The 144179-nt window shown below is 41.0% G+C and overlaps 6 protein-coding genes across 10 annotated transcripts in view; 4 read left to right on the top strand and 2 right to left on the bottom strand.

Annotated features, from left to right (window-relative positions):
- Positions 1–18001: 18001 nt before the first annotated feature.
- LOC106921150 (septin-7-like) lies at positions 18002–53441 on the top strand. 3 transcript variants are annotated; one of them, XM_014992636.2, is made up of 15 exons: positions 18002–18174; positions 18263–18264; positions 25743–25845; positions 30967–31073; positions 38719–38819; positions 39765–39899; positions 40743–40860; positions 43496–43588; positions 43707–43803; positions 45081–45132; positions 45570–45695; positions 46051–46071; positions 47943–48078; positions 48154–48299; positions 52622–53441. In XM_014992636.2, exons 1-15 carry the CDS (start codon positions 18120–18122, stop codon positions 52656–52658), a joined length of 1329 nt encoding a protein of 442 aa, XP_014848122.1. In that variant the 5' UTR covers positions 18002–18119; the 3' UTR covers positions 52659–53441. The 3 variants fall into 3 exon arrangements, with proteins under 3 accessions (XP_014848122.1, XP_087866181.1, XP_087866182.1); XM_088010055.1 differs by lacking the exons at positions 18002–18174; positions 18263–18264 and having other exon boundaries at positions 25701–25845; XM_088010056.1 differs by lacking the exons at positions 18002–18174; positions 18263–18264; positions 46051–46071 and having other exon boundaries at positions 25701–25845.
- Positions 53442–61973: 8532 nt separating this feature from the next.
- eepd1 (endonuclease/exonuclease/phosphatase family domain containing 1) lies at positions 61974–86780 on the top strand. The gene is made up of 7 exons (XM_088010054.1): positions 61974–63092; positions 75714–75765; positions 82258–82368; positions 84168–84302; positions 84719–84857; positions 84950–85144; positions 86351–86780. Exons 1-7 carry the CDS (start codon positions 62245–62247, stop codon positions 86536–86538), a joined length of 1668 nt encoding a protein of 555 aa, XP_087866180.1. The 5' UTR covers positions 61974–62244; the 3' UTR covers positions 86539–86780.
- Positions 86781–90263: 3483 nt separating this feature from the next.
- matcap2 (microtubule associated tyrosine carboxypeptidase 2) lies at positions 90264–101033 on the bottom strand. Its single transcript, XM_014992640.2, has 7 exons — positions 100243–101033; positions 98536–99182; positions 97512–97655; positions 96747–96879; positions 94628–94933; positions 94446–94543; positions 90264–92373 (listed from the first exon to the last, which is right to left on the bottom strand). Exons 1-7 carry the CDS (start codon positions 100265–100267, stop codon positions 92215–92217), a joined length of 1512 nt encoding a protein of 503 aa, XP_014848126.1. The 5' UTR covers positions 100268–101033; the 3' UTR covers positions 90264–92214.
- Positions 101034–102231: 1198 nt separating this feature from the next.
- Positions 102232–117980, top strand: anln (anillin, actin binding protein). Of its 2 annotated transcripts, none has more exons than XM_088010053.1 (23): positions 102232–102439; positions 103412–103562; positions 103646–104077; positions 104161–104468; positions 105091–105409; positions 106076–106278; positions 106352–106456; positions 106697–106808; positions 107401–107705; positions 107781–107911; positions 108056–108197; positions 108533–108668; positions 108824–109003; positions 109103–109229; positions 109318–109366; positions 109437–109490; positions 111628–111660; positions 111758–111776; positions 111859–111971; positions 115686–115775; positions 115859–115966; positions 116511–116683; positions 116769–117980. In XM_088010053.1, exons 1-23 carry the CDS (start codon positions 102422–102424, stop codon positions 116881–116883), a joined length of 3423 nt encoding a protein of 1140 aa, XP_087866179.1. In that variant the 5' UTR covers positions 102232–102421; the 3' UTR covers positions 116884–117980. The 2 variants fall into 2 exon arrangements, with proteins under 2 accessions (XP_087866179.1, XP_087866178.1); XM_088010052.1 differs by having other exon boundaries at positions 107386–107705.
- Positions 117981–120497: 2517 nt separating this feature from the next.
- asns (asparagine synthetase) lies at positions 120498–131259 on the top strand. Of its 2 annotated transcripts, XM_014992641.2 has the most exons (12): positions 120498–120616; positions 122465–122720; positions 123924–124161; positions 124248–124433; positions 124504–124605; positions 126137–126264; positions 126399–126525; positions 127338–127444; positions 129046–129146; positions 129577–129658; positions 129744–129899; positions 130692–131259. In XM_014992641.2, exons 2-12 carry the CDS (start codon positions 122472–122474, stop codon positions 130899–130901), a joined length of 1686 nt encoding a protein of 561 aa, XP_014848127.2. In that variant the 5' UTR covers positions 120498–120616; positions 122465–122471; the 3' UTR covers positions 130902–131259. The 2 variants fall into 2 exon arrangements, with proteins under 2 accessions (XP_014848127.2, XP_014848130.2); XM_014992644.2 differs by lacking the exon at positions 120498–120616 and having other exon boundaries at positions 122503–122643.
- An 11078-nt stretch (positions 131260–142337) lies between these two features.
- The window catches only part of tac1 (tachykinin precursor 1), a 3378-nt gene continuing 1536 nt past the window's right edge, over positions 142338–144179 (bottom strand). Inside the window, exons 3-5 of the mRNA XM_014992645.2 lie at positions 144085–144108; positions 142602–142658; positions 142338–142512 (exon numbers count right to left, since the gene is read on the bottom strand). Of these exons, the coding sequence (XP_014848131.1) occupies positions 142466–142512; positions 142602–142658; positions 144085–144108 (128 nt within the window). The 3' untranslated portion in view covers positions 142338–142465. The remainder of the gene's footprint in view (positions 142513–142601; positions 142659–144084; positions 144109–144179) is intronic.

Here is a 144179-nt window from a genome sequence, read left to right as displayed (position 1 = left end):
ACTTTGTATTAAAAGTGTCATAATTTACCGAATGACGCTTTATGACAACAGTCATAAATATTCATGAAGGCTTATTCATGTTCATGACAGGTGTTATGTCATGTTTATGACAGTGTCATAACAGTCTTATACACCCCCCTTCAAATAAAGTGTTACCGAATTTTCTCATTGGAATGCAACAACGTTTTGGTTTGCTAACTTTATCACAGACATGATCTGTCCAACTTGTCACCTGTCAGTCTAGTCCATATCTAAGACTGCAACAGTCTTCTTTTAGAAATATATGTAGTGATACAATATGAAATAAGAGAAAAAATTGTCTTTGTGATAGTTTTAGTGGCGTGCTGCCAAATACAAGTCTTTGGTGGGATAGTGAAATGTTACTGCACTATTAATGTTTCTTTTGTATTAACTAAGTTGTCCATCTGGAGAGAAATCACATTAACTAAAATCAGCCAATGAATTAGGATTAAAACATACCAATGTTCTGCAATCATTTATTTAGTTAATATTTTTATATGCAGTCCATATAAAAACATTAAATGACAAAACAGTTTAAGCACAATGCCTGAAGGACTGAACTGAGTGGACATGCAGACCAGTGATTGGTACATAAAGGATTTCTTAGCAAAGCACCAGAGGTCTAAGTAAAGGACATGTACATCTAGGTAGAGGATCACATCAATTTATGATGTGTTATCACATCAATCAGGTCAAACGCATAATAATACTTTAAGACTAAATGTAAGGAAGTAAGTATAATTTTATTTATATAGTATATTTCATGTGTTGCCCTGCGACAGACTGGCGACCTGTCCAGGGTGACCCCGCCTCTCGCCCGGAACGTTAGCTGGAGATAGGCACCAGCAACCCTCCCGACCCCACTGAGGGACAAGGGTGTATAGAAAATGGATGGATGGATGGATGGATGGATGGATGGATGGATGGATGGATGGATGGATGGATGGATGGATGGATGGATGGATGGATGGATGGATGGATGGATGGATGGATGGATGGATGGATGGATGGATGGATGGATGGATGGATGGATGGATAGTATATTTCACAGATAAAATCACAAAGTGATGTCATCTTAGTCAAAAGTCCTTGTCTGGTTTTAACAACATGTTGATGACCCTAAACTCTAGAAACAATGCTGACTCTAAGGCAAAACCAAAAAATCCAGAGAAGTGTGCAAGCTCCATGTAACACCAGTTTGTTTGGTCACCTTCAAACTGATGCTGTAAAAATGCTCCAGGATCTGACTGGTGACACAAACTTTATAGAACAAACCAGAGCTATGTCCAAACTAATATATGTGAATCAATCTGGAGGAATTTCAAACAGAATGATGAAGAATCCCAATTTATTTTAAAGCACAGCCACTTTTATAGACATTCAGACAGCACACATACTGCATTATATTTGGCATTCCGCTATATATGACTCTAAGTTTAAACATAGTATTTTTCATATATACATTCTTTCCATAGTTGGTATCCCATTGCCTGTGGCTTCACCTGTCTTTAAGAAGGTTCAGGCACTCATGCCTGACCTTTTTGGGTAACTCTTAGCCAATAACTCTAGAAATTTGTCCAAGCCCATTCTGAGGCTGAAGATCTGATGTATTATCAGACACAATGTTGTTTTCAGAGAACAGTAGTTATTCATCCAGTGATTCACAGGAAAAGCTAAATCTTCACGATTTTTCAGCTTACACAGCAAATGATTGAGTTTGGAATGTCTGGCAGTGCTGTTTCTGGTGCAGCCTAATGTTCCTTCTTCCTCGTGTTCCCTAAAGGAAGAACAAATATGATAAATATTTCTCCATGTTTTCCTGTGGAGTAGAATGTGCAGTGTTCACATCTTCTCTCAATTTGCTGTAAAAAGTTCACCTTATCTGCTGTGACATAGCACAACGTGATGCAAAGCTAAAATGCGGCTGCAGACTGGCTTCTTCTAACCCCCTTCAAGCTCTGTCAGGCCGCCCTGGTCAAACCTCTGGTGCTGGTGCCAGTTTAGATCTGTGAACTGGTGTGCATGTTTACCAAATAATGTCAGAATCAGGCCATTAGTTCCGGTTGTGTAGCTTCCTGCTTAGAGGTTTCTTCAGTCAGTGAGAGTACCAAAAGCTAATAATTCATCATACATAGAACATGGAAACCACAATGGTTTACACTACTGTAACAGTTGTAACATCTGAGATGTATTTGCTTTGTGTAGGATTACATATGTAGCAATTTATGATGAGTTTGTTGTCAATAGATCTTGTTGAGAATTATTTAGTATATTTTTATTGTCACACCAAAAACTATGTAGTCTTCAGTAAATCTTAGACCCTTCCAAATCCCAGCTGAACTGTGTGATTTGCCCACACATACACAAACACATGTACGCACGCACACACAAAAGAGGTGTCTCTGTGTACCCATGGACTCACTTCCCAAAGGATAGAGTAAGGTTTGTGCCAGCTCCATTTTACCTTCTGGGTATCTAACCTGTTGATAAAGACACATAGACATTAATATATTATTAAAATCCATTTTTATTTGTTTTTATGTGTCTTAACGCTTAAAGTAGTTATTTTCTGAAGCTGTGAAGACATGGTCTGATAAGATGTTTTTGATCAAAACTGAATAATAGATCAAATGTCATCAAATTCTAAATGAAATTGGCTTTCTGTCGAATGGCACCTTCAAATCAACAGGAAATGCTCTTTCACACATAGCAAGTAGCCAAGTGAAAACCATCTTGGAGCTTTAAATTGTTCCTGGGGGGTTTATAAAAAAAAAAAAAAAAAATAAAAAAAAATAACTAATACTGACCTTCACACCTATTTCCTGCTGTTATTGGTGTGAATGCCACTATGGATGTCTTCCTGCACACTGTCCAGAAATGTGAACTTTCATCCACCAATGAAAGCAGTAGTCCTTTTAGTCCCGTCTTACACTGACTGGTTGTTTTACCCTCTCAGCCTTTAGTTTGTTTGATTATAAGACGACAACTTTCATGAACAACTTCCTCCTGTAAACTGCCCGTGTGTAGGACCACTTATTTTAGCTTTCTACACATGTTGCCAGATGTGTTGGTCAGTTCTGACTGTTCAGCATGAAACTAACATACAAGAATCATTTTGTTTGATCAGTGACAAAGCATGGACACATGGAGTTAACCCATGTTGGTCCCATTAAACAGGTTCCAGTACTGAACCCAATTTTACTAAGCTATTCCAGCACACACATTGCAGTTAATATGGGGTTAGGGTTAATGACAAAGACAAATGTGAAGACCTGAAAACCTTTCTCCTAGATGCTGTGACTGCATTAAATGGTCTAAATGTGTTCATGCCATTCGGTTATCTAGAGTCATTGAAAACAGTTTTTTAGATGGCATCTAAAAATGATTTAGAGAGATCAGTAATTTTCCAAAAAACAGTAAGACTTTAAAAAATGGGGGAACAGAAACTTCCATTTATAATTACTGCACACGTTAAAGCTGTCCATAAAGAGGACACTGAGACAGAGACACCAGCAGCTACAAACTGACAGCTTAGCTTTAAGACCAAATGTATAGCTTTCTGATTGTGGTCTCAATGGAATGACTAAACAACACAAATAAATTCTTCAAGCTATTTTGGTTTTTCACGAGTCACCAGTGTATCTCACTATGATGTGTGCTTATGTAAATGAAGCTGGAACTGTTGCTAGCAAAGGAGCCGTGGTTGGGATCAAACCCAAACCTTTTCAGGAATTCAATGTCAACAGTTTGAAGAACCTCAGTAGGCTCACTGATGACGAAATGAACATTGCACAAACTTTGTGGTCAAACAGTTGTAGAGTGGAAGGAGGCACAAGTTCACTTCACTAAATGTCAGCCAACGGGCCCTACATGGAGCCAACTGAGACTGCAAGACATCTCAATGGCTTGAATATGTTCTGTTTTGACCTGGAAGTCAGTGGGTTGGTGCCACTGCTGAATTGCATCGTCATGCCAATACTGGATATCTTTAGGAATCTTTCTGTGGATCCTTGTGTCAAATCAAAACAGTCCTTTATTTTAAAGAATTGTACAACAGAATTAACAACAAAAACATGAACCACATTTAAACAGGAAATAGCGTCTCCATGTGAACAGTTATACACCATATTTGCATTTTATTTACATGGAGAGCAAAAGCAAAATTTACTGATTTTGCTCAGGAAGTTGGTGGAAGAAGGGCAAGTGCAATTTTACCACCGCGGCATGTTGCTGTCAACTGCCAAACAAAGATTTTATTAGAAATAAGAAATCAAATGACTGCAACAAGTGTTTTCAACGACAGCTGAACAGTTTACCTTATGACTGAGCACTTTAAAAAATGTAAAAATCATTAGATGGTTTCTGTTTTCTTTAAGTTGTAAAGTTTATGTTTGTTCAGAAACATAAACTTATGAACAAAGCTGTTGTCTCTCAGAGTGAATTTTTAAACATTGGTCCTGAGCCGAAGTAAGCACAAGACTAAATGTTGGTTTCAGTGGACTCTTCCTGTTGGTGTTTTGTGGTTCTTCGGGTCCTTGGGCGTCTCTGCTGTTTTGCTAACTGTAAATGTTTGCCATTTTCTTTTTGCTTCTTCTCACTTGCTCCGAATGTAAATGATGAACTTTGCAGACCTGAACATGGACACCCCAATCATGACTAATCATTGCAAGTAAGCCTATTCGAAGTCATGGTGCCGCTGTATGCATCATTTCACTTTAAAAACACAGAGTGCAGCAATGTTCCAAACTGTGTCTGAGGAGAAAATCGATTGTGTCTAATGGCTTCCTGCTCTTCACAGACACATAGACGACCAAATGAAAGAGGAAAGAAACAGGGATCCGTAAATGCCCAGGAAATTAGACTTTCATGTGATAAAGATCATTTTCCAATGATCCAACCCAAAGAAATGTATCTGATAACTGGTCACTTTTCAGGTTCTGGATTCAAAACAGAAAATACAAGAACTGAACAGAGTGGATGGTGTGAACCCAGTGGTAGATAGTCTGTTCAGCTATGGTGGTGAATTGAGTTCAGTGAAACACAATGAGATGTCCAAATATAGATATTAAAAATGATCAAATGTAAATATGTTGGTGTTTTGTGGAATACTTGAATCCCTTTAATTAGTTGTTCTTGAATGTGCCGTACCCATAGCCTTGTCATGTCGGGACAACCTTTTCACGACTGGATCAGAACGATGTGTAAAATGTAAAATGCATGTGCAGTGTAATAAAACACGGTAGCCAAGGAGCAAAGAGTATTTTCTAAGTGCCTGAATACCTCCCACATCTGCTTTTTGTTTTCAAACTCATGTCTCTTTCTTCCACCTCTGGTTTTTGTCCTAAAACCTCCTTATTTAGGATTCTCCCAGTACAGTGGATTGTTTTGGAGGTTCTACAACAACAGAATGAACTATGTTGATGTAAAGATCTGTTTAGAATCATATTGTAAATTACCAGAGCTCTTTGTGCCCAGACAGAGCAGATGTTAGCACCAGCTATCATGGCTGTGTTGTAAAGGCATGTCATACCTAGAGTGAAATAAAGGAGAAATGCATTGATCTTTGGTCTTCTGTCTTTCTCAGCTGATTAAAAATTCATCCATGTTTGAGGAGTAAATGGGGCACAAAATTTCAACGTCCCAACTAAGTATTAGTCAGTTACAGGTTTCAAAGATGCTGCAATATAAAAAAGTCACGGTTTCAATCTCACAAAAATTTTCTGTCATACCCTTCTTGTGGTATAAGTGTTTTTTTAATTCTTAGAAAGAGTGTGGATATGAAATCACCCCAGTTGTTTACAATGGCAGCATCACAAGTCATGACCTTTCCCCCATGTTCCAACAAGAATATCTAAAGAGGTTCTTGGAAACATGTTGCAGGGATGTATAACTTTATTATTTATAAGTTGACAAAGCTGTACATCTGCCAGCATCGCCTACAAGGTTTCTCTTGAAGCTGGAAACCAAAAAGAGAACTTAAAATTTCCAATCCTGAAAATTCATGAAAACTCATTGATTCATGAAGTGACAAGTTGGGAGACCATTTTCAAAACTTTCGAGAGATTTCTCGAACAGCAATAAGCTGTGCAGTTCTTGCAGCAAACAGGAGCTTTTATGCATCTAACACTGGAGAAGGTCTCCTAACTCCTAGGCCCCCTCAGTGACTAGAAACAGAGAACACACCATTTTTGAATCCTGGTATGGAACACATTGTTAACCTACTGAAAGCTAAGGTTAACAAGAAGATGATGCCTTAAGAAAACGAATGAAAAAGCTGCTGATGAATGATCTGCCACACCATTACTCCTTACAGAAAGTCAAGAAGGTGATGAACTGCTTGCTTCACTGATTGCTGTTTCAAGGACAACTTTGATCAAAACAGGGATTATGTCATCACATTTGCTGAGGAAGAAGCTGTGAACCTGGCAGACACAATTTCTCAGCCATCTCATCTCATCAATCACCTGCAGCCATTGATGACCAAGAACAGGGAGAAAACAAATCTCTGTCTAGTTTACTGAAAGAAATGACATCAGTAAAATATCAGAGAGTTGAAACTGTGGAAGTAGCCCCCAAAGGAGAGTGAAAACTGAAATAAAGCAATATTGGTCTAGTATTATCCTCTGAAGCTGACCCACTGGCCTGGTGGAAGACACATGGGAGAGTTACGTCCTCTTAGCAGTGTAGAAAGTACATTTCTCTGCATTCCAGTCATAGTGTGCCTTCATAGGTTCAGTTCTAGTGGACACATCCTCTCACCTCACCACTCCAAAATAAACACAGGCAAAGTGAACAGGCATACGCTCCTGTATCACAACTTGCACAAAGAGAAAAGTGTAGAACTGAGTGAGTCTCCATAAGTTTTGATATTGAGATTTAAGTTCTTGTTTAAAATACATTAGTAACACATAGCAGTTCATGCATCTTCAACCTGCAGCTAATGGAAGGTTGGATCAGTAATTAGCTGCTGAGCTGCAGCTTTAAGTTAATTTAGTCCAGCTGGAAAATGATGAGGACTCGACAAAGTCTACCTCACACTTCTTATTGCACACAGTTATAGGTGTGTGTATATATTTTTCATACCTGTTCAATGGCGTCCTGCAGGCTGCTGTCAGTTACTGTGAGATACACTTCTCTTGCTGCTGTCAAAAACCGATGAGAGCGCACCCTACTGACAATGAATCATTTATTCTTCCTTCTATTTATATAACAGCCAATTGGAGCAAACCGATTGGTGAACGTTTTCAGTACACACCATGGAGATGCTAATGCCTGACCAGTTAAAGCATATGTCTGCCTGTCTTCAAGTACTTCCTGTTCCTAATCTTATCAACAGAAAAACCACACACACACACACGCACGCGCACACACACACACACACACGCACGCACGCACGCACGCACACACGCACACACACACACACACACACGAATGTCTGCAATAGATGATTTTGCTGCCATATCCACACAGAGAGATAAGATGTATCCACAAAGGTATTTTGCTGTAAAAGTCCATTTTTTGTCTTCTTGCCATGAATGCATTCTTAAAATTTAATAATACAATTTTTTAAAATAGCCAATTGGAACAAACCAACTGGCTAAATAGAGATAATAATTATATTCTTGTCATCATTCATTCTCATACATTGAAATAATGTGTCCACTGACAGTAATACGAAAGAATTATTATGATTACACATTTTTGGTCTAATGATTGATTGGGCTCATCTTGACCATGTTTTATAACCAATGTTTAATAAAAATGGCATAGACTATTCATCTTGAGATCATTCTGCATTGACCTTGCTGCCTCTTGTTATCTACACTTGGGTGCAGCTGATTAACATTTGACCCCATAAAGTTGACATTAGGTTTTAATTAAGGTGTTGTGGTCATATACCTAATGAAGTCCTGCTTTGACCCAGCACCATTAATAATGTTGTTGCCTTATAAAAAATATAGCAGAATAAAGTACCTGGCAAAAGTAATCGCACCACTTGATTGTTATTTATTTATTTATTTTTTTGTATTTTGTCACATTACAACTTTAAACCTTAATGTCTTTATTTGGATTTTGTGTAATAAACCAGCACCAAGGTAGTGAGAAGAAAAACATGGAGAACATTTGGCATGCATGTTGTACAGTGACCGCACCCCTCCCTTTTGACAGAAGAAACTCTGCACTGCTTACTTTAAGCCATCTGTTTATCAAAGACCTCCAACCACGCCATCCCTGTTGCTCTGTTCCAACAGGTTGCTCCGTTGTGTGGAACTGGGCTGATGTTGCCCTTTGGAAACGTCTGAGAGAAGTGCAGGCTACACCGACTCCCACAGCTATTCTGTTTTTATCTCCTCTGTTGCTGCAGTTGTGTGTAATGCTGCACCCCTGCTTTCTCCTCGATATGAGGTCACAGCTTTTGTTCTTGCATTCTGAACAGTACAGTACGTGGGCCCGGAAAGACAAATCTGTTTTTAGTTGCTTTCACACCTGATGGCTGTCAGAGCTCGCTTGTTCCTCTCACTCCTGCAAGATTCATTTCCACAACTCCGCTGAGGCTGCACATAAAGCGAGAGGTGCAAAACCTCATTAAGTGGAAAAAAGCAAACAGAGAAACACTGGGCTGCTGTTCAGTTATAACATGACACTTTGACAAAAAAAAGTCATGCAACTTTTCAGAAAAAAATAGGACACAATGGTTAGAAACTGTAGCGTTCTGTTTCTGTGTATTAATGAGCAGACATTCAATGGATGTCCAGTCACAGAAGGGAAGGATTCCCCCTATGACCTTTGGATTTGAACTGTGTGTTGAGTCAAAAGATGATTTAGAGACTAATATAATCCCTTTCCATTCAAGGAGGCCTGCTATGGGGACTCTTCCAAGCTAACACTTAAATGACAAAGAAATAAATTGATAATCTGCTAAATATCTTCAAATGATTCAATTCAAATGAACTTCATCCAAAAATACTTTATCATAGCAAGAATTTAAATGGTTTTGTAACTCATGTTATCCAAGTATCTTCAAATCGTCGTTGTCGACGGAGATGCAGGAAGGATCTCAGGTAGCAGTCAACCTTCTCACCAATCTGAAGATGCCTCTGACTGAAGACTGTTGCTGTCCAACAGTTTCATGCTGTCATGACAGGAAGCAGAGACAGTATTCCACAATAACATGTCCTGGATGAAACCGTCAGCTGCCAGAAGCTCTGCTAATCCTCCTCATTTGCTTTTGCTATTCCTCTTTAAATATCTGTCTGGCCGTGCGCTCAGACAAATGTTGGAGGTGGGAATATGATCCTCGCCTGCTACGATAGCTGGAATCTCTCTGCTCTTTCTTCCTGCGGTGGATCCATGAAGCATCTTTTTCAATATCTTGGCTCTTTAGGGTCATAGTTCACATTTTATTTGACATTTTGAGATGATAATTATCTGCTGTCCAAAAGTAAAAAAAAGAATCTGAACAAAAATCCTTCTAGCTGCTCAGAGTTCAAAACCAGAGAGAATTAATTGTCCAAATGTGCAGCCAGTAAACATTATGAATAAAAATCTAGAAAATGAAATTAATCAGATGGCAGCAGCTACTCCAGTATGCTGCCACATCCAGATTCTCTAATAAGATGCATGAAGAGTATTATGGTCAGAATAACTAAAGCTGAATTTTGCTTCTTTTCCTAAATCATTTTTGGAAAAAAATCATATTGTGTTTTTGTTGTTGTTTGGAAAGCGATGCAGCCTCTGAGCTTGTAGGGCTGTAAGTGGCTTTAAAGAAGTCAGTGTTTCCTAGCAAGGCTCACTGACCTCACCTGGTCCGATTGAAGCTTTGACAGGGAAAGAAGTGCCATAGAAAACATGTCAGGTCTGACAATTCTTCTTATTTGTAAATTTCTCAGAACTCTTGTCTTTCTTTTGCTGTCAGGCAAGAGGTATTGTTGGACTGAAAAGTACAGTGAGCTCTGATCAGCTTCCCTTCAGTTCAGAGTTAAATAACCAACATAATTATAGCTGGTGCTTCTTAATGTGATGTTTATGAATAAATTCCTCTAATAAACACTTTGTCTCAGATGAAATGTAATTTTGGATCATATCACCCAGTTCTGGTATAATACTGCATAACTACTGGTCAATAAAAATGTACCATTATACCTGGTTTCTTCAGCCAACAGATGTTTGAACCATGAATCCAGTTTGTTTCTCTTCAACAATGATCACATTAACTCTGTAGGGATGTGTGTTATTCTGCATCTCCTGCGGCTGAGCAGCGGTGAGCTTACAGACAGAAAAAAACGACAGATACAATCACCAGATGCCAGGCTGGCCTGCTCCTTTCTCCGCTCAGGAGGGATTTTAAAGCTTTGTAGTGGCTGTGGAAAAGCTGCTTCCTGGCTCTTGAAGCTAGTGGAAGACAGAAACAGTCGTTCCACCTTCAAGGCCTGAAATGTTCAACTTTCAATAATTGGACTTTCCACACAGAAGCACATCAGCCTGAAGATAAAAGGAAAAAGAGAGGAAACTTTACATCTTCTGCAGTTTGAATGTGTTCAATTATTTTCTTAAAGTTATCTGGAAAAGCCACCTTTTAGTGTTTGACATTTCCTCTCCCTCTTTCTCTCACTCTCTATCTTTCTCACTTTGCGTGTTTTAACATTTCTCACCTTGTAAGACCCATTTTTTCAACAAATATTATGAGGACCAGGTGCTGAGGTGGCGAAGGCTCAAAGCACGACCCACCTACTGAGGCCTTCGTCTCAGTCTCTGGTAGTTGCAGGTTCTATTCCCAGCCTGGCGACATTTGCCGCATATCTTCCCCAGGTCTCATTACTCTCTTTCCTGTCAAAATACTTTCCAATATAGACCACTAGAGCCAACAAAACCTTAAAAATATATTATGAGGACCCACTGCTCCTTATTGGATCCAAAACCCTGGTCACATCAGAAGGACTGCTGTATTTAGGTGAGGAGTTAGGTTTAGAACTGAGGTGAATTAAGTTTAGGTTAGATTTGGGGTTAGGCATGCACTGGTAATGGTTAAGTGTGGGTTAAAGGTCAGAGCTAGGCTGCATGAAAAATGAATGTAAGTCAATGCAAAGTCCTTGTCAAGATAGAAAGATCTTTGTATGAGTGTGTGTGTGTGTGTGTGTGTGTGTGTGTGTGTGTGTGCGTGCGTGTGTGTGTGTGTGTGTGTGTGTGTGTGTATGTGGGGGGGTGTGTGTGTGTGTCCGTGTGTGTATGCGTGTGTGTGCATAGTCACTTAATCCCTCAGTGGAAAGTGGATGATTTGATTTGTTAGCTCCACCCCACAGAGAACAGGCGGTGTATGTAACAGAACAGCTTTGCTGTTTAAGATCACAGATATGTTATCTTAAACTGTGTAAGCATGTGATCTTAAAAAGATGTGTTTAAGATCACATGTTGTTTAAGATCACAGATGTGAAGAATGCTTTATGAAGACGGAAATTTATCACAGCTCAGATTTTCTGAGGTGGGGTTATGTTGACAAGTTATGAGCAATAATTATCTTGGCAGCAGATAAAAACTTTGTAGACCTCAGAGAAACTATAATTAAGCAGTCAGAAAAGAGCCAAGACAGAAGTATAAATCTGATATAATAATGAAACTACATAAACCTCCAAAACATCAAAACGGTACATGGAACTAGGAATGGGCTGCGTAAAGGTAATTGAGTAACATTTCGTCATATTGCAGAATATTTGTGAGCTCATTCTCAAATCTTATGACAAAGATATTATAACTATTAAATCTTCACATAGGGATGAGAAATTAGTTCAACAGAAGCAACAGAAATATACATTTTCTACACTGGACACATTAAAAATAAATCATAAGATCTCTGAAATCTAAACATTTGTGTTCCAAAACCTTTGATCTTAACTGTTAATGGCTCAGGTATCCAACATGTGACTTAAAAATAAGAATTTGGACAAATATTTTGTCCTTTCAACTATTATAGCAAATTACTTGCAATGGGCAAAACAGACAATTTTATATTGCATGTATTTCTTTGAAGTTATATGAGAGAGCATTTGTTTTTATGCTTGTCTCCTAACCTGTAATGCACAGCTTATTTTGCTTCTCAGCTAATGATGTCTCAAACATTATTGATAAACTTCATCTCCTCCACAACTTTGCCTCATTAAACAGAGATTGTGCAAAAACCTTTGAAGATCATTTCTTCTGCATTCTGTTCCACACTGATCTCATTTTTTTCCTAATGTTGTCTTTAATTATTCTGACAAGCTGTGGGGTGGAGTCCTAATGTCAACAGTTTGTGATGCCTCTGTTGTGTCTCTACTTTAAAACTGTCTTTCAGCAGGCAGGTTTAGGTAGAAATGCATAATGCAACCAGCCACTCATAGCGTTCCTACAGGGGACTGTCTACAGACTGCTTCTCAAAGGGCACTTACTGGGTGCCTACAGCATAATTATAAGATACTGATATACCTTCAAGGTACTAGTACAGCACTTTCAGGCTTCTGGAAGGTTACAACGGGGCCACGGAGTAACTACAAGGTGAGTTCAGGGTACTTGATGTTACTTATTCTATTCAGTTCAAAAATACCCGAAGGGAAATTGAATAATTTTGTAACTCATCAGATTTCATCAAGGGGTTGTTGCAAGCCAAGCATTGGCAGTCATCCATACAACAGACAGTCCAAAGTGCTCTACAGGATGTGTGGTGCACATGCATACCGAACTGACACGACTACCTGAAATATTCTGTATGAATACATGTACCATTGCACTTCTAAGTAATACTCTATAGTCTGAGCTAGTGAAATTGTATGCTACTTAAAGGTGACACAGGAATGAACCTTTGTGGAATCCCACAATGTATTTTTGTGGGTCCAGGTTTGTAATTACCAAATGACATAATGTAATCCCTCTGTCAAGTAAGATCTGAACCGGTTTAGTAGACCATCAGACAGTCCCACCTGTTACACCAACCTGTCAATCAACATGTTATCATCAACTGTGTTCTAAACCCATCGCTGCTAAGATCTTTTTCATTCAAAGCTTTAATCAAGGTAGTTTCTGGACAGAAGAGAGGTGTTTTCTCAATGACCTTTGCAAGTTATAGTTATATTGCTGAGGTGTTCTCATTAATGTAGCTTTTAGTGATAACTTCCACTCTAAATAACAAACAGAAATGGTCAGAATCGATGGAGATGATAGTTTTGAGCTTCTCCTATTCGCCTTTTCTCTGCATCCATAACATCACCATCTGAGCTTGTTTGTAAATTAGGACTGTAGCTGAGGTATTATTTGAATGTTTGAGATGTTAATCAGCTGCTTCTGGTAATGAAATAGTCCTCTTGTCATAACAGCTGTCCAAAGGTGCTGCACAGCATCCAGAACCAGAGGGAATAATTATTTTTTTAAGAAGCTAGATATCAGCTGGTAAAGGGAAAATAAATGTTTTTATTACAGAATAAATCCTGCTATCTTAGTGGCATGACTCAAATGGTTTTTTCAAGGTAGCCACAGGGTGCTTTCAGGACGCCCAAAAGAAAATTTCTGGGAACCAACAGGGAACTTACAGGTTACTTACAGAACCTTCACATACTTAGCTAGAACTGACCCCTCCCACCTGATTGCTTTTCTTTAAAATTTTCACATTGAGAATTAATTAGAAGGTGCCTACATGGTCCAAGAAACTTTCTAGATACTTACAGGAATCCCTTTGGATGAGGTACCTTGGAGGTATTGTTATGATAGAGTAATATTCACAGGATATCTATTTTGTTTGTGCAAGGATAACACAGGGTTAAAGGGGATTCATGTGGTTATTCAATGGAAAAATGCAAAGAGTACTTCCATGAATATTTGCACGTTTGCTTAAAAGTTACAACAAATGTTTGATCACCTCCATGCTTCTTCACACATTGAGTGCAGGGCTGCCAATAGGGACAAGGCTGGATTATGAGGCGACTCTATTTATAATCTATGTGTGCATTCATTGGGCACCTACAGATTACCTTTAGGGTAACTTAGAAAATCCTAAAGTGACTGACCTGCATTGTCAGATGAAGTGCTACTCTCTGTTTATAGTGTCCACTTTATGTACCCTGTACATACTGATCTGTCTTATAAATTGCTAACATTTTCTCTTACTAAGGCAAAAAATCTTGAGTTAATCGTGAGCCACATTTCTGTGTTCCTTCCTGAGAGGGAGAAACTGCTTCTTTTCCTTCCTAATGAGCTCCTACTGGAGATGACAGCCATCTCATTCACCACCTCCAAACATAATTCTCTTGTTCATACCAATCACACAGACTATCCATGTAGCTTGTGCATGAGCGAGTGCTGACATTCGCTTCCCAAACACCCTGCTACAAAGAGACAGTAAACAGATACAGCACACAAAATGAGCAGTCAGGAATTTGCACAAAAATTGGCAAATGGACAATTGTCTGTTGTTGAACTGTGACAAACACTGTTGATGAAAAACAGAGGGAAGCTTCCATTTGTTTCAACACTCTACCCCTGCTTAATAAAAAACCTGAAATAAAACAGACTATTTGCACATATTGAGTAATTTGCTCAATATGTGCACAGACAGGCATATGAGTTCCAGTTTCAGTCAATAAGATGCTAAATGCTTTAGAAAGGACATTTCCATACTGATGAAATTAGAATTGTGTGAAGATGTGGAATAATAATTCAGTTTTCTCAATCTGAAATTAGATTTCAGGATAGATGATTTGGATGACAGATGGTTTGTTTTCTACAGCTGTTTCATCTGAGTGCTGGTTTTAAATCTGATGGTGCTTCACGGTGGTGGTAATCTACAATACACTAAACACTTTCATTCATAATTATCATTCGTCACTCAGATTTTTGATTTTCCAGTCAATGGAAAAGTCAATGGTGTGTTTTTCTATACAGCCATGCCATTACTAAATACACCACATCAGCCTGCTGGTTTCTTTATTACAAGGGCCACACTGACATCTTGTGTACACAAAATGCCACTGTGAATGATGGATAGTGAAGTACCAGAGAGTCAGTTGTCGTCATTAATGTGATGGGACTGATAGAATAAATGATTGCATCACACTAATTAAAAGCACAAATTTGGTACTTGTAGCATATAGCTTCATAAAACCACATGTAGAACAGACACATTCCTAATTTCTAAGCATTATTTCATATCCGGATCCATATGTCCACGGCAAACACTTTGACTCAGATTTGTTCCTATTTACATCATTTCTATTGCTGAATGTCAGAATGATGATAGACAGTATTATTTTATTACTATCTTTAAATCAAAATGCATTGAGCTACATTTCCTGAATATTTCATAGAAATTCCTTTTAAACTGTCTGATTTGGTTAAAATATTTTGCTTTTCCTTCCACAAGCTCCTCATGATATTTTGGAAGAGTTTTGTTGAAACTGGATGAGGTTTGAAGGCCTCCTTAATCACACACAGCTTTTCGTATCCGTCTCATTCATTTTCTCTAGAACTAAGATCAGTGACCATGTTTTGGATGGTCACTGCAAATCATTGACTTTGTTGTCTGAAATACAAACAGGGAACAAAGAGACTTTTGGTTCTTAGATCTCACGCCCTACAGAAGCCGCCTCACCGTCCACAGAGAGACGAAGGCTCCACACATGCTGCCCTGCCGCTGTTGCTTGTCCTACCAACCAGAACTGCCACTGTCTTGCCCCAGGATGAGGACACTTGTCCTAATCCAAGCCAATGCTCATCTAAAGCCAAATGGACGCTTCCTCAGCCACTAGCCAAGTAGCTAACTGCAAATGGTTTTCCCTACTGCACTGCAAAGGCTCCCCTCCAGTCATGGCTACCTTAGTTCAGCCAACTAAGGTTTTGCTAGTCATGACTTTGTTATGACTCCCTCTTTGTTAAGGAAGGAGGACAAAGGCTGCTAAAGTCCTCTTGACTCAAGTTCTTTGTTAAGAAGGACTGAAGTAAGAGCTGTATCTGAGCAGAGTAAATGAATTAGGACAAGACAATTTAAATATTGCTTCTGACAGTGTATTGTATTGATTTATGACGTTTAACAAGATTTATTACTCTAAAGTGCTTGAGTGTAAACAGGCCACTGAGGCTGTGAGATAAACATTTGCTTTCTAAGATTAATGACAGGTAAAGTCACATCCTTCATTTAAAGTGAGCTTACTATCTTGTCCTTCCTTCTCACTAAATATTATATAATCCCTAAGACATACAGAAAAGGAACTTCATCTGAATGGGCGCAAAGGTATGAAACTGCCTCCATGCAGAAGTGAGTGGCTTTTGCTTTTTTGTGAGTGTGTTGGGCAAACTCACTTGTGATTGTGGACAACTCTGACTTTGCCTCAAAGTTTATATTGTTTTACAGAAAAATGTAGTGTTAATTATTATTATGTTATAGCTTATTAAAATAGCTTATTTTGCATTACAAAACATTAGTTAATCTTATTGTCTGCAGTTCAACATGCAGTAGTTAACAAGCAAGAGCACAGCTAGAATAATTTGACCACAGTGACAAACTCTTACAAATAAATGGTGTCTTATTTATTATATTTTCCATATAGACTTTAAGAGTACTTTTCTACACCCACTGAATGTTTGTATTGACAAAAACATGCATGTTAGTTATTTTTTATTGGCGAAACACTCGCTTTTAACTGTAACGTGTTGCAGAGATTTCAGAGAAATATTTTTACCACAACACAAGAGAAAATGAAGTAATGAAAGATGTACTTTGTAAATGTAATTATATTGTATAATCTTGCAGTGTCTAAGCTGTCAGTGTTCAACAGCTACAGTGAGGCTTAGAGCAACAACATCAGCTTCCATCTTTATATAACATGATGCGACAAGCTCATTTTCCTCTTTGTCGCACTCCATTTCATTTGATTTCACAGCCAGAGGCTTTCGTGCTCCATCTAATGCTGAGAGGGTGCTGCTGAGGTTTGGGCGATTGATTTTACTGCTCCCTCACTGCGTGGGACAGCTCATGTCTGCAAAGCTCTTTGACTGTTTTTCTATCATTTAAAACAGAGAATCCATTCTAATAATCTGCAGCTCATTAATGCCACAATCTTTATTTTCTTCAATAAAAAAAAGTTAAACATGATGTCTTCAGCTATACAGAATAAATACTGCATGTAATATATTTATAGTATACTGTGTATTCCATTAAGTGGTATAAATGTTTGGTTACTTTCAAATAAATCTACTGAGAGATTTGTTGTTGTTGTTATTTTTACTATTTCTCCCATATGCTGTTTCTTTTTGTATCCTTTAGAGCTGAGAGCCCTGAAGGAACGATGCCACCGTCAGCAGTAAATGTGCTGTTCCCCTGAGGGTAATCTTCTGGATCTCATGGATACTGATGATGCCGACCAATGATCCTGTTGGTGAATTTTTCAAGTCCTTTTCTCAGAAGTCCTAGAGCTCCTGTGATCACTAGTATTGGTTCAGCCCTTATGTTCTACATTTTAATCACTTAAATTTCCAGATTTTTATACTTAAACAGGTTTTCTATCACTTTCACAAATGTTTTTTTCCCCCTGACAATTAATAATAATAATAATAATAATAATAATAATAATAATAATAATAATAATAATAATAATAATAATAATAATAATAATTCTGTGAGATGAGAAACCTTTGTTGAGAAAAGAAGATATGATTCCCAAGAGCAGGTAAAGTTTGTACCTGTTTCCTTCATGAAACATGAGAAAATTGTGTTCCTTGTATGTAATGGAAAAGGCCACTAGATGGCGCTGATGAATAGATTTTTTTTTTTTTTCTCCAGATTAGCCAGAATCTTATGAAAACATTTGTGCAAACTTTACCAGTTTTCCAGTGCCTTAGTTTAGCTATGTTTATCATCCTATTGAACTAATATTAGTTGTGGGGTTTCTTAAAGTGATATTTGGGTACATAAAAATCTCGCGATATCTTGCCGCTGTTACTTTCTTGAGCGCGTACGCATTTTTGCTTTGACGGTCTCGTGTGAATCACGTCCTTTATGTACAGCAATTGGCGTAGTACGAGCGTGCCACTCATACTGGTTCAGTGAGTTGTTGGGAGTTTTTTTTTTTCTTCCAGAGGGAATGTCAAGCTCAGAAGTCCTGGCTGGTGAAGCAGAGGGGAACGGCGGCATAATGGGTGAGTTTTCTCAGCTTTGGAAAGCTGTTTTTTGCCCTGGAGCTTTGTTTAGGACTGACTTTTTGGAAGTGTCTGGCGCCTTAGCGAGCTGTTTCCTAACTTCGTTGAACAAAATGCTGGAGAATACGTTAGTTGTCGTTACTTCAGCTTAATGCTGCTAAACAGACATGTTAGTGAGACATGTAGAAATGATTGGCATGTATCGCTGTTTGGCAACATGTCAGAAGCAACTACAGTTTCCTGCTGCTCTCTCTTCGTGTTAGAAACAGTTCCGTCACTGCTTTTTAGACCTTAAGTAATCGGAGTTCACACGAACCGTCCATTCAGAAGTATTATTTTCCGTCTTGGTTTATTGTAACAATGGCCATTTGTTGGAAATAAAGTCAAACTCGACCTAATAATTGAGAAGAGCTGTCAGGATCCACAGACTGGAGTAAGTTTAGCAATGTGCGGAAGCAGCGTTGTTCTCAGCGGTATCCGTGTCTAATGCTTTGATCCAGAGGCTGTGCTAGGATCCTTAAACACAGGGGGCTAAGCCCACCCATTAAAGACTTAAATACCATTCTATTATAAAGTATTTTCTCCCTTACAGGTTTTGCTTTTTGTGTTGTTTGAGATCATCAAACATTTTTTATTAGCAGGTGAAGGTAACTTAAGTATTTAGAAATTTCAGATTTCAAGTGGTTTGTCTGTTCTTGCTTGCTGTTGTGAAAGTGTAAAGCTTGTACAAGTCAATCTTTCTATCAAGTGTTTTTGAATTGGAAATTGTTTTTTTTTGTATAACTCTGGGGTAATATTGGTCTATTCTTTTCTGCAGAATAGTTTTAATTCAACAGCTTTGAAGGGTTCTCAAGTATGATATGCCTGCTAAGGTCAACATCTCAATTAAGTTAAAGTTAGAACCTTAACTAGGTCTGTTCATGACCTGAAATTCCTTTCTTATATATTCAGTTTTACCTGGATAAGACTTCTATGGTGAATAAGTTCTGACTTTGCAAACATTTACTTATTTATTACAGCCATGCGTAGTGTCATCTAATGTAGTTACATTTGTGTTGCCAGGTTGATTCACTGCAAGCAAGGAAACGTAACTAATTAGCTTTTTTTTTTTTCCTTTTTTGTAAAATTTTATAACTCTGCTCAAAATTCGCATGACAGTTGGATGGAAATTGTTTCGTGTTCCTAACCAGATGAACACGATTCTGCCAAGTAGGTGTTGAGAAAACTGCATACCTGATGGAACAGGTGTTGTTGACCAGCCTGATAGACAGTGTCTATTGGATGGATTGCATTGGTTTCTGTTCAGTTAAAATTCAGTGACTAGGAACACTTACACTGTGGTGTTCAGGAGTCCCTCAAGAATGTTGGTCTATAATTATAATCAAAAAACATTTGATTATAATTATTTGTCAATTAGTAACTTTTGTCTCTTACGTTCCTACTGCTGTGGTATTAAAATTGTTGCTTGTAAGCGACCGTGTTGACCAAGCATCGTCCATCAGATGGCTTCCTTCCTGTTCTGCATAATATCCCATGTACCTATTACTATCCATGTCTTCTTTGTGAAGCAGCTACACATTGCTAAACATGCTAACTCCGCCACCATGAAGCAAGACGATACAAAGAAACCATGACATCTTTTGTTTGCAGACGTGTATTACTAGAGAAGCACCAGACATTCATTTAACAAGTGCAGCCGCCCTGCTGGTTATAGATAGTGAAGCGTAGAATTTGTCAGGTAGAACCGAGTGTGTGGTGTGAAACCATGTGGGGAAACAGGTCAGTCTGCTGCAATGGGGCAAGTCTCTGTGATGTCAGGTCAGGTGCATTACTCAAATGACAGCAACAAAGGTTTCTGTTTTTGTTTAAAGACAATGGCATTGATTCATCAAATGATTCAGTTAAAATGCTGTTAGGAGAAAAAAGAAGGAGCAATTCTGAGCCACAGTATGGAGGAGAATAAATACCCAGTTATATCATGGAAAACAGAGCTGGATCCAAGCAGCATGCTGTGTGTGTGTTGTGTCTGTGTGTGCGTGTGTGGACTGATAGTACAGATGGATAGGTCAGGCCTCCTGCCAGCTACACACGGAGTATCAGGTGACACGGCGGGCTAATGCCAAAAGGAGGTGGTGGCTGAGCCGGGTCCACTGAGCTGGTTCGGGTCCGCTATGCTCTGGTTGTTGGAGTGTAATAATGTCTCTGTGCATCAGAGATAATTTCTTCTGTCTCTACATGCAGTAACAGGATAGTTCACATCTACATTAGATTTCCTCCACCCAGCAGATATGATGCAGGCTTAGCAGATCAGAGTGTTGTTTACATTTGTTATATTTTTAATCTTGTTAAATTGGAATTCAGTCCAGTGTTTAGCTCCAGTTTTTTCTATTAAAACAAAGAATCCATATAAATGTTTTATACAGATAATCCCTAAGTTTCTTGGCCATAGCAATGTAGAAAAGAGTCTGGATGGTCACATGTTTGATCAGACTCATCCAGCTCGGCATGATGATCTGTGGCTGACAACAGCTACGCGATGCTCACCCTGGTTCATTCTGCAACACCCAGCAGTTGAGACACAACAACACTGGGAGTGTTGGAGCTTTTCAATGAATCATGCCAGAATAATGAGAGAAATGGTTTTGGTATGCAAACACGAGTGACATGTTTTACAGGTCTGCAGATCTCTGCAAGGTACAGCACTTTACCTAATTATAGCTCCAAACACCGGCTGGGGTGTGGATCATGTTCTCTTCATTTCTGGTCATATTTGGATTTCTTTAGGGCTGTGACTTACAATTATTTTAGTAATCAGTGATTCTATTGGTTAGTTTGATGGTTAATTGATTAACTTGGATAAAAATTTGGCTATTCCTTTTAACTGGCTTATTTCATATAACATTATATATAAAAATGCAAATAAACAAATAATTTAATTCCTCATGTAATAAGAAAATAAATATTTTATTGTCTAGGATGCAGAAACAGCATTCTAGACCTAGAATCCAATTACATTGACCATTAGCTCAATGCAATATTGAGCTAATGATCAATGTTGATCATGCATAGCAAAGGATGCATCTGAGCCAAAAACAATCATTTTCGGCTCAGAAAATCAACATGTGAAAAGCTCAGCGCAACTGATTATTTATTTTAAATATCTGAAATGCAGACAAACTGGTGGCCTGACCTTTCCTGTTTATCCACAGTTTTCTCTCCACACCATTTTTTAAAATATATATTGAAGCAATTCTGAGGTAAAACCTGAAACTGCTGCTGTGCAAGTTACTCAACAGGTTGTTGCTAGGTAACCAAAGAGTGCGTGAGTTACTTGATACCACTAACCTTTCTTAGCTGGGAGTGAGAGGTTGATCTTTGCCTACAACCCCCATAAGGCTGTGCAGTCAATATTCAATATATTAAATGTTATTGCGATATATATTTTTATAGATTTATTGTCCAGGCCTATCTGTGGGGATATTTCCTGCCCCAGGTCAGGCTCAGGATATCCGAAGTTTGCTGTATAGGAGATTCATCAAATACATTTCCTGGAGAATCTCCTGTTTTTATTCCCATGTTAGGATGAAAATGCGGTTGAGGAATTCTGGGTGGTTCTTTGGAGCAGAGTGTGTTGGATGGGCTGAGAGGTTTGGATGAACCTCCAGAGCAGGAGGATGTGTGGAATGCTGGAGCTGTGTCAGGGTCGTGGGAAGCTGGTTGGTGTGTGTGAGAGAATCTCTCTTCTCTCTGCTGCAGCCCTCTGCTCTCTGGAGCTGAACCCAGGCAGACTCAGACTCAGGCTTCCGGGACTGCCCTCCCACATAGTTTCCGCTTCTTCAGCAGAGTGCACCTTGCTTTCTGGTACGGCCTCAACGCCTTCCTGCGCTGATTTAATTTTTGTGGTAAAATCTTAGCTCAGGAGCACGTCCCATGTGTTCCTCTGGTTAACATGTCAGTGGGAGCTGCTGATGCTGTGCAGCTTTGCTGAAACAAACAAGTCAGCTCACACACTCACTCTTGGATGACATTCACCAAACTCACCAAACTGTAACAGATGGTTACAGACAGCAGCTTGCTGCGCTGCAGATATGGAGGCTTCTCATCAAACCCTTTGTGAATGTAAACTGAACTTTTCAGTCATATTAGGTACAGGAGAACATGCTGTGTCTTCATTCTGATTTTTTGTAGAAATGTTCTTCTCTCTGTGGTATTTGCATGCAGTTTCAGTTTAAACTATGAGTAACGAACAGGAAGCAGTGTGGAGAGGGCCACAGTAAGCACTCTGAAGCTGTCAGGTAGAAAGGCTGTTCTAAAAGTGGTTGAGTTTCAATTTAGAAATGAGTTAAAAGTCTTGCAGTCATGCAAAAACACCAGAAAGCAGAAACCAAAGTGCTTCATTTAATTCAGTGTGAATGTATGACATCCTTTTTATAGCTATGATACCAGAACAAAACATTTTATGTTTTGTCTTAGAGCTACATTCATAGAATAGTTCTAAATACAGTGCCATATTGGCATATACAGTATGAAGTCTTGTTGCATTTAGAAATTAATCTACAATATTCCACAGCGTCTTGCTCATCAGTCTCTGCTCTAACAAGTCAAAGGAATGCTCAGTAGGAGCACAGGGAGGAAGTGGAGGAGCTTTATGTCTCATACTGTCATAACTTTGTGTCAGTTTAACTAGTGTGTAAAAAAGAAAAAAACAACAACAAAGAAATAAAAACATTGCTGCTACATGCTTCAAATTCTGTAGAAATATTTATAAGTGCTCACAGAGAGTAAGGATAAAAGACGATTTGTTGTCCTAATTCTTTCCATTGTTCTTGTTTTTATGCGTCCTGGATCTGCCACCTTCACTGCTGCCTTGCTCTCCATCCGTCTGCTCTCCAACCAGCTGTAAGTATATTACTCTTGTTTCAGTGAGATCAAAGATCACCTGCCCCAAAACTACTTTGCAAAAGTTTTCAAATGTTATGGTGGATGGAATAGAATACATGGTTTTAGTGTTTTGTTGTCTTTTGGTAAAGAAACATTGAAAAGTGTGGCATGCATTTGTATTTTTGTATTTATCCACCTTTACCTATTGTTAAAAGTCCAGTGCAATCAACTCCCAATATGTAAATAGAGTCTAACTGGATACAATTTAATTATCTAGTTAGCTGTTCTGTTTCTGACCTCAGACTTTGTTAGAGAACAAACAGAACCATAGAGACCAAGAACCCTGCACACATATAGAGAAGCTTAAAGCAGCATTAGGTTTTAAACAACATTCCAGGCTCGGAACATGTCTGATCAGTCAACATCCAAGGAGGGAGGATGGACCACCTGCATATCTGCAAAGATAATGACGTCCACCTAGACTGACAGGCTGGACAAAGAGAGCAGTAATGAGGGAAGTGGACAATGTGACATGATGCTGGTCATCTGTCCATCACATGACCACAAATATGTGGAAGAACATCCTGGTCAAATGAAACTAAAATGGAACTTTTTGGCCAACATGCAGCTCTCTGAGGAGGAAACCCAACACTGTTCATCACCCTGAACACATCACCAAATAACCAAACACGATGCTGATGGCTGATGCAGGATAATCATTGAAGAGAACTGCTTAGAGACTGGTCAGAGGTTCACCTTCCACCTGGACCACCAGCCACAGATACTCTGGCACTTTTCAGGTCCATCCTGCGTTAGAATGGCCCATTCAAAGTGCAGACCTAAACCCAACTGGGAGTCAATAGAAATTACTTTGATTCTTACAGACATCCAACCTAAGATTGAGTTATCTTGCTAAGAAAAATGAGCAAAGGTTTTGGTCTCCTGTGCTAAGCTAGCAGAAAAATAACCCCAAACATTTGCAGATGTCATTTTCACAAAAGTTGTTAATGTAATTTATGTGCAGAGGGCCTAAACACCACACATTTCTGATGGTGACAAATTTATTAAAGAGCATCATTTTTTCCCCAGTTTACCATCATCTTCAGCTTTGTGTTGTAAGAGCAGGGACCTCATGCATAAAACGTGCATGTGCACAAAAAATGTGCGGCGCCATATTCTACACACAAGTCGGCATGTATAAAAATTAACTTTGCGTCAAAGTGTGCGTAAATATACTCACACTTTTTTGCTGCCATGAAAATGTGCGGCAGCCACGCAAACTTTTTCTGTGAACAATATCAAACTACAAAGCGTCAAAACTCACCTAAATACACTGAAACCTGACTACATTCAGTGTTTTTAGACCAAGAAGCATCAAACCCGATGGTTTTTTCATGATTTAACTTTTTTTATTGCTTAAAAGTAAACGATGAAACTGAACCGCATTTATCCCCCAGACAATAAAGTAACACATACACAAAATAAAGAAAATAAAAGGATGTGAAAACCTCACTCGAATGTAAATAGTACTTTTCCTCAGTTTTTGTCTCATAAAGATGTAAATCGTTGGTCTGTGCGCCGAAGCGCATGAAATGCATCTATGCGGTAATTTCATTCTCAATTTAAAAAAAAACAAAAAAAAAAACAGGGTTGGATCAGCAGATTAACTCCAAACAAGTTTGATTATTTTTTAAGGTGATTAAGGTGTGTAGACAATCCCGTATGTATGTAGCTGTGCAAAAATGTGCCGCATTGTGGAGCGTTTTGGCTTTGATGGAGAACATCGCCAATGGAAGGATTCAGAGGGAGCGTGTCTTCAGAGATCATTTTATCTTCTATGCTTGGATTAATCCAGACTGATCATCTTGGAGCTCTGAGCAAAACTTAAAGAAGGAGCCGTGCTGTACCAGTACCGGTCCAACTGCAGTCATTGAGCCGCCAGCTTTGTGAATGCGCCTTTCTGGACAGAAAGCATCTTTGTTCTGCAAATGTACAACTTATGCACCTGATTCTACTATTTAGAATAAACGTCTGCATTCCCCACTGAAAGGACTCTTTGACCCGCGGTCTGTCTTTAAATCCCGGCTGAATGCGCTACTGTTCAAACGGCCATTTTCACAATTTATTTATTTATTTAATTTGGATTTTATTTTTTTCTTTAAAATGTATTTTTATTTTTGTAAGGTGACCTTATGTCCTGAAAACACCTTTTAAATAAAATATATAATTATTATTATAAATATTCATACTGCTACAAACAAGGACGTCGCCATGGTTACTGCTTCACGTAGTGGCAGACTTCTGGGTATTTATACTAATTTACATATGTATTTATGGGTGGCGACATTGCAGACCAGCAGCTGCGCTCTATTTCCTGCAAATTAGGATTTATAAAGGAAAGATGCGCGGCCACATGCGTGCGCACGGCTTTATGCATCCCATTTGTTTTGTGCGCCGCACTCTTCTAAATTTTTCCGTACTCCATGTTTTAGTGTGAAAACTGCACATTCTTTTATGCATGAGGCCCCAGGTCTTTACTCATTATTTAACAATTATACAGATGACAAAATTAAGTGTCATCTGTATGAAACGCTCCTTGAGAATTCTGAATGTCTGATCATTTTGTCAACTGTAGTTTTTGGCTTTGGAAAAAAAATTAAATGTGTGTGTGTAAATTCAATCTACAGCAACAGAAGAACCTAGAGGGCTATGTGGGTTTTGCTAATCTACCCAACCAAGTTTACAGGAAATCAGTGAAGAGAGGCTTTGAGTTCACTCTGATGGTTGTGGGTGAGTACATCTATATTAATCTGTGTTTGGTTGTCTACATGTTTCTGGATATGACCAAAATAATATCACAGAATGATTTGTGTTTATTGTGACATATGATTCTATGTGATTTGCAACACGAACAGCTGCAAACAGAAAGTCAGCCTGTGGCTCAGATAACAACCTTTGCAGCTGTTTGTTCCCCACAGAGTAGGGCTGGGCCATAAGACCTATGACAGTATCATGATATATTGAGCAGTTCGCCTCAGTAATGATAAATGGACAATAACGCATGATGCTTGTCCAGTGAACTTAAGCCACGCCCCTTTGGCCTGTCACAATAATCAATAAATCAATTAATTGTATTCAAACTCAATAATTTCCATTGGCATGATTTGTTGTTTCTCTTTTCTTTTTTCTCTCTTTCTACCAAAAACTGGATGAAAGTCATTCCAAAAAGGTCTATTAACTATTCTTGAGCTAATCTGAAGACTGCATGGAGGTTGGAGGTCAGTAGCAGCTGGCCTGTGTGCTCCATGTGCCTCAGCATCCACTGACCCACTCTGGTTTTACATGGCTGACCAGTTGGTGGCTGAGTGGCTGTTGGTTCCACTCACCCACCTCTACTTTGTTATAGTGTAGCTAACAGCTGACTGTGGCCTATTTGGTAGTGAGGAAGCCTAAATACTGGGCTTATTGTACACATCTCATGCAGTGATGTGCGGTGAGGTTCAGGTGTGTTGAAGTAGAGATACATCTAAATGTTACAGGAGACCGGCCCTCGAGGCTGGAATTGCCCACCCCTGGATTAGAGGTTAGGTTAGAACTGAGTTTGAACTGAGTTTAGGTCAGACTTAGGGTTAGGCATGTACTGGTAATGGTTGGGGTTCAGAGTCAGGCTTAGGCTGTAGAAATGATACAAAGTCAATGCAAAGTCCTTGTGAATATAGAAAGACATGAGTATATGTGTGTGTGTTTTGTGTATGTGATTATCCGTCTCATTTAAATTATGTGGAGGGAGGAGACTTCCTGTCATTCCATTCATGCCCTGAAAGTCAACGCCTGGTCAGCTTATTCAACAGGAGGTCCTCCTGTCTGGCCTTTCCTTTCTCTCCTGTTATGTGCTGCTACCTGAATAGGAAACGGCCCCGAATGGCCACACGATGTCACATCCTGTGCTAAAGACCCAGGACTTCCAGTAGCCTGTTGCCTCAGGGTTAAGAATCTGGTCTTAGTGGAACTCATCCCTCTGTTTGTGTATGTAGCTCTGGAGTTTCCCATGCTGTTCTCTCATGACACATGTTATTATTTTATGAGCAGCATGTAATATGAACAGCAGAGTTATTAGAAAAGTCACATACCTGTCAGAATATATGAAGGATGTGTGTGTTCACCATTGAAGGAACTGTTCCTGAACATCAGCTCTACTGGGACCTGATGGGTGTGGGCTTTATGAGATGTGAAATTCTGAGGAAAATATTCCAGAAATCATAAATTGTGGCAAAAACCCACTTCTTGTTTCAAGTAATTTTTTTATACATTTAAAAATTCTGTTTGGTTCTTTCAGTTTGGGGAAAATACTACTGTGAAAGGGACAAAGTTCAGTTTTCTTTCTGAGAAATGTTCTCCAGGCGGCTGCAAAACTAGGAACCTTAGAGTTTAATAATATTAGCAGCTGTTTAACACAGGACCATGAAGCTGCTAGGACACGATCATGGAGTCCTCATACATATCCATCATACATGGATATGTATGATTTTCATTCAGAGTTTCTGAGTTTTCTTTATTGTTCCATGTTCAGGGTCTATTCCCCTTTGCATAGGCTGGATTTCTGATCACAACCTTGAATTAGGGCTTGGCTAAATGGACTTATTTAGTCCATGATATTTTCTGGTAATATTGTGATAACAATAAAAGTGATGGTAAAAGCTTTGTATTACATATTTTTAGCTAGCTGTAGGGCTGTGAGTGCATGACAGCCCTATCACAGCCTCATAAACAGAGATGTCACTCCTGAAAACATTCCCATTGGAAACATGTTATGGTTGCAGTGAAATCACAACTTTGACTACAAATTTTTCAGAGGTGCAGCAAAATCTGGACTTTTAGGCTGCAGCAATCACAAAAACACCTCGTGACATCCTGGAGGGAATGACAAAGTTCTGCAGGTGTGCTTAAATCCACTGCTGCTAATAGAATCACTGTTCCAAGCTGTAAGGGTTCCAACATATTTACTCTCTCAGTGCTGGAGCTTTGGCTGAGCCAACAAGTGTAAGTGGGACAGAGCCATTTGTTAGTCAAAGTCAATCTTTGGCAGTGATTTCCATGTTGACAGAGTCTGACCTAGATGTTGGCCACTGCAGCTGGAGCCTGGAGTGCATTTGTTTCCTAGTTGACAGTTTTGTTACTGCATCACTTAAATGACACAAATTGATGCCTTTGCTGTTACTGATTTCTACCACTTCAGAGTTTGTCTTGCATATTTTGAATGGAAAGTGGCATTTGTAAATGCAGTGGGGAAAAGGTCACAGCTTACTGTGTTAAAAACTCAAAGTTTCCCTTCCATTCACCAATGGAGCATCTTTACATCACCTGCATGTTACAGAAGAGGAGTGAATCAGTGCAGTCCCTCCCTCATGAGGCAGGATTTTCCTACTTTCCCTCCACCATCCTGCTGAATAGCAAACGGCTTTGGGATAAACCCACATGGTTTACACAGCTGCTGGAAATTTCCTTTAAAGGAGGCAAGCTGGCTGCGAAGTGAGCCTCAGTCTGCAGGCAGCTCTCTGAGATGGCTCCTCCTCCTGCAGGACACAGAGTGATGGGAGAAAATCAAAAATGTTCTTCATATAAAAATTGCAAGCAATGAACTGACGGGGGTCAACTGGTCGCATGGAGGGCTGTAAAAATTGATCTGCTTCTTAAGCAGTTTTTCTGTTTTATTATTTTTTCCTTCTTAAATATTTCAGATCAACAAACAGATGTTAATATCAAACCCTAAATGATCTTTTCATTTAGGGTTTATAATTTTTAACAAAATATATCCATATTAAACTGACCCTACCAGAAGAAGTTAACATTTCATAAATTTACCACCTCAGTGTTTGAAGACATCTGGCATTTTTGATGCAAAAGTCAGACTTTATAATATCAGTGAATGTCTCAGTTGTGGATTCATGCCTCTAATCATGGAAAATGATCCTTTTTTCTCTTTATATTTTATAACTTTTCACCATCAGAGAATATTAAATCTCTTTCTTGTAAAAATATTAAATTAATTTTGATTTCTTTCTTTTTTCTTTTTTTTTCTACATACAGTAGCCCAAATACGCCGTCATCGTATGGATGATCAGAATACCTTTTTTGGCAGTTAGCAAAGTTAGCATAGTTTCTAGACTGTGATTGGTTCAGATCAGACCAATGGCTGTTGTTTCCATTGCAGGTAAAACGGTGAGGTGATGTAAAAGATGTCGCGATAAACAATAAATCAATTAATCGCATAACTGAAAATTATCAACCTCATTTTAATTTATCTCCTTTATCATTTCTTCCTGCCTTTTTCTCTTTCTACTGATGACACTGGATGAAAACAGCCTTTACTCTGGCTTTCCTGACTTCTCCCTTCCTCATTTCCTTAGTGTAAGGGAGGAGTGAACTATTACATCAGGTAGTCATATATGCCCATCTTCTCTATCTAAATCTAATGATTATTGAAGGACAATATGGTATGCAGACTTCATAATCTATACTCTGTTGGTTGAAATGTTGTTTCCACTTTGTTTTTATGTTGTGTTTAGTTTTTATTCAAGTGCATCTTTTGTTAACGGAGACAGAGTCCATTTCATTTTTGTTTTTGGTTGTTTTGTTAAATTTGTTTACCAGTTCTAGTGTTAAGTTTTTTTTTGAAAATGAAGTGTTTTTATTTTTGGCAGGATGTGCTGTCATGACATTATTACATATGTCATTACCATTACATCAGCTTAAAACGGTCTTCAAACAATATTGTTGTTTATCGCAATAATTTTTGAGACAATTAATTGCTCAACAAACTTAGTTATCATGACAAAAAAAAAAAATCCAGGCGACCAGATATCTTTCTGCCTTCACAAATCACCTTTCGCCTTCCATGTCTTTCCGTGTGGCCCCATACTTCACCTCACTGACGCCCAGGTTAGTTTTACTGAGCTCCTAGTAGGAGCTCAGTAAACCTCCTCATATCTGTCTCAGATGTGACATTTAATTCATTTTTCTCCAACACAAAATGTCTCTTTGGTCCTTTATCAGTCCATAGTGTGTAAAGTCATTTTGACTGTTTGATCAGCAGCCAGTTGTCATTTCTGAGCCACTCTGCTGGAAGATAAATGTGACTGCCCTTTCTTGAAAGTATTTCTAACTCTGGGCTGGTTAGAGAAAGATTCCTTTGTTTTTGTTTTTTTCCTCATCTTCCCATTTATTTTCACTGTTCATGGGGTGTTGATGGGCTGAGCTGCTGGCAGCTGTGGCCCCTGTTGGCCGCAGACTGACCACTTGTAAAGGTCAGCAGCAGCCTGTTGGCTCCCAGGCCAGGCTGCTTTCTGGCTGCTCCTCTGCTCACAGTAGAGCTTTTGTTCAGCAGCTCGCCCTGCGCTCCACCCGGGACGCCCTGCTGAGGCGATTGGCTTACCACCGCCATGCTCTCCAGGTTTTATGTGTCACTGTGTTTATCTCCACTGCAGCTGCTCCAAAATATTATGCATCTGATCATACTCTGTCCCCTAACATACTTCAGGACAGCTAACAGATTGTGGGATCGTCTCTATGTGGCTGACTCCTCCCTCTCCCTGAGATTCTCCGACTAGATTGCTGAAATGCGAACAGGAAAATAATTTACTCACAGACAGCCCTTCCATCCTGTCTGTCTTTTCCTTGCCTAATGTTATCAGTTGTTTATTTAAGAAGGAGGAGATGTGGGGGGGCGCAGAGGGGTCATTTCCTGTGTGAATCTGAAACATGTGAAGAATGTCTGGCTGCAGAAGACTGCAGCAGAAATGGAGATGATAAACATCTGCAGATTGTGTCAGTTTGGCCTGAAGAAGGCGATTAGAAACCCAGTGGAGCATTCTTCTGCTCTCTCCCAACCAAACCCTGTTCTTTGTCTTGCAGGAGAATCTGGCCTGGGGAAGTCCACACTGATCAACTCGCTCTTTCTCACTGACCTATACTCCCCAGAGTATCCCGGTCCTTCCCACAGGATCAAAAAGACTGTCCAGGTAGAGACACTCATGGAGGGCTGCTGTCCACTTGTCTCTGTCTAACTTACTGCAGTATTGTCATTCTCTCTGTCTCTCTGGATTTATATTGTCATGATAATGAAACATTTCAGTTTTATTGTATGAAGCTAAAGCTTAATGAGGTTTGCTTTACTCTGACACTAGACTGTATCAGTATCCAACCTGGGTGCTATGGTAACAGCAAGGCACCTATCTATTGCAACAGACAAGATTGAGGCAATATTTTCCTATAACATTTTCATTATGTTTCTCTAATGTCCTGCAGCCCTACTGGGCAACATAGTAATTAATAAGGTGAGGCTGATACAGACTGGAAATATTTACATGTATTCCAGGTTATAATCTGTCTGTATTATATTGAGTCAGGCTTTCTTCTGCAAAAAACGTTACTGATTTTGATTTCCCATCGAAGCTTTCTCATCAAAAGTCTGAATATTATTTCTGAACATGAAGTTCTACAAACTGACTGCATTATTAAAGGATAGCTGCTGCTATATAGAACGAGGAGATGGTTTGTGTAGTCTCTGCATAATTATTGTTAGGTTCCAGGACCGCAACCACTTAATCTCATTTGTGACCATGATTGAAGTCAAAACTTTGGAACTAAACGCACCCAGATGTGTTGTTGTTTGAGCTGCAAAGTATAAGTGTCACATGTATCTTTTCATTGTGATATGAAATAAATCTATAGCCAAACCAACATGTTTATTGGAAAATGAATAAAAAGTTTTTTGCAACAGTTAGAAGCTAACTGTTGGTCTTGATTTTTATTTTTTTACCATCGGATAATAATCTGATAGTAAAAAACGGATTCTCGGATGAGAATCCGTCAAAAATGGATTCAGATGAGAATAATATATTAACTAACATGGCTGACGTGATTTTACATTATCATGGAATCTTACACAAATATAAAAATGCAGTTAATATTCATATAAACTTTTAATAAAGGGTAGTTTCTGTTTGACATTACTTGCGATTGCGATTAAACATTTCCTTTTCAGATCAGTTAGAATTACTAAATGCTTTCCAGTTTTTATTTTTTTTACCACTTATTTTAAATTCTTGGTTTTTGATAGACTTCGCTTCAAACTGTTTGACTTAGGTCACGTTTACTGGTTTCCTTCTACAAACCTCTCCCAATAGTTTGCTGGAATTTTGTCCCATTCCTCCTGTCAGAACAGGTTAGCAGCCCTCACTCCTTCTCACACATTTCCCATAATCCAGAGATCAGGACTTTGTGACATTCATTCTAAAACATGGACTTTACTGTGCATAAGCCCCTCACTAAGTGATCTGGTGCCATGCTGTGGACGGTGTCCATTTGGACGACCCACTTGGGTCCATGCTTTAACTTCCTTGGTGATGCCTTGAGATGATTTTTCCAACCGGACTCCAGCTTTTTTGTACACTGCAGCAGTCCCTCATGCAGCTAAGCATACCTACAACATGATACTGCCACCCCGTACTTCTCAGTTGGAGTGTTCTCAGGCTGCAAAGATACCCTTTTTTCTTCAGATGTAACAATGGTTGTTATAGCCAAAGCATTTCATTCTGGTGTCATTAGACTCCAAGGGAAGTCTCCAAAATAAACCTATTTGTATCTCAGTGTAGTTGAGAATTTTTTTCATGTAAAGAGCTTAAATAGAACCACTTTTATTTGACTGCAGGACACCACATGAAGTTCTAGGGGCAGCATACGCTCCATTGCCTGCCATCAACCTAAATGCAGCCTATGCAGAGCAGAGCCAATCAGTGGCTTCAATAATGGCACTACTGCAATGAATGAGACACAACACAAACACCACAGGGCTGTGCTGCATTTCACTGCAGCTTGACTGAACTTACAGATGAACTTGAGGTGTGTGTGATAGTTTTATTTTCAGTCTGTGAATGTAGTTTAACAGGAAGGTTAAATGAGGCTTTCAACTTAAGGATTCTTAGATTTAGAACCGTAGATAAACTGAACTTGTGGAGGAATTCAGTTCTCCTCCTGATATCTTGGCTGCATAATGATTTTTAAATGATGTCACAGAAGGTCACAGTATGTTTCATTTGTTGCTTTGAAATGCATGCAGAGGTGTGCATCCGGTTAAAGCTACAGTACGTAACTTTTCTTAAAAAAGAAAAAAAAAGTTTTTTTTTTACCTTTGTCAAACTGTCACTATATCATGACAGCAGTAGATAGATAATCTGTGTATAATGAAGGTTTTATGACCTGGTAAGAAAAATCTAGAAGCTGGAAGGTTAAAATCAAGATGTTTAGTCTGATTTAATACTTACTGCCACCCTTCCTGTTGCACCAGATTTTAGTTGGTGATTATTTCAGTTTTAATAGAGAAAGAACAACTTTTTCTGATGTCAAGCAGTTTAAAGATTAACTGCTAAAAATAACGGCTCTGCAGCAATGTGTGTTTATAATGAACTCATACTAGTTCATCACAGAAAAGAACTAGTTTGGCCACTCAGAACATGGTGGATGCAGGATATATTCTGAAACAATAGCTTGTTTTCATTTTTTATGTGTTGTGGACCAGGGATTTTATGAATAACTTTATCTGATAGTGGTATAACGTTGCCAGGTTATCTTCTACAGGATAAATGAATGCTGGATGTAATAGCTGGTTTTGGTTGATGTTTCTCTGCAGATGTTTTGTAATTGAGCCAATTAGACCCACTGCTGCAGTGATAGTAGATCTGCTCCATGTCAGTGTGTGTTGGGCCTCAAACCAAATAAGCTCCTGCTATGACAAGCATATTCTACTGAAGTATATTCTACTTCCCTGAGCCAGGAGCTTTGTGTTAGGCCCCATGTAGGCCTGGATTAAATCTTATTTATTGGCCTCATTTCTCAAAGTGACAAAGATCCTTCATACTTTTATATTTCTCATGACTTCCTTCAAACATCATCTTCAAAACAGTGATGAAAGCAACATCCTCTTCCTGTATTTGCTACACACACAAAGTATGACAGAAATCTTCATTAGTGAGTTTAACTTGACAAGTTAAAGCTTCAGAAGAAAACAGAATGAACACAGAAAACTACTGTACCATCCACCACATGATTTGTTCAATTTTTCACTCACTGTTTCTGTTTGATTGATTGGAGAAAGAGCCCTTCAGAGATTTTAATTCAATTTCTCCCACTTCCTCTGGTATATATTTAAAAGTAAAATGCTGAAGTTGTCCTGATTATGACAAATAAAGGAAGCAACAACGCTTATGAAACCAAGACTTTCAGTTTTCTGTAGATGGTTCTAGATGTCTGAGTTCTGTATTTTCAAGTGAATCTTTCGGCATTGCTTCTGCTTGCGGTGGCAGATGGAGAGGGATCACTAACAGCCCACACCTGTAGCTTGAACTGCAGCTTCCTGTTGAAGGAGAACAAGTGAAGCAGTTGGTGTAAAGAAGGGGGGGACCTCGCCCTGCTCTGTTCATTCGGATCTTCTACTTTACTCTAAATCTCAGCTAATTCCTGGCAGCATACTGAGGGTCTCCGTCTATCCTCAACCCACTGCTGCTTCCAATTTGTTTACACCCCTGAGCTCTTAAAGGAGATTTAGGATGCGTGCATGCGTGCGTTCCCATAGACTTTATGCTTCAGGATTCACCCCTTGCTTCAGTCCTTGGGTAATTGGGGGCTTTAAGCGAAGCTTACTGGTAGATCACTGAGATGATTACAACAGAGAACAGACAGCTCTTGTTCTTCAGCTCTCCAGGAACCACAGACTGAAGATTTAGACACATTTGTGGTTCCTTTATTGGCAAAGGCTGCCAGAATGTGATGACACTGCTAGGAATGCAGTTTGTCATATAATCCAGTTGAGTACGTCTGGGTGTTAGCTGGACGTGAGAAAACCTGGGTGGGTGTCTTTGTAGTTCCTGGCTAATTTGAGTGGATGAGGCAGGGACTTGGTGATTAGCCAACAAGCTGCCTGGGGAATGAGTGCATTCTTGTCCCGCTGACGCACAAACACGTCCTGGGTTCTAGTTCAGGAACTAGTTCACTGAAAAGTTAGTTTCATTTAGCTCAGGACAAGCATGTACAGGTGTGTCATATAGGGGTGGAATCTTTTGCTATCTTGCAATTTGATGTTGACTTTTAGGGCAGCAATTTCATTCACAATTTTCGAGTCAAACCAATTATTCATAATGATTTATACTTTAATCTAAAGGTATGCAGTCTTTGTAGTTATTTAGTGAATAATCATACAAATGTACATAACTCTTCATCACAACAGATAAACGTTCAGTATTCATTTCCTCTGTAGATAGAGAATGTCCTGCATGGATAGAAAATGGAGGCCAACAAACATTGGATTTGTTTTATTTTTTAAAATCAATTTGACATTTTAAATTAAACATTGTTAATCGAAGTAATGAGAATCAGGATTCTTATGTGAATTTATTTATTTATTTTTTTGTTTTTGGCTTTCCTCCAGTGTCATAGGTCAGAGTACATTCTGTTGGGATGTTAGTCATTGGGAATCTGTTCTTAAGTCGGTGTGTACCAGTTGACTCTACTGGATCCTTGGCATTGTGGGAAATTGTTTGATTTGACAGTTTGATTTGTCTGTGAAGAACAGCTGAACATTTTGACATGTCATGAGTCATTTGTACTCATATGTACGTAACAGACTGAACCTGTACACTAAGAGTTATTACCTAAACCACATGCTCATGGCCAGCTGTGTGTATTGATGTCAAGTGTTGGAGGCCCCTCTGAAAGCCACATCATGCTGCCACCTCCTGCAGGACCACAGAGATGCTTTTGGACAACTGAGGACATTTTCATTTCCTTTTCTCACCTTTCAGCTCAGACCTGCTTGTGTGTTTTCACTCTGCCTCAGCTCCAGTTGGGTTGATCTGCTTTTTCTATAGCTCCTAGCTGTTGATCCTAATTTTAGCTGATTTTGATGTGCCTTTATGAACTAGAACATTAGAAAAAACAGATGCATGATTAAAAATCTCTTTTCTGACCTTGTGAAAACAATCACTGCAAACTGGGCTTTACTTATCCTAGCATCTTATATTAGCCATTAGCATGGCTATCACTAGAAAACCATCAGTCTGTGTGTATTTCCCAGAGAATTGATTCCCTTGTCTTTGCTCTGATAAAATAAAAAGGATAAGACAGAGCAACTTTGCTGAAGGTCTGTTCAGCCTTCCTGTTATCTGCTCTCTCTGACTCTCTTTGAACCGTTGAACCGGATGTGGTAGAAAACACTCTTCTTTAAAAAAACAAAAAAATCTAAAGTCTTTGTGCTTACTCTGACTTCATCTTTAAACATCTTACTGATTCTTCAAACTGAAAACTTTGAGTTTTCAACACTAGGAATGTGCATTGAAGAGTGTTGCTTATAGAAGTGACTATAGGAGAATTTCTGGCTTCTTTAGATTTATATGTACTGAGACTAGGAGCCCTGGATACTTTCTGCTCTGAAAAACCTTATAAAGAAGTATAGCTACCTTGAATAGAGAAAGGAACAATGTTTGGAGTCCAACTGGAAAAATGCAGCTGCTTGAGGCTCCAGGTAGCTGCTTGGCCAGGCTGGTTTGGAAAATACAGTGAAGTATGATTGGAAACTGAGTTTCACCATAGCTTTTCTTTTACTTTAAAATCTGCTCTGATGACCTGGTAATCATGTGTTTGGACCACATACTACATACCTGCATTACTCACCCAACATCCTGGGAAACTGACCAAATCATCCAAATAGACGTAAAGCAACATAAAATACATGAATGAATTAGTGGAGTTTTCATTAAACTAAGTTCAACTTCTAAAAGATGCCTTGGTTCAGTTTTGGAAATTTAATGTTTAATCAAATCACATATGGTTGAAAAGTGTTCATCTTTGTTTAATATTATGAATAAACCGTTTAGATTCAGCCACATGATGAGGCTAATATTAGCTTCCAGTCTGGGACTCTTTGAAAACCCCCAGTCATAAAAGTGACAGCAGATAACATCAGTAGAACTGAGGCTAGCTTATCTGGGTGCAGGGGGTGCAGAACATGTTTTCACAGGAAGGAAGTAAAGCATGACTTGGTAGATTGTTTTGCTTCAGAACACATGCAGAATGTGCTCCTGTCTCACCGGGACAGTCCTTCTCCCCCTGATGCACCTAAGCAGGAAGGCGGATCTGGTCTCCAGCTTTTTCCCATGAGCTCACTGTTTTTATGGGGCGTGTCTGGGGATTGAGTCAGCCCTGTTGCGCAGTAGATGGAAGTCTGTTTCAAGCTGTCTCCACAGCTTGAAACAGCAACAATCCTACTCACTTACACGAAGGTCAACCAGTCAACATCTCCATAAGTCTTTTACTTTGAAACATAATAATTTATGGTTTGTTTTAAATTAAGTATTCTTAAATGAATGCAGTTATTTTTTTGTTTTCTGTTTTTCAGCCTTCCTGGTGGGAATTTTAAATATAAATTGTTGTTTTTAATTTAAATTAGCAGTGACACTTTATTTGATGGAGTGTGTATAATACAGACATGTCACTGTCATAAACATGACGTAACACCTGTCATGAACATGAACGAGTTTTTATGAATGTCTATGACTGTTATCATGAAATGTCATTCGGTAAATAATGACACTTTTAATGCAAAGTTGCATTGAAAGTCCATTAAAGAGCCAACTCTGCATTATTTTGTAAATAATTACACTTAGTTGGCACTTTGTCTAATATAATGAATAAACTATATAGAATCAGCCACGTTGGAGTGAAGGAGCATCGTTCTCTTCCTGACAAGCAGTGACTTTAAGGCGTAGCTCTAAAATGCAGCCACTGGTGGGCCGCTTGTGAACTCAAGCATTGTGAATGAACCAATCAGAAGTTTAAAATGCTGTTGCATCATTTGGGCTTACCAAATAGGAATAGTAATAAACTTCTGGCTTTGAAGTAATGAAAAATAATTATTTTAATTCTGTTTGGGAACCCAAACTAATTTTCATCAACCTATCTCACTTAATTTGACTTCTGGATCTGCTCAAAAACAAACAGACTCAAAGAACAGTCTGTCTGAGTCTGAACTTTCACATGTGCTAATTATTTGTTGTGTATATGTGTAGAAATTTAACTGACTTAACACTGTAAATACCACCATATTTATGTGTATATTGCATATATTTCTTACATTGTTTGCACTGTTGTGGAGCTGACTTTAATCTCGTTGTACATGTGTACAGTGACAAACATTAGATTCTAATTCTGACCGACTGGCTGCATCTCGTCTCTCACTCAGAGGTTTCCTGTTGAAAGCAGCATGAGGGAAGCCGAGGTCGGCCTGAGATCTGCTGATTGAATCAAAGTTGATCTGCTGATCACGAGTTGTGTCTCGACCCCACACTGGTCTGCTGATCAAAGCCCACTCTACCCCTCCCCCAACCTTATTGATGCCTTCAGAGGCATCTTTGTTCTCTTGGTTCTTCCTCACCAAACAAACATGATCCGTGCTGCTCTTACTTGAGGGTTCTTCCATTGCTTTATGGGAACTTCCATGTTGTGATTGCTCTGTTTGTTTTTTTTTCCCAAGTTTTCCTCAGCAAAGTGTTGTTTCTAAATGAGACTATAACCAACACAAATCCCGTTTTCTGCATTTGTTCTCATTGATGACAGGTGGAGCAGTCCCAGGTTCTGATAAAGGAAGGAGGGGTCCATCTTCTGCTGACCATCGTCGACACGCCTGGCTTTGGGGACGCCGTAGACAACAGTAACTGGTGAGCTCATCCATATGTTACTGTTGATGGCTGCAAAAGAATTCATTTTGCTTAATATTTTTCCCCTTTTTATCTGGTTCTAGCCACAAACGTTTGTGTATTTTATTTTAATGTTCTGTGATAAAACAACACAACGATGAACATAAATGTGAAGTGGAAGAAAAATTATTTGTGGCTTTCAATATTTTTTACTAAAAAAACATCTGAAAAAGAGTGTTTTGATGTTTCCATCAATAAAATCCACTGGCAGGAAGAACTTCCATCTGCAGTTCAGCAGTAGCCATGTAGAGGGACATGGCAAATAAATGACTGGTGCTGTGTCTGGTGAAAACACTACATATTACTGGTACCATGTCCCCATGGTGAAACGCGGTGGTGGCAGCATCATCATGGGGGAAAACTTTTCTTCAGCAGAGAAGCTGGTCAGACTTTCTGGAAAATTGGATTTAGCAAATTTTGGAAAGAAACTTTGTAATCAGTCAAGGAGCTTCAGCTCTCAGCATGATAGTCACAGTAAATATCCCACCATAACTATAATCAGGTAGTAAAGAACAGAATGGCCCAGAGTTGAGCTCTACAGGCAGACAGGCTTTCCATCTGACCCAAATGAACTTGAGCTGGTGGTTTATAAAAGACAGAGGAAGCAAGTTTATGTTGAAACCTGTGAAACCTGCTTCTAAACAGTATTCATTCAGGGAAGATGAACACAAATACGCACCAAATTTTTCAGATTACAATCAGTACAAAAGTTTGGAAACCATGTATAATTTTCCTTCTACGTCACAATCCTTGACTGCTTTGTGCTGGTCTGTCACATGAGATTCCAATAAAATACATACAAGTTTGGCAAGTTTATAGATGTTAGACTGTAGAGCAGAATGTTAGACATCCATCTTTTTTTTTTTGCTCTGATATTTAACCTTGAATTCTAATCCCCCTCTCCAGCTGGCAGCCGGTGACCGACTACATCGACAATAAGTTTGAAGACTTCCTCAACTCAGAGTCACGGGTCAACAGACGGCTGATGCCGGACAGCAGAGTGCACTGCTGCCTGTACTTCATCGCTCCGTCTGGTCATGGGTGAGTGCTGCTGGGCAGTTTCAGGTTGTGATTGCTAACAGGACGCTCTGTTCGTTTACACTTCCAACGCGGCTGACTGCTGGCCATGCTCAGGGCAGTCCTGCCTGCGGCCTCCTAGCTGGCTAAGCGGCTGGAATAATATTGGTGTAATCTTCCCTGAGCTCACTGACCTGGATACCTCATTCCTCTCATCTGCTGCTGCTGCTGCCAAACTTCCTCACACACACACACACACACACACACACACACACACGCACACACACACACGCACACACACGCACACACACACACACACACACACACACGCACACACACACACACAACAGACCACACAGGACTCCTTAACCAGAAGAGGGTTTTGTTTTTCATGCTTGTTGAGCCCTTTGGCCCACAGTGACCCGGTGTGCTGGACTGTGTCCACCTCTGAGGTCCACCACCATATGGGCTGAGTTTATTTGCAGCATCTGCTGCTGAATGGGGAGTCTGGGTTTCTGCTCCTCAGACCGTCAGAACAACAGCTTTTATAGGCTGGGAATGTGTCCTAAACATGTTGATAACAATGCTGATTCTGATTCAGATATTATTGACCTTCTATTGTAATAAGTTTGTGTGTAATGGTCCCAGTCAGGTGCCTGAGTCAGTGCAATTCATTGTCTGTAGTTCTGGTTTTGAGACCCACCAGACCCTGTCTTAGACACTCTATGGCAGCAAACTGACAGCTGCACATGGGCTCCTTAAATCTGCCACAGCATACAGATCAACATTGCTTTCTGAATGAACCCAGTATCATGAATTCTTGTCTGTCCTACTAACTGAAACCTTTTGACTTGCTGCTGTCTCTAGGCTGAAGCCACTAGACATTGAATTCATGAAGCGGTTACATGAAAAAGTCAACGTCATTCCCCTCATCGCCAAAGCTGACACAATGACTCCGGAAGAGTGTCAACAGTTCAAAAAACAGGTGCGTGTTTTACCGTCTGCCTGCAGCTGCACTCAGCCTCCTCTTCGGTTCTACAGTTTTACTGAGTTCATGTGATCCACTGCCGTTTCTCTTTACTAGTTTCCTTTGAATCATGAAGGCATCCTCAGGCTGTCCCTCCTAACACTAACATTGTTTTTTTGTGTAACTAAAAGAAGCACGTTTAGTGTTCTAAAGGTGTTCTAAACCCAACAAATACACCTTAAACTTATTGATTAAAGACTAGTTTAAATAATTGAATACATTATTACTGCTCTGTTTTGGGTCTGCATTTGCCCAAAACAAAGCCTGGGAGTACTTACTAGCATAGTGTAGCCAGGAGCAATAGGGTGGATGTGAGCAGCACTTACACAAGGATTGTTGACATCACTTCTTTCTGACTGGTGTGTTTCTACAGATGGCAGTAGGAGCTCAGAGAGGAGGCAGAGATGATCTGCCTCATGTTCTACTGTCAAGACATAGTGACAGTTTTAGCAAATATGTAAAAAAAAGACCTACATCAGAATTACATCCTGCAGCTTTAACAGGAAACATTTACCTCTTCATCATACACACATATACCTGGATACTGGTCCAACCCACACAGTTTCATGCTCACTACAGAAACCACAACATTTGAATTGTCAGTCACTGTGATTGTAGCTGTGACTTCAGGACACAGAGTTCATAGCTTCCTGTTGATTTCTCTGTTCTGTCATGGTTGATATTTTTTGCTCCACCTACTTTTTTCCATTTAAGTCACTTTCGTCATGTTTGATGTTTTATATATATATATATATATATATATATATATATATATATATATATATATATATATATATATATATATATATATATATATATATATATATATTTTAGAGGTGTGCCGATCAATCGGTCACCGATCATAATCGGGCCGATTTTCGTGAAAAAGTGCATGATCGGTGATCGGCGATCATTGTCTCTTTTACCGATACCGATCACCTGCATCTCATTTCCAACCTGCCTGTGCAGCTGGTCTCCTCTTTCCTTCACTCTGCGCAAACGCGCAGCAACAAATCCAAAGCGATGTGGAACTATAACGCACTGAGTGAATGGGGAAGTTTGCATGTTGTGGGGAAAATTGAAGCACGTCAAAATGCATCAACACAGCGAAGCTAATACGACATGAAAACAAAGCCATACTTGAGGAGTTTGGCTACATCGAGGCTCACTGCAGTAAAAAAGACATACGGAGGATCAGATAGCAGGTAAAGCAGCGCACAGCTACAAACCCTCACCCGGATAACCATGACGGTCAGAAAGCTAAACAAATAACCCGCAAAATGATTTAAGTCTTCGAGCTGCGATGTAAGACGCTGGTTCTGCTCTCCTGTTGAACCGCTGCTACGCTACAGGTAGTAATATTTCACAGACGGAGCTTCGCTTCTGCTCCACCTGGTAGTGACTCTCACACCGAACCTCTGCTTAAAGCTGCAGCATCTAACTTAAAAAAATACATTTTACCTACATATTAAAACTTTCGCTGTCCTAACATGAGACAGATAATCTCTAAAAAAATAATCGATCTCCTCCCTGATCTGCATAATTACTCCGCTCAGTCAGAAACAGCCAATCAGCTAGCCGCCATGCTAACAGGAAGTTTTCATTCAGTAACTCTGGATTGTTTATTGTAATGGATCCTGTTTTTGCCTTTGAATGTTAAGTTTTATACTTGAACTTCTTGGCAATGTTGAGAAGTTTTATTTTGGCTCTTTGCATTATTTAGCCTCTTCAGAGCCTTCATATGTTATCAGTCTGTTAAAGATAGTATTATCAATACCAGTACAATTTGCACAATGCCTGTTTTGTTTAGTTTTCTTCTTGGAAAAAGTTATTAAAAACAAGTTTTTGTCTAAATTAAGGTGAATTCATGGTTCCTTTTTCCACATAATGTAACCGGTAGGGTTTATGATAAAAAATAAATAAATAATAATTATGTGATCGGTATCGGTGATCGGTGTATCGGCCCTCATGGGTGATCGGTATCGGTATCGGCAGGAAAAAACCTGATCGGCACATCCCTAATATATATATATATATATATATATATATATATATATATATATATATATATATATATATATATATATATATATATATATATATATATATAATGAATGCCTCATCCAAACTGTCCTGCTTATACCGTATTAAAGAAACAGACCTAGTTATTATTTGATAATTATCGTGACAGATCATTTTCCTGTTGATGTTATAAAGTGTTTGAGATTCTGCATCAGCCTGCAGGATTTTCAATGCACTCTAATAAATATCTCCAGATCAGTTATTTGTTACATTACAGCTCATATTAATCTACTTTGTTGCTGATTCAATCATTTTAGTTTAATAAATTAAAGTCAATTTATTACACAACATATCTTTATTATGTAGTCTCATAGACTATAGGTTTGTGTTGTTTAATGACACTGATAACAGCTGCACTAACGCTGCTTTATAACGTCAGAGTGTCTCGTTAGAGCAACCTGGCTGATGGTCTGAGCCCCCTGTTGTGTATTGACCCCTTCAGCTGTAACTATTGATGTTTCTGGGTGTTTGTCTCACATCCCACACCCCTCTGTTCCTGTGCTGCATGCAGATCATGAAAGAAATCCATGAGCATAAAATCAAAATCTACGACTTCCCAGAGACAGACAATGAAGAGGAGATGAAGATGATAAGAAAAATTAAGGTCAGCTCTTTCTTGACGCTCCTTTGAGACTTTTGAAATGGTTTCAGATGCATGCTTGTGGTCATGGGTACATGTGTCTCTAGCCATGTAACCGGTTTCCTCTCCCTCCTGTCTGCAGGACCGTTTACCCCTTGCTGTAGTCGGCAGCAACACGATCATTGAGGTCAACGGGAAGCGGGTCCGGGGCAGGCAGTACCCCTGGGGCGTGGCTGAAGGTGAGAGCTGTTAGCTCATCAATAGCAGCCAGTGCGACATCCCACTCATAAACACCTCACAGTTTCCACGCATGTTGAGCTGCTGACACACTGGATAAGTGTTTCTCTTATCACTAAGAGAAACGCATAATGTAGATTTTTTTCACAAATGCAAATTCTTATTCTGATGCACATTGTCAACTTCCTAAAATAATGGACTAAAAGTTATTTTGGCAAAGAAATTCCCCCGTTTTATTGCCAAAAGATGATTTAGGCGAAAAAAATCACTTTTGGAAAAAAAAAGACCCAAGGCCATTATTTTAGGAAGGTGATAATGAAATGTACTGAATCAGAGAGAGAAAAGAAGAGAGAATGTGAATCAAACATATTGAAATGTGTGGTTATATGCGACAGTCATGTGGTGTGAATATTATTGAAATGCATTTTGAATATTGTAAGTTCCCAACATCAGCTTGTTCCATTTTTGATGACAAGATGACTAACTTGTAGCATATAAAGGCATATAAAGTTGGCATAACTTCATATGCCTTAACTCTAACCTTTAAAACTACATTTCTGTATATAGCTCACGTGAAGAAAAGCTTAATCAGAATAAAAGAGTGTTACTCTGAGGCAGGCAGCAGGACAGTCTACAGATTTCATTTGCTCAGAGGATGTGAAAGTCTCATGCTGTTTGACATGACACAGGAAGCTGCCGTGGCTCTGTGGGAAGACCTGTCGAACATCTGCAGCACACAGAGCAGCAGATGACTGAAGCAGCAAACACAAATTAAACATCATAAAGAATCTGCTTGGATCAATATGGAAAAACCAAGCCGAAGGACTGAACACAACACGGCCAATTAGATGAGTTGTAGGCGTGCTGCTATGAAACTGGTTTTGGGCGAGGGTTGGCCGTCCTCTGGGAGGGAGATCTGGAATACCAAAAATGTTTTTGGCAACATGTCAGCATAAATATAAAGAGCAGGCAGGGAGAGAGCGAGATGGAGGGCAAGGTCCCTGAGAAGCTATGCAAGTCACTCTACCACAGAGAAACCTCAGAGGACTGTGGTGAGCTTCACTGTAGAGGAATGCATGGGATGCCACACTGTGGCATGTTACAGTACTGCAGCAGGCAGGCTAGTTTTTACCTCGCTTAGTTCCACACTGAGCTGCTGCCTGGTGCACATTTAGATGTAAAGAATAATGACTTAGTTTTCAAGGAAAAGTCAGTTTGGGAACACTGTGACACCTCACTGTTAGCAGCTCTGTTTCAATCATTCCTCTTTTATCTGCAGTTGAAAATGGAGACCACTGTGATTTTACTATTCTCCGTAACATGCTGATAAGGTGAGTGAAAGCCCACATCTCTCTACAGCTTTTACAGCCTAAACAACCATTTTTACATGCAGGACAGCCAGTTAAATGTCATTTAGAGCCACAAATTCTACATGACTTTCTGAAAAAAAGACAGCTTATAATTTTAGATGAATGTCTTTTACAGGAAATGTGTTGTCCTTTTGAAAGACCCACCATTTGATTTCTATTTTTAGGATTTAAAATAACGATCAAATTATAAAGGACTAGAACCTATGTTTGTTGTTATATCTAAAATTAAAAATATTAGCTGGTTCTGAATTTTTTGCCGGAGTTATTAAGAACCATTGTTGCAGGTTGCAGACCCCCCGGTTTACATGAAGTTGCTCGTATGACATTGCAGCTTACCAAACAAAAAGTCCTGTTGAGTCATCCCATAGAGGAGGTAATAGATTTCTTCTTGGTTTCAGGACTCATATGCAGGACCTGAAGGATGTCACTAACAACGTCCACTATGAGAACTACCGCAGCAGGAAGCTGGCTGCTGTCACCTATAATGGAGTTGACAACAATAAGAACAAGGGCCAGCTAACCAAGTGAGTTTACCACACCAACCTCCTACAGGTCACATTAATGAAGAAAAGGCTCGTAGGGTTAGCTTAGCAGCCCAGCTGGAGGTTCTGGGAGCTGATTGCTCCCAGTTTGACCCTGAAGTTCCTTTTAGACCACAGACTGACTAAAGCTTCACTGATTCCTTATCCAAACAAGCCAGCACTAACCCCCACTAACTGGTCATCAGCTGGATTTAATCCAACTCTATCTGAGGCACCATCTGACTGCTAAACCAATAGCTCCAACTGTCTCTATTCACCAGCACACTGTCACAAGCTAATGCATGATTTATGGCAGCATGCTAAGTGTCTGTGCGTTTCTTTCTTTCTTTGTTTTTAGACCTGACTCACCTGATGGCATGTAAGTTACCTCACTTCTTCACTCCCTTGAGAAAAGGCTCCAGCTTCGCCTCTCTCTTGACTCCTGTCTTTTTTTCAACTGCATTGCGTTTAGTCTGTTTGCTCTCTATGAAATCTGGGGGGTTTTATCAGGGAATGCTAGATCCATGCCAGGTAGAGGAATTGGGTGAATACAACATGAGATGAACATGAAACCTAACATGCTTGTTTTCTAAAAACTGAAGAAACTTAGGGTTCATTCTCACCAGCCGTTTAGCCCACTTTAAAACCAACTGCAGTTTGTTTGTCTAGAAAGTCTGGTTCATTTGGGGAGATGTGAATGTAGGTCTTGATCAAACTAAGCCAGGCTGGGTGACTGTTTGCTGTCTGGAACACAGAGACAGATGTCGACAGAAAACCAGGGAGTAAAGACATCAGCAGAAATGTGCTATGAGAAAACATTGTTGTTGCTCATCATTATGAGGTCATTTCCAAGTTCATTTGACTACCAACTGTCGTAGTTCTTTGGGCTTGTGGTGAGCCAGCTACAAACTCCATTGTAAACTTCAGTCTTCTAGATTAAAATGTGAGGCCGGTTCTCCTACAGCTAAGGATTTATGAGACCTTCCAGGAAACAGCCGATCATCTGAAGCAGAGCAGCTGGAGGACAACTGACTGAACTGTTGGAAGAAATCTGTGGGTTAAAATGTCGGAGAGCAATAAGACTGGAGAGGTCTGAGCAGAACAAGTTACTGCTGCTGAATGTGGAGTTACAAGCTGCGTGGAGCAGACCTGCTGGGTTCACTCACAGCCTTGGTTTGTGTTCACACATCCTGTTATTGCTGTTCATCTCACCTTGCATTTACCTTTTCCTAAGCCATTCATTGTTGGACATAGATAAATATTTTCATCTGGAATCAATAAAACCTTTACAAATGCTAAAACATTCAGCTGTGTAAGCTAGCTGTGAGCTAGCTCTCGGCCTAGCTGGTGAGCATTAGAATCACCAGCTGGCCCAGGTCATGATGACACTTTACTGGATGATAAATTGTCCCAGAAATTACGCTGTTAAACCATATTGTCATTTTTTGACCATTTTCAACTAATATAGTTATAATAAATGAATACCAATGCACACCCTCTGAAAAAAACATCCATTTATAAAATCATTTAACAGTGGAACTAGAGAAAACATTTTAAATATTCAAAATAAATGAACAAAACAACATTAGCTAAAACAGATAATTAGTTATTATGTTTCAACAATATTAATCCATTCAGCTTAGGGAGGGAAAACAGGCAAGAAAAAAAGAGGAAACTAACCACTTGGTTCTGGGTGTCAAATGTTTGCAGCATTAAAGGGAAGCATCTCTTTGAGCTCATTATTAATTTATCGTGGGGTTAGTTGATTTGTTGCTTATGATGACACAAACAGATCATTTATAATCACCAATATGCTATGCATAAATCCCCCCTCAGCTCCCACTGGCCCTTCCAGGCAGACGTTAGAATGCTGATCGATGTGTTTCTCAGAGATCTGGCTGGAAGTCAGAGGGAGCGTAGTTCATCTGGGTGACTGGCTGGTTTTCAGCCACCAGGACAGCCTTCCCAATACATCATAATGAATATCAGTGAAATGATATTAGCTTCCATGTCCTCTGCTCAGAGGGAAACAAGAACCCCTCTGTCTGTGTGAAACTCTGGCTTCAGGTTGGTTCTGCTTCTTTTCTCTGTCAGCTCTCTCTGAGAGCAGTCTGCCATAGAAGGCTTCCAATGACAACAGTCATCTAGAGCTTTCCCTCCTTTTCTACGTCTAGTGTTGTAAATTGTTCCTCTGAGAGGTGAGGAGCCTGTGAGCGACTGCTGTGTATGAACTTGTGTCCTTTTCTCCAGGAGTCCTCTAGCTCAGATGGAGGAGGAGCGGCGTGAGCATGTGGCCAAGATGAAGAAGATGGAGCAGGAAATGGAGCAAGTGTTTGACATGAAGGTCAAAGAGAAGATCCAGAAGCTCCAAGACTCTGAAGTGGAGGTACATGGCTGGGGTGGGATTAAATCTGTTTGTTTCCCTGAGCAGATCTCAGAGTGGATTCTATTGTCTCTGCAGCTCCAGAAGCGTCATGAGCAGATGAAGAAAAACCTGCAAGCTCAGTACAAAGAGCTGGAAGAGAAGCGGCGTCAGTTTGAGGAGGAGGTGAACACCTGGGAGACCCACCAGAGGATCCTGGAGCAGCAGAAGCTAGAACTTAACAGGTAATGGAATGGAATACATCTTTATTTGCGTTCAACACAGAATATGTCAGAGGGGGGAAAAATAATGAGAGAAATAATAATCAAACTTTAAAAACAAAAAAAGTTTGTTTTTAAACTTTTATCTAGTTCAAAAACATTTTGAATTCGATATGCTTTTTAACATAGTTATTGATTCATAACAATATGTTTCTCAAATAACAATATGTATCACAAAAGATGCGATGAATATCACATATCAGACATCTGGTAGAAAGTTAAATAATGTTGCTGAAATCATATTCAGCGTCACACAGCATTCTGGGAGATGTAGGCAGATTAAAGACTTTAGCCACTCAACCTCTTACCATCAGCTAAGCTAGGTTGGTGGCATCCAGGGGCGGATCTAGAACAATATTTATGGGGTGGCAAGAGGGGGGCAGGGATTTTTTCTGGGGTGGCAGTATATATATATATATATACCGATACCGATACCGATCACCCATGAGGGCCGATCACCGATACCGATCACATAATTTTTTTTTTTTTATCATAAACACTACCGGTTACATTATGTGGAAAAAGGTACCATGAATTCACCTCAATTTAGACAAAAACTTGTTTTTAATAACTTCTTTCAAGAAGAAAACTAAACAAAACAGGCATTGTGCAAATTGTACTGCTATTGATAATACTATCTTTAACAGACTGATAACATATGAAGGCTCTGAAGAGGCTAAATAATACAAAGAGCCAAAATAAAACCTCTCAACATTGCCAAAAAAATTCAAGTATAAAACTTAACATTCAAAGGCAAAAACAGGTTCCATTACAATAAACAATCCAGAGTTACTGAATGAAAACTTCCTGTTAGCATGGCAGCTAGCTGATTACTGCTAGCTCTGATTGGCTGTTTCTGACTGAGCGGAGTAATTATGCAGATCAGGGAGGAGATCGATTCCTTTTTCAGAGATTATCTGTCTCATGTTAGGACAGCGAAAGTTTTAATACATATGTAAAATTTATTTTTTTAGGTTAGATGCTGCAGCTTTAAGCAGGTTCGGTGTGAGAGTCACTACCAGGTGGAGCAGAAGCGAAGCTCCGTCTGTGAAATATTACTACCTGTAGCGTAGCAGCGGTTCAACAGGAGAGCAGAACCAGCGTCTTACATCGCAGCTCGATGACTTAAATCATTTTGTGGGTTATTTGTTTAACTTTCTGACCGTCATGGTTATCCGGGTGAGGGTTTGTAGCTGTGCGCTGCTTTACCTGCTATCTGATCCTCCGTATGTCTTTTTTACTGCAGTGAGCCTCGATGTAGCCAAACTCCGTCAAGTATGGCTTTGTTTTTATGTCGTATTAGCTTCGTTGTGTTGCTGCATTTTGACCTGCTTCAATTTTCCGCCGCAACACGCAAACTTCCCCATTCACTCAGTGCGATATAGTTCCACATCGCTTTGGATTTGTTGCTGCGCGTTTGCGCAGTGTGAAGGAAAGAGGAGACCAGCTGCACAGGCAGGTTGGAAATGAGATGATCGGTATCGGCAACAAGAGCCAATGATCGCCGATCACCGATCATGCACTTTTTCACGAAAATCGGCCTGATTATGATCGGTGACCGATCGATCGGCACACCTCTAATATATATATATATGAAATATTGTTTTTAACTTGCATTGTTTCAAAATGAGCTTCATGTAGCACCGAGGCTTAAATACAAATTCTTAATATAGTATAGTTAATTATTTTTACGTCTTTCATACTCCTGCTAATTGATGTGTATTACTGGACTGGACAGCGCCTATTGGTCACTATGTGATTCATTGAGTTATGTCCAGACAACCATTTTATCCCAATACATGATGAGCAGAAATCTGTCACAAAAATATTCTTAGCGCCACCATTTGTTATTAGGTATATCTATTAAATACGACTTAAAATAAAGATTAGAAAACTGATGTTTGATAAATTCTCCATGATCAAATCTATAAACAGTTTAGTTTCTGTTAGTTCTGTCAAGATGCAAGAAGGGGCAAATTTCTACTTATATTGGTCAATCGTTTTATTTTAAATATGCTGTAGGAGCCGTAGTTTGACGACTGTTATAAATATCACCACGTTTTGCGAACAGAGGGGATTAGCTCAGTTTTTGTCGCTTGTTTTTAGGAACTGCAGCGGCTGCAATGCGCCACAATAAAGGTACAATAAAGCTGATAAACAGGTGAAGAACCAAACTAGACAGAACCACTTCTGATTGTTTGCCAAGCCAAACATTCAATAAAAGTTCCACCAAGCCACCATTGAGGCACTGGGGTCATGTTTCTAGACACAGGCAAAAGAAGGTTCAATGTCCAAACTTATTGATTGTTCTTGGTGATTTATTTTCCTCTTCCACCAAATAATTACAGAGTTCAAACTTTCATTTGTTCTCATGCTACCTCTCTTGCTCTGGTAAAAGCCATCGGCCCCAAACCCAAATGCCTGCTGGTCCTTCACCAGCCCCCTGCATTTATAGAAAGTGGACTGTCTGCCTTTTCTTGCTCTGTATGTCGGCATTAGCAGACCCGTTGCCATGGCAACCGACAGACAACAGCTCAACGAGCAGATAGAGCAGAGATTACCGATCAGGGGAATCAACACCAAAAACAAACATTTCCCACACAAAAAGTAGCAAAGACACTAAAACAGAACATCCAGTCCGTTACATTATGCTGTCAGGCTTAATGTCTATATTATGATTATTAATAAGTTTTCGCCTGAACACCGCGGGGGTTGATTAACTGATTTAAACAGCTGCTCTACTGATGACTTGGTTGGCGGGTTGACCTGTTTTAGTGCTAAGGGAACCAAAACACACCGAACTGCGCAGCACATGCTAAGGTTATCAAAGTCCATAGCAGGCTAACAGGCTAGTATAACTGACCCACTGCTCACTTGTTCAATATTTTCTTTAAATTAAAGCGTTTTCCTCACCTGTGAAATCTGAAGCCCTTATTAACATTATCTATGGTTGAATTAATTGCTAAACATTGCATCCGTTGTTCTGATTCTTTGAGTGATTGTAGTATTTTCCTGACCACCGATATTCCTGACTCAATGGACAGCAATGGCAATAAGTCACGTAATGTCCAGTCCAGTAACATATATATCCATCAATGGCGCTCTGTCCTTCTCTCGCACTTCCCGCTACTTAGCAGTGGGTGTCAGGTTACATTGTGTTGCATTCAGTGTTGTCGGAAAAAGAGTATCATGCGCTTAATGTCCGATTTGCCATAACTATTTATTGAATTCATTGTCGCCAGCTCTCGTTTGGGGTGCAACTGCCACCCCAGTAGATCCGCCCCAGCAGGATTTTAGATATTTAAAACAGAAAAACGAATCAACAATTATTGTTATTGATTGATATGAAATGCTTATATTGTGATATATTTTTCAGCCATATCACCCTGCCCTATATACAACTGTATACAGGTGGAGGTAAATAATAATGAAATAAATACAAATGAATAAAATTAAAAATCTAGAATAAATGAATACAATTAAAATCTAGAATAAGCATTATACAAACTATATATATATATATATATATATATATATATATATATATATATATATATATATATATATATATATATATATATAGGAGGCACCAACAAAAACAATAATTAACAATTAAGACAGTCAATAAAGATATTGCACATAGCATTTTCAGACAGTCTGAGTGTGGAGATTATTGGTGTTGAGCCATGTCTCATCCAGGACCTACATAGTGCATTTGAGTCTAGAATGTAAAATCCATTTATGCCCCACCAAATAAATATTTATACATTTAGCTTTCCTTTCATGCCACAATATCTATTCTCTCAAAAGTATATCTGTACAATTCATTTATTATGCAGTCTATCACGATGTTTCTGAGCAGGAGCGGTGCATTTCTGTAGATGGCAGTAGGACCACAGGGAGGAGGAGATCCATCTTTTCACAGATCCATGTCTCATGTTATAATGTCAGGACATGGTGACAGTTTAAACAAATACATTAAGAAATATATTTTTATAAAAGTTACAGACGTTACGACTACAGACACAAGGAAAATGTCATTCTTGTATCCAGTTAAATATGGACACGGTTGTCCAACATTGTATATGAAGTTGAATGTATTGATGCCTCTCCACTGTATGTGTTCAGAAATGTTCAATAAAAAATAAGTATTAAAAAAAAAAAAAAAGTTACTGCAGATTTATGTTTTATCTCTATAGCAATGCTCTCTCCTCATCAGGATTTAGATCAGATGACTGATAAATGTGTTGAGTTGTAAGTCTGCATTTTTGCTCTGGTTTCTGCAGGACCATTGACAAGGGCAAGAAGAAGAAGATCTTTTAATCTTTCTCTGGACTGTTGGTTCTGATCTGCCAAGCTGCCATCTGCTGATCAAACTACTCCCACCGTTTGACCACCTTGTGTGACTATCAAGTGAAAGCCAGTGGGCAGCATAGTCTGAGTTTAACCTTAAATAACCCTCATTATCTCTTTTCTGGATCTATTTTGGGGCATACAAATGTACGCAAAGAAGCATGACTACTATTTTATCTTCCTGATTCAAACAGACGGAGTTCAGTCATTCTTTGCTCTTTGTTCTTTTGCTTTGGGAATATTTCATGCTGCACAATCTTTTCAAGCCAAAACCCAAACAAAGGGTCAGCCCACCACTTCCTGTACACTCAAAGTGTGAGGCTGCAGTTAACATGAGCCACTGCTGCTTTAACTAAAACTGTAACCAGGTATAGCAGTGTTTACTCATGATTGTTCATATTTTCTTCCCTTCTGTTCTTTCCTGTTGGCCTGTGTATAGAGACGGTGTTTAATGCGAGTGTTGTAGATGGTGTTGCCCCTGGAAACCAAAAGGACTCCTCAGTGGGCTCACGCAGAGCAGAACCAATCAGGAGAGGGCGTTGTGCAGTCGGTGCTTGGATTTGACTTTTGGAGCTTCTACAGATTTTGCATAAGAATATTTTCCAACAGAAACTTCCTTTGAAAGATGAAGCAGACAGTCTGTCTGTCCTGCTTCAGGTTGACAGTAAACATCAGTTGGACTGCATCTATTTTTTGTAATGTTATCTTTTAATGTACAAAGTCACAAAATAAAACTGTGATGGAGAAAATAAAGGATATTCATTGTAAGTCACAACATTTTAAAGTTATAAGAGTTTCATGACACAATAACTTTCAGTATAAATAGATTAGTGAGGAAAAAATGTAGTAGCCATTATTTAGCCAACTGACTAACAGTGTGCAGCAACATGTGGGGAAAGGGCAGCACTTTGTGCCTCTGGCCTCTTCAGCACACTCTCATAAGCGTCACTTTAATCAGAAATTCTGGAGTTTGGAAAGTGTCACTTTTTAAAACGTTGGCTTAAATTAAAGTGACTGCCAGCCCAGTGTGCTGATGTAACATATTGAGCTCGTTTCACATTAGCTTTGTGTTAAAGGTTTGGATGGCTACAGGATTTTAGCACAGCAGTACAAGATGTTAGTAAATGAAATGCGGTTCTTTTTTCAGGGTCCAAGGTTATCTCCAGTGCGTTGGCTCGGTTGAAGGTCGAGGTTTTCTACAGACAAACTCAAACAAACCAAAGAGCCAGTTGACACCAGGAAAACCTTTTGTAAGCTGATCCTCATGTACAAGTGAGGGTCCCTAATTTAATGCATTGAAGTTGCTTTTTTCACATATTTAATATCTACAGTTCATATAAAAAGTATTTAGTCCTTTGGATATTTTACCCTTTTGTTGCTTTGAATAAATGTTTTGGGGGAGTTTTGACAAACTTTTTTGTCAAAGGAAAAACTGACTTTTACTAAATTATGAAAAATAAAAATATGAAAGATGAAATAACCTAGTCAGTAGGTTATTGTATCAGTCAGCTGCAACCTTTGGCTGGTCAGCTGACTTTTTTAGTTTGCTGACTAAAAAACCTGTAAAGTTAGACCTTTACAAGTCAGACATTTTTAGTCAGACCTGTAAAGACACTGTTGCAGTAATCAATGTGACTAAAGATAAACACATCATGGATGAGTTTCTCTAGATCTTGCTGAGACATTAGTCCTTCAATCCTGAAAATGTTCATCAGGTGATAGAAGGCCGGCTTTGTAACCGTCTTTATGTGTCTGAAAGTTCAGGTCAGAGTTCATCACTACACTCAGATTTCAGTCTAATCTCTAGTTTCTAGTTTGTAAAACTGAAGCTGAGTGTTGACTCTAAATCGTCTCTCTTGAGGTCCAAAGAGAACTTCAGTTTTCCTTCAGCTGGATAAAGTTTTGTTACATCCACACATTTATCTGTTCTCAACATCTGTTCAGTGATTGGATGGCTTCAGGGTTGGTGCACATTCATGTAAACAACAGAAATATAGAACAGGAGAAATATAGAACTCATTCAGACCATAAAAGACTTTTAGTTTTTGTATTATTGTGATGCTCCCCAGGCCATGGTAGAAAGCCAAGTAGTCTAAAATCCCCTCTGTTGTTAATGTTCTCTGTAACCAGAGCCGTTTGGCTGGCATCAAATAGGAAGATAAACGGATCAAACGCCACCAACCTTAAGCGTATTGTGGCCTTTAAGCAAAACATTCTGCAGTTTGCCCAGTAGGTGACAGCATAACATTCTAAAACACTATTTCTTGATAGTAAGAGATGGTCCTGTCCCTGCATGAGCCATATCTCTGGGTCTGAACTTTAACCAGAACACAGCTGCTTTTACTTCAATTCTGTGGAGCAAAGGCAACCCAACCACCCCATTTCTATTGGCCTTACCTTTGACCCAGATGTCCTCCTTCTTACCTCCATGCTACTATTTCTCCTACAGGACAGATTATAGGTCTTATTAAAAGAACAGTGCTCCAGTGGTCTCATCAGTGTTTTTTATTTTGTAGGAGTTCTAACAGGTAAAATAATGTTCTGGATAGTAAAGTTTGTTGGCGTTCTTTGTGTTTTCCTGAACTGAAAGAAGTCGTTATTTGCTGTTACCTGGACTTCTGTTGGAGATAAAGTCATGTGATCGGAGATCCAATCACATGACAATTCCAGAAGGAAAACCCAAACATTCCTTACCCAGCAGGACTCCAACTCATTCTGACAGACCAGAAGACGTGTGCAGTCCCTCCACTAAGATCTGGGTCTCCTCCCAGTGGGACCAGAATAAAAGGGAGGGTTCCAGGACATATCCTGGTCCAAAGTCTCCCATCATTTGTGAACATTCCATAAAGATGCATAAACTTTGACCCCTGACCTGGATGGAGCAGTCCTTCTGGTTCCAGTTGAGGACTATGTCATCTGACTTGGCCAGGATTGACGTTTTACTGAAAAGCTGAAGATGCTGAGTTGAAAGCTGCAGCAATGACCCATCATTCTTCCTCTTGGCAGGTGTAGCTATTAGGAGCCAGATAATTCTGCTCTGCCTCTCATAGAGAGCTAAGTGACTCTAACAGAATCCTCCAACAAGAGATGATTATGGGACAGATCAAGTTTGTCAGTGTTAGAGATGGAGTCAGAGTACTCTTGTTTTACAGATGACAAATATACTTTCAACATTTTAAATAAAACCTCTCATTAGCAAGTGTGTCTTGTCCACATTGCTCCAGCTGTGGTCTAATGATACTTCAGGATTAACCCAGTTAGACACAGTTAGGTGAAACTGTAATTGAATCTTTCTCTCTTGCTTGTTCAAATAAAAGGCAGACCTTTTGGACCCTAAGCTGATGTTTGCAAAACACACAGAAACTCTCGCCACCGGGCGCGTTTCCTGACTACGTTGAGTTCCCCTGTTGCTGACTGGCCAGCCTGCGCCTGACGTCCACCAGGTTCAGAAATCATCAGTGACTGTGACCCTGGTGGAACCCTGATCTGACTGACCCGTCCGTAGACAAACTCAGTTCTGGAAGTTGGGAAACTTGTTCATGCAGCTTATTTCTGAATGTATATCCTGTCTAATGTGATACACTGTAGAATAATCATGCTGACCCAGCCTCAATGTGGTCAGTTTCATTCTAACATATTTTAATTCTGATGATGAAACCTGGGAGAACTGTCTTCATGTTAGCCGGTAGCTAGTTGGGGTTTCTTCATCATGCTGACTCATCTTCCACCTGCTACCAATCAGAGAATTACAAACCAAACAGTTTAGTTGTTTAAAACAACAATTTAAACCATTTTGTAGTAACTTTTTTATGCTCCGGTGCATCTCTGTAATGCCACAGCGTCTAGCTGTGTTGATATATGCTTCTGTACACATTTCATATATGGGTTGGCTGATATGTCAGGCATTCGGCAGTCAGAGGACGGATTAAGAATGCAGTAAAAATGGCTGCTTGCGTAATGTTCTTTGGCTTTGAACCCTAAGGTAATAGAAGTCCAATGAAACCAGGACATGAGAGGATCCCACCGGTGCCAATGAATAAACCGCACACTCACCTGGTTTTCTACAATAACTTTGCTTCTTTTCCAGTCATTAAGTTTAAAGCACTACTCTGGTTAAAAAGACGTCTACTTGTTAGCCCAGCTTTGTTCTAAATCCATGTTACATAATGAGGTGTCAGTGTTCTGCATGCAGGCCAGGGGACATCCTGTCTGGAAATAGAGATGTAATGTGAGCCACAGGTTGCTCTACCAGCTGGCTGACTGCTGATCGCACATCACAGGAACTGGTTCCTACCTGAACAGTACACTCATTTGATTGGGTAAACACAAAGAGCCAAGAGGAAGAATTTGTATCTTCAAACAGATGACAGCATGTTAATAAAATAATATGTCTGCTTTTAGATTTTCCATCATGTAAATCAGTCCACATTGTATTATTCACTGTGTTTTGGCTCAGAATGCTGCTTCTACACCAGCAGTATTCTCATGAAATGATATTCTTGCACAATGTTAGCTGTTAGCTGGATTTGCCTCAACTCTGCTTTTCTATTGATCCAGACACATTTAATGGCAATATGTGCAAATATGAGTAGTTCTAGAATTGTGCTGCTCATGGTGGCAGCTGTGCTGTTAGTTCTAATTAGTTTTTCTAAAGTTTGATTTGATTTGATATTTATTTGGACGAATGCTGCATGTTTGGGCAGCTGTTCCCGTCTGGCTTTGGATGTTGTGCCGCTGGAAGAATTTTAGCTTTTACTTTCAGAAAGTTGCTGCATAACTATGGCAAAAGGGTATCGCTTTTACCTCTGGGAGCAACTGATTAGCATTTCAAAAGCTCAAATAACACCTGAACTATGACCCCAGAGGAGGTGAAAAGGAGACTTTTGGATACAGAGCAGGAGCAGAGAGAGGAGGAAGAAGTTCAAACCATCATGAAAAACAAGGATCCCCAACTTCAGCATATCTCTAACCGTACAGCCAGACAGAGATTCAAAGAAGAGCAGCAAACGCAAATGAGGTGGATTAGTAGAGCCTGCTAACAACTGCTGGTTGTAACAATATCATCTCTGCTGTTAGCTGTGAGCTGTTAAAGTGTCATAACAGTCATGTAACTGTGGCACAGCAACCGTCTTCAGTCAGAGGGCTTTTCAGATTCATTACAAGACTGATTGCTACTGGAGATCCTTCCTGTCCACAGCATCACCATCCACAACAGCAATTTCAAGATACTTGGATGATACAAGTTATTCTCTTTGGGATAAATAAAGTAGTTTTGAATTAAAGGAATATCACATCCATTCTTTAATCGGACTGAAATTATTCAAAAGGTAAAAATAAAATAAAAATCTTAAGTTAATAATTGTTTGCAACTAAATCTCCTGTGGTATTTTGTTGCTACCTCCTGTACGACCTCCTTCAGTCAGGAGGACATGTCCCCCTTCATAGGAGACCCTGCTGGACCCCAGCCATGAAGGACGGAGTTACTTCCAGAGAAAGAACTGGGAGGAAATCTCTTGATACCAGAATGAACGGCATTAACCCCGTTTCAGTTACAAGGAGGAAGAGGAGGAGTGTAGTCATGTGACATGATCACACGGTGACAAAGCTGGGATTGATGGCACAGTTTGTCTCTATTTGCTCTGTAGCAGGACAGACATGCAGAACCCCGGGCTCCTGGTGGAGAAGAGAGGTTCGGCTTCTACAAAGAAACTGGATCCAAAGTAAATATTCAGTCAGCCATCTGGGCAGTCACTGACTGTATCCAATCAATCCTGAAGACGAGGGTGGAAATGGACTGAACCTGGACCTGTTTTAGTTGGAAGTCACATGTTGTGAATGGAAGATAAATTAAATATTAATGTCAAATCTTAATATGTGAAAACAGTTCAGGTCATTTACTGATGGTTTCTGTATGTACCTAACACTGTAGTGTAATTAACGGTTGATTCCTGCCTGAACTACTCCAGCTCTGACTCTGATCCCAGAAACTGTAACTGGTGAAACATGCTGAGGATTATTTTTGAAAATAGAGACAAAACAAACATTGAAAGACTGAAAAACTGCAACAGAGGGAAATTAGAAACAACATGCTGCTAGTCAGATAAACTTCATTAACAGAAGGTTGATGAAGCCATTTTCAAACTGTCAGTCTTTAATGACACAATTATTTTCAAGAGGGAAACATGTGAAATTGTTACCAAGTTTGGTAACTGTGATTGTCCAAGGTCAGACAAACTACATATGTAAGAGCTCTGTCTCTGACTATAGGCAACAGTCTGCATGTTCAGGGTCAAAGTTCATGAGAGGACAGTCAGAAGAAGAATGGACTTGATAAGAGGGGTTGGAAGATAAAGCCAGTTCTCACTAAAAAAGAAAATGGCGGAACAATCTTGGGTTTACAAAGCTGCATCTGAATGAACCTGAACATCCCTGGAACATGAGAGCAAAGCTGAGATGTTTAGAGTACGGTGGAGGAAGGATGATGATATGGGCTTGTCTTACTTCTACAGTACCTTGTAGTTATTGAACTCATCATAGAGAGTTCAATGACTTTGTAGAGATACACATTCTAGAGTAAACTGGGACATGGAAAACCCAGTTTGGACACAACCTCACATGTTTCATGTAAACAAATCAACCTTTTATGAGAATAAATTAGTCAAAACGACTCCATAATGCTAAAAGAGACTGATGAAAATGAATCTGTGCTGAGATGAATGTACCACAGAAGATCTAAATAATGCTTTTGCATCATGACTAGCAGCCATCTAAACCCTCACAGACCCTGGGGGCTCTTTTCTCTGCAGCAACAGAACGTTTCTCACTGACACAGTGTCTGCATATTAATATTCATATATAGAAGTGTCTCTATGTATGAGACACTGGTGTTCCTAGGCAGTGTCTCTGCTTACTGTGAACTCTCTGCAGCAGGATCTGCTGGCTTCACACATGAGCTGAGAATCAGCTGATATATATATATATATATATATATATATATATATACTGCTAAAAAAATAAAGGGAACACTCAAATAACACATCCTAGATCTGAATGAATGAAATATTCTCATTGAATACTTTGTTCTGTACAAAGTTGAATGTGCTGACAACAAAATTACACAAAAATCATCAATGGAAATCAAATTTATTAACCAATGGAGGCCTGAATTTGGAGCCACACACTAAATTAAAGTGAAATGTTCCCTTTATTTGTTTGAGCTGTATATATACATACGTGTGTGTATTTCAAAGTTCCATTTGAAATACACACACACGTGTGTGTGTGCGTGTGTGTGTGCGTGTGTGTGTGTGTATTTCAAAGTTCCATTGTGAAAGAGTGAGGCAGCATTTTAAGGTGATGAAGCAGGATATAAAGATCATTTCATCTGTTCAAGAGGGCTTTTCAGCACTGCACACCAGGAACAGTGGTGATAGATGTTGATGATAAAGAATGAACTGGAGCATATCTTATCTGAACTGGTTGTTATGGTGATCTAATGAGAGAAAGAAGCAAACTGATCCAATCAATTTATAGATAGAGACCATATCACTGAGCCCAGTTCCATCACAGTAGCTCTCAGATATTTAACTTTACTTTTAGCTATAATGCTAGCTGTGCATATTGTAGTTATTTTTCAGTTCCTATAGATAGTAAACTCCAGTCCTCAAGGGCCACTGTCCTGCAACTTTTAGATGTGCCTCTGATGCGCCACACCTGAATAGAATAATTAGGTCATTAAGGCTCTGGAGAACCGATCTACACAAGGAGGAGGTAATTAAGCCATTTCCTTCCAGTGTTTTGTACCTGTGCCACATCTAAAAACTGCAGGACAGCGGCCCTCGAGGCCTGGAGTTTGAGACCCCTGGAAATGGTTTAAACTGGGGTTCTATTGAGTCAATATCTTACTAGCAGTACGTATCTTACTAGACTCTTAAACTAAAAAATAACTTTCTAGCTCAGGGGTCTGCAACCTGTGGCTCTTTGGGCCTTTCACAATGGCTCTTAATAACTTAATATTTTTAATTTTGGATATAATAACAAATAACACTTTTTTTAGTTTATTCCTGCAATATCGGCATTACATTTCCACAAAAATAATGATTCTAAAAGTACCAGTAATATGTTTTTAGATCTGAGCATCTTATCATTAGGTTGTTATCTTTGTGTTTTTTATTATTTTACATGCATTTTGGTTCCACAGAGAGAAAAAAATCCCCCTATTTGCTTGATTCGGTTGGTCTTTCTGCATGCAGTTTGCATGTTCTCTCCAGGTACTCCGGCTTCCTCCCACAGTTCAAAAATATTACTGTCAGGTTAATTGGCCTCTCCAAATTGTCCCTAGGTGTGTGTGTGTGTGTGTGTGTGTGTGTGTGTGTGTGTGTGTGTGTGTGTGTGTGTGTGTGTGTGTGTGTGTGTGTGTGTGTGTGTGTGTGTGTGTGTGTGTGTGTGTGTGTGGTTGTTTGTCCTGCCTCTCTGTGTTGCCTTGCGACAGACTGGTGACCTGTCCAAGGTGACCCCGCATCTTGCCCGGAACGTTAGCTGGAGATAGGCACCAGCACCCTTCCCGACCCCACTAGGGACAAGGGTGTATAGAAAATGGATGGATGAATGGATGGATATTTTTATTATCTAAAAATATTAGCTGTTTCTTTTGTTATTCCTTGTAGCTAAATAATTCAAAGCCATTTTAAAAGGTTCAAAGAGCCACCTGATGGTCTGGAGCCGCAGGTTGCTCCACTGAAGCTGCTGATTAACAGCAGGTAAGATACTGACTCCTCTAATTTCCTAGCAGAACCCTGTTCCCGTTCATCTGACAGCTCATTTTAACGCACTCAGCTGGATAATACTGAATATACTGTTGTATTACGTAACAGCTCGGTATGTAAAGAATATCCTATCATGTAATAAGCAAAAATAAAATGTACATGTATAATAACACCGCCCTGCCCTTCCCTGTCCCCTCTCATCCCTCCTCCTTACTTGTCACACTTGAAGCCACGCCTCCTACGACAGCCGTCCCGGAAAATAAGAAAACTTGGCTTCAAAATAAAAGCCTTATTAGATCATTTGTGTGAAGTATAGATTTAATCCAGTATGCACAGATGTGAGCCGACCAGATGTGTGGAGTGTTTGCTGAAAGGCTTCCAGCTGTGCGGCTTCATCCAGCTGCTGCGGCTCTGGCTGTCTTCCCTCTGAGGCTGATGCTGCTCCAGACCGGAAGCAGAGAGCGGCGTGATGTTGCGCGATTGATGCCAAGCTGTCAGAGGACTATGTGTGTGTGTGTATGTGCGTGTGTGTGTGTGTGTGTGTGTGTGTGTGTGTGTGGAGGCTGCTGCGTGTTGACACACAGGGCAAAGTTTACTGCCCACTCTGGATTTCACATCCCATCTCTGCGTCAGGACGCGCAGACGGGTTTCAGCACCGCGCAATGCGCAGAATGTAGCCGCGGTTTGTTGCGCACATTCTGCCCTCCCAGGTGCCGTCCTCCTGCCTTACTGCCCACTTTGCCCCTCTCTGCACCGAGCCGTCCACCGGTGACCCGCCGGAACCAGCCGCCATGGGGGGGAATCTGGGCTGCCACCGCTCCATCCCCAGGGACCCCACTGACCTCAGCTGCGGGAAGCGCAAATTCAGCGCCGCGTGCAATTTCAGCAACATCCTGGTCAACCACGAGCGGCTCAACATCAACACGGCCACCGAGGAGGAGCTCATGACTCTGCCGGGAGTCAACCGCTGCGTTGCGCAGAACATCGTGGAGTACCGGGACTGCATCGGCGGCTTCAAGAAGGTGGAGGACCTCGCTCTGGTGAGCGGGGTGGGCGCCACCAAGCTGGAGGCGATCAAGCTGGAAATCTGCGTCTCCTCCAGGACCAACTCCTCCCAGCATTCCCCGTCGTCGCTGCGCAGAGACGTGGAGCACCAGCCCTGCACCGGCATCAACATCAACACGGCCACAGCGGCGCAACTCATGAGCATCCGCGGCCTCACGGAGAAGATCGTCAGGAACATCGTGGCCTACAGGGCGGAGTACGGGCCGTTCCGGAGCATCGAGGACCTGGTGAGGGTCAGTCACGTCAACAGCTCGCTGCTGGACAAAATCCGCTTCCAGGTGTACGTGGAGCGCTCCAGGACGCCCTCCACCAACACCAACGGAGGACTGACCGGCACCACCAAGTCTCAGCCGAGCCCCACTTCATTCAGTCTGAAAAGTGACGACCTGGACCTTCCTCCGGGTGGACCGGCGCAGATCATCTCGATGCGCCCGAACGTGGACCCTCCTCTCGGGCTGCGGGACGGGAAGCCCGCGGTGCGCCTGGCGACGTGGAGCCTGCAGGGCTGCTCCTGCGAGAAGGCCAACAATCCGGGGGTCAGGGAGGTGGTGTGCATGACCCTGCTGGAGAATGAGTGAGTAACGCTACAGCTACATCATAACGCTGATTAAAAATGAACAGAACCAGGAGATAATGTTAAATTTACATGAAATAACAAACGCAGGATTCTAACAGTTATTTATTTTCTTCCTGTGATATGTTCCTTTAGTTTGGTATTAGGCTGGATTCCATCTGCTTTTTATTTTGTTTTTTGTTGTTGTTGTTTTTTTTTACATAATTTTCCGTCCCACAGAAAAACAGATCTGCCCTCTTTTAATCCATTTTTAGGTCTATTGTTATTTTAAATCCTCAAAAAGTAGAAATCATAATGGTGGTTCTTTATAAATGGCAGCAAATTTTATCTGAAATTATAAGTTGTTTTTTGTTTTTCAATCGTTGTGTGACGTTTGCAGAGGTTTCCAGACACATTTTAATCCACTGGTCTGCGGGTTTAAATGGCTCTTTAGGCCAGTAAAGGCTGCAGAGTCTGGATCAGAATCTGAATGCACCGATCAGGAAGTTCAGGCCGGTCCTGATGTGCTGCTGGCTCATTCATAGTTTAAAATTCATCAGAAAATGAATGACAAATTTATCTCCTACTAGCTGCTGTTTATTGAGGCATCTGTGGATTAAAATATTGAATATTCTTTGTTTTGATGCACTTAATAAATAGGATAAAATCAGATTTAAACCGTATTTAACCAGTTAGAGCCAATCAAAGGGAAATAGGCTGATTCTTTTCTTTATGTTCATCACCATTTTTATCCACAGGTCGCCTATATGTAAACTTGACAGAATCAATTAGAACCTTTCCAGATTTTATTTTCATAATAATCTACAAATCTGAAAACACATAATATTCATTGAGTTTCTTCTTCTATCTTAATATGAACTGCAGGAAATTTGGGCTATTGGATTATTTTATTCCAGCGGACACAGTTTGACTTTGTCCCAATGTCTACAGCAAAGAAAAATAGAAAAAATTAAAAAAATAATGATAATATGAACTTTGTTCTGTGGAGCGTCCCTACGTGTTTCAGAATGTGAATGCTGAATAAACAGGAAGTCATTCACTTTCAATAATCAGCTGCTCAGTAATCAGGACAAGCCAGGCTGAATGTAGTGACTTCAAGCTGCTGTTATTCTGTCTCATCTGCTGCTCCTGGTTTTGTTCATAAACAGCTGCTATGTTCATCAGGTCTCTCCAGATCATACAAAAACTGCAGACATCAAATGAAATCCAGTTTATTTTTCAAGATGTGATGGTGTTTCCAAGTGCAGCCTGAATTCAGGTTCTCTTATTCATGTTTCAGAATAGTCCAGGCAGCCTGATCTGATCAGACTGCAGAGACGATCCTCTTATCCACACTGCTGCTGCCAAGCTCTTCCCTTTCTGGCTCCAATCATCTAACTAGTTAGATGATGGGATTTATTACACCTCATTTATCAGGAAGTTACCTGACCTGGCATGGAATTAGAGCAGGTAGAGGTGAAACAACAAACAGTACCAGGTTAAAACAAACTACCTGGACAGCACCAGTACCTGGCCCATGCCTCAGTGCTGGGTGTTCCCCTGCAGCCTGGTTCAGATACTCCCTGAAGAGGACAATGAAGGCGGAATATGATGTGCTTTCAGTTCATTCTGGTGAATTCTCAGTGTTTCTTAGGGACTTCATTGTCATCCAGCAGGGCAGCGACAGTCACACAGAGTGCTGGGTGTGACCGGAGTTTCCCAGCCAGTCCCACAGTTGGGAGCTGAGCTGCTGAGCCTGAACCTGTTTGGGAGGCAGGAGGGGTGAGGAGAATGTCACCGAGACTTGTTCTCACAGGAGGATAAATATCTTAATCTGGGATATCATGTGATAGAGATGAGTTTCTGTTTGTTTGAGAGAATGGCACATTGCTGTGGCTCAGGATGACAGCTGATACTAACTGCTCTCACCAAAGGAGAGTTCTGATCTAGACATCTATTAGAAGTGGAGGAGATCTGGATGAATCGTTCCTGTCTGTCTGGAGGTCCAGTGGACCACTCTGGGTTTGGTGGTTACCAGGACAACAGGTCTTGCCTGATAGCATTTGTCCTGTGTACCAGTAGGTTCAGTAAAAAGAACTATTGATCAGTTCCTCCAGGATTTCAGTCATTTTTAGATTTTTTTTTTTTTTTTTTTGCAATCAAAACCATTTATTTTGTGGAACTGATTTATAAACATTTGCGAGGAATTTAGTGATACTCTTTCCACATTAAACCCCATCCAAAGTCAACATAAAGAATAAAATAAAAAAACATCAAGTCGACAGATTACACACAAAGAGTTTTAATATTTTAAGAAATTAAATCCCTCAATTTTTGTTGCTCATCACATCGATCCCACTTGCAGGTGGGAGTTAGCAACACTTAACGTTAATGTTGCAAAGTGTCCTTATGTTTTGAAAGGTGCTGTCAAATAAAATGCATTATTATTACTATTATTATTATTATTATTATTATTACTATTATTATTATTATTACTATTATTATTATTATTATTATTATCAACACCAATGTTTCTGACCATTTATACTGAAAATTTCCAAGAAACTCACAATGATGCATTAGTGACAATACATGTGTGGATGTGAATTCTTGGACATTTTCATTGGGATGTAGATGACAGACATTCAGCCATTCAGCCTCTCACATTGAGCTTAAGTAAGGTGGATGGAATCAGCTAACTCAGTCACTCAGTCTTTGGTTACCTAGCAACAACTTGTAACTTGCACAGCAGCAGTTTCACGTTCCGTCAATGTACCTCAACTCCTTAAACATAAAACATAATCGTATGGTGTGAAAAGAAAAAGCAGCTCTGAAAATAATGGATAAAACAGGAAAGGTCGCTTTGCAGTTTGGAAATATTTCAGAGATTTAAAGCAAAAAACTAATCAAAAAATTATAACACATATGAAATGCTTATGCAATGATACCTCAGCTCTATACAAACTGTTGGGGTGAATTAGAGTACAGCCTGTGAACTATGCCTTCATGTCCAACATCAGTGTCTGACCTCGCCAATGTTCTCAGATGGTCAGACGTTGTTATAAACACCCAGCTAAAGCAGATGGAAACCTTCCCAGAAGAGCTTTGCTCTGCAAAGCATGAAGCATCTTCCCATTAAAATGTGTCCATTAAAAATGGAAATCACTCAAATTCATAAATGTGACCCAGCATTGTGTCATTTAAATGAGGATGATTGGTAAAGGCAGCTTCCTGGTTGTGTTGCAGAGCGGTTTTGTGTACATAACCAGGTACAGGCCTGCTGATGATGAACAAACACAATAACTCATTTAATAGAAATATTTACCCTCCACCTAACATCACACTGGCTTAGTGATTAAAACCATTTTCAAATTAGTTGTTAGAAGTCTAAGGGGGAAGGAAAATGTTTATTATTCCTTTAAGTAAAAATTCTTAACATTTTTGACTTCTTTAACTCGATGCCCTATTCCTAAAATCCAGTCAAAAAACAACAACCTTGAGAGGTCACCAAATTAGTAAATGGAGCCCTTACAGGTGGACCTTTGTTGTATATTTTTTGTGATAAATATGTTATCAAGATAAGAATTTTGATTTCTTGTTGTCATGATAAACGTCATGACAACAAGTAGTTTAAAACCTGCCAAAACTGTCTGTATTGTTGAGATTCATAGTTTTCCTGTTTTCTCCACATTATTCAATGAGAGCATCAATAAATATCAATAAAATATATTATTAAGTGCAATCACTGTGCAGTTTAGTGATACAAATAAGATTTCTTTAGATGTGGATTTGTGTTTGTGGTGCAGTCACAGCCTTACAGTTACCTAAAAAAGAATCAATAAAATATTATTGTAGCATTTATTATTCTCACAATACTGTCACAAAATATTAATTAATGTGTTAGAATGGTCCAGTCAAAGTCCAGTTCTAAATCCAACTGAAAATGGAGCAAGATTTGAAAACTTGATGCTCAGATAAACTCTCCATCCATTCTGACTGAGTTTATCTCTGGTCTCTGGATGTGAAGATCTGCTAAAGACAAAGACCAGCTGTAGTAGCAGTAAAGCTGGTTCTGCATAATATTTACCTTAGAAAAGCAGACCACACCATTCAGGTTTTTATTTGTAAAAGCACATCAATTTCCTTCCTCTTCATTGTTTTATGTTGGTCCAGAAAACTAAATCACAATAAAATACGCTGAAGTTAAAACACTTTCCCCAGGTAGTGGAAGTTCATTCTGAGGCTGAATTTAAAATGATCAGGCTAAAGCTGAACTCTAAAACCTCTAAACCAGGAAGTGTTCAAACCTACTAATGTTACTGACAAAAACTCCATCATTAGAGATTAAAATGATCAGATAATGCAGACAATCAGGCTGACAGAAGAGCAACTCAGCACTTCTTCAGGTTAAGGTTCCATATCCTAGAGATGCATTAGCAGGTCTGCTGTCCTCAGTTTGCTCACTCTGTGTGAGAAAGACCCATCCTAGTCACACACACACACACACACACACGCACCTACACACACGCACCTACACACACACACACACACACACACACACACACACACACACACACACATGCATACACCCACAAACATGCACACACAAAGGAGCTCAGCTATTTGTCCTCTGGTGTGTGACGTCACACACTCGGTTCAGGCTGGGGGTTCAGAAACATCCTGAAAGCAGCGAATAAACTCAGACCTACTGCACGTGTTCAGTAGTCAGGATTGGCTAGACCGAGGGTGTTCAAAGTAGGGTTCAGGGGCCATTTGAAGCCGTTGGACTGATTTTATGCGGTCCTCCAGCGACAATTCAAGAATTAAATTAAATAAATTAGGACAAAATTCCAAATTTTAAATTAAAATTGCTGCAAAAATGTTAGAAGCAACAGAAATCAATAAATCTTTTCCAAGCTTTCTTTTTTCCTTCTTTTGTCATGGTAACCACATTAACTCATGACTTCAACATACAGGTTGATGCAGCCAAATCTACTTTTAATTGCTGCATTAAAACTTGTCTAAACAGAGCAAGGTATGTAGACGGACATAGATCCTGTTTTATTGTTTTCTTCAGTCAAACTCAGAATAACAAGCAAACTGAAAGCTTTTCATTTAACAAGGAATCATGCAGAAATCATTTGAAGATTTAGAACTATGATCTCGTTCCTCCAAAAAAAATGTAATTACCCTATTTGTTTACTTATAGTTCATGCTTAGCCTATTGTTGTTCAGGTAAAAATAACACAACTTTTTGGTGAGTTTAGTTTTTAAAAACAATATTTTCTTGGCCCCAGAATACTTAAGGTTCACGTGGCAAACATTTTGGACTCCCCTCAGCAGTGTGTGTCAGCTGCCTGCTGTGAGGCTCCTCAGGGTGTGTCTGACATGAACCAGGGAGGACGAAGACCTGAGTTTAGATCATGGAGCAAAGACGTTACCATCGTCTCATTAAAGCCGCCTGCTGCTGCACGGTTTTCTCTGAGAGTAGAAATATAAACCATCAAACTTTCTCTGTCTGATGGACGTCCAGCAGATCCAACAGTCTGCTGCATTTCTACCACAGCCTGTGGAATCATGGGAAGTCACTCCGATATTAATGCCTTCCATCATGTCTCATCTCATCATGTTACGATAAGGAGAACTGACTCCTGGGCCGTCACGCAGAGTTCTGGTATCTGGAAATATTAGTTCTGTTTTTATTTGAATCTCCTCCACAGAGGTTCAGATCCGGCTGAACAGATGGTTTCTCTGACTGGACTCACGCTGTGTACATAACACTGGTTGTGATCCAGTTGGAATGAAACTGGCCAGACTGGCTAAACATGCTGGTGTTCTGCTCACTCCCAGTCTACCTGTGTGAACACACACAGTAGAGGGAAGTGCTTGTTTATTTGAAGGACACACACAGACTCACACACGCAGACATTTTTATTGTAAACCTGATTTTTCCTCTAGTTCCTTTGTGTTTGGGATTAGGACTTTAATTTTTTTACCTATCAGATTGTGTTGGACTCATCGCCTTTAAAATGACTCGTGATGCATAAATGATGAAGGTGGATATTATGATGAGCATTATTGCTCATCTGTCGGCTTCACATTCATGATGTTCTGCATCAGAGAATCCAGAACTTTCCTGTTGGACTAGAATCTGACTGTAGTAGTCACCAAAGGTCACCAAAGGTCACTGAAAGTCACTGAACTCATCATCATGTTCAAGAAAGCAGCATAACCAACTAGAAGGAACCATCAGGAGCGGGTTCTACTGGGGTCATAATGTCAGTGACTCAGATTGCTTGTAGGGGTGAAATTATGCTGAGTCAGGACCAAGGGGCCCAAAGTGTTGCAATATCCTCCAAACCATGACAGCACCACCTGAACCATCAATCCATGCTTTCATGTTGTTCACACCAAATTTGAGCTTTCTCTAATTTTGACGTTCAGAGATGATGTTCTACATACCTTAGTAGTTATTAGTGTTTACGGGAGTAAAGTTCACCTTTCTGTCATCGTAAACATTCTTCTCTGACCACAGAAACCCATGACACATTTTTGACCATGCGGCGTTCTGCCCTCTGTTTCATTTTTTCCCACAATTCCCTGTGAGCCTGTGTGTGAAATTCCCAGGATATCTGCAGTTTGTGAAATACTCACATTCTGTCTCTTGCCCATGCTGATGTGCAGCTTAACCTTCAGCAGATTGGAGTTTTTTTTATCATGTCTAGATGCTGAAAAACATGGACGTGTACCCTATAAATTGCCATATGAATTTATGATTAACTTTCTGATTCCATAACTCATTTTCTACAGGGTATCACAAACATTTGACCTACCAAATAGTCCTGTGTTTGTTTGCTCTCTGTTTTTCCAAAGATGCTGTAAAACCTTGTGAGCTTGTCTGAAGTAAACCAGTAATCCCAGTTTGTCCGTTCCAGATTGAGTTAGCCAGTTGGGAGTGTTTAGAGAAGTGTCCGACTTGAGGTTCTATTTTCAGGCTGTAGCTCTGGCCTGACCCATCTATGGTTGCTGTAAAGCTGCTGTAAAGCTCTTACATGTTTCCCTGAACACAGAGGCAGTGAAGTGGAAGGGATCTCAGTCTGCAGTGCGTGTTCCTGCAGTCCCACAGTTTGGTGGCGAGTACAGCATTACCTGCAAATTAATTTAATCTGATAGGAACACAAAGGCTCCTATCAGAGGTTTACAATGGCACAACTGGGCTGAACTTCCAATAATTAATGAGCTAAAAATTTCTCCTAGTATGTGTATACTAGGAGATACAGTGCAGGATGCACTGATTGCAGTTTTCTGGCCGATCTCGATCTCTAAAAAGCCTGAAGTGCTGATTCTGATTTTGGCCAAAACTGATTTTCTTTTTGTCTGAAAAGTGGCTGCATGGTGACAGAGTCACTAAGCTGTCCACAGTGGGGTGACTGGTGTTAGCCGCATCGGTGCAGACATCACCTGGTCACTCCTCTCTCACAGGTAGAGAAGATCAGCCGATTACAGATCTGCCAAAACTTATGCTGATCTGAAGAGAAACTATGTCAGAAAGGCTTTTTACTCTGTAAGGAAAACAGTTTCCAGTTTCCTACAGAGCAGTTATTTGTATATGTTGAGCAGTCAATATAATAATTAACCAGTAACAGTCCTAAGAGGAGTTGAGCTTTGACCCAGCTCAGTGACCAGTGTGCGGGGTTACACTGGTCACACTGAAATGAGTGTGTCTTTCAGGACACACTCATCTCTTCTCTACTGTCTGACCGTGACATCTGCTTCGCTCTTCCTGAACGCTGAGCTACAGGATTGTGGGAGAGTTAAAAAATAAAACGTTAGGTGGGATACGCCCAGGATGGGTCACCTGGGTCGTCTGTCTCAGATCTTTCTTTGAATTTTTATCTACAACCAGGTTTGTCTTTTGTGTGCTTGAGCCAGGCGCTGTGCAGATCTGAACATAGAAGCAGCTACTTTCCAAATTAACCTTGATTCCATGTTGGACAATCAAAGCTGAACGTGTTGGCCCTTTGGACTGTAGATACCAAGGAAGCATTGATTATTCTACCTGCAGGTCACTTTAAAGTTTAACTATAAACTCATCAAACCAGGGGCGCCCAAAGTGAGTCCTGGAGGGCCGGCACCCTGCATGTTTTAGTTCTCTCCCTGGTTTAATGACGGCTCATTAGAAGAACAAGAAGGTTGTTATTAACACCATTGAGAGAATGAAAACATGCAGGACGCCGGCCCAATTTTAAGGCACTAAATTACAAAGTCAGGTTTCTTTTAAGTCATGATTGATATTTGTAGCATTTTTACAACAACTGAAGGTAACATAGTTACTTGATTGTACTATAAGGAGACCATGTCTAACCCTAAACCTAACATGAAGTCAATTCACAGCTTTGTCCCAAACCGAACTCCTAACTCAAAGCAGCACTGCTTCTTATGGATCCTGGACTTTGGGCCCCACAAGAAGCAGGGTGTCCCCACAATGTAGTATTTGTTGGAAAAATTGTCCTTGAAATGTGTCAAATACAAGGACACACACATGCACACGCGCACACACACACACACACACACACACACACACACACACACACACACACACACACCCCCACACACACACACACACACATGTTTGTGTTGCTATCTTTGTGGGGACTTTCCATTGACTTCCATTCATTTCTACAGCCTAAACCTTACCTTTACCCTTTTCCTATTCATACCTTAGCCCTAACTCTGACCCCTGACCCAAAAACAGGGTTTCCCCTTGTGGGGACCAGGCTCCGGTCCCCACAGGGAGCAATTGGTCCCCACAGCGTAGTATATGTCAGGAAAATCGTCCCCACAAGGTATTACAAACAAACACACGCGCACATACACACACACACACATCATTTCTCCCCTTCTGTGCCCAAGGCAGAAGTGTGATGAACAGACAGCTGGCATCCTGGTCGCTCTGACAAAATGAGAAAATGAAGAGAAAATGTGAAAAATGATTTTCTGTAGCAGAGGCAGGGAGGATGGACAGAGATGATGGACAGATGGATGGAGCTGGATGCAGGACACAGCTGGAGGGAAACCTGTTAGAAGCTGCAGAAGACCTGAGACTGGGATGGAGCTTCACCTTCATCCAGGCAGGGCTGCAATGGAATGGTTTTCAAACCATATTTAGGTGTATGAAGGCATAGTCAAAGTACTGACATAAATCCAATTGATTTTTTCTTTTGGGATGGACTGATCTGCTTTTTGCCCTTCCGATACCAATACCGATATCTGAGGTCTACTAGCGATCTGATAATGATATAGAAAAACAGATGAATTGACTTTAAACATTTAGTTGTCTAAACAGACATAAATGTACTAAGTTACAAATGTATTTGATAACTCTATACCAGTACAGAACACTTAAATCCACCAATAGCTTCACAAGCTTGGTCAAACATGTAAAAGCAACATCTTTAATTTGTTCAGTCAGTGAGTATAACAGGCAATATAAAATAAATAAAAAAAACTTAACCTGACTAAATCAACAAGTTGACTACCTTAGTCAAACATGTAAAAATAAACTGTAACAAACCTTCTTTCAAATGGTTCAGAAAATGCAATTAGAAATTCTAAATATAATGTAAGATAAATAGTAAAGTATGATGTTGCTCAAAGCATAGCATTAGACTAAATAGATCTGCCCTCTTGGATCAGGCACATTGTTACTGATACCCGATCTAGGATGTTTTTTCAGCATTGCAACCGATACAGATATTAATATATATCGGAGCATCTCTAATTTGCTCTAATATCTTATATACAACTATTAAAATGGATATTTGTATCATTATTTATAATTATTTTCCAAATAACATATTGGAAATCTTTCGGTCCTACTTTTCAAATTGTCATGTTAGAAAACAGATTGTAACCAAACAAGCAGCCAATAAAAACAGCAACTCAGAAACCAACGAGAAGGCATGGAGACAGTTAACACTTATTGCAACTAATCTAACCTCTCTGCTGCTCCACATGTAGACGCTGACTAACATCAACATTAATGCCTCACATAAACATCTTAGTTCAACTAAACATGTACAAGACAGAGCAATGGACCTGCATTCAGGCTGCGGAGCAACCTCAGTGTATGAAATATAAGGTTGGTGAGATAACAAGGAGACTTTACTACTGCCCGTCACTGTAGTAACTTCAAACACTCTTATAAAGAAGCATTACTGTTGGCTGAGGGTCAAAGACTGACCTGATGTAGCCGTGCTTCATCAACACACCTCCACCTTGTCCAGAGGTCAACAGAATGAGCTGTGTCTGAAGGGAAAAAAGTCTGACCCAACTCATACTCTGACCCAGAGTATAGTCAAAATAAAAAAAACTTAAAATGAACATGAACATAGTCAAGCGCAAGCAATACACACACACACAAACACACACATACACACACACACACACACGCACACACGCATGCATGCATGCACCACGCACGTACACACGCATGCACACACACATGCAAGCATGCACACACATACACACACGCGCGCACACACAGAATTTTATTACATGTAACTGCTCTGTTATTTCCTGAAATTGACAGTTTTTGTCAGGACTTTAAGTGATTCTGATGCAGAAGAGGATCTAGGAAAGAGGAACAACTCCATGTGAGTCTGAAGCTGAAACCTGTGAACTTCTCATCAGATTAGTGTGTGCTGTCAGGGCCAGCGCGGCCCAGCAGGTGCCTGCACAGAACCCAGCAGCTCATCTAGTTGCTTATGCAACCTTGTGTTTGTCCTCAGGCTTGCTGTAATCTGACATGTACTGAAGCAGACATTTGATTTGACTTTATAGCTCTGTGTTTATGTCTCTGCAGCACCAACAGATATGAGAAATAATTTGTGTTGTCAGACCGACACTGAAGATAAATCTACTTCCTGTTGGTATTTCATGTAATCACAAGATTTGTGTGTGTGGTGTGTGTAGGTGTGTGTGCCTGTGTGCATGCGTGTGCTTGTGTGTGTTACAAGGTTTATGCCAGCAGCTGATTTACAGTTGACTCATTCACATCAGTGTGTTCCTAGAATACAGCAGGTCACCTGACTGAAGTTGAGAGTCTGACAGATAAAACGATCAGTGTGGTGTTTAGTTGTGTGTGTTTTATGGTTTGGGTCTGACCCAGCCTCAGCCGAACTGAAGCAGGAAGCAGTCTGCAGGAACGTCTGTCTGTCTGCTGCAACAGGAGAAACATAATGACATTCTGATTCATTCTACCAGGTTTGGTCTCTGAGTATGAGTGGAGCCTCTGGGCCAAGTTACGTGTGTGTGTGTGTGTGTGTGTGTGGGGGGGGGGGGTGTGTGTGTGTGTGTGTGTGTGTGTGTGTGTGTGTGCGTGTGTGTGTGTGTGTGTGTGTGTGTGTGTGTGCGCGTTTGTTTGTAATACCTTGTGGGGACGATTTTCCTGACATATACTACGTTGTGGGGACCAATTGCTCCTTGTGGGGACCGGAGCCTGGTCCCCACAAGGGGAAACCCTGTTTTTGGGTCAGGGGTCAGAGTTAGGGCTAAGGTATGAATTGAGTTTTGGATGGGGTTAGGGTTAGGTATGTGATGGTTAGGGTTAGGAAAAGGGTAAAGGTAAGGTTTAGGCTGTAGAAATGAATGGAAGTCAATGGAAAGTCCCCACAAAGATAGCAACACAAACATGTGTTTTTTTGTGTGTGTGTGTGGGGGGGGGGGGGGTGTGTACAGTCGTAACAGAAGCTAAGCTATGCTAGTTATTAGGGGCTGCATTTCACCAAGAGAACAGACCCTTATGTAACCTGATTTTCTGATTTCAGATTAGATGCTGAGAGGTGAACGCAGTTCAGTCATCATCTCCTTGTGCAACCAACTCAGTTCCACTGTGTTGCAACGCTGTAGATCCACCAGACATTTACTGCTGCTGCTGCATGAACTGTGCATGCTGGGCTGTGTAAACAGCTTCCAGAACTGCAGAAGAACGAAAATATTAGATTCCCACTTTATCTCATTTTTATCCTCATCTTTAAATGCAGTTGTTGAGAAAGTCAGAGCAAACACTCACAGAGGAATGCTTCTCCCTTCATGTCAAATTGCTTCACAAAGCACTTCCTCTCTTCACGGCTGAATGGAGTTAGAGGAAAAGATCCAGGGCCACTCAGAAATTGACTGCTTTTTATTGTGCTGACCATTGATTTGGAAAATGAGTTGGAATGAAAACAGATAAAGGTTTATTGGGCTGTAAACTCCCTTCTCCTGCAGTCCAATAACACGTCTGCACCTTTAATTTAGGACTCTCCCCTGTTGTGCAACAACAGGCCTGGCTTGGCTATGAGTATTTAATAATAAATGCCAGACATGGTTAATAAATTTAGTAATTTTTATCAGAATAATCAAATTTGGATGCCAGCAGATTATCAGAAAGAAGAGAAATAATTTCAGTCTCAGTTAATTAGTTATGAAACCTTCATGAGGTTTAGGTAGGGTTATGAAATAATGATATCTGATATTAATATTAACATTATATATAAACCGATCTCACCATTGAATTTATAGAAACCAGTGACTGCTGGATAAAATATTATGTGTGATTTATGCTAATATTACACTATATGAATGTTTCTCTCATTCCAGGATCAAGATCTTGGCGGTGCAGGACCTGGTGGAGCGGGAGGCCCTGGATAAGGTGCGGTCAGCCGAGGTCCAAATGGTTTAACTGGAGATGACTGGTGTGAATGGGATGAACTTCTTTACTTCCTTTATTTCTGTTTAGCTGTTTGTCACAAGTGAAGCACAGACTAACAGAGAAAAACATCTTCATTATGAACCTGGACTTTTTTCAGATTAGCTAACAGCTTCATCCAGATTTAGTTCAGTTCAATTCAGAAATACTTTATTTTCATCTTAAACAAATGCAAATAGCAGAGATGATATTCTTTGCTATCAACCAAGTGTCTTCAAAGTGGATGGTGATGCTGTGGGATGGAAGGATCTCCACTAGCAGTCAGTTTTGCAGCTAATCTAAAAAAATCTCCGGCTGAAGGCTGTTGCTGTATGAAGACATGCTAACAGTGCAGTATCCATGGTAATGTGTCCTGGATGACTCCACCAGTTAGCAGCTCTGCTGATCCACCTCACACATCAAACTTCTCATTCAGGTTGTGGAGGCTGTGGTTCCCAATCACAGCTCCCCTGTAATCTAGCCACCCACTATGGAATCCTCAGAGGCAGCCTTGCCATTACACCATCCCAGAAGATTGTGAGCCCCCTCTTCCCTGCTGGAGGCCTGTCTCCCATGGCAACTCCAGAGTAGCATGTCCAGCTCTCCCACAGTTGATTCCAGACCCCAAGCTGTGTGTGGAGGTGAGTCCTGTTATTTGGTAGCTGGTACCAACCTCACACACCAGCGCTGGCAGGTTGTGCTGTTGTGTGTTGCCATGCCAATGCTCCCAGCCTCACCAGGAGCTGGTGGGCCCTCATGGAGGGGCCTTCCTGTGGGAGCCAGAGCGCCCCCATCAGACCTGACTTCCCTCTGGGTCAGATTCAGGTTTTCTTTACATTTGTTCCATCTTGCTCCAAATCTCTTCCAGACTCCATCAAATCATTTGTGGTGAGAAAACGTCAAGGCTGAAGACTCAACGTTTTCTGTCTGCTCAGACAGACAACCAGAGAACATACACAGACAAACACAATCACTAATATTTGGAGAATCTTCTCTAGTCACATCATTCTCTCCAATTATGGAATAAATATGTAGGTCATCTGCATTAATGAACAAATGTTGCTGCCTCCATAAAATGTTGAGAGCTTAAAAGGCCAATTTTAGCAGCATCACATGTCCGTTCTAAGCCTTCCCACACACACAAACATCGCACTCTGGTAATGTCACTCTGTGCTAGACACTCGGTGTAACCTTGGCTGAGAAATGAGTGCTGTGTGTGAGGGAAGTAGGTCAGCAGCGGTGTGGGATGAGAGCGAGGCGGTGCAGAGATGGACAAGCTTCAGCTCACGACGTTTTGCCTCCACCAGCCTCCACCGCTGCTGTTTTTAATGTCTGGCTGCATGAGAAGCACAGATTATATTCAGAAAAACAAGTTGTTTCTTTCTGCTTGTCAGTTAGTTTTATGGAAAGTCTTTAAAAGAAAACTACTTTGTTTTCCATTTTGTCCATTTACTACAGTGAATGGACAAACTGTAGCAGTAAAACACTGCACACTGTTGCTGCCATATTAAATGAGTTGTCAATAACAATAGAAAAAGTGCCTTATAATTATAATTTATTGTATGTCCTGATGCTCATTATGAATATATAACTGTGCCATTGTATATATTTTTGTTGAGATCAGTCACACACACAGAGTGTGTGTTTGCTATGGACTGTTGTCATCTCTCTGCTTGGTTGCTCAGGAAGCTTCTGTCTGTGGTTGGGTGTTTTCCTCATTATTACTCATACTGAAAAATAGTATGAGAGTATAGCATTAGTTATGCTGACACAGCAGCATAACTAATGTAATTAGTGGATAAACAAACAAAGACATACAAGTCACTCCAGTTGTGTACCACCACAGCTCATGTTCATGTTTGGCCACTGAACGTTGTGAGGAAGGACAAACAATGACAACAAGTCCGAACCAAGGCAACACAGAACAATTCATCTGGGTCAATGACTGCACCGTTGTCTTCTTGTGAACTTCCACAAGCTAATTCTTTGTTCTCACAAGAAAACAAGAACTGTGATCTGATGGAATATTTTTCAGCATTCATCAGGATTGCTGGTTCTTCCGTTCATCAGTGGGGATCCAAACAAGTCCTGCTACCCAAATCTAACCCCTTTGTTTCCTCCATCAATAGAAATGCTTAAAGATCCAGATGTTGCTACCAAGACAGAGAGCAGTGATATTTGCTCAGCTTAGATCACTGACTGGCTGGAACAGAACTGGATGTGTCTGGTTCACATCCAGTTCTGTTAAATTAGAGCACTAAAAACAAACTGTGATATTAAAAGCTTCATTCTCAGGAAGCCTTTTTAATCTTTTCAACAAAATCTAGTTGAGACATTTAAAAGGATAAGGTTTATGTGATTACCCTCTCTGGTTTGGAGTTAGTGCTGGTTAACTCATGGAGAGATGATACAGTATTAGCATATTTGCTTTATCACAGCCCATGGAAGTTAGAAATTCAGTTGGGTAGGTCAGAAAAATACCCAGGAATGCCCCTTCAATTGAAATTCATCTTGAAATCTTCAAGGCTTCACCCCAAAATCCAACATGGCTTCCTTCTTTCATAAAATGTTTTGGTAGCTTATGTATCTTATGTATCACATGGAATCAGAGAAGCAGTTCAATCTGCATAACAGCTAGTTTTATAAGTACAGAATCCAGATAAAGAAGGTCGCTGTTTTGTGATGCTAACAGTTGTTAGCTTTATTAGCACCCAGAGGAATCGGCAAATCCTGCTAATTTTCTGCTGTCTACCTGAAACCCTGTGAAAGTGACTTATTAGACTTCCAACTTAAGAGTTAAACAGAACTAGTCACTGGTTCAATGCTTTTAATATCTCTGTCTTTTCACCAGTCATATAAATCAACCATAAATAGCTGGGCTCCAGAGTAAGACATGAACCTGGCCCAGTCCAGTCCAATCCAATCCAGTCCAGTCCAATCCAATCCAATCCAGTCCAGTCTGGTCCAGCCCAGTCCAGTCCAATCCAGTCCAGTCCAATCCAATCCAATCCAGTCCAGTCTGGTCCAGCCCAGTCCAGTCCAATCCAGTCCAATCCAATCCAATCCAGTCCAGTCTGGTCCAGTCCAGTCCAGCCCAGTCCAGTCCAATCCAATCCAATCCAGTCCAGTCTGGTCCAGTCCAGTCCAGTCTAGTCCAGCCCAGTCCAGTCCAGTCCAGTCCAGGTCTCACAGTAAAACATCCTGGGACTGCTGGGCTGCCTGCCAGGATGCTGGCTCCATGCTTTGTGTGCACTTTACAACACTCAGAGTGAATTATGAGGCTGTTTTGTGTTTTAGCAAAATAATACTTGTAAGTGGTTCACCTTTCTGTTCCCGACAGGCTCAATGGCCCCTGGAGATGATGCCTGAGGGAAAATCCTGTTTCAGGTTTCCACCTCCTGGGAACTGAAAATTGCTCTGTCATCGGTTTTATTACTTCCGCTGTGACAGCTGAGTGAACACAGAGTTCTGCTCATCTAGCCAAAGTTCTGTGCTGCTGGACAGAACTGCCTTTTGGATCAAATAATTCCAACCTAACATGATCCTCTGTTTTCTATCTAAGAAGTGAATGAAGCTAATTTTAACTGGTTCCTGTTACCTTTAGATTAGGTAGACAAAGCCTGGACAAGATTAAATGACAAACATTTAAAGAGACACACCCATTCATGCAAAAGTTACTTAAAACCAGGATTGTGTTGTGACAAATGAGACGGTTCATTTGTAATTAGATTTTAGCAATTCAAAATCCAACTTTGAAGTCAGAAAAATCAACTGGCACAAAGCTGAAACTCTGCTACTAAACTCAGTTTGGTTCCTCATTAACCCAGTGTAACAGCTGCATGCAGAAAATATTGACAGCTGCAACAATATAAAGATTATTTTCTTTGTTGATTGTATTTCATTAAATCCATAACACTCTGATAGTATAACTTTTACAAAGTATTTTGCATCAAATGGATCAGTGCTGATCAGAGCTTCAATTGTCATATATGGTCCAGTTGACAGCAAAACAGACTAAGAGATATGGAGCACAAATCATTATGATCAATGTGATAGATCACTAAACAGGCATAACATTATGACCTCTTGTCTAATTATGGGATGGTCTCCCTTTTGTTGACAAAACAGCCTCAACGCATCCTGGTATGAACTCCACACCTCCATGAAAGGGCTGTTGTACTATCTGGTGCCAGAAACCAGTAATACATCCGTTGATGGGCTCCTATGTATGAGACCCATATGTCCATCTGGACTATTGAGCCCACCTGAATATAAGCCACTCCTATCATCTATAGGTCACACTTGTCTATAAGTGTGGCCTATATGTATGTAAGCAACTTATGTATGTAATAGTATGCTACGTACATGTTACAACATGTACGTAACATAATATGTTTCACTTTTAATAATATACTTACCGGTAGATGCCAGATGCCTTAACATGGCTGCTTAATAAAAAAAATACAGTAGCCTACCAGGAAAAGTTCTTGGTTGGTCTTAACCTTCCTCCTGTTCACTAAAACCATTAAACCACGTGCCACACATGTTTCTCGGAGGACTTCACAGAGGAGTGTAAGTCAGGAACGGCGGAGCAGAAACACATGCAGTGTAAACCTGGGATCACACACACTCTGTCTCTCTGTCGCTGTCGCCCTCAGTGTCACTTTCACCTCAAGGCACATTCTTGTGCTGTGCTCTTCATCACCAGCAGTGCAGCCATTTGAGACTCATTGGTAAGAACCATACAATGGCCAGAATGTACAGATCAACGCGTGTGGAAAAAAATAACAGCTTATAGTATTTGCTAAGCAATATATCCCACTTATTAACAGGTGAAAAATCAGTCTTCACTTCACCCGTCATTGGTCATAATGTTTTGCTTGACTGTTCTGATAGTGGGATGACTGGATGAGGAGCAATATATTATTTACAGTACAGTAACGGTGGGATTAATTATCTTCCTGACACAGCTTTTGGCTGTTAGAATCCTGAAAGTTGAAAGCTTCTCTGTTCATTCTGTCCACTTCAGTCTGTGTGCTGAACTTAACCTGGAGTGTTTGTTTCTGGTCTCTCAATCCAGGATCCCATATCAAGACAAAACATGTTGTTGTTTATTTTTAAACAATACATAAAACAATACATCAGTTCCTCACGTGCTAGACTCATGCATTAGCTATAGCATAGATAAGCCTTCAAACAGCCTCATATTAGCCTGGGCCTTCACAGTAAGGACCCTGATGTGTGTGTGTGTGTGTGTGTGGGGGGGGGGGTGTGTGTGTGTGTGTGTGTGTGTGTGTGTGTGTGTGTGCGTGTGTGTGCGTGTGTGTGTGTGTGTGTGTGTGTGTGTGTGGGGGGGTGTGTGTGTGTGTGTGTGTGTGTGTGTGTGTGTGTGTGTGTGCGTGTGTGTGCGTGTGTGTGTGTGTGGGTGGAGTCCGTCTGAACTTCCTGGTGTTCCACATGGAACTCTCACTCTGATTGACCTGTAAGCCTTTCTGAACATGTTTGTTCCGTTGTGCTGTGATGGAGGAACTGTTACCTGTTCTCCGGGACATAACTGCTGATCAGCTCAGTGATCGCTCATGTCAACATCAGGAGCTTCCTCTCCGGCTGTGTTTGCCCTGCGGCTGCCTAGATGATCTCAAGTAACCTCACACCAGGCTACTGGAGTTCACTGAACTCTGTATTGTCTCAGGAGCACATAGCTGACAAGCAGTTAATCTGCCCCCTAGTGTTAGGCTGAAGCCAGGCTGTAAAATGTTGCACTTTATCTGTCATATGGCTTTGAGTTGGTGTTTAATTCATTGATAACTGTATTTTTCATGCTTTGTACTCTGTGACACAACGTATAACACAAGACCTGTTATCAACAGATGATACAATGTTACCTTACATGCATTATCATCACATCATGCCGCCTGTTCTTTTCGGGTCTCTGAATTATGCAGGGCACGGGTATAAGGTCGAGTTAAAATACAGTAGCTTTCAGCTTCCACGGTATATTAACACAAAAATATGAAGCAAACACAAAAATATCCAGCTGCCAAAACCCTGGTAAAAAAAAAAAAAAAAAAAGAAACAGTTAAGTTGTAAAGTCTTGGGATGCCATGTTTTGGTAAGCTTTAGTAAGCTTTATCCGATCAAATCGTTTTATTTTCTCCCATCCTGTTGAAGTTACTCATTTCCTGTGTGCTCTATGCTTTTTTTCCCAGCCTGTTTTCTATTTTTTGATTCAGCTTTCAGGATATTTAGCCAGATTGATGTAATTCACAGAGCGCTGTGATTTGTTTATGATTACCAAAAGGTTTTTGGTAATCATGTTCTACATGTAGTGAAATATCTGACTGGATCATTAAGACTAATGTAGCTTTGCTTTTATTTTTCTCCAGATACCATGCCGGTAGGAACTGCTATATCTGTGTGTGGTTCTGACTCAGTTTCCTGGATGTTTTCTTCCAGTTCTGTGTGGAGTTAAACCAAGGAACCCTGGCCAGCGTACAGACATGGAAATGGCCCCGAGGCGTGTGGAAAAGCATCGTTTCTGAGAAACCCACTGGACACTCCAGCAAGGTATGGAAGTCTCCATATCACAACCCCTGATGCTCCGAAACATGAACACCTACAGAAAGCAGAACATCTGATCCAATTTATCAACACAGAAAGCAGTGTGTGAGCAATTTAGCTTTAAATGGTCACATTGCTTTCTCTAACAAGCCAATGCTGTGTGTTGATAGTGGAAACTTTCATTTGAAGTCATGATATAAATAAGAACTGGGTCAACCTTGTGATCATGAGCTCCTTCATGAGAGATGGAGCTCATGATGGTTGATATGACAACAAGAGTCAGGCATGATTAACTCCAACAGTCTGATGGGAATGATGGACTTTTGATCGTTCATAATTCCCTTTCAAACAACTTTCTGTTTTGCTCTCATCAATGTTTACTGATCAGGGTTTACATTAGCATCAATAATCCCACTGAGTTGCTGATCAAGGCATTCTACTAATTAACACTAATTTGTTTTACTCCACCACTGTCTCTATGACCTGGTAGAGATTGTGGATGGTGTGTTCACTGATCAGAAAAAGATAGGATTTTTAAAATTTTAACCACCTGGTCAGTCAGTGTTGAAAACACTGAGCAGCAGTTTTTGTTAAACTGGGCATGTGATGGCTGGGAATCAGCATGGTTTACCTCTGAAACCCCAATCCAATGCTCTCTGCTCTCCTGGGATCGTCTTTGGTGGGAATTTTCTGTTTTTTGTTTTTTTTCATCATTTTGTTTTTGTTATTTTATTAATTTATGACAAACATTTTATATTTTCTGTTATGGTCATGTAAATGCAGTTATATATCATTAGATGACATCTGCTTTACTGCAGATGTCTTAGGAGAGCAGACTAATACCTGGGGAAAGCAATTAAGTAAAAAAACTATTTATGGATCTGACTTTTAGTGTTTATTAATCCTAACTATATTTTCATATTCCTGCCTTAATTAGCTATATATCAATACAATCAGCTGTTTTAGTTGAAACAAAAAATAAATAAAATCATATTGGATATTTTAATTTCAAGTTCTAGATGAGCAGCTGATCAAATTTTTCTTCACACAAAACATTATTTTGTACTTTGCTTTTTTATTATTAGCATTTCTGTTCTGTTCATTTTCAGCAGAAGGAGAGCCAGTCTTTGATTGGCTGGTGTTTTCAGTTTAAACCAGCAGAAACTGGATCAGTGAGAGAACAGTGACAGTAGGTCCAGTGTGACAGCATCCCTCTGTTAGCAGCAGCTGACTGCTCCTGTGGTTGGAAAGAACTATAAAAACTATAATTCATGTTCCCATCAATTTCAGGAAAATGAACTGAAAATGTTCTCCTTTGTATTAATGTCACTTTGTTTACAGTTTGGGTCAGAAGTTAGCGTGAACATCATTGCTTTAGGCTTTCAATCATTTATCTTAAACGTTTCTTGAAATTATTATATAATTGATCTGATTATAATTATATAATGATCAACTGATAAGAATTAGGTACTTTATTTTCTGCTCCTGGCCTAACATCTTAACCAGGAATGCACCGATTGCAGTTTTCTGGCTGATCTCTGATCTTTAAAAAGCTTGACCTGCTGACTCTGATTTTGGCCGACAGCCATTTTCCTTTTGTCTGAAAAGTTGCTAAATCATTTGGCAGCAGTGAGGTGACTGTGACCTGGTGGGCTGGTCTGTTGGTCATCTCTCTCTCACAGGAGAGAGATGACACACTAGGGGGTTTTGATGCCTTTGCAGAGGAAGATAGTAATAGAAAGGTGTAAATAGGTTGCCATGGATTCTAATTAAAGACTCTGTTTCTCTTCATTCTCTATTTGCAGGGAGTGAGTTACTCCGGCTTTCTGTGGGACAGCTCATCTGGAATCGATCTGAAGGATGCTGTGGTCCTCGACCATCCTGTCGTCAACGGCAACGGAAATCATGCACACCCTCAGCTGTATCTGGCGCACTTTTTAGTAAGTTGTATTTAACTAAAAAAAATAAAAGACTAACACACATTTTGGAGTTTGAACTGGAGCTGTTTGTTTTGTGAAGCACCATAAGATGAAGTTGCGAGTCTAACTGTGAAGCTTTTGGGGTTTCTTTTATTCTCACTAATGTGAGTATATTGGAGTCATTTGGAGCTGGTTCACAGAGGCAGCTGAATCCCAGCATGTCTACGACTTAATCTGCATAGGGGGAATCCAATGATTGATTAAAAAAAAAAAAGGTCAGGGATAAAGCATGAAAAAATAATTTAGCAGTAATTATCTTTAATGTTCCAAATAGCTAAAAGAAAATGGAGCTCTGCTGGTAAAGAAACAGCCTGCATAAAAAAGAAATGATTGGGTGAGCGTGTGTTTTTTGTTTGCTGACTGATCGTGCCATTCAGGTTGGTTCTGTGGAGCTGACGGTGGTGAGCGTCCACATGCAGAGCACCGCTTCAGCAGGAGAGTCCAGCAGTAAAACCCACCAATCAGGCGAAGACAAGGGGCAACACCTCTCTCCCAGCATCCAGGAAACACTCAGAGGTCAGTCAGAACTCCCAGAACCAGATCCAAACAGCAGCCTCCTTCCTGTAGAGAGCTGGAGCCTGATCCTGCTGCAATGGCTTCCTCTGTAGGTGAGAAGGAGCTGGTCGTACTGGGACACTTTGGCTCATCACCACAGAGCTCTGAGTTTGATGTCCTGCGGAAGGAGAAGCTGTGTCCTCTGATACTGTCCAGCCAGTTCACTAACATCAGCACCCGCTGCCCTCAGGGCACGCTGTGCCTGGATAACATCTGGATCAGCCGCTCCCTCAAGAAGATCTACTCCGGTCAGTTACTCTTCTATGCGGCTTTCATAGTGACACAGTGTGAGGAGGAAGTTATTATATAATAAAATGTAAACAATTAAATATGATTAATAAGTTAATATTTTTGGACCTAAAGAGGAGCGATCTAAAGTCAATGCACAGCTTCAGTTATTACAACTAAAACCAAGCGATCAGGCCCAAAACCTGGAAGTAGTGATGGACTCTGACCTGAACCTTCAGAGACGCATAAAAACAGTTACAAAGTCGGCCTTCTATCACCTGAAGAACATCTCCAGGATTAGAGGACTGATGTCTCAGCGAGATCTAGAGAAACTCATCCATGTGTTTATCTTTAGTCGCATTGATTACTGCAACAGCGTCTTCACAGGTCTGTCCAATAAATCATTCCTCCAGCTGCAGCTGATCCACAACGCTGCTGCTCGCGTTCTCACTAAAACCAGGAAGATAGAGCACATAACACCAGTTTTAAAGTCCCTACACTGGCTCCCTGTAGCTCAGAGGATAGACTTTAAAATACTGTTGTTAGTTTATAAATCACTGAACGGTTTAGCACCACAATACATTAAAGATCTGCTGTTGTTGTATCAACCTTCCAGACCCCTCAGGTTCTGGTTCTGGTTCTGCTCTGCATCAGAACCAGAACCAAACGAGGAGAAGCAGCATTCAGCTTCTATGGACCACAGATTTGGGACAAACTTCCAGAAAACTGTAAAACAGCTGAAACACTGAGTGCCTTTAAATCTCAACAAAAACCCACCAGTTTAGAGTTGTATTTGAAACGTAATCAATTACGAATTTAATGATGGAACTTGACTTAATGTAATGTTTTGATTGTTGATTCTATGTTGCATCACTCTGTGTTTTTGTGTTTGTTATGATGTAAAGCATTTTGAAATGCCTTGCTGCTGAAATGTGTTGAACAAATAAAGTTTGATTGATTGATTGATTGATTGATTGATTGATTGATTGATTGATTGATTGATTGATTGATTGATTGATTGATTGATTGAAAATTCTGGGTTGAAATAATGAAACACGACCACTGTCCAATTTTCACAAACTTTGAAAGACCTTCAGAAAATCTGTAGAATTACTAGAAAATGTGGCTCTTTGGAACAAAGAAATAATTGTTTGCTCATGTCTCTCTGACATGTCTTTAGCTTCTTCGTTTTTGGGTTTTTGATCTTAAATCTGCTCCTCTGGCAGGTCACTGCATGGTGGTGCGGGAGGGCCTGACTAATCCCTGGATCCCAGATAACTGGTCGTGGGGAGGCGTGGCGTCAGATCACTGCCCGGTGGTGGCTGAGTTCTACATCAACCTGTCTTCTAAGGAGATGAACAGGCCTGCCATGGCAGCTGTGGACAGAGACATGATGCCCAAACATGAGCGATGACAGTGGTCAGGGTTAAGATGGCGAGTGGGTGGGCCATCTGGCCTGGATGGACCCTGCTGGAGCACAGCTTCCCCATGAATGTGAAGAAGTACAGAGACGCCTTCTGAGTTTCAATATCTATCCTAGTAACTGCTAAGTCATTAAGCCATAAAAATGTTCAAGTATATGTAGACAATGTACTTTAAGAAGAAATGTGCCAAGCATTTTCTATGTGTAAATAAAGAGAAATGATTAGATCTTTATACCATATCTGGACTCTTTATGTAATGTGTGTCTGAATGAGCCTGCTGCTCAGATCAGTGAACTTTTCCTCATCTCCTCCTTAGAGGATGTTATGATTTGCCACGAAGAACTTAGGACTGCTGGTCTTAAGAAATGAAGCACAGCTTCTCAGACCATGTTAGCTTCTCAGTACTGTGGAAAACAAAAAATGTAGTGCAAGGAACTACAAGTCCAGCTAAGCCTCATCAAATCTTGGGACTTAAAATTATTTTGGCTTCATGTGAAGATCCAGGCAAAGCTCAGTAAGTTATCAATCACTATGTTTATCAGCTGGAACATTAGTTTGGATATGAGAATATTATCACACCAAGAAAGAGTGCTTGTGAATTGTTTAGTGCAGGCCATCTGCAATGTTTACAATTCAGAGGCACTTCTGTTTCATTCCTAAAAAATAAACCTTATCATGAGCTGCAGGATCCTATATGAGCCTTTGGAAAATATATTTGCCTTCATATGCAAGTCAGCTCAATTTTCAGCCCTTCAGTTCTCCATCTCTGCTTTTTCCCATTGAGGTAGATTTCTCTAAACAGTAGGAGGAGTTGTGAACGATGACATCCACTTTATGTTGTGTTTTAGAATTGTAGTCTGCCTGCAGTTGACCAATTAGTTGGAGCAAGAGGAATGTTTAAGATATTTTAGTGCTGACAAAATGTCATGACTTTCCTCCCTATGGGGTTGTTTACAGCACATTCCAGTAAGATTCAGCGAGCTGGTGCATCACATTACAGCCAGACAATGCTCCACTATATAGGCTACAGCTGTTATCTCAGAATATTCAAATGAAATACTGATAAGCTCAGCTATAATATCACTTACTGCTCCTGCATCAGACATACAACATGTCACAGGATTTGACCCAACAATACATCTGCACCGGTACATCAGACCTTCACTGTCTTATTTAGGACCCGTCAGCTGCTGAGTTCATGGGTTCTCATCTGACAGATAAGGCACATGTAAAGGGAGCCACCTAGTGGGCCAGATCAGTCATTTAGAATTGTTGTCTCTAAACAAAACAAGCACTGCAATAAGGTGAGGATAATATAAAAGCATGGCCTTAATGGATAAAATCAGCTGCTGCCTATAATGGAACCAGTGGTTAAAGTGACAGCTTTAATATTTCACTGTATGTCATGTTAAATAAGGTCTTTAAGTCCAGTTTATTTATATAGAAATATTCCCACAACACTCATTACAAAACAAAAAATCCAATTAATTCATTCATGTGTCATTTTAGATCAATCATATAAACAAATTACCATTGTATATTATCATGCTGTACATATTTTAACCTGTAAATAGTAGAGATGTGCCGATCAGGTTTTTTTCCTGCAGAGAAGGTTCTCTGTTGCTCCATGTTTTCTCCATTTGTGAATAATGGCTTTGGAATCTTTCTTTGTATTTCATGTGATCTTAGATTTGGATAACACAGACAGATGATGAAACAGAATGTAGCTGTTCAAAAGATGTGGTTAATTGTAATTAATAAAGAAGTCTGGATGGCTTTTTGCCCTTTACAAGATGACTAGAAAATGTATTTCTAAAAGCAGCAGAAATTGCCTTTAGAAATGCCTGTGTGTATGAGCATCTTGACGTTTGTTTTGTTGTTGCCCTTCAATATGACATTAGTTATTGTGCCTGTGTGCACAGATGTTTTTTCAGTCGCGGCTTGGCTGATGTGGGGGATTTTAAAGGTTTGTTAGGTTCAGGCAGAATAGCACTGGAGTCATCTCCCTTATTAAAATGACCCTGGACCAGACAATGAGGGGCCACTGGACCTGATGGGCCCAGCGGTGTGTGAGATCCGGTCACAGCACAGCAGACAATGACCATGCTGAGGTTACAGAACACTTTGTGAAGCTTGTGTTCTGCGTACAACCAAATGTCAGAGTACATGAAGGATGTGTACAGTGACACTCATTGTGCAGGGTGCCATGGCTGCTCGCTCTCATTCACTAGTCTGTGGCCCTCAGTGGTGTCAGGTCTCCCAGTTAGACCGAAGCTTAAAAGCTGGCAGTGAGCAGTGACAGATTCGGTTACTGTTCAGTGTGATCAGTTCAAAGACCTCTCATTATGAAGATCACTGACACTGAGGGAAACTTCACGACTTCATCAGGCCAGGATTGTGAGCACAATGAAAAATCCAATTTAAATTAGGTTTCATGGACTCACAAGTACAAACAATTCAGTGAAGATAAAATGTAAGATAAAGGAATATCATAAATGTAGTTTTTTTTTTGTATAAAGGAGAGAAGCAGGCTGTGGTGCAAATTGTCTTTATTATGCAGATGATGCACATCTCTACATTATGATGTCACTAGGTGACTCTGAACCATCCAATCAATGGTCAGATGCTTAGAACATATTAATGTGTGGATGTGCCATGCTGAACAGAAACAAAACTGAAGTTATCTTTGGACCTCAAGAGAAACATCTAGAGTCAACACACAGCTTCAGTTAGATAGAAACCAGAGATCAGACTGAAATCTCGTTGTAGTGATGGACTTTGACCTGAACCTTCAGAGACACATAAAGACGGTTACAAAGTCGGCTTTCTATCACCTAAAGAACATATCCAGGATTAAAGGACTGATGTCTCAGCGAGATCTAGAGAAACTCATCCATGATGTGTTTATCTTTAGTTGCATTGATTTCTGCAACAGTGTCTTTACAGGTCTGACTATAAAGTCAATCCTCCAGCTGCAGCTGATCCAGAATGTTGCTGCTGGCGTTCTGTTAAAACCAGGAAGATAAAGAACATCACCCAGTTCTAAAGTCCTTCACCTGAGAGGATAAACTTTAAAATACTGTTTGTTTATAAATCACTGAGCAGTTTACATTAAAGATCTGCTGTTGTGTCAACTCTTCAGGCCTCTCAGGTCTTCTTGTTCTGCTCTGCATCGGAACCTAACATGAAGTAGCATTCAGCTTCTATGCACCTGGAACAAATTTTCAGAAAACTGCAAAACAACTGAAACACTGAGTTCCATTAAACCGAGGCTAAACACCCACCTGTTTGGAGTCGCATTTAATATCTATATAAGTTCAGTCCATTTATCTAGAACATTGATTAATATATTTGATGTATATCTGATTATACTTATTCCTGATTATTTGATCAAGCATTTAACAGAATTATGTTATTTCACTGCTGGTTACTGTGTTGTTTTATGGGGTAAAATATGTAGAACTGCCTTGTTGCTGAAATGTGCTTGACTTGCTCACCGATTCCTTATTGCCACTGAAACAAAGTAATCCCATTCTGACCCAGAGGTTTGATTGTTTTTACTTTTACAATTATTTACAGTAATACAAATAATAGTAATAACGTGCTCAATGGAAGAGCACATTTTGTACAATAACATTTCAAACAATTGGCAAAAAACAGACTTCAGTGAGTAGCTTGATCATTTCTGCTGTACAAATGATAAAAACACTGGGAATGTTTTTTATGTCTTCTTTATTGAAAGATTCTTTCATAAACACATCCAAACAGAACACTGTAATAAATAGTGAAACGGTGTCCTTTCAAAAAGCATCCTTAGTTACCTTAGCTTAAACCAACTCTAGCAGCTAGTGGTAAAAAGGTAGACTACAGCTCAGAAAGTGCAAAGAGGTGAGTTCACTCCAATCTTTGGGGGTGGGGGCATTTATCATAAACAGTCTTAAAAATAATGCTTACTTCAGAATGAGTTCCTCTCCAGCAGCAGGTGTGGCTAGAACAAGGCCTGGAACATCACTTCAGTTTCTCATCTTTCTCTCCAGCAAAAACGGTTTCTAACCTAACAGAGTTGCTACAGGGAATGGTATCTGTCTTTCCAAAAGGGACAGATCTCATATACAGGATAAGTACACTTGGATAAGAGAAGGAAAACGTTATTTTGTGTGGATATTTAAAATCTTAATATTAGCCTTTTCTATAGAAAACTTTTCAGTCCAACCTAATGGGTACTTCAATATAGTTTTGTGGTGATCTGTGTTTTTCTGTGTAGTTATTTTTGACGTTTTCTTTGTTTAGTCCTGTTCCTGTCCTGTCTTCCCTGTTGATTGCTTCCCAAGTGTGTCTAGTTCCCTGATTACCCTCCCTGTGTATTTAAGTCCACCTGTTGTCTTTGTTCCTTGTCGGATCCTTGTCTATTGTTCGTCGTGTGTTCTGCCGTCTGCCAGATTCTTGTGTTCCTGAGCTTTCTTAATTAAATCAACTTTTACAATGACTACCTGGGCCTTCCTGCATTATTCCTCACCACCCTCATCTCAAATCATGACAAGTTTGGGCCAACATTGCCTAAAATTATGGACCTCTGTGCTTAATTTGTAATTAAACAGAGAAGAAACTTTTGTTAAGTTTGCGACTTCAGATGCAGCATAATCAGATGCATATTAATTAAATTAGAAGACATTAATCAGAGCTTGATCAGCAGTGGCAGCAGATGGGTTTGAGGGCATGCGCAGTGAGGTGAACACTTTGCAATAACTTGTGGCAACAAGAACAGCAAGAAGTTACTTCTGTTTGAGAACAACAAAAAGGACAAACTGGATCTGCAGGAATTACAAGGATGGAGCCGTTGTCTCTGATGTCCTGCGGACCGTAGGACATGTGGACATTAGTTTGTCTGGAGAAGAAACAGTGAGGATTAAAACGGCTCCAGTTTTCCACCAATAGAATCCATCTGTGAGGTTTCTCTTCCTGAACAACACCATGAAGACAAAGTGGGAGCAAAATGTCTTCTGAAACTGGTGAATATAAGAAACTTTTATTCTGAGCTGTGGGACTGGAGAGGAAGTGGTTTGAATGTTTTATAACCGAGATTGAATTATTTCTTAAACTTCTGTCCATTCCTGCAAAGTACCCACAGAAAATAAGTTGATTACATGTTAAATTATCATAAAACTGATCTGAATTGATAAGGTTTTCAGAGTCTGATTATGAATAAAGAACCAGATTTGGCCAAAACAGATCTGGTCTGAAAGACAGCTCAGAGGGTTTGGAAAGTCCAACTTCTACAAGGCAGATTTAACAAAAAGGAGGGAAACTTGGCACCAAACTCAATACAGGTCAGAGAAAAAGTCTGTTTGGTATGGATACTGCAGTCTGTCTGCATTGGCATAAAACATACAGTGATAACACAAAACCTGAAGACAACACCAGTGAGGTTTCCTTTAGAGGGTTCATGTTCCTCATCAGGGAAGAATGACCAGGCCAATGCTGACTCAGCATTAAGAACCTGAACTGACTAATCAACCTTAGGATTTAACACCAGAGACACCACAGCACTGCACAGTTCACCGCTGTGCTACCATGCATGAGGGCTGTGTGAGTGATGTGAAGCATGCAGGCAGGAGCTGAGCACAGCAGCTTTTATTGGGGGACTGAGGAAGAGGAGGAGGACTGGGTTAGATGAGTGTCTTCAGCTCTTCATCTGTCAGCTGATTGACCACCATAATCTTTGTCAGTTGCTCAGCATATTTCTCTTGGTCCTGAATGAAATGTGGGATGCGGACCTTCTCCATCTGAGCCAGAGGTGTCAGACGATCCACGTCTTCAAATGACACCTGCAGGCAGCAGAGACTAAAGTTAAACCTCTTCAGACCAGCTGCTCTGATCAGTTACATGCTTACCTTCCTCACAAGAAAAATAAAAACAAAAAAAACAGAGAACTTTCAGACATCACTTGTTACATAACATGTATTGTTTCATCATTATTGCATTGGGTCCTTTGAAGCAGGAGAGCGTGGCATGTTCCTCCATGGAGGTGGTTATGTAAGCTCTTTGCTTTTCTAGACATGCAGCCATCCTGAGCACAGACGCCTCGTTTAATGTGACGGCGTGTCACGAAGGATAGCTCTCTACAGATACAGTTCACTGATGATGAACTGGAAGAGAAGTGACAGGATCTAAAAGAGCCCCAAAATAATACGGCTGTAAAGGAGCACAAAGAAGATATTCAGCTTTTTACAAACAAATCTGCTGCTTTACCATCTTAAACCCTCCTCTGTCTTCACACACACATGAAGTTTAGATGGAAGCATTGTGTATTTTCCAGCCACAGAGTGCCATTTTGTAACAAGTTACTTGTGATACAATGTACAGTGTTATAAAAACACTATACATATCAAACATGAAGAAATTTGACTTTGTGATTTTGATGCCTTTAAATTGGGCCTCTGTCTCTTTAAGAAGCTCCTGTTCATTCAGGTACTCTGCTTCAACACAACAATGCTCATCTATTATTCTTTTTACAGCCATTCTCAGGAGCTGTGGACTGCAGATCTGAACAGGAGCTTTGGGTAAACAGGTGGAGCTCTGTTTACACCTCCATCAGGAGGTGAATAAACTCCTGATGGAGTTTATTCACCTCCATCAGGAGAGATTCGAGGATTCATCAAACATGCATGAAAAAAAAATCAAAGAAACACATTATATGTATATTTTTATAAGGGAATAACATTATAACATGATAGAATGCTCAAAAAAGTTGGACTCTGTGCGTACTAGTCAATTTGTTTTACACCAAATCTTCTCATCCATGTTTTTATGGACCTTACTCTGTGAACTGGTGCTCAGTCATGTCAGAACTGGAGGATGTAGTCCTCAAATTGTTCCCACAAGACCAAGAGAAAAAAGTCTACTCCTCAACTCCTGAGAAACAGGTCATCACCATAATCCTCCCTCCACCAAACCTTTACACTTGACCTAGTGAAACCAGGCAAATGTCATTCAGAGTCCAAAATAACAAATGTTTCCCAAAGGAAGTGATGCAAACATGTAAAATGGATATGCAAAGACAGTGAAATCCCACTGGAACTCTGATTCACTGAACCAGGCATTGGAGCTCAGTCTGGGTTTTATTACCCACCGTTGTCACAATACTACTTGGAATTTAACAGAAATTCAATTCCTTCTCCTTTTGAAGAATGAAATTGGTTAGCAGTAGAGATGCTACATTCCCTCAAAGGACTGACCATAAGAAGACAGATGAGGTCAAATATATGAAAAGAAAGGCTGAATATAAATACCCCAAATGGGACACTAGTCATCAGTGACGGTTGGATTAGAAGCCATCTTTCCATTGATTATAAAATTGCACAAACTGGAATTATGAATATAAATTTGATTAATGGAAACACGGTAATTTTGAAAGAAAAATTGCCATAAACAATGACATTGACATTCTGCAAAGTTTTAGAATTGTGGTCTTCCTATAGTTTTAGCAATGGCAGCAGAGGGAGAGAACTAAACTGTTCAGTCCATGTTTACCACACAGCCGCCTCGTTCAGATCAGCACTTCTCTGTTCGCAGTGGAGGATGGTTGTTTACAGCGCAGACAATTTCTGGAAAACGTCTTAGCATCAAACTGGTGCATTACAGGTAAACATTAGCAACTGGGTAAAAATTAAAACTTCAACAGAGTCAATGCCTCCAGCAACAAATCGTTTCTCATGAGTGGAATCCTATTTGCTCTGTACGAAGCAAACAAGGGGCTGGTCTTTTCCAGACTAGTGTAAATCAGATTGATGGACTGAAATCTGTTTTTTTGTGACAAAATAACTTTTTTGCCAGAGAAGGTTTGAACCTGGGGATCATATACTCCAGGACTTTGAGCAGTAGACTTCATATTGCTCACCTTTCCCAGAGCCATCAGCATTGGGAAGTTTATCTTGTCTCTGTATCTCAGGATCTGCAGTATGCCCTCCAGATAAACCTGGTCTTTACTGAAGCACCCTTCAGGATTAGAGGTCAGAAAAGACCAGTCATGTTTTTTCATAGATCAGTCCTGAGGATGTCAGGTCAGCTGGTTCCACATACCTGGCATAGCTGTGTTGGTCTGGCCTCTCTTGGCACGGACACAATAGTCCCAGCGTGTGTGTGGGTCCTGAACAAAGCGTCCCAGGTTGCGGAAGAGTTGAGTGAAGGACGTGTGCCTGGCCTGATAGACGGTATAATAGAGCAGCGCAGCGCGCCACAGAGTGGGGTCCTTCCTGAACAGAACGCTGTGGATGCTGGCCAGGCCCTCCTCTGTTGGGTTCAGAGGCTTCAGGTTGTGCTTCCTCCTCCCCATGCTGCTGCCCCATGGCTGCTGGCAGTTGTTGAGGCCTCGGAAGTAATGAGTGCCTGACACAGAGAGAACACTTCACAAAGCTGTAGTTCAGTTAGAATTCAACCTGAATTTATTTCTGCCTTTATCAATATTCTTTTCTTGATGTTTGTTCATCATTTTTTGTCGAGCTGTTGTAGGTTTGGTTTTCCCTCTGGTTTAGGATGCTGTGCAGCTGGAAGGAGTTTTGCTCCTTTTTATTTTGGAAAGTTATTTAATGCATAACCGTTGCAACAAGCTCTAGCTTGTAAAAAACAATCTCCTCTCGTTTTTACAAGCTTGAGGATTTGATTAGCATTTTAAACACTCAAATAGTACCTGAACTCAGCATTGCTGACCTTGGGATTTGGGCTCATCTGGGACCCAAATTCCAGAGGAGCTGAAAAGGAGGAGAGTAGAGACAAAAGGAGGAAGTCCAACCATCTCTTCGGTCAGTTATAACAATCAAGAATCAAATAAGAGAACCCCAGCATCAGAGTCCAAGACGGACTGCAACGAGAGATCCCTCCTGCCCACAGCATCACCATACAGTCATGGCCAAAAGTTTTGAGAATGACACAAATATTATATTTTCACATGATCTGCTGCCCTCTGGTTTTCATGCGTGTATGTCAGATGTTTTCATCACATACAGAAATACAATTGCAATCATATTATTGACAGAATGAGTTAATGCAGCAAGTCAATATTTGCAGTGTTGACCCCTCTTCTTCAGGACCTCTGCAGTTCTCCCTGGCATGCTCTCAATCAACTTCTGGACCAAATCCTGACTGATAGCAGTCCATTCTTGCACAATCAATGCTTGTGTTTTGTCAAACCTGACAAAACTAAGGAGCAATGTAAAACTAACAAGCAATGTAATAAAACGCCACGTAACGGGACGTTTGCGCCGCGCTCTGGTTTGAAGCTGTAAAGGAAACATCGTGGTCGGGTTACGTACCAGAGAACTTCAAACTTATCAGTCTTTATGGTCAACTTTTTGGTTGACCCAGGAGCCTTTTTGGCAACAATGGAACCTCTCTCCTTGAAGTTCTTGACAATGCGGTAGATGGTTGACTGAGGTGCCATCTTTCTAGCTGTGATACTCTTCCCTGTTAGGCCATTTTTGTGCAGTGCAATGATAACTGCACGTGTTTCTTTAGAGGTAACCATGGTTCACAGAAGAGAAACAATGATGCCAAGCACCAGCCTCTTCTTACTTAATCATGACAGATTGATCTCCAGCCCTGTCCTCATCAACACCCACACCTGTGTTAATGGAGCAATCACTGAAACGATGTTAGCTGGTCCTTTTAAGGCAGGGCTGCAATGAAGTTGAAATGTGTTTTGGGGCATAAAGTTCATTTTCTAGGTGAATATTGACTTTGCAATTAATTGCTGTTAAGCTGATCACTCTTTATAACATTCTGGAGTATATGCAAATTGCCATTATAAAAACTGAAGCAGTAGACTTTGTAAATATTAACATTTGAATCATTCTCAAAACTTTTGGCCGTGACTGTACTTCAATATACTCGGATTATATGAGTTACATGATGATATGAAAACATATCATCATCAAACATCATTTAATTTTTCTTTGGGACAAATAAAGTATTTCTGAATAAAATTTTACTAAGGGAAACCAGAGTAATGAAAGCTACAAACAAATGCACACCATAATGTTATTCATGAGATCCGAAATTCAGAAGATGTAATGAAACTAAATGTTACAAAAAGGGGGTGTGAATACTTCTGCAATGTGTCATATTACAGACTCTCAGAAAGAACCTGTTGCATGTTTTGATGAAAGTAGATAGAGGACGTGTGTGTCAGAGCCAATGAACCCACCGATCTCATGCCTCAGCATGCCCTCCAGCCAGTGCTCCCGCGCACTGGATGTGTTGATGGTCATAGTGGGCTGACCGTTCACCATCGTCATCGAGGCTCTGGACAGTAAGTCATCTGTCACCTGGACTACAATCTGTCAGCAGAACAAATCATTATGATGAAGCAACACGGCATTGAATAAGCTGATGGTTTGTTATGTATATTTTATCCATTTCAACTATGTCTGAAATTGTGTTCTGAGTTGATAGCTGCCCAAATTCTCTGTAGTTAGTCTTCTTTCTGCTCCTTTTCATTCTGAATTTCTTTTAATTGTTACATGAACTGTTTCTATTTACTATTGAGGAAAATGAAATGAAACTTGTGTGGGTATGGCAACAAAAGAGGCTCTGGTCCAGGGGTCAACATTTTCTTTCGTCAGGCCCTGGTTATGTTTCTATGTGAACAGTGTTCAGCAGTGGATTATGAACATATGATGTAACATAAATTAGTTTAATTCTATAAATTCTGCTTCAGAAAAGCAAACTGAGGGATGATGTTGGAAAAGTGGACAAATCTGAAACCTGTTCCCCCGGACTAACTTCAGGGGTGTGATCTGCTTTGTGCTGTACTGTAATATTAATGCACTCAAACAAAGGAAAGACTTCGCAGGCCGAGCGAGGCCAGGGGAAAATCCAACACCCAACTGCCTTCTCTCAGAGAATCCAGCCGGCTTGGATCCAAACTGGAGTCAGCATGAGAGAAGTGAGCAGCCTGCTCTCCTCCTACCTCGCCCACACAGCCTTCCTTCTCCATGTATCTCTTCACGTTGATCCAGATCCGACTCCTGGGGAGCAGGTTCCCACCGGTGACTTGCTCAAATATCTCATAGCTGCCGTATCTCTTCAAGGCCAGCTCCATGATGTTCACTGCCTGCAACAGAAGAGACCCTCAGGAACTCTCTTTGAAACCTCAGAGATGGTGACACGATGTTATGTTAACTGTCGACCCATGTTGCTTTGCTGTTGTCTCCATAGTAATAACATTATAACATGATGGAAAGCTCAAAAAGGCTAATTTTACCCAATACTGCCCCTTTAAAAAAACAAAAATTTAGAAAATCAGGGCCAATTTGTTGGTGCACCCAAATCTGTGTGAATGGAAAGAACCAGATGAAGCCGACATTTAAAAGTGTGTATTGAACATTATGACCATTATGATTATGGATCCATTAATGTTTTCAGTGACCGTATTTTCACCCCTGTGGTTTGTGATTTTCCCATTGTTGACATTTTTCTTAGAGTTGTAGTTTCAAAGTTTTATTCCTAGTTGAATCAAAATGTAATCAACAGGTCAATAACTGGGAGCACAAAAGATGGTCTGTTTGAAGGACAAACCTGGAAGAAAGCTTGTTAGAAGCTACAGAAGACCTGAGACTACAGGCTTTAACTAGACTTCATCTGAACTGACGACATTGAGACAGCGAGACAGAGGCCCAAATTCAAGGTGATAAATTACAAAGTAAAATTTCATTTATACAACTTTTATAACTGAAGGTAACATTGTTACTTGATTGTGCTATTAAATGGAACTAAGTGTCTGGAGAACACAGAAATACTGCCTCTTCATCCAACCTGAGCTTCAGTCGCTTTGCAAAGAATCAACAAAAAATGTCCATAAACGTAGAGAGAGAGAGATCTCAGAAGAGGCTCAGAGGGGCTGAATACAAACACACTTCTCATTTTCATTCCACTTTCCAACAAAGCACCACAGAAATCACACTAGATGTCTGCAGGAGGAAATGCAGCCTTACCTGAGCGAGGAACCTGCTGGAGGCATGGTTATGGCGCGCCAGGAAACCTGCAGAGGCGGGGTTGCTGTACTCAAACTGGGGGTTGTAGCTGAAGTCAGACTTGAAGAACTTGTCCTTCTCTCTGTCAACATTGCACGGCTTGATGGCGGTGAAGATGCAGAGCTTCTTGGTGTTTTCCGCCTCCCGGGAGGTGGCTGCATTGTAGGGGGATGAGAGCGCAGGACGATAGGCGTTAAGGCTGGGGGTTTTCCTGAGCAGTGAAGCTTTGCGGGGGATCAGTCCCATCTTGCTGCCCACCACTGTGAGGCTCAGAGTCGGCTTCAGAAGATTGCAGTTGCTGGCCGAGTGGACACAGTTTGTCTGGACGGGCTTCTCACCTCCATCTGGACTACGGGTCTGTTTCTGAGCCAGGATCACGCGGTTTCTTTTGCTAAGCGCCAGCCCACCTTTCATCGAAGGCTTCGGCTTCTTGCACTGGGACTCCTTCTCCTTCTGCTTCTTCTCCTCCTCTTCGGTTTGCAGCAGGAGGTCCTCGAAAGCAGGGGAAGGAATGGTTGCAAAGCACACCTGGGTTGGACTCACCACCCTATTGGCAGAGTTGAAGATGGACTTTTTTGACAAATCCACCTCTGGCCAGTGAAGTTGTTCTTCAAGAGGAGAGAGAGTAGAAAAGAAGGCAGATTATTCTGAGTCATGCCTGCTTCAGCATCACTCTGATGTGAAGCCAGTGCAAACTAGACACACTAATCCTCTTTTCAAGGAAAGATAAAATTAGATCAGTTCTGATAAGGAGCTGAAGCGACACAAAGCGCTGAAAACTTGACTTCCAGTCTGGTAATAACACACTTTGTTACGCCTCAGGCAGGCCACAGAACACGTACTCTGTGGTCAGACCTCCTGACTGCTGCTGCTCAGCTATGGGCTTTTCAGGATCAGGAGTCAGCGTCCTGACTTTTCACTGGAATTGATTCCCATTAAGCTTACAGAGGCTGGCAGTACAGAAAGAAGGGCTCTGCAATGTCTACTAAGACGATTCGGACACAACCAGAGAGAGCGCTCTGCGTTGGGTCTGATGACGTCTGCGTTGGGTCTGATGACGTCAGCTGCACACTGAGACACCAGGAGCAGCTTTACTGGTTCCAGCTGCCTCATCACCATTCCCTCACGGCTCAGCTGGCTCTCTGACCCATCAGAATGAGCTGCTGAGAGGTATCCCAGAAACCAGAACTATGACCTCAACCCTGCTGAAAATTGGTGAGCTCCTTGCCAAAATTCACATCAATTTAAATGAATGGATTCTACCGATTGAGAAGTCAAATATCTAGCAGGTATCATACCAGAAGTTCGTTGATGGCTATTAACCCAAACAATGGTGATGATGTATGTGTGTAATCTTGTGCGGAGTGCAGAAAGGCCACACTAAATTCTAACGTGTGCTTTGATTATTTTCTTAATCATCGCAGTTATTTATTGAAAAACAGAATGGAGGTAAACGATTTCTTCCATCCAAGCAATTATCAGCTGACTAAACCAACCACAGCCTGTCTGTGTGTCGTGAATCTTCAAGCTAACGCACGTGTGGGTTAAAACAGCTCGAACCAATTACTAGAAGTAATGAAGAGACTCCAGCTGCTTTCAGGTTACCGCAACTATATATACTACGCATTTTATTCATGCTTAGCGGTTACGAAACACTTATTACATTACCTGTAACTTTAATTGACTCCAGCATCTTCTTCAACGTAAAATATTCGAAAGCGGTCGTGTAACAGTCAGCGGAATTAAGCCATTAACCCAGCTAAAAGCCACCAAAAACAAAACATGGGAAACCACGCGTCACGAGTGGAATGATATTTTTTCCAACAAGAACTGCAGTCGAGTTGATCTCCCTTCTACACCGAGCAGCAGTCACTCCTGTGACAGAGGAGTTAACGCATTCAGCTGCTCTGCTGTGGCTGAGTGGTTTCCATGGTATCATCTGCAACGTCGGGAGACATACGTCCTGCGATCATGGGAATTGTAGTCCTTCTAGGTAGGAGATTACTTTCATTTATAGTTGACATAACCGTCACTAGAGATCAGAACCCAGCAGACCATGAAGTCTGGTTCTGGTTACGAAGCTGAAGTTGGTTTCCGATTCCAGCTTGCGATTCGGGAAATGGCTAAAGGGCGATTCCACATAACTTTTCACAACCATCTACTCTTGTTAAAAACAAAAACAAAAACAAAACTACAACACCTAGACAGATCTTAGTGTTGCACTAAATCTGAAGAAGCCTCTGACTGAAGACACTCTTCTTTCCTAAGAAAGTCTCATGACAGTACAGGTTTGCTGAATCCGGTGTATGATGACATCATCAACTCCAATTCCATGGCAATAAACAAACTGCAAGGGGTCTTGATATCCTTGTCTGTTTATTCAGGTGGGGCAACAAAAGTCTCTCCAGGACCTTCATGTGGTGGAATGTCAGGGCTACAGGTCTATAGTCACTGATGACTGATGGGTGAGTTTATCTTCCGTTCTGGATTCAGTGTGGTACAGACCGCTGAAGATCTTTCCTTCCAAAAGCCATCATCATAACTCTTTGAGGAATTAATGAGTTACGCCAACATTTAATTTCCCTTTGGGATTAATACAGTGTTTCTGAATTAGAATTTAATTTGAATTTGAATTTAATGCTTCACTGCAACATTGATGAAAGACGAAATGACCTGAAACTCCAAGGTTCAGACTTAGATGTGGAGTTTTATTTCACAATTATTCAATAGAAAAAAAAACATCACGTCAAACAAAAACATAGAGTTGTGATCAAAACTTTTGGATTTTCAAAAAAATTGTTTCAAACAAAAAAATATTTCAATCGAATTGTAAGAATTATTTTTTTTAAAACAAAAAAAAGTGCTTTAAAAACTTAGAATCTCAACCAAAAACTTAACAAAATTCTGATATGCAAAAATTTAAGTTTCAAACAAAAAATTATTGATTTCAATTTTTAAAAAAAAAGTTTTTAAAGCGATTTTTTTTGTTTAAAAATAATTCTTACAATTTTATTGAAATATTTTTTGTTTGAAACAATTTAAAAAAAAAGTTTTGATCACAACTCTGTTTTTTGTTTGACGTGATTTTTTTTTTTTGGTTGAATACTACTTCTTTTGTTTGACGTGATTTTTTTTTTGATTGAATCTAACTCCATAAATCTAACTCCATAGATGAGCTCCAGCTGCAAATGGTCTGAGTCACACGGGCTGCTGCCCTCTAGTGGGTAAATGAGGAACAGCATTTAGTTTGTAAGCTACGCCATCTACAGGTAACAGTACTGCTGCCCAATGTATTAATTCTACGTTATTGGTTTTATGACAAAGGCTGCGGGTCGGATGAAATTTGACCATGGGCCGCATTTGGCCCCCGGGCCGGACTTTGGACATGTCTGGTGTATATGTATGTATATTACATATTGTATATTTGTAATGTAGATAGATTTTACTGTTTTGAATGCACAGATCGTGACATAAAACTGGGAGCAGACCTGGAGCAGACTCGTGACAAATATAGGACTGGTTGGTAGTTACTGTATGCAACGAAAAAAACTCCCTTTGTTTCACTCGCCTAGGCTGTGATTGGCTGATCAAAGCCTGTGTCCAGCCCGTGATATCTGATTGGTTCCCTGGCGCTCCTTTTAAGTTTTGGAGTATGCGCCGTAGAGGCAGCGCTGAAATTCAAATTTGAACCGAAGCTGTTTCGTCGAGGAAGAGCAGTCAAGCTGAGAAGATCGCTGAACACTTCTCGTTTTGCTTTGTTAGGTTATTTCTTTACACACAAGCCGAGTATAGAACTGGTAACACTCCGTTTTGTAAGTACTCCTCAAGTGGATACAAACTGTCCGAAATGGACCCATTTACTGAGGTGAGTTGAGCAATTTCATGTAAGAAGCTAGCTGTCGCAAGACTATTGTGGTGGATAGTAGGAGTGTTATCGTTATCTTCTAATGCTAACTTAACCCGCAGCTGTGTTACTAGTTCAGTTGCTAGGGGGAATGCGTCAACTGCAGTTTCTTTGTTTGGTACCGGTCAGAAGTCACTATAAATAATGCAAAATGTAGTTAGTTTTTATAAATGTATCAATTGGAAGCTTCAATTCATTTATTACGCTCAAAAACAGAAATAGTCATGGAACATTAACTTAAACAGATTACATCTTTGAATATTTTGAGGTTCAGTCTTTCTTTTCTCCTGATACTGTTTTCTAAACTTTGGATAGTAGGGGTGTTACCAAAAACAAAGCATGTTTCTTGTGCCTCCTATAAAATGTACAGTGCCTAACTGTCCTGTACAGTTAGACAAAACCAGGCGTGGCTCACTCCTGAAGAATGTGATCTCAGATTTTCCACACAGGGCTGTTGGCTTGGTGAAGCTGTGGTGGCCTGCAGCACTCCCAGGAATGTGTTAGGACTTGCTCAGTACAGTAAATCAGATTGTGAAATTCTTGACAAAGGGAATGAAAGGAGGGTTGTGTGTAGAAGAGAGAATTGTTTAGTTTAATTGGTTGTGTATAAGTGAGAAATCCAGCAATAACAATTTGGATCTGGACCCCAAACATGCTTATTATATCCAACCATAGTTTAAGAAATGAAATATGAATGAATTGGGCCAGCAGGATATTTAGTGACTGTTTATTGTACCTCCAAGTTTACTGTGCATGAATTTTTTGTTTTGATTCTGTTTGATTTGACTGTTAATTTTTCTATTCCCACCAAAAACTGTTGTGTGTAAGTCTCTTGATCCGATTCACGAAGGAAACCTCTTAACATCATGTGGTCCATGCTTGTCTATCCTGGATACTGCATGTCTGATTTTCTGATTCTATTTGTCAAACTAGAAACTTTTGGAGCGGACTCGGGCCCGCAGGGAAAATCTGCAGAGGAAGCTAGCAGAGCGTCCCAACGCAGCTAACAGACAGATGGTCAAAAGGCCCAGGGAGCCTCTAACTGAATCAAATAACACCATCACTGATTCTAATGTTGATAAAGGTTAGTCCTTTTGTTAAGATTGCCCTTGGTGTTGTGTAAGGTGTTTAATGAAATTTCCTTGTAATCCCTTTTTCCCTTTCTAGTTCCACAGATATCCTCCAAGCCCTCCCCTTCCAAGCGCAGGTGCTCAGAGGAAAACCAGTTGGCACGGGATGAGGAGAACCAGGGTCCAGTGATGACCCAAGCTGGGGGCCCCGTACCACCAGACCCTCTAACGGACAAGAAACCCCCAGTGGGCCCAGCCAGCATTCGCTCGTCCTCCTCTCTTGAGCAGAGTTCAACTCGACCTGTTCAGAGTCAGCTTAAGGAGCTGAAAGCTGAACGGCCAGAGAACATGGCTGTCACTCCAGGTCCTGTCCCTCCAAGCACCAGAGAAGCACCAACAGAGCCCCCTGGTTTTGCCCAGCACAGGAACAAGCCAGACCAGGTGGATGACTCGACTCCCTCTGCTGCTGGCATGAAGTCACGCCTGCAAAGGCTGGCGCAGCAGAGGAAGTGCTGGGATGGGGATGATGGTAAACGCATTTGGTTGAGATTTGTCACATTAGTAACGGGCTCTAAATCTGGAACTAGTCTGACTTTGCTGCTTCTCTTCCAGACTCTTCTGACACAGTGCCAGACAGCACCCCTCCAACCTTGTCAAAGAGACCAGTGGAAGTCCAGCCGCCTGCCAGTCTCCCCCCTTCAGAAGCTCCTGCTGGGCGGAGAGGCCGGTTGGCCAACCTGGCTGCCACCATCGGGTCCTGGGAGGATGACCTCAGCCACGCTCACATTCCCAAAGGGAATCCTGGATCTGGTTCTGTTCCCAGACCTGCGGTCAGAGTAGCTGCTGCTGGCTCCAAGCAAACTGCAGCCATGAGCAGTTCAGCTATAGCAGCCAGCAAGTCTGCCTGCAGCAGCAACCAGGTAGCTGCACCTTCACGTCTCTACAGTGAACCTGAAAATGTGCTGCTTTACTTCATATATTTTAAGTAGAGATGCACCAATTAGAGTCGTGGCTCATTTCTGGTCAGTTTTTCTGAAGCTTTGAGCCCTCACTGGTCACTGATTTGATCTGATTCTACTCAGCTTCTCATTAACCAGAGCAGAGACTGAGGCTTCAGTGGAAAACAGGATTTGACTGATTTTAAAACAACTCACTAGTTTTTTTTGGGTTTTTTTTTTACATGTCATCATAGCAGATAGTACCAGTAGCTGGACAATGTGTCATCTCCAAAGACTAAGGCTATTTTTTTTATATCTCTGAATAATGCTTAGCAGACAAGCAACAATGACATTAACTATGAGTCTTCATTAAAGCCTGTTGTCAGGGTGACCTGTTATCGCTTACAAATTATGTGTTCACTGACTAGAACAATGGTTTTTAGTTGGGGCCAGATATGTTGAGCATTATTGAATTCCCTTCATTAGTACATTTCTAGATGGCTCTCCACTTTTATTCCTGATTTTTGCTCACAACTGTTCTCTAAAGAAATCTGTAACGTTTGTGTTGTTTTTTTTTGTTTTGTTTTTTGTTTTTTCCCCTCAGGATACTTCACAATCTCCTGTGAAGTCCAGTCAAATGATTCTTCCTAGCCCTCAAAAGGCTGAAATCTCTGCATCTAAAACAGCCATTCAGACTGTGCAGAGTCCCTTGAAGAACCCCAAGCAGGAAGCAGCGCTCCCACCCAGTCCACATATGGCAACATCCTCTGAAGCAACATCAGCCCCCAAGAGTCCACTAAAGACCCAGCTGTTCCCCAGGACCCCTGGCTACACCGCCAGCCCCCTAAGGCCAGCTCTCCAGGATAGAGCCACCATGTCTACTTCACTTGGCCACCAGGAACCCGTCTCTGTTGGAGGTCCAGGCGAGTCAAACTCATCAAGGGTCATATCTTCCGGTTCAAGCTTAAATCAGTTTTGATTGGTATTTAGGAGGTGAAAAATTGAAAAATCTGATTCTTTTTTTTTTTTTAATGTTTATCAAATGCATCAAAACTACGAAGTTCCATCTTCTCTTTATATCCTGTACTCCAAACTAGAGATGGACCAATCCACTTTTTCCACTTCAGATACCAATACACATATCTGAGGTCTAGTATCAACTAATAACGATACAGAAAAATTTAAACACAGACATAAGTATACTGAACTGCAAATGTAATAACTTTGCCAATACATCCACCAATAGCTTCACAAGCTAGGTCAAACATGTAAAAACAACAACTTTAATTTGTTCAGTCAGTGCAATTGGGAGTAAAACGGCTCGTAATATAAACTGAAGCTGACGAAATCAATAGTTTGACTACCTTGGTCAAAACAAGCCTTTCAAATGTTCAGAAAGTGCAATTAGGAATTCTAAATGTAATGTAAAATAAATAGTAAAGCATGATGTTGCTCAGAGCACAAAGATCTGCCTTATAAATCAAGCTCGTTGTCACGATACCCAATGTAGTTTTTTTTTTTTTTTTTTATGTCAATATCAGGACTTCTCCAGATATCTGTATCAAAACGATGCATCTCTATCCAAACAGGTGTGAAATCTTTCCTGGAGCGCTTTGGAGAGCGATGTCAGCAGCACAAAGAGCAGGGCGCTCCGCCCAGAGCTCCCACTCCAGCCAGGTCTGCTCCCAGTACTGCCTCAGTCACGCCAAACACCAAGCTGGTCCAGGAGAGGCTCCGAGCCGCCCAGGCTGCACACACTGCCACTGCTGAGCTCACTCAGAGGCAGAAGATGGTAGGTTTTATGTTACAACATGATCAACAAGGAGAAGTTATCTTTTAAAAATAAAAAATCCACCTGCTTACAGGAGCGGGAGTCTGAGCTGGCCCAGATCCGCAGCCGATTCCAGAAGGGGAAAACTGTGTGGGAACACAAAGATAAACGGGCAGACGAGACACGCACTGACAACAAGGTTGGCTTCAGATACACACAATACACACGACCTCTGTTGGTCCCCAACTGCCCAAATCTGTCATCATTTACTACAGGTTTTCATTTATTTATTTTGTGAATTATTTATTAGCATAAAATGTCTAAGTTTTAGTGATTGTTGTCCTTCAAATCTCAGGAAAAGCATTCAGGCTACAAGATGATTTAAAGTTCCATCTTTCTATGAACATAGCTGGACTTTAACAGATGATGTGCTCTGCAGGATCAGCTCGTCAAACCTGCTCAGAGGGAAGATTCCTCATGTGACCCACAGGATGAACCCACTACACCATTTAGTGAGGAAGTGACGACACCCAGCCAGAGTCCTCCTCCAGGTGCTGACTGAGCCTGTGTCTTGATATCTGACATCATTCTGTTTACCCTTCCTTTTTATCTCATGAGATAATTTCACCAGCTGGAAACGAATGACAGTCGTATTTAAACCTGGATGGTCCTATTTTGACCATCTATGGTAGAAATGCGTTGCTGATGTAAATGTGAAGAGTTGTTTGCAGTTGGAGTTATTTTGGCATGTAATTGGCTTTTCTTTTGGCTCCAACATGATTACATTCTGCATTTCAACTAATTCAAGATGCTAAGAATCCAAATCTAACTATTTATAATGACTACATATTAAAAAAAATCTGAACTATTTGTTTTAAAGTTTGGTTTGAAATAAACCAACACTAGACATTTCTTAGTATTTGACTCCAAGGACCAAACTGTAATGGCTGACTGCAGGGTCTGTCTTTACTGAGATGATTCTGTTTGAATTCTCTCATATGTAGGAACCAAGTAATGAATGAAACACACTTGAACAACAAAATGATTTTAAATGATCTTTGATCTTCATCATTCTTTAGTTACTTGCTTTCTGTAAATGCAGTAGCTGTTAACCATAATATCTGAAAGTGTTCCATTTAACAGTGTGTCCTGGAATCACACTGACGCCTCCAGTCTCAACCTCCAGCCCTATGAGGGGGGTCAGCCAGCCTGGAGAGAAGCCTAGTAAGGAGGAGGAGGAGGAGGTAGTGGTTAAGGAGAAGGAAATGAATGTGGACCACTCCATCAACTCAGCTGTTATTAATGAGCTGTTTGACGGAGTCCTGGAGCAGAGTGAGGATCAAGAAGATGAGGAGGAAGATGCTTTAAATATTTCCTCCATGTCCCTGCTGACCCCTCTGGCAGAGACTGTAGCTGCTGTAGTGAAGAGTCCAGACAGAAGACTCGTGGTGAGAATGATGCTGCAGCTCTCTGATGCCACCAGCTGATAGAAGGTGCTTACTGTCTCCCCCTGCTGCCTCCAGACATCAACTCCAGCCAGCTCCTTCCTGGTGAAAAGCAACACCCCAGAGAGCAGCTGCAGTCCTGGAAAGTTCCAGAGAACCACTGTGGCACGGAGCGACTCCTCAGACGAAGACCACAGGCTGCCTTATAGGTAGGAACACAGAGGTTACCCCAACTGTTGGCAGACTGGGGGAAGGGGAGCCTTAAACTAAATCTGGGATGTGTGTGTGTGTGTGTGTGTGTGTGTGTGTGTGTGTGTGTGTGTGTGTGTGTGTGTGTGTGTGTGTGTGTGTAGCATTGATGCATACAGATCCATTCGAGTGAAGGAACCTGAGAAACCTGCAGTGAAGCAAGTTATTGTGAGAAGGGAAGATGTTTCTAAGAGAGTAGAGGAGCCCAGAGCAGCAAGTCTCTTCAGCATGAAGCAGAGGATGAAGGTACGCAGCTGGAACTCAGACTGATTATTCTGCCTACAATATACTCATTAAAGTTTATCTAACCCCCGAGAGAGAGCATGATTTCATCCCTGAGAAGTTTATGTGAAAATGTCACAATTTGCTCAGAAACCTGAAGATGGAAGCCTAAATGGTGTACTTGGTTTATCAGCAAAAAAGTTAATATGGGGTTAATTGCACTTTAAATGTTTTAAACGGTCAAGTCTTCAGTTTCTTGAATCTTAAATCAGGGAGTTCTTTTCTTAAATACTGAACAGTCCAGTATTTCCACCAGGACAAAGTCCTCTGTTTGCTTAGAGCTGTTTTTTGTTGTGTAGATGTTGACAAGTGAGGTGAACCTGCAGCAGACTGTGATCCATCAGGCCAGCCAGGCCCTTAACTGCTGCACTGATGAAGAGCATGGCAAAGGCTCGCAGGTGGAGGCTGAGGCAGAGAGGCTGCTGCTTCTAGCAAGTCAGTTCACCTACACTCCGACTGTCATGTCGTTTCAATTTTTACTTCTAGTTAAAGATCATATAGGTGCCATGCAAGGGAAGTCTGTCATCAGCTTCATCACTTAGTCGTCTTAAAAGAATCCCTGACTTTCTTCCTTCCTCTGACTTTCTAAGCGGAGAAAAGAGAAGCCTTGAAGGCAGAGCTGGACTGTCTGAAAGGAGAACCAGCAGGGCAGAAGAAAACTTGTCATCCAGAACCAGCTGCCATATCTGCCTCCAAGGGCTCCATCATCCTGCAGGAGCTCCGCCTTCCCCTTAAGGCAGACTTTGTTTGTTCCACTGCTAACAAACCTGGTAAGAACGCAGCGTTGCATCTGCTCACTCATGCTCTGACTTTTATATAGATTATTGTGATTAAAAGTTTCACTGCTTTTTGTGTGTTTCCCCTGCCAGACTCAACTAAACATTCATTTTTCATCATGATCCGCGCTGGAGCTGAGAACATGGTGGCCACTCCCTTAGCCAGCACTCACCGCGGCCTCAGTGGAGACACACTCACCTTCCCCACCAAGTTCACCCTGTCAGTCCCACTGATGGTTTCTGTTTGAGGATCATAAAGGAACCCCATCCTGTTTTAATCACATTTCCTTCTCTTTGGGCATTTTCAGGTCTGATGTCTCCAGTGACTTCAAAATAGACTTGGAAGTCTACTGTCTGGTATGTGTCATTTTATTGCTTGTGAAACTTCCATATTGGTTCCTAATGGATTGGCCATGGTTTCCTTCAGGTACAAAAACGTGAGCTCTGCAGCGAGAAGAAGAAGAAACCCAACAAATCAAAGGTAGAAATCATTTAATCATAATTCATTTTATTAGGTTTTTTTTTCCTGTTTATTTTGGATATTTAAAATGTCTTCCATTCCCAGTGTTAAATGTTCAAGCTTATTCATCTTTGAGAATGTCTTCTTGCATTATTATGCATTTACCATTATATTGCTGTAAAATGGTCTCAAAGCAACAATATTATTATTTATCACAATAACTTCTGGGACAATTTATTGTCCAGTCGGAGCCTTGTTACTGCTCCTCATGTGTGGGTGGCATAGGCGTAGGAAGCGGGAGGGACGCGGGGGACATGTCCCCCCCCAATATTGGAGAGAGTCACATTCGTCCCCCCCAATAATTTCACTGCAGTTGCGAAGAATTTTAAAATCTTCCACTCGCGTGCTTTTATTTTGAAGGCGCACAACAGCGCATTCAGCAGAGCGCTTCCTCCCCCTCCCCCCTCTGAACGGCTCAGAGTAAAGGCAGCAGCAGAGAAACTCCGTTAGAAGGAGGTAAACTGTCTGTCAGGAATGTTGCTATGAATATCGCTCGTTTATAACATCTTGTTGTCAGTTTACTTTCATATATAGAACTAAATCTTTTTGGTTTAGCTGTTTAAATTCTGGAATAGTCACATGTCCAAAATTTTACCACTAACTTGGCTGGTCTAGTCACAATGATTTAGACTGAAACAGCAGCAAAATGAGCAACACCTGATCATACTCGACCACTTAACGTGTTTATATATTATATTATATTATATTATATTATATATTTAGGAGAACAGCAGTGCTAGAATGATGTTGAAGAAAGGTGAAGAAGCTCTGGTGAGGTCTTCATTTAGTTTATTGAAATATGTATCAACTGTTTTTAATTTTTAAATAAACTAAACTATTTTATTATGAGAGGAGCAGGTCAGGGAAGACATAGGAGAGCCAGTTGGTGTTTCAGGGTGTGAAGATATAAAAATTATATTAATTATAATAGAACCAGAAAGGAGAACAGGAGGAGACTGATGTCAGGTTGATTTCTTTCAACGTTTCAATATTTTTTCATTATTTCCACACCATAAGGTTAATTGTTAGAAGACAATAAGAAAAGTGCTTGAGGAGAGGTTTAAAAATAAATTGGTGAAAATTTTTGCTACACAGTAAATAGTTGAGATGTATAATAATGTATACATCTGAAAATTAAGTTGTTTAAATTCTCATTCTGTATGATAAAAACATTTTTTATATTTAGTTCACATTCTGACACTGTACATTACTGTAGTGTCTGTTGTAAATACATGAATCCAGGCAGGAACATCAGGCTGCAGAGAGTCAAAGGGAGGCAGAGACAGAAACTCATATCTGTAGATATTTTAGTTAAATGTTTGCGGCTGAAAATGAAAGGAGAAAAAAAATGTAGTCTTTTTGCCTCAGTGTTTTTCATGAATCTTTGGTAAGTTACTGAATGCAGTGCTGGAAAGTGAGACTGAGTTAACAGTGAGGAGCTAAGGTGTCTGTTAGACGTGAAAAGTATAATTTTTGTTTATTTTGTAGATCAAACTGTTGCACTGATGTAGAGAGATGTTCAAGAAGAACAAAACTTGTTTTTTTAGATTTTATTTTTGTTGGTCAAACTGGTGTATTGAGTTTAAAACTGTTGTGTCTTATTTTATGAGCTGTTTTCTACTTTGGTTTTAGAAATAAGTAGAACCTGTTCAATTGCCAGTCAGTTTATATCAATGCATTTTGACCAATAAGATACATCAGAATCTGGTCGGCTCTGTGCTACCAGAGTATGTAGCTTGCTAGTTGTGAGGCAAATGCTAAAGTGAGTGTTCATCCTGGAATGACAGTCATTATGCTGCATAACTTTAATCTGACTATTGGATTGTAAATAGTAATGTGTTAGAATACTTGTTACTGAAACAAGGGTCAGATTAGAGTAACGCATTACTGATGTGTTGATGGCATCATTGTTTGACATTTCTGCTCAAGCTATTTACTGATCTGTCAGGTTTCCGATATGCGTCCCCCCCAATGACAGACTCGTTCCTACACCCTTGGTGGGTGGGTGTGGGCTCAACCTCAGGTGGTCACCCTGTGGAGTGGTAAATGAACTGAGTGGCTTTCAATTCCTAACCAGTGTTTCTTCTTCTGGTTCCAGGCCATCACTCCAAAGAGATTCCTGGCCATCACTGTGAGTTTTTGTCCTCCTGCTCCCTCAGATTCTTGGCAGGTAAAACTATCATCATGTATCTGCATTTAACTGATCAATGCTTTATTTTTTTTTGCAGAAAAGTGCCCAGACTCCAGGTATGTATAGCTGTGTATGACGGAAGCAGTACAGTTGGTCAGTAATCATTGACTCAGATAATGAAAGCTTCTTTATGTTTAGTGGTGGCCAGTCCTGGCGGTCCCAACGCTGTACGCACCAGTAGCTTTGTGCTGGTCGGGTCTCACACTCTCACTCTGTCCTCCATCGGGAAAAACAAGTTTCCTCTGGAGAAGGTATGGAGACATCTGCTCACACCTTTCTCATGTTTTAGATGAGGTTGGGTGATGTGGCTTAAAAATAAAATCTCCGATATTTTATTTATTTTTTCATGCCAGATCTGAAAAAAAAAATAATAATAAATTTTGCTATTTTTTTTTCCTCAAAGAAATTGTACATATTTTCAGAAAGTCTGAGTTGTATGATGGAGTATTAATGATGGGCTACAAGAATTTTTAATTTAAGAGAATGTAGTGGTAGTACAAGCAAACTGAAGGTGCAATATTGGCAGAAAAAATGTCTGGGGGGGTTGTTGTTTTTAACATTATACCCAACACCATTTAGATATTTTACTTGCCAACTGGATGCACACTACTTTTGAAATCAGAGGACGACACTTTGTGGTCTTTAGACTTTAAATTCTGCTTAAACTGAATTTAAAGAACCACAAGTAGTGGCTATTGTCGGGAATTTACATGAAAAAAAGTTCCTAGGTTTCTCAAACTTTGCTTTAAATAACTAGCATTTAGTGTAGTGCAGTGCACTGTTCCATGTTTTACTGTTCGATTTTAAAAAGGAGATGATCTCCTGTAAGTTGGTCCAGGTTCAACAAGAGCAATGTTATGCCTCACTCTGAAGTTCTGAAGGACTGTTTATTTGCAGTTTCTAGAAATAAAATTCACTACATGTGAAAGGATAAACATTCTTACATCAGGGTTTCGCCCAGTGTATTAAAAGCCTGGCGGCCCGCCATGCTTTGCTAGCCCCGCCGCCTGGCTAAGCGTCGCTTGTTTACGTTTCTAGGAAAATTAATTATTTTTTTTAATTTTTTAAGCCGGACTGCAAGCGTCTCTGTTGCTCTTAGCATTTCACTAGCAGAGCAGATTTATTCCTAAAGGATAGGTTTATAATGGACAGGTTTGTAGTTTATGCATTTAAACCCGACAGCGCGCGGACCAATCACACAGCTGGCGCCTCTGCGCTTTGCCTCGCGCTGTCGCTGCTTTACCTCAGTGGGATCGCGCGCGCTTCCTTTCACTCAAACTGGACACAGGCTGACCTGTATGGCTATTTACATCAACCTACTGTGAGGAATTATGATCCTTTGGAGAACTCTAGGTAAGAGTTTAAAACCCGCCGCGTTAGCTCTGGTTGCACAGCTCAATGTGAACCGCAGGAATAACATGTAGCGAATTCAGAGGTGCGTTGCCGAGCGGTGAGAATGATTTATCTTTGTGAACGAACAATTATATGTGGCGTTTACATCTCAACACGCTGCCCAGCGTGTGGCTCTGTGTCTGTCTTCCCTGTAAAGTTTATGTCTGTGGCCCTGGTTGGCCGGAGCGTTTGTGGATAACGAGCAGCTTCTGTGTTAGATTTAGTAAAATATGGGAGAAGGAAGTAGTTTAATTGGCCAGTAGGGCTGTTGTAAACGAATATTTTAGTAATCGAGTAATCTATCGATTATTCTTACGATTAATCGAGTAATCGGATAAAAAAAATTCTAAAATGAAATATTGGTAAATCTGGCATAATACCGGTGTTACTATGAGATATCAATATCAGTCCAATTGTTCATATTTGAGCATCCCTAACAGTTGCTTTTTTGTAGTTTAGAAAACTAACCTGTAACAATAATAGCTCACTTTCTAAGTTAACCAGAAGAAAAGTTATAGAAAAATTTGAAATTATATTGAATTTAATAACAAAGAGGCAGGCTCACAAATATGCTTATAAAAAATGTCTACAATCCAGCTTTTAGTTCATGTATTCATCTTCAGTGAGTTTAATAGATTAATTAAACTCACCTTGCCACCTAACCTGTCACGCTTTGGGTTTGAAAATACGGGAAATGCCGCCTGGAGTGGGAGGAGAGGGCGAATGAACGAACATGGGGTGGAGGGGAGGAAATAGACCAGCGGACTGACGAACCGTTAGACCGGGGGACGAACACGGGGGGAAGCAATACGGGATATTTACCACACCTTCACTGGTCACACTCAGAAACTCATCTACCAGCCATGTACGATGCGCTCCGCCACCCGTTTCTTCAGACCGGGATATGAAATTTATTGTGCGGTTCGTCGGTAAAGCTACATTTACACGGTAAGCATCAGCTACTCAGCCGCCCGCCCTGTTCAGTCTATCCGCTCACCTCAGCGCTCTTCCCGCCGTTCGCTTTCAACCAGCAGCCCCGGAGGAGAAATGCTGCCGTACTCCAGGCATTCCCCCAGTCATTTTAAGGATGCTTATTGGTTCCCCAAAAAACGATAAAAAGTCGGGCATTATCATCAATCAATAAAATCCCCACGGGCCAATCTTGAAGATTGGACTTTATGCCGCTGAGACTTAGCTTTTGTCAACAACTCAGAGGCGGAAGTGAGAGCTCCGCGCAACGCAAATGAAGTCCCGGCCGGAACACGGTGCGCTAACTAATAAAACATAAATTAACGAAGCTTCGAGGCAGGTAAATTTTCCTCGAGGAATTTTAGTAATCGAGGTACTCGAATCATTCGAGGAATCGTTTCAGCCCTATTGGCCAGCCTAAAAAGCAATGTTATCGCAATTTACTCATTTGTATTTGTAAATTCAAAGATTAAACTCACAGCATCAGATTGTTGCTGTGGTAACAAAACAATCTAACTATGAATATTGTTCTTTGAAGTTTTACAAAATAAACTTGCCAGCTCCTTAAAATCTTGTATTTAAATGTTAAACAATTTAAAATCATTTATCTATGCCTAAACAATTTAATAAAATTTAACAGCATTGATAGTCTCAATAAACAAGTGTTACATTTATGTATCTGTGGTGTGTTTTAAAATATTTGTTTATGGGGCCCCTGAAGCTCTTGGGGGCCTGATGGAGCTGCTGACTTAATTTGGATTAAACAGAAGTGCAAATTTGTTGTTTTTAGACTAGTTGTGGGTTTAAATAGCATTTCACTGGAGATCTTTTCCCGTAACATATAATTACACAGTAATACTTTTACATTTCCTGTCAACTTAATATATTTTAATACAAAAACACAGTGGACCGACTCGACGCCCCGACCACCGGGCTTAGCAAGTTGTCTGGGGGAAACCCTGCTTACATCATATGCATGCCAAGAACAAAAAAAATGAACGAAAATAATCTTGAAAATTTGTAAGGTGGTACTTTTTAGATCCAGCCCAAAGTAGGAGGTCTGTGTTGGGAGGATGCTAAACATTTCTGATTAAAGTTCACAATGTTGCTTCAGTCATCTCCCAGTTCAAACTTCACACACCTTTGATTTTTAACTTGTGTAACCGGCTTATTTCATTTTTTTGTTAGTGGATTAAAGGTTGAATTGTTCAGGGTTCTATCCTGTTGTGTTGCTGTAATTCTGGAATCAAGAGCCTGGCTTCCACCTACAGGTTTATTTCCACTTCCTGAGGCGGATCAACTGTGTGCTATTGGTTGGTTGACTTCAAGCCATGCCCATTCTGTGTTGGGACCCTTCAGTCGAGGCTTTATTTCAAGATGTTTTTTACGCACTAGTACTGTATCGGTTAGCTGCATTTACATGAAGTGCCTGGTTTTGTACCCTACAGTGGAAATGTGCACAAAGGAATTTCAATAAAACATTTACTGAGTAATATAGTTGAAATACTTTACCAACTCACTGTCACACACCTGTTTATGTGACCACTTCCAACCATGCATCCTTTCTAAGCTGACTGATGTCTGGGCTTGTCCCTGTTTTGAAGGTGCCGTTCCTGTGCCCTCTGGAGGGCCACATCCACCTCCAGCTGCAGTGTGAAGTGGGCTGCTCCACGGTGGAGGAGAGGGGCTTCTTGGTGAGTAGGAGAGCCAAGTGGAAACCCATCAGGTCTACTTGTACCACTCTAGTTGTGATCACAGCAGGTCGTTGTTTCTGCAGACCATGTTTGAAGATGTAAGTGGGTTTGGAGCGTGGCACAGAAGATGGTGTGTTCTGTCAGGATACTGCATCTCTTACTGGACCTATCCTGATGACGAGAAGCGGAAGGTATCACTCTGCATAACTTCTTGTGTTTAGTGAAAAAACAGCATCAGAAAGAGATGCACCAATCCATAGAGATGAGATTAATAATTTATTGATCACTAGGAGCTGTGGGGGTTAATTTTTTATTATCTGTATCGGTCCTGACATTGAAAAAAAAATTGTAGCTGGGGTCTCTGTGACAAAATGCCTATTGTTTTAGTCAGTTTCATTGTATTATTTACATTGGCTGTTATCCTCCTAATTGCACTGAGAAACAAATTAAATATGTTTTTACATCTTTAATTTATTTGAAGCTTGTGAAGCTATTGGTGTATTTAAGTGTACTGTACTGGTGGAAAGGTATTAAATACATTAGTAATTCATTACATTATGTCTGTCTTTAGGCGGGGGAGCAAAAAACGTTTTAAGTCAATACATGACTGTTTTTGTGTATCAGATTGGTATGGGCCGATTCCAAACTTCAGATATCTGTATCATTAAAAGGAGTAAAAGTGTTGATTGTGCTTCCCTATCAGAAAGTCCTGATGGTTTGTTCTCTTCCTCCCAGAATCCTATTGGTCGCATCAACCTGGCCAACTGCACCAGTGAGAAGGTGGAGCCAGCCAACCGAGAGTTCTGTGCCAGACCAAACACATTCGAGCTTATCACAGTCAGACCCCAGAGAGAGGACGACAAGGAGACGCTAGTCAGTCAGTGCATGGACACCATGTGTGTCACCAAGTAGGTTCCTGTCGGTCTGACCTCCCCAGGTGCCTGGTGCCTTCCTCAACATGTCTGGCTGACTAATTCTTGGTTTCCTTTGCAGAAACTGGTTGAGTGCTGACACCAAGGATGAGAGAAATCTGTGGATGAAAAAGCTGAACCAGATTCTAGTGGATCTGAGGATGTGGCAACCGGCCGCCTGCTACAAGCCTCTGTAACCTCTGGGCTGTCTTAAAAAATACTTGTGTGCAATATATATATATATATATCCATACATAAATAATAAGAAAAGTGATTAATGCTTTAGTGTGGATATCTGATGGGAGATGACCAATCACCTCCACTAGCTGAGATTATTAAAGCCATATGTTGGAGACATTTCAGAACAGTGTTTTTGTTTAGGAGACAGGCCTTTGGAGTTCTGTTTTATTCATTACCACCTTGTTTTTAATGCATATGTTTTATTGTATTGCTTAATGCAAACCGTCTGCCGTACAATGTGTTGATCAGTACCAGCTCTCAGGGTGACTACTGAACTGAACTGCTTGACTTTTATCACACTTTATACTGCATGGCCGCACAAACCCACAGAAATGCTTTTCATACTTTTATACTTTATATATTTTCTTTTATGACTTGTGAAATTTATTAAGATGCACAGATTTTGATGCAATTTCTGCACCACACTTTGTTGTTTGAAATGTCTGTGTGAAAAGTTTTGGGTAGATGTGGGCGGAATCTGTTACCATGCTACACTGAAGAACAACCAGCGCAAATGTGATTGGTCGATCTGTATAACCGTCAAACAGATGGCCAGCTGACTTGTAGATTCAGAAGACTACATTCTAGGCAGGATATTTGACTTGTTCCCAGCTTGTTAGACTGGTATCCATGGCGACGTGCTCTTCCTGTTCAGTGGTTTAGCATGTTTACTGATTTAGTGTGTGTAGCAGACCTTTCTCGGCACCATCAGGTGCTGATCATGAGTTTTTGAATGTGATTGAATAAAATGTCTTTCACAATGTCAACAATGAAGACAAGTTTGTCAATATTCAATGGTTTTGTCTTATTGCTTCTGGCTCTGCTGTTTGTGGATATCACTCAAGTTTCATTTAGCTACCTGCTGTCTCTCATAAGGGGTTGGCAGGGTTTCCTCCAGAAAACTTGCTAAGCCTGCTGGTCGTGGCGCCAAGGCGGTCCACAAGTGCCCCACCGTGTTCATGAATTAAAAGATGTTGACAGGAAATGTAAAAATATTACTGGGTAGACACTGCTGACCTAAAAACAAATAAAATAAAACTAAAATAAATATCAATTATTTGTGCTTCTTTTAATCAAAATTAAATCAGCAGTTTGTGGATCTAAAAAAAAAATGTTATGCTGATCACATTAACTGGCCTATGACATAAATAAACTAAGCAGCTACTTAAGGCCCCATAAATGCTAACATTTTAGCACATTTAGAGATTTAACATTGAAGAATATCAATGCTGTTAAATTTGGTTTAATGGTTTCAGCATATATTTTAAATTGTTTAACATTTAAATGTAAGATTTTAAGGAGCTGCCAAGTTTTACCATTGCTACAATCTAATGCTTTGAGTTTGAGCTGTGTTAACAAATACATTTTGGTAAACTACAATTATCACTGATTACTTTTAAGGTTGGCCAATTAAGGTAGGACCCTGTTCCAGATTTTTCTAAATCCATAATAAAATGCTGTTAGTGGTGCTGAGGGGCCCCTAAATCAAATTCTGCTCAAGGCTTCATACAACCTTGGACTGGCCCTGCATGATAAAACCCTCTGTACTGCAGCTCTGCTGGATACTGAGGGGCCAATATCCTCCTGACTACCAGGAAAAAAAATATTGTCCAATCACCATTTTTTTTAAATCCCACATTCTTCGTAAGGTAATAAAAGGTTTTATGCACTTACTTTGTCTCGTCCCATAGAATGTGTTATTACTGATGAACGCCATTTTTATGAATTAGAAAAAGGAAAGTACAAAAGTCCCACCCCTTCATATGTGGTATCATTGAAAAGCCCTAAATGTCCTCTCCAGATACCAAAAGGAATTAATTCAGTAGAATGCAGGGGGTGGGAGATATTCAAGTTTAGAAATGTCCTCTACAGAGGACAAAAATGAACTACTGGTAGTCAGGAGGATATGGAGAATTAATTTATGTGGCTTTAGTAGCTCTTCCATTTTGTGTCTGTTGAGTTTTTAATAAGTGCCACAAACACTGTTTTGGTTGCAAAAGCTTTATGGGATGAGTTTTCCTGATGCACGCATGACTGCACACTGCAACTCTGCCTGAAAGCATTTTATAGCACATTGTGATGCATTGTGTCATCACAAAAAATAAGATTTAAAAAAGAAAAAACTTGTCATGTTGAGTGACATGGACTGAACCACCGGCCCACTAATGGACCGTTTAACTGGTTAGCACATTAACTTTATCAGCACAGACACAGAGTCAGTGTATTAACATGTAAACGTTCATGCCACACATAACGCTTTGTTCACAAAGAAATGTTTTCATTTCATGCCTGGCAGCCCACTTGACTTTTAATACATTGGAGGAATCCCTGGGTTGGGGTCAGAGCCCACAGAGTGGAGTTCTGACAGAGAGACCATCAGGTTCTTGGCCTCCTCCCTGACTGAAGCCCTTCTGCTCTGAGCTGATGGCTCAGTTCAGAGGGCAGCGGCTCCAGGAAGAGTCCTGCTGGCTACTGGCTTCCTCCACCGTTCAGTTCACTGACCTCCAAGCAGCAGAAATGTTTCTGGATTCTTCTCTGGATTTCTGCCTCAAGACAATTCAGTGTATGAGGTCTACAGACAGTTGGTTTGATTTCATGCTTGGTGTTTGACCTTTGACCTGCATAGTAAACTGTGGGACCTTACATAGACAAATGTGATCCTTTCCAAATCAATCTAGTCAACTGAGTTTACCACAGGCGGCTCCATTTTACCTGCAGAAACATCTCAAGGATGATCAGAGGAAACAGTTCATTGATAAAGAGCTTTCAATGTTTTTTGCAACATTCAGAGCAGTAATTAAGGCACCTTGTTAAGCAGCTAACAGTCTTTAGGACAATATAGTTGAGCAGCTGGCAGGAGTTATTCCTTTGTTACATTGACACCTTTCTGCATTTGTGATGAAGGTGGGTTATTGATCTGTTACAGATCGCTAATTATCACGTTGGAATCTAAATGAGGCGCTGAATTCCAGCAGGAACTTGAGCTCATGTTAATTTGTAACTTGATTTAATGTTTCTTATTTCTGCTCATATAAGCAATGGTTCCCTTTGGAACAGTCTTTGTGTGATATAAAGCCAGCCTTCCTACTGCTATGTTTCAGTTGAAGCTGAGTTTAAGGTAGGTTAACTGGTCAGACTGGGAGTTGTGTGTTTGGCCAGTGTGCCTCTGAACTGCCCTGAGACAGGCTGGGTTTGTCTCCCTCTTTCCTCTGAAGGGTAGAGACAGGCACCAACTGGACCAGCGGGTACAGAGACAGTACCGCGGCCTGCATCGGGCTGACATGTTGACATGTCACCGTGTTCTCAGAGAGATTGTGTAACAAAGATAATTGCTCAGGTGATGCAACATAACTTTCTGTTGCATGGTGCTTGCGATACGTGATGGATTTCACAATAAAACACCATCCGGGAACCTTAAACCCTGGATCCGTCTGAGTTAGAGAGAAACTCACTCACTTCACAGCTGACTTTTTATCTCGTTCCTCTAACTTGATCGGTTTTATTGTCAAGTTTGACATGTAATTCCAGTTCCATCTTTCTCGTCGCCTATGCACTTTTATTTTGAAGAGTCAACCCACAATGCCCTGTGCGCCTCCTGCTGCCTCAGCAGCAGCTGCAGCCTGGCTTGTAGTTGTTCCGTCAGTGCATGGAAATGTCAGAAGATTGTTTTGGATCGTGGTAAAGTGAACGGTATGTTACCTCTCCTTTCTGCTGTTAATGATGTAGAGATTCATCTGAGCTGGATCTCTGCAGCCGATATGAGTAGCTTCTGCGTGATGTAGATCTGGAGCGGGGCGCCAGGACTTCAGGTTTAGTTTTTTTAATGTGTCAACTGAAGCCGTTACAAGAAGAGCCTGCTGCCGTTTAAACCGCCGCAGCGAGACAACGAAGAGGAGGACGAAGATAGTGATGCTGGCAGACAGAATGCTGCATTATGAAAAGCTGCATCTGGTCAGCAGCGGGTTCATGAATGGACTGCATGGAGCAGCTGCTCCACAGCCTGAAGTGAGCTACAGCCTACTTCAGGCTGTAGCTCACAATTTAGCTTCAGAATAAAGTGGAACCCTGAATAAAAGTCGAATCTGTTCTGTTTTCACAGATAAAAATAAAGTTCCACTTCCGTCAGCGGGAAGTGGAAGTATCCAGAGAAAACCCCGGCATGCTCAGGGAGAAGATAAGATATCCCTTTATTAATCCCGCAGTGGGGAAATTTGCATTGTTACAGCAGTACGGAACATGCAGGAAATCTCAGGTTTGATTCCCAGAGACATGTTTGAACAAATTCTGAAGCAGGAACTGAAATTGCAGAGTCTGGTTTACCATCAAATTTGTCCAATCAGAGCGCAGCTTCTGGGTCTACATGGACAGCCTTCGTACACACACTGTAGTCTGTCCATCTCTGAGGATTCTGCCTCTCCTCTGCAGCTTTTAGGACAAGATTGAAGCTTTGGAAACAGGTGAACCAGTTTGTTCTTCAGTTAGCTGAGGGAGTCAAAGCGAACAGACGGCTCAGCATCCTCAGCGCTCTGACAGCCCAACATCTGGAGCTGTGTGAGGTCAGGGGCATCAGTCAGACTTCTGCTGGTTGAAACTGATTTCCACTTTCCTTTGTGGTCTGATCTGATTTGCTGATTCCAGTTTTCACCTTTTGCGATTCTTTCATGGAAGCCTGGAAGGAGAAACCATACTGTGTCTTCCTTTGATGGAGGCAGCAGTAGTTTTAAATCCAACATGAAGGAAGTGCAGATTCATTCACACATAAAAGCAGATCATTTAACTTTATCTAGTTGCTATTGAGCCCTGCGACAGACTGGCATCCTGTCCAGGGTGTACCCCGCCTCTCGCCCGAAACGGTTGCTGGAGATAGGCACCGGCCCCTCATAACCCCACTAGAGACAAGGGTATAAGAAAATGGGTGGATGGGTGAATAGATAGTTGTTATTGAACATAAAACATGTGTAGAAGTAATTGCAGTTGGTTGGTGTTTAAAAATCAAAAATAGTGGAAGTTTTGATGCATTTAATGAAAATGAAAAAAACTGACTTTTTGTTTTATTTTATATTAATGTTTCCATATTGATTAGTATGCTAACATGTTGGTGGCAGAGTTGCGTTGCGTTGGTCTTTTAGCGTGGAGTTTTCATGCGTTGGTTCTCTCCAGGTCTTCCCACAGTCCAAATACATCTGCTGTGTTGATTGATCTCTCTACGTTGTCATGGTTGTTTTTCCTGGTGATGAAATCTCAACATGCCCCGCCTCTCGCCCAATGACCGCTGGAGATGGGCACCATCCCTTAGCCTATAGCCAGGAGAAGCAGATATTGATGATTGATAGATGTTATCAATACAAATCTTCAGATTGATAAAAAAATGCATAGATGTCTGTGGTTCAACAGATTTATTTTGCAGCTGTTGGGTTCAAAAATGTGAACTAATGAAACTCTTCCTCCTCAGTGTTGGATTCTTTTTGGACAGCTCAGAGTTAAAGAGTCAAGATCTCTTTTCCCAGCATCGTTTGTTTTTCCTTCTTTCCTCTACAGGTTGAAGATGTGTGGCATCTGGGCTTTGTTTGGCAGCGATGAGTGTCTGTCGGTTCAGTGCATGTGTGCTATGAAGATTGCTCATCGGGGCCCCGATGCTTTCCGCTTTGAAAATGTCAACGGTTTCACCAACTGCTGCTTCGGCTTCCACCGGCTGGCCATTGTGGACCAGCTGTATGGTATGCAGCCGCTACGAGTCAAGAAGTTCCCTTACTTGTGGCTCTGCTACAACGGAGAGATTTACAACCACCAAGCAGTAAGACAGCTATGAAACTGATCTGGCTTTTATAAAACCAAGCATTACAAACCAACCAACACAATGGAATCTGAGAACAGACCACAGTTTGCTGAAGCAGTTTGCTCTCCACTGATGCTCCCTCTCAGTAGCTACTAGGTTTCATTGCTACTAATTATACCACAGTCATTGTTGGTGGAACTGTAACAAACTGATTAGAACATAAAACCAACACATCCTGAGGCACAGAAGGATTTATTTCTTTATTTTATATATTTCTGAAACTCTGTAGCTGTAGACCTCCAGGCTTCATGCAGTCTTCATATTAGTTCAAGAATAACACTGGGTTACAACAAACAATGTTTTGGAAGTTGTCTGATTTTTTTTTCAACTGAATTAGGACTATTTGGCACCACTGAATCCAAAAATAACATCCATTTTTTCTCAGTCAAGTCAGGTTTTTATTCTAATTTGATTTTAGAGGAATCTGATCTTCTGACTAAACTGGTTGCATTTCTCTGACATTATCAGATCATTTCTGTTAATATTTCTTATTCAAAAAAGGTTTTAGGAGAAAAAAATGTTTTCTATCAGTTTATTAATTAAATATAAACTTGTAAATTGAATAATAAACGCTGATAAGGCTAAGTACATGTGAATTGAACATCACGTCTTCATTGTGTAAAATTCTCCGTCTCTTTTCTGTCCTGGTGGAATCTCTCCTCCTGCTCATCACCCATTGATCAGATTCTCAGGAAAACTGATCCAGATTTGAGAACAAGTCATGAATTTTGGTGCTCATGTTGCTCCATAGTTCAGAAAAGTGACCTGATTGAGCAAAACCACTGTGATTTTTGGATTCAGCTCATCAACATAACCCTAAAACAGATGAAAAACCCCAGACAATGTTTTGGTTGTTTACCAGTGTAATTACTAGAGACTTGGAATGAGTTTTTAAGACCAATCAATCAGCTGGACAGTCCAACACATATGCATGTGTTGTATGCATATGAAGTATGCAGGCTAGTGGTGAAGTACCCCACCATTAGCCAGTAAAATAGTGGTTAATGATTCTCATGCCTTGGTCTGGTGCTGGCTTGCTAAGAATGAAATGTCTTTAATGTTATACGTCTGGCATTTGTATGCTTTTATATATATTTTTATCGGTTGCAGATGGTTTCAGTGGGGTAAATCACAAACTCTGCCACTTTTTTGTCCTTTCAGCTGAAGACAAAGTTTGACTTTGATTATCAGACTAAAGTAGACGGTGAGGTTCTGCTTCATCTGTACGACCGCTTTGGAATCCAGAAGATGGCTTCTCTTCTGGATGGAGTGTTTGCTTTCATCCTGCTGGACACAGCCAACAGAAAGGTGTACCTGGGGAGAGACACGTACGGCGTCCGGCCGCTCTTTAAGTTCCTCGCCGATGATGGCTTCCTTGCAGTCTGCTCAGAGGCAAAAGGTCCTGGGTTAGCTTAGAACAGCTACCCGAACTAACTGGTGAGGTTGTCTCGTTGAACACGAGTTAACTTGTTCTTCTGATTGTAGGCCTTGTAGAAATCACCCACTCCATGGAAACCGCTGCCAGCATCGTTCCCTTCCTCCCCGGCTACTTTGAGGTCTTTGACTTGAAGCTGAACGGCAAAGTTCAGTCGGTTCAGTTTGAGCAGTTTCACTGCTGTACCAGAGAGCCGGCTCACGCCTTGTACGACACGGTGGAGGGACTATCTTCAGGTGAGAAGCTTCCTCTATCGGGTTCTGCTTCTCTCATACTATCTATAATCAAACCAATGTGTTGTTCCAGATTTTGGTGAAGAAACGGTGAAACGTAACATCAGAACTATGTTTGAAAATGCTGTGAGGAAACGCCTTATGGCCCACAGACGCATCGGTTGTCTGCTGTCAGGTAGCTGCTGCCGTTTGAATCAGAAAATGGTGATATTCATCATGATGAAAAATGCTTGCTGTATTTACTGTACACAGTGCCAGCAAAATCACTTTTGCTGCTTGAACTGTTTTTTTTCCCCCAGCCTCAGTGAAAGCGCCATTTGTTTTAAAGGCACAGATACACTATCTCATGGCCAGTTCTGGGAAAAAAATGTTGTTTTCTTCTGCTTTTGATTGTTTTCGAGTTTTATACATTAGTAAATTTATTTCAGTAACTCCATCACCAAGTGAAACACATAGATCAGTCAGACTGCTGTTCTAACACCTTTGTTTCTCTTGATGATCATTTTCTGCTTATAACTAATGAAAACATGACATTTTAAATTGAAATATTTACATCTGACCAGTAAAAAAAATGCAGTTTTACAAACAGAAATGTGGGCTTAATAAAAAGTATGTTTAACACCTGCTTAAAGGAGTTTTTAACCTGACAAATGAAATTTGAGATGTATGTTCTAATTTATTGAACATGACTGTAAATTTAAAAATGAAGTTTAAATGATTATTTAATCTATGAAGGAAAAATGCTTCCCAAAGCTCACTCAGTCTCACTAGACACACCCAGATCTGATCGATGTGAAACCAGACTAAAGAAATCATAGAATATGTAGAACATATGAAACACACTAAGGGTGTGTCCACACACCAGCCCTGTTCAGTCCGCTTTAATCCAACTCTGGGTGGTTTGTCTAGAAAGTCCGGTTTGTTTGGAAAAGTGTGAATGTGTAGTCGAACTCTGATGTGGACCAAAAAATTTAACTCTGGTTCTCCTACAAACTTCGGTCTGGGTTCGGTTGAAGTGAACTCTGGTGCGGTTAGAATGTATATATGAACACCAAGGGAACCAGAGAGCGCTCCAAACGCAGGAAGTGGACTACAGCACAGGGCATTCTGGGTTCTCCAGCAGGACAAAAACACAGCAGCAATTCCACCCCTGAGTGGTTATAAAAACAGAATGGTTTTGTCAAGTCTTGATTAGTCTGATTGACATGCTGAACTTAAACCAGTTAGAAATACCTAAAATGTTGCTGAAATAAAGCAATGCTGCCAGCAGAGGGGGTCAGAATTCCTCCACTCATGGTCAGTTATAGCTGGTAGCTGTTGATGCTAACTAAGAGTGGCACAATTAGCTAAAGCTACTAGCTTTACAATGCAATTGATTTTTAATATAGTGTCGGAGTGGCTTGGAGCTTTTTCCCTTTTAATGACTAAAATCCTAATTTTAAAACTACTTTTCTTTTTTACTCGGGTAATATTTGTCTTGTGTTCAAATTTATTTAATGACCTGAAACTGTAGTGTTTTCAGGCTACAGTCAGATTTATTTCATTTCGACAAAAATGAAAGAAATCTGTAAGAAAATACTTTTCTCAGTACTGATGGTGTAATAAAGTTGACCATTTTTGACCATTCTTTTCTTTGAGAGAATGAGCTACTGATCCAACATGGTGGTGGATATGGAGTCATTCCTGTTGTGTCGTCTGATGGCCAGGTGGTTTGGACTCTAGTTTGGTTGCAGCCATGCTGCTGAAGCTGTCCAAAGAGGAGAAGCTGCCGTATTCCATTCAGACGTTTTCCATCGGCGCCGAGGACAGTCCTGATGTCATGGCTGCTGAAAAGGTCAGCTTAGCAATTTTTCTACTTAAATCATCTGCAGTTGATTCATGGAAGAAACTTTGGTGTACTCTCCAATTATTGACTATTTAAACTCTGATGATTCCAGTCAGCCGCTGGTTTGTCCTGTGTGTTGTCAGGTGGCTGCTCACATCGGCAGTGAGCACCACAAGGTGGAGTTCACAGCAGAGGAAGGAGTCAAAGCTGTGGAGGATGTCATCTTCCACCTGGAGACCTATGACATCACCACTGTCCGAGCCTCTGTTGGTGAGTGATGGCTGGCAGCAGACAGAACCTCCCGGCTTTGACCAACAGTTGTTAGACTAAAATGAACGTCATTCTTTTATTCTATGAACTACTGACAACATGTCTCTGAAATTCCAAGCAAAAACATAGTATTTATTGGCAGAAAATGAGAAATGGTCAAAATAGATGCATTGCTTTCAGACCTCAAATAATACATAGAAAACAAGTTCATATTCATTTAGAAAGATCAATATTGATGTTTTAACTCAGGAAGAATTCAGAAATCTATATTTGGTGGAATAACCAGGAGGTTTTCAATGGGGTTCAGTGCAGTGGACTCTTCATTTTTTCCAAAGATATATATATATATATATATATATATATAAATATGCAATGTGTGTTCAAAAAGGTCAAGATATCATTTGTTCCAGTTTTTGCACGTCTCGTCATTCCTCAGTAGAAATGAATCAAAAAGCCGCTACAGATCAGCCTGAAGTCGGTTTCTGTTCGCAGGGGAATCAACAACCAGACTGCTAATAAAATAACTTGATTCTGTACATTTCTGCAGCCTGGAAAGTTTACTGATGTGACATTAATGTTGTCACAATCACCACATTCCTCTTTCCACCCGAGCGACTTTTTTGAATTAACCTTAAATCCAGTGAGACGTGGTGATGCCGGTGAGGTCAAAGGGCGATGGACAGGGTGCTGGCTGCTGCTGCTGTCCAACCACTCCTTAATGTCATATTGTAATAATGACTTTTCCATGAATTCCTTCAAACAGCAGTAAAAGTGAACTTGCTAAAATTAAGGTTCTGTTTCCTCCGCCGCAGGGATGTACTTGGTATCGAAGTACATCAGGGAGAAGACGGACAGCGTGGTGATCTTTTCTGGAGAGGGCTCTGATGAGCTGACTCAGGGTTACCTTTACTTCCACAAGGTAGGTTCTCCAGGAAGCTGTCCGTTACACCACCAGCCTCCAGCTCTGCTCCTCTGCCTAGGAACTGCAATGTTGAGATTTCTGAAGTGTTCCAGGCGAGGTTCATCATTCAGCTCAGATATTCTTAACTTGTGATTGATGTTTGTACTGAAGTAGCAGTCACTTCAGTTCCACTGAATAGAAATCATCACAATCCAGTCCAGAGTCATGTTATGTTGTAACCAGAAGTATTATTAATGACTCAGCTGTTGTATTTTTATTTGCTGTTTCAATCTCCAGTATCTATAAAAAGTATTCACTGCCTTTATGTTTTACCCTTTTATTGCTTTTGCAAATTAATCATGATCAACAAAATGTTACTATTTTTGACAAAAAGAAATACAAAAAAAGACTTTCTGACATCAAAGTGAAAATTAATTTGTACAAAAATAATGATGGTTAAAGAAAAAGAAATGCCATAAAATAAGTGACTGCATAAATATTCCCTCCTTCCAGTCAGTATTTGTTATTTGCCCCTCTGGTTCCGTCCCAGCAGGGAGTCTGTGTGGATCGCTCTCAGTCATTCTGCTCATCTGGACGCTGAACTTTTCCTCCATTCTTCCTGCTGAACTCCTCCAGCTCTATCAGGTCAGCTGTGAACAGGTCTGGCCTTTGACTAGGCCACTCCAGAACCTCCCCCTTGTTGTTTTCAGAGCGTCTCTGTGTATCTTTAGCTGGAAGCTTCGGTTCGTCGACCTGCTGGATGATAAATGTTCTCTGAAGCCGAAGCTCTCCGGAAGATGGAACCTAACTGTTTGATTTCCCAGCATTCGTTTGACCTTTGACCTTTCAGGACCTGCTGCTCAGAAGCATCACCACAGCATGATGCTGCCACCATCATATTTCACTGCAGGGTTGTTGTGTTGTGGTGATGTGCAGTGTTTTTGTCCTCTACAAACAGCACCTTAATAAAAAAATCTCATCAGATCAAAGAAGTTTCTTCCTCCTGACCTTGGAGTCTCTTCCCACAGGCCTCTAGGTAAACAAACTCTAGTCCAGCCTCGATGTGACTTTTCCTCATCAGTGACTTCCTCATCGCCTCTCTCCCATAAAGCTTTGACTGGTGTAGAACCAACAGTCGCCTGCAGAATCCCTCCATCTCAGCTGCTATAGCTTGGAGCTTCTTCAGCGTAGTCATGGCAACCTGGTGTCCTTTCTCACTAGTCTCCTTCATATAGACTGGTTCTCAGGTTGGGAGGACGACGTGATCAAAGCAGATTTACATATGAACCACTTTCTTTCGTGTCTTGATGATTTAACTGAACTCCAGGAGATTTTCTGGACTTTAGATTTTTTTTTATCCATCCTCTAACTTATACTATTCAATTACGTTTTCTCCATTATTTTCTTAGAAATCAGTTTTTACTCTGCCATTAAATGTTTTGGAGTTTTTTCTCCAAAAAGTCAGATTTTGTTGTCATGATAGCCTAAAAAATGCTAATAAAAGGTTAAAGCATCCAAGGGGGTGAATACTTTTTATAGCCAATGTAACTAGCAGAGATGTGAAGGGAGGATGTCAAATTCAGCTCAGTCTTTGCTAACTGGACTTTTTCCTCCTCCAGGCTCCAAGTGCCAAAGCAGGAGCAGATGACAGCATCCGCCTCTTAAAGGAGCTCTACCTGTTCGATGTTCTTCGTGCTGATCGGACCACCGCCGCACATGGGTAAGACCTGCCACACCCCCACCGGCTACAACTCCACACTGGAACCATTTAGATAAACAATGAGCTGACTTTATGCTAACTGAACATAGCATCCGATCAGTGTAACAACAGCTGGTTATAGTCGTCTCCATCAAACACTCTGCAGTTCTGGGAAAAAAAAAAAAGGGGGATGTGCTTAAAGGGACAGTATTACGTTTTTACCAGGCACACTATGCTGCCCTAAGTTGTTATAAAAATGCTGTAAATATCAAGCTGTCTCTTTAAGAAGCTCCTGCTCTTTTTGGCCTCTCTAGTATAAAATGGAATGATTCTTCTTTACCAGCTGACTTCTTCATGGGATTCTACCACATGCATGAAAAGCATGTAATTAGCATGTCATTCTAACTAGTTGAATGAAAACAGTTAATAGTAACACATCTCTGTTTTTCAGCTTGGAGCTCAGAGTGCCTTTCTTGGACCACAGATTCACAGCCTACTACCTTTCCCTTCCTGAGGAGATGAGAACTCCTAAGGTCAGTTCCTCAGATGCTCTGTTCTGTGTAGCAGAAGAATCACTCTGCTGCTGCATTGATGAAGCTGCTTGACGTGTGTGTGCAGGACGGAGTGGAGAAACACCTCCTCAGGGACTCTTTCAAAGGCCTGAACTTGATTCCTGATGAGATCCTGTGGAGACGGAAGGAAGCCTTCAGTGACGGTATGATGTCTGAGAAGAAGTCCTGGTACACCTACCTGCAGGAACATCTGGACTCTGTGGTACGTGTGGATCTAGCAATGCCAACAGTGAACCAGGCTACAGCTAATGAACAGCATCAGGATTCACTTCACATCACCAGCCTAGTTTTTAAATAGTCTGGAAAAGGAAAACTCACTGCTGTCTTACATTTCTCATTATTTTCACAAGATAAAATCTGCTATGATTTGTGTTAGTTGGACTGATGCCTGCTACGTCCTGTCTGCTCTGTGGCCGCTCTTGTCAAGTCAACATGTTCTAAAATGGCTGGTTCTGTTTGGGTAGGGGTATCCAAAGTTGGTCCTAGAGGACCGGCATCCTGCATGTTTTAGTTCTCTCCCTGGTGGTGGTAACAACCTTTTCAGCTTGTCAGTGTTCTTCTAACGAGCCATCATTAGATCCAGGTGTTAAACCAGGGAGAGAACTAAAACATGTAGGATGCCGGCCCTTCAGGACCCACTTTGGGCACCCCTGTGTTTGGGGAACTGTTGTAGAAACCCTGGAGATTGTTCCTACATAGGAGGATGCTTCATAAAGTGAAAAACATCAACCATTCCTCTTCTGGAGACAGCAATATTGCTCATGCTGTCTTCAGTCAGAGGGTTCTGTAGCAGGCCTGTAATACAGACCACTACAGGAGATCGGTCCTCCCCACAGCCACTAAGCACAAAAACTGAAGAAACCTAATAATATATGAGCTACAGCAGCATTTAACAGGCTCATCCGCTGCCTGCGAGGCGGGCAAATCCTCAACAGGAAGTAGTTTCTGAACCTGTGGCCAGCCCATACTCTAATCGGTCTGGTGTGCTCCCCAGGTCAATGACAGCCAGATGGAGAAGGCTGAGCAGACTTTCCCCCACAACCCCCCCAGGACCAAAGAGGCCTACTACTACAGACAGGTGTTTGAGAAGTTCTTCCCGGGCCGGGCCCAGTGGTTGTCCCATTACTGGATGCCTTGTTGGATCAGCGCCACTGACCCGTCAGCACGGACCCTGTCCATCTACAAGCCTGACAAACACCAGTGATTGGCCGGAGCGTCTGTGTGTTTCTGCCTAAGAAGATGTCAGGCTGTCAGAGGTCAGCTGGAGACTGAGCTGACTTTGGGACTCCACATTGTCTCTGCCTTTAGTCCACAGCTGTATAAGCAGCCCATGATGCTGTGTAGAAGCTCTAAGACAGCTTCAAACTTCAGATTTTGTTTATTTTTCTACAATTTGTTGCTAGCGCTCTGAGGAACAGTGTGGTGGTCTCCGTTAATCCATCTGAACCTAGAAGCATCCAACTCGCCCTCTGTTGGTGTGGAACTCCTGGCAGCTCTGCAGCATTCGGTTTGTCTGATGTTCACCACAGGAGGTCTGTTAAATAAAAGCAAACTCCATGAAACGCCTCAGGGTCCTCTGTCAGGCTCTGGTTCTTTCTCATGCTGGTATTTACTGAGCATTTCTCCCTACAAGTTGCTTCAAAGGCTTAAGAAACATCATAAAACAATCTAAACCCATCCATCCTTCCATCCATCCATCCATCCATCCATCCATCCATCCATCCATCCATCCATCCATCCATCCATCCATCCATCCATCCATCCATCCATCCATCCATCCATCCATCCATCCATCCATCCATCCATCCATCCATCCATCCAGTTGACCTGATTGAGCAAAACCACTGTGATATTTGGATTCAGCTCATCAACATGACCCTAAAACAGATGAAAAATCACAGACAATGTTTTTGTTGTTTACCAGTGATTTTGAGAAAAGATAGAAACGCTTGGACTTCTCTCCATCTCTTTTCAGATATGTGACTCAGGTAATGTTTTTCTTTACTTCTTATATTTGTCTTATTTATCTTTTATGACTTGAATTTTTTTTACTAAGCAATGGCCTCCCTGTTCTCTACCTTGAGTAGGTCTTTCAAAGCTCATGAGTGAGCGCTCCCCTGTGCATAATTTTTTTTAATTTCCTTTATTTAACCAGGTAAACCCGTTGAGATCTAGATCTCATTTTCAAGAGGGACATTGATTTTAGTCAATCAGGTCAACTTTCTGAACAGTTCTCAAGTGTGTGAAGATGGAATTTAGCACATCTTTCTGCAGTCATGGATCCAAACAGGCCCCAATTTACCAGCCAAACCAAGGAAGAAAGGTTTTAATTTAAATAGGATTGTTATGAAAGCAGCTGGTGTTCCAAGAATTGACAACAGGGGGCATGGGTGTCCTTTTTATGAGCTGAGCCAGAGCATTTGGCTACACCACACTGGAATGCTGCTGTGTACCGCAGCGGGCTGTAGGGGCCAAGGGCCTTCAACTCGTGTCCTGCAAAGTTTAGATGTGTCTGCCCCAACACACTTGAGTCAGATGATAAGGTCATTAACAGGACTCTGGAGAACAGGTAATTCAGCCTTCCATTCAGGTGTGTTGGACCTGGAATACATCTGAAAGTTCCTGATCCAAGTTGCAGCATCAGTCTCTGAATTCACACAAAGAGCCAAACTCTCATATCCTCCTGGCTACCAGGAAAAAAATATTGTCCAATCACCATTTTTTTTAAGTCCCACAGTCTTTGTAAGGTAATAAAAGGTTTTATGCACTTACTTTGTCTCTTCCCATAAAATGTGTTATTACTGATGAACGCCATTTTTATGAATTAGAAAAAGGAAAGTACAAAAGTCCCACCCCTTCACATGTAATATCATTGAAAAGCCCTAAATGTCCTCTCCAGATACCAAAAGGAATTAATTCAGTAGAATGCAGGGGGTGGGAGATATTCAAGTTTAGAAATGTCCTCTACAGAGGACAAAAATGAACTACTGGTAGTCAGGAGGATATTTCTTTAAAAGTCTTTACAGATGGTTTCACTCTGCAGTAATCAGGACTTACCAAAGATGGGAAACTGGTTCATTTTCAACACTATATGAACCCAGTGTTGTCCATTTTATTAGAGCTACTGCAGTTCAGATTGGTCAACAAATTTCTGCTTGTTCTGATAGGAAAATCCCAGGAAATGTAAGAAACCAAAGTTTTTTGCAGGTGAATCAGTGAAATTGTTGGGGGCGTGTGATCATTTGAAAGGAATCATGGTGAAATAAAACAGCCCACCTGATCTACAGACCATTAACTCAGGAAAATTATCTTCAACATGAGTTGAAGGAGTGATGCAAAGTCCATGCTCTGCTGGTAAATCCTGCTACATGTGCTGCCTCCTGTCTGGAGTGACATATTTAATAGAGTGATTAGTAGGGAGAATAGCTGGTCTTACTAACCTTCCCCTTGACTCTTCCAGCTGTCCTGCTTTAATCACCTCACCCTGTCACAACCTCCTAATGTGTTCAGAGTATCTTATGACTCCCAGTCATGTTTCCTTTAAATTAATAAAGATACAGTGAAATGTCTCTCTCCTCTCTTAAGAATTGTGTCTGTGTGACTTTGCCCTCTCCACTCATTTTCATGCCTCCAGAGTTCTGGCATCTGGACCTACTGTCTCTTCATAGCTGCCCTCACTTTCACCTTGTTAATTCTGCTAGCTTCCTTTTCCCTTGTTCCTCCAGCTCTTCTCGTTTTTGTCATTCATTCCCCGGGGTGTTCTTTCTGTCACGAGCCTCTAAAACTAGCTGCACATCGTTTCCAACTCCATCTTTTTGCTTAGCTAATCAATAAACGAACTAGAGTATTTTTTATGGTGCCCAAAATCAGTCTGGTCTGAAAGAAAGCGATAAGTCAGAGTTTGCTAATTGGTATGCTGCTTTGAGAATGTGACTGCATGTGTAACCGGGTTCTGCTTCACTCCACTGTACCAGGCCAGCCCAAGTAACCCCTCGACTCTGCGTTGTGTAGTTTTAAAGAAGACAAGGAGTTTCTGGGTGATCTGCAGTTTATTTCCTGAATGAGAACATATCGGGTTGGAATCAGTGCAACGGCTCAGCTTCAATCAGCACACTCTTGTGCAGCTTTCACAGACTGGCACTGAGTGCAGGAGCCAGCAGTATATAACCAACCACACAGAGAGGGGGGCGCTATTTCCCCATTGCACTGATACATAAAGCAAGTGGGATTCTACAACCTAAACACTGTTACATTCCCCCCTGCTGAATTCCACTTGCACCCCAAAATAAACAAATATCACAAACAAAAGCAACACCCCCCCGCCCCCAAAAATAAAGTCAGATACACCACAGCAACCAGAAGAGAAAAAGAGAACCAAAACACACTGAACATTCTAGAAAATGTCCAACAGCATATACAGAGCCATTGAGATGTGATGAATCTGCTCAGCAAATTCCAGGCGGTACAGTTACAAAGAAAATCCAGTCAGATGACTATTCTCAAAAGAATCAGTATAAGAAGAAGTTGGCCAGACCCCTTCATCACACATGTGGGAATCATTAAAAAAAAAAAAAAAAAAAAAAATCAAAATATGCCCATTACATATTTCAACCTGTTATAACCATACGCCATCCTGATACAGACAAATGAAAACAAGAGCACCTTGTTTGTTCCGAGACACAGTTTTCTATTACAAATACAATAAAACAAACCCTGTCTTCACTAGAATCAAACCTTTTCTATTTTCTGGTGCATCATCTCTATCAATCTAGAAACAGGCTTAAGTAACCTTCCCACCCTTGATCTATTGTGGTTCCTCACCGTCCTGTCAACAACAGTGCGATCCCCAGAGGGCACAACATTTTCAGGTGAGACATGAACCTTAATCAAAGGTAAACAGTTTGGGTCATGCCCAGTAGTGGTTGCCGCCCCCAAAGCAGAAGAGCATGTAGCTGGATCCATGGACATGACCAGGTCGGAGTGTTGCACATCACTGGTCGAATTCTCTTGTACATCAGAGTCAATAGTGGGAGCGCAGCCAGAGGCCAGTCGATGGTCCACAACAGCGCCTTCTGGTTCAATATCCTCAGTCATCAGGAACTCATTGGGCACTTCAGATGGCAAGTCAGAAACCCAAGCTCTTGTCCTGTACTCAGCAGATGCCACAGACATTCCGCCCACAGTCTCTCCATCGCCATCCGCCATCAGCGAGCCAGATTCAGAAGACAAATCCACTTCTTCCTGCAGCAAAGCATCCTCGAGAGGGAGAAAGTTCACTGGCATTAACAGGTTGCGATGTACAATCTTCACCTGGCCTGTGGAAGTATTCTGCAGCTTAAAGGTGTGACTTGTGTCATTCTTGTCCAAAACTGTATAGACAACATTCTCCCAGCGATCTGCAAGTTTTCTCTTGCCGTGTCCCTTTTTATTGGCTAAAAGAACACGGTCTCCAATCTCCACTGGGGATCCCCGGACCTTCCGGTTGTAGAGATCTGTGTGGCGCTGCAATTGTTTGCTTGCCGTTCTTTGTGCAATGTCCATCGCCTCCTTGAGGTCTTTCCTTAGTGTCTGGACATATCGGTCATAATCTGTGACGTCATGATGGTCAATGACAGAGCCAAATATTATATCAATTGAGAGTCTTGGGACCCTGCCAAACATCAACAGAAATGGAGCAAAACCGGTTGTCTCGTGAACAGTGCAGTTGTATGCAAAAGTGAGGGCTTTCAGTGCATCAGGCCATCTTTGCTTAGCTTTCGGAGGCAAGGCACGAATCATATTGCCCAAGGTGCGGTTCATCCTTTCACAAGAACCATTACCCATTGGGTGATATGGAGTCGTGTGGGACTTCTGGACACCAGCAACACTCAATAGTTCAGAGATTAGTGTACTCTCAAAATTCGCTCCCTGATCAGAGTGTAAACGTGTTGGAAAGCCGTAGACACAGAAATAGTTATGCCACAGTTGGTGCGCCACTGCCTTGGCAGACTGGTTGGGGCATAAAAAGGCATGCGCCATCTTTGTAAAATGGTCTGTGACCACAAGCACATCCACTGATTTGTTTGCAGAGTCTTCAGCTGACCAAAAGTCTATGCAGACCAGTTCCAGGGGCTCTGATGTCCTGATGTTCTCTAAAGGTGCTCTAGCCTCTGGTTCAGGTGACTTGCTAACAATGCATCGCTTGCAGCACCTCACATACTCTGCCACATGTTTAGCCATCCCAGACCAGTGAAATCTTTGCCTGGCCAGATAAAGGGTTCGTTGTTGACCTTGGTGGCCTGCTTCATCATGGACTCCCTTCAGTACAGCAGGACGCAGGGCAGGTGGGACAACATACAGGTAGGTTTTTGCCTTTGTTACAGGATTCTTGGAGACTCGATACAACACACCATTTTTCACAGTCAACTTGTTCCATGCCTTCAGAAGTCTATTTGTATCAGTCACTTCTTTGGCACGCTCTCTCCTTGATGGTCTTCGCCCCCTTTCTACATAGAAGATTGCCCTACACAGTGTATCATCACACCGCTGCTGCCTCACTAGCTCGTCGTGCGAAAAGATTTCAGAATCAGTTTGGTTCGGTGTGAGCAAAGTCTGAGAGAACTGAGGCAGAAGGAGAGCATGTGGCCACACCTTGGACTCATGTTCTGTATGAACCTGGAAGACAGCTCCCACCTCAGAAGATGTCAGCCCTCTGGCCTGTACAACAGCTGTGCACTGAGAAACAATAGGCTGGACATCGCCTGGGGGCTCCTCAGGTGAGTGAACCGTCCATCTGAAAGCCTCCTGCACCCCACCTGTGGCAACTGCCTCTGCCTCAGCCAGCAGATCATTGTATGGCACTCTTATTAAACGATGGGAGGCAGTGGGCTGCACAAAGGGTTCCCTGCTCAGTGCATCAGCAACCACATTTTTAGGACCAGGGATGTACTGTATGTCAAACTGGAAAGGCGCCAGTTTTGCAATCCACCTCTGCTCACATGCATCTAATCTTGGCTTAGACAGTATGTAAGTCAGAGGGTTATTATCGGTCCATACTGTAAACTGATGACCCCTCAGCCAATGATGAAACTTATCGCACACTGCCCACTTCAAAGCAAAGAACTCCAGCCTATGCGCTGGATACTTGGACTGTGCGTGACTAAGTGTCTTACTGGCAAAGGCGATTGGCCTTGATGTCAAAGCCCCAGCCGGAACTTGTGACAACACAGCACCAAGGCCGCTGCTGGAGGCATCAACAGATAGAAGGAAGGGCTCCTCGAAGTTTGGATGGGCCAGGAGCACTCGATCCAACAGAGCCTGCTTCAACTTGAAGAATGCTGTCCTGCAGTCATCCGTCCAATCCTCCTCACGCAGCTTCGCACGGGCCTGCCGGCGCCTTCTCCCGGGACCACGTGGGCCTCTCTCTCCAGATGTCAACCGGAACAGAGGTTTTGCAATGGATGAACAGTTCTCAATAAATTGTTGGTAATACATGACCATTCCCAGGAACGAGCGGATCCTCTGCTGGGATGGAACCTTAGAACCATCTTCCATGAGGTCTGCTTCCGTAAGGGATGTAATGGATGCTATTTTGTCAGGATCTGACCTTATTCCATCAGCATTAACAATGTGCCCTAGGAATTTCACAGACTGCCTCAAGAAGTGGCACTTCTTTGGAGCCAACTTAAGATTGTGAGCCTGCAGTCTCTGGAACACCATATGCAAGCGCTGCAGTGCCACTTCTTCAGTGGGGGCAAAAACCAGGACGTCGTCAAGATAACACAGCACACTGAGGAAGTTCTGATCTCCGAAAATGCCCAACATCATCCTCATAAAGGTCGCAGGACTGTTGCACAGTCCTTGTGGCATACGATTGTATTCGTATAACCCAAACGGTGATGTGAATGCCGTGTACTTGCGGTCCTGGTCATGCACCTCCACATTATAGTAGCCTGAAGTCAGGTCCATTGTAGAAAAAAATCCATTTCCTCCTAAAGCAGCCAGTGCATCTGCTGGATGCGGAAGAGGATGGGCATCTTTGACAGTTCTAGCGTTAAGCCAGCGAAAGTCATTACATATTCTTAAATCACCAGACTTCTTCCAAACTAAGACCAAAGGTGATGCAAATTCACTGCAAGACTTTCGGATTATTTCCCGTTCCTCCATTTCATTCAGAGCTTGTCTTAATTTGTCATAATGAGTTGGTGGCACACGTCGGCATGGCAACCGGAATGGCTTGTCATCTACTACTCGAATCCGATGGAGATAGCCCGTAGCTTTGCCGCAATCTAGCTTGTCTCTTGAGAAAATGGACTCAAACCGAGCTATGAGGTCAACTAGTTTTTCTTTGCTAGCTTGTGACACTTCACATGAGTTGATATCGATGTCAGACAGCCCCAGATGTTGCAGCACTGCATGTAAAGAGCTACTGTCACCCGTTTCTCGCCCTGAAGATGGATGATCAGGCAAGGTGGAAATATCAGTAACTAGACTCTGCTCATCGTTGCACTGTGCTGAGTCAGTAGCTGGGAGCTGTATATTCTGTTGTAAACAGGAGTCAGTGGGGCTGAAGCTCTCCACTGCTGCACAGGTAAACACATCAGCCAGCTTCATGTTTCGTTTTAAAGTCATTGGCTTCTCAAAGGGATTTAATACTTTTACAGGGAGCCACCCATCACTTTTAAGATGTGCCACAGTTCTCCCAACCATAACTGACCTTGGCCTTGACCTTGCTGCTGTGGGTTCTATCACTACAGCACTGCCCACTTCCTCATTACCTCCTAGCTGCAGCCTGCCCCAGACCAGGTGCTCTGTCAATGGTTCCAAGGTTATGGCTCTCTTTAGCTTGACAGTTCCAATCTTATCACTGACACTCTCTGGAACCACCACTTCTGACATTAAACTCAACACATTGTGATTAGACATGTCTTCTGTATTTAAGATCCTGCTGCATCCCACCCCCAAACCATCTTTTGCCTTCAGGCGATTGACCAAATGTCTCATAAAGTTGCTGCCTATGATAAGGTCCTCCCTTTGTCCTGCAACCACCAGCACAGGCACAACAACTTTGCAGCCATACATTTCCACTGTAATGTCACACACACCAGATGGGATTGTCTTCGAACCTCCACAACCAATAAGTACAACATCAGTGGGTTGCAAGGTGGGGGACTGCAATACTGCATGATCTAAGAGATGGGGCATCAGGTTGGTACTGAGGGTGCAGGCCATGGAGCCACTATCGAGCATTGCTTTAATAGATACTTTGCCACCAAGGGTCACATTTTCATAGAACAGTTCATCATGTTGTTTCAGTCTTTGGGTGTTCTGAAGTACTGGTCGATGGCCAAGCTGTCGTTCCTCATAGACAGTTTGGTACACAGACTCCAAATCATCAAAATCAGTCTCTTGGGGCACAATTTCAGGCCTAACACTTGCCCCCTCCACATGTAGGCCAACTAGTTTCCCAGCTGCTGGGCAGCTGATTCAGGCCCTCTCACTTTGTTAGATATGGCCCTGGGGCACCGAGCCCGTGTGTGATCACCAGCATGGCAGATGAAGCACAACTGATTGGCTCTACAGTGGTAATAGGTAGAGTGTTCAGTGTCACCACAGATTGCACAGGGCATGACTTTGTGTGTTTGGTTTCGATGAGCTCTGACATCATCTTTAGCAGGTGGCTTTGCTTGTCGGGGTTGACCCTCCAGAACTTTCTCCAACAGAGCGATCACATGATCAAGACGATCAGCAGGCGCTGGTGCATTAAGTCCAGTAGATGGTACTGAGGCAGAAGTTGGTGATGGTGTGGTACATTTACTGCCGCATGTCACCTGTGGCACATGAGGACTCACCTCCTGTCGCTGAAAACTTAAAGCACTGGATGCACTCTGCTGAGGGCCACACTTCTGATCTTTGCTATGCTCTAGCAACTTGTCGTGTATATCAGCAGGTGTCCACTGCTGCAACGGCTTGCATTTGAAAATAAGAGACAGTTCTGAGTCTGGGCAGTGACGAATGAACATTGCAGTCAGTTCTTTTGTCAGATACGCGAAGGACTTATTCTGTCTTTTGAGACAGTCCTCTGTCAGTTCCATGACTCTGTTCAGCCGGAGCCAGTAGTCAAAAGGTGTCTCTCCTAAGGCAGGTAATGTTGCATAAAAATCAGCCAGAGGCATGCTTGAACAGGCAGTGTCACTAAAGTGCTGCTTGAGGATCTCAAAAATAGGCTCTGGGCCTTCCTTAAGACATAAGGATGGCTTACTACGTATGCCCACCCTGACAATCTCTCTTGCCCTCCCTGCCAGTTTAACAAGCACTTCATCAGCTTGTTCAGCTACCTGTACTCCTCTTTTCTTCAAATAGGTCATTATCATTTCCTCCCATTCCTGCACACTGCATGTGTCACAACCATCCCCTCTAAAACACACAGGTTCTTTAACATCAGATTTCACAATCACATTCAAAAGTGAAGGTTCTGAGAGCACATTACTGGCAGACCCAAGAACACTGTTTCCCAGTCCACAGCCCAAGCGAGACTCAATACAAGATGCTATGCTTTCTCCAATAGAAACCCCAATTTGCGTCGCTATCTCTGCATACAGGTTCTCCTTAGTAGGTTTGGCGTCTGATTTAGAATGATGGGAATCATCATAGTCACCATCAACAGGTTTTTCATTTAACTCGGCAAAGACGGGCCTAGGTGTGGATGAGACTGGGGCTGCCAGCAAACCTGCCCTACCCCTGCCAAATGACTGCAGTGGGGTAAAACTAACTGTCCCCCTCCCTCTCCCAAAACCAGAAAAGTCTGTCATGATTCAGATCTGCATCGGTCTTTTTTTTTTTTTTTTTTTTTATTATATATTTTCAACCAGATGTACAGAATCCCACCTCAGTGTTCCAATAGAAAACCGCAAATAGCGGAAAAGAGGGAAATTCTACGGGGTTTCCCACGGCCCATGTGGCGACTCCAACCGTTGTCCAGGAAATAGACGGCACCGCTTCAGATACAGGATTGCAGAAGCTCGGGTCACGGCACCAATGTAACCGGGTTCTGCTTCACTCCACTGTACCAGGCCAGCCCAAGTAACCCCTCGACTCTGCGTTGTGTAGTTTTAAAGAAGACAAGGAGTTTCTGGGTGATCTGCAGTTTATTTCCTGAATGAGAACATATCGGGTTGGAATCAGTGCAACGGCTCAGCTTCAATCAGCACACTCTTGTGCAGCTTTCACAGACTGGCACTGAGTGCAGGAGCCAGCAGTATATAACCAACCACACAGAGAGGGGGGCGCTATTTCCCCATTGCACTGATACATAAAGCAAGTGGGATTCTACAACCTAAACACTGTTACACATGGATAATCACCCCACTAGAATCCATAAGAAAATTAATTCTTTACATCTGAAGGCGGCTTTTGTGGATAACTGGGAGGAAATCTCAGTTATAAATAAGATGTATTGAAGACGTATAGCAGAATGACAGCAGGAAATGAGCAGCTGGTTGTTTCTGTTTTGTGCCCAGCAGTACATTTCACCACATTAACGCTGGGGTCGCACTGCGCCACTTTCAGTTTTCATAGACTTATAAAAGACTTTTTGGACCTGCTCAGTTGTCGCACACGACACGATTTATCAAACCAATTAAAACCAGCTGACATGTAATGCTCACCTGTGCGACAGAGTAGTGGAATAAAGATACCACTAGGTGGCGCGTATTCGCAGAATTCATCCAGACTGTATCCTATAAAAAGGATGTGATGCTACTGAAAACATTTAATCTTTTCACCAGTGAGGATGATGATTAGGAACACGTTGACTAGATTCATTTAATTATTTCTATTATAATAGACAAGAAATTCATGTCAGGACTTGAATGCGTTAACAGAACATTTGAGTTCATGAAATATTTTTATTCAGTTCGAAAATATAATTAATTTAGAAATGTCAGTTATTTCAATTAAACCTTAACTAAACGACTTCAATTCACAAATAACTAACACTTGGTAACAAAAGAGATTTTTACCTTTCTGTTTAATATTTGAATTTTAACATAGCTTGTAACAATTATAGTTATAACTGTGAAACTTAGCTGATGGGTGGTATTATGCCCACTTTATTGCGTTTATGTTTATAATGCCTTGTTGGATTTTCGTTTGTAGCTTGTGCAGTACCACTGATTACCACTAGAGTTCGCCCAGCCCACTCTCACAATCTCCTCCCACTAAAATATAAAAATCACACAACTTGAAAGTTGAAGCTCAACAATTACAGAAAATAATTTTAATATCTGTTAATTCATTGCAGCACACATTTATCCAGTCCTTTCACACCATGTATGCAGGTGGAAAACATGACAGTCCCTAGAACATGAAAGCAAACGTAAGAACATCTGTGTGATGTATTTCTACAGCAAACAATTGCAAATAAACAGCTACGAGGCACAATGCAGAGGAGTTGGCAGTGCAATTTTCAGCTTTACCCCTAAGGGGTAAAGCTTTGCTTGGGTGGTCCACTACAACATACAACGTTTGTGTCATGGCAGATGGAGGAAAACTCTCAGAGACCACTTAGAACATCGACAATGACAGCTGCTTTCCTTACACCCCCAGTGTACCTTCTGCTGGGACAGATGGAATTGGCACAGGCAGAGCACTGCTACATCACTACAATGTGGAAACAATCATTTTTATTTGACTAACAACAATACACATTTTGAGAAAAACAAAGCCAGCGTCAGGTACTCCTCTGGTGGGTGAGGAATGATGAGATGAGACCGAGGCAGGAGTTGCTGCTTAGCGCCGCTGGTCATTCATCTGTATTGTGCTCCATTCGTAGGACTCTGCAGGAGGAAGAGAAGCACCTGATTTAGAATGAGTATGTTAGGCTAACAGCCTGAAGACGATCAGAGCACAAAGGAATTTAGATGACCTGGTTCTTCTTGGCTCCGTTTTCCCATCAGGCCGACAAATGAGTTGATTTTATGTCCTGTGGAGGAAAAGGATTTAAAATATAGATTATGGAAGTCCACTAGTTTTACTAAGCTGAAACTAGAGGCTGGAACCCAGCAGGTCTTGGATGGTCATTTTTTCTCATGTCTTTGTTTCTGGAATTTCAGAAGTGGATCTGCGCTATGTCCTCTTATGAAGGCAGATCTTTTCCTCAAGAAAGTAAATCAAATGTTACATAACTTTGTGCTGGGTTATTAATTTAATCTTCATTTGTAACTTCAGGATTCAAACTTCTCCTTCCCCTTTAGAAGGAGCTCTTTTCTGCATCAGAATTTAATTGGACATGATGTCTGTAGTGTCAGAGTGAAGTTCATGTGAACCAGAACCCAAACTGACATGTTTAAGCTGTCCTTAAACATCTCTGTGACACAGGGATGGAAATATGCTGTCAGTCTGAGTGGAGGGCTGGGATGCCATCAGTTCCATGGTGCTGAAACAGAGTGAGGAACGCTGCAACACCAAAAAGAGCCTCATGGGGATTCTGTATCCCTCCAAAAAAGACATCAATATTTGCATTTCGCTGATGAACTGACTTAAGAACTGAAGCGTTGCTCAGAAGTAAAGAAATGAGTAAAAATCTATTTTGCCTTATGTGGAGGACAACCAAGTCCAACATGTCCTTGAGGATATTGATCTCTGCTATGTCCTTCACTCTAATGACAACTGACATGGTCACGTTTGCGTAAGTGGAATAAATTGGACGTATACTCAATTCTGCTCGCTCTGTTGCATCAGTGAGGGGGTGAGTCATTCAGAAAAAGGGAACCCCAACCCCCACAGATCCCTTCCGTGCTTTAGTACCTTTAATCTCTTCTGTTTTTCCCGACAGCTTTGGACCACCCTCCTAACTGAACAATTAATGTGTTAAATAAAAGAGATGTATTCAGAAAAGAGTCCTTCTGTAGAGCAATCTGTGGCGGTTGTCAGTTAATTAAACCCTGAAATTGTTTTCACCCACTCCGTCTGAGCCACAGCAATAAAAACCCAGTTCAATCAGTAATGCTGTGGGTGAAATATGAGAGAAATTTATTTTTCTCCTGCTGTGCAAATCTGAATAGGTGATCCACTGCGGTTTTACAGCGGCTCTGTTGTCTAACATGGTTGATTTAATACCATGGAAATCAGCTACTTTCATAATACCATTAATACAAGCCAGAAGGAGAATTAAACATAAAAAACTATCTTAATGCTTTTCAACCACAGCACTGAACGCTGCAGATCACTGATATCTCACAACATCTCTCTATCAGACATGCATGTCTTAGCCTGTTGGGATTTTGCATATTTTACTTCCCCACTATTTTCACAAGCAGGATTAAAAGAAAGACAATCACTACTAAACTATCAACATGATCATTATTCCCTTTACAGGAATACAGAAAGTCCCAACAGATGTGACTTACTTTTTCTGGTAATCTGTGGGTTTGCTGTGGAGAGACAAAGTAAAAGGAAAGGATTTTATAAAAAGCATGATTAGGATGTGGAGCTTGTGGTGAAT

Source organism: Poecilia mexicana, unplaced genomic scaffold (assembly GCF_051168715.1).
Source record: "Poecilia mexicana isolate PSO_F unplaced genomic scaffold, ASM5116871v1 scaffold_11, whole genome shotgun sequence".
Lineage (NCBI taxonomy): Eukaryota > Metazoa > Chordata > Actinopteri > Cyprinodontiformes > Poeciliidae > Poecilia > Poecilia mexicana.
The sequence above is the reverse complement of the archived record's forward strand: the minus strand, read 5'-3'. Positions and strand labels throughout refer to the sequence as shown.

Excerpts from the sequence above, each read along its gene's own strand:
- asns (XM_014992641.2), top strand. The coding sequence starts at position 122,472 with ATGTGTGGCATCTGGGCTTTGTTTGGCAGCGATGAGTGTCTGTCGGTT. Across the intron at positions 124,606-126,136 it reads CATCGGTTGTCTGCTGTCAG|GTGGTTTGGACTCTAGTTTG; the intron begins GTAGCTGCTGCC and ends TCTGATGGCCAG. Across the intron at positions 126,265-126,398 it reads ATGTCATGGCTGCTGAAAAG|GTGGCTGCTCACATCGGCAG; the intron begins GTCAGCTTAGCA and ends GTGTGTTGTCAG.
- anln (XM_088010052.1), top strand. Across the intron at positions 107,706-107,780 it reads GTCCAGACAGAAGACTCGTG|ACATCAACTCCAGCCAGCTC; the intron begins GTGAGAATGATG and ends TGCTGCCTCCAG. Across the intron at positions 111,972-115,685 it reads ACAAGTTTCCTCTGGAGAAG|GTGCCGTTCCTGTGCCCTCT; the intron begins GTATGGAGACAT and ends CCTGTTTTGAAG.
- LOC106921150 (XM_014992636.2), top strand. The coding sequence starts at position 18,120 with ATGTCAAGCTCAGAAGTCCTGGCTGGTGAAGCAGAGGGGAACGGCGGC. Across the intron at positions 39,900-40,742 it reads ATCGCTCCGTCTGGTCATGG|GCTGAAGCCACTAGACATTG; the intron begins GTGAGTGCTGCT and ends TGCTGTCTCTAG. Across the intron at positions 48,300-52,621 it reads CAGAAGCTAGAACTTAACAG|GACCATTGACAAGGGCAAGA; the intron begins GTAATGGAATGG and ends TGGTTTCTGCAG.
- matcap2 (XM_014992640.2), bottom strand. The coding sequence starts at position 100,267 with ATGCTGGAGTCAATTAAAGTTACAG. Across the intron at positions 97,656-98,535 it reads CCAGCAGGTTCCTCGCTCAG|GCAGTGAACATCATGGAGCT; the intron begins GTAAGGCTGCAT and ends CTTCTGTTGCAG. Across the intron at positions 94,934-96,746 it reads CATGCTGAGGCATGAGATCG|GCACTCATTACTTCCGAGGC; the intron begins GTGGGTTCATTG and ends TCTCTGTGTCAG.
- eepd1 (XM_088010054.1), top strand. The coding sequence starts at position 62,245 with ATGGGGGGGAATCTGGGCTGCCACCGCTCCATCCCCAGGGACCCCACT. Across the intron at positions 63,093-75,713 it reads ATGACCCTGCTGGAGAATGA|GATCAAGATCTTGGCGGTGC; the intron begins GTGAGTAACGCT and ends CTCTCATTCCAG. Across the intron at positions 85,145-86,350 it reads CCTCAAGAAGATCTACTCCG|GTCACTGCATGGTGGTGCGG; the intron begins GTCAGTTACTCT and ends CTCCTCTGGCAG.